Source organism: Gopherus evgoodei, chromosome 22, assembly GCF_007399415.2.
Source record: "Gopherus evgoodei ecotype Sinaloan lineage chromosome 22, rGopEvg1_v1.p, whole genome shotgun sequence".
Taxonomy (NCBI): domain Eukaryota; kingdom Metazoa; phylum Chordata; order Testudines; family Testudinidae; genus Gopherus; species Gopherus evgoodei.
Window position 1 is genome coordinate 5,361,199 of NC_044343.1, and position 126,767 is coordinate 5,487,965.

The window sequence follows — 126,767 nt, forward strand, 5'->3', positions numbered from 1 at the left end:
GCAGAGCAACTCAGGTAATATGTCATTCGGACAGAGAATGGACAATTAGTTAGGTGAATCTGCAGACACCTAGGGACTGTTCATAGGGGTGCAATCACATCTGTTGACAAAAATATGATTTGTGATGCTAAACCAGCAAGTGAAGAAAGCACTAACTAAGATACAAAACAGCCCTTAGAACTACCCACTGGACAGACTGAAGAGTACCATTGACACAAACACAATCACCAGACGACACCACAGCTGTGTTGCTCCAGATAAAGAAGATTTAAACCCCAAATGGAAGCCCTATGGCATGTCCTAATGCTGTTATGAAGCAGAAACATTGGTAATGGCATCTCCAAACTTCTTTTGTTTATAGAGGGGGAGGTATTGTACACGATACCTATATCTGGCACACTGTTAATTTGTTAAAGGTCACAAGGGATGTTGGCCCAGACCCTCAAAGTTATTTAGGCTCCTAACTTCCATGGATCGGGGCCTTTATGCAAGACTAGGGTTTCCAATATAGTAACTGGTGAAATTTCCTCCTCTGGCAGTTTCAGTTGGCTGCAGGCTGCTACTTCTTGTCCTAAAAGATTGAATAGGGCTGGCTTGTACTGCTCAGCAGCTGCCACATCCCATGTCCAGACATGCCAGGAGGCTAACCCTTGCAGCAGCACAGATACATGGAGGTATGTACCCAGCCACAGACTAGGGTGACCGGAACGCAAATGTGAAAAATCAGGATGGGGGTGGGGGTAATAGGAGCCTCTATAAGCCTTTGGGGATAATAAGGGGTGGTGTGTGATTTCTTGATCCCCATGATCTTACAAAGTTCTTTTATTAACTGACTTTCAAAATCCCGTCCCTGATCTGTGTGTAGTCTGGCGGGCAACTCATAGTGGACGAAGAACTTTTCCCACAGGATCTTGGCAACCATGGAAGCTTTTTGATCTTTGGTGAGATAAGCCTGGGCATAACGAGTAAAATGGTCAGTGACCACCAAGATATTTGCAATACCCCAGCAGTCAGGCTCCAATGACAGAAAGTCCATAAAGACAAGCTCCATGGGTGCAGAACTCGTGAATATGGTAGGTGATGTCAGGCCTCATCCGGGGCCAATAGAATCTTGCCTTAACTAGGGCCTCCAATCGCTCAAAACCCAGATGCCCTCAAATTCGTGCCTCAAGGACCCATCATCTTGCTTCCGTGTGCAGTGGTGTCACCTCAGCCAATGCCTGACAACCAGCCTAGACGTTCCTCTAGGGAAGGGAAGCCCAGGTGTGTGCTGACGTATGATAGTTTAGGGGAACCCAGTGACCTAGAGATCCCTGGGGTGCCATGGGGGCAAGCTGCCTCATGGGAAACCTGTTCCACCCCTCGGGGTCCTGTGGGATGGATGATGGGAATGCTTCTGACGAATGGGGGCCGTGGGTCTCCTGCTGGGGTTTAGAATTGCCTACCTTGATGGGGACAAGGTGGGCCCATCTCACTGAAAAACGAATGAAACCAAGGTGAAGCTGCGGAAAGCGGCATCACACACATAACAGCCCTGCTTGGCACAGCTGTGCTGCACACGGCTGTCATTGCAAACTCTGCTCCAGATGGCCTGGGCAGTGGGTGAGCTTAGAACCCTCCTCTGGATTTAATAAGAGCACACGTCCCATCCTAGCACTTTCCCTTCAAGGATGTCAAAGCACAACCCATCCAAACCAGTCTCTCAGGCACAAAAGAGGATAGAGAGATGTGCCCTTAAAGTCCACACACTCAGATTCTGTCAGATCCCCGGGGGAACAACTTCCAGGGAAGAGGCTGCCCGCCCTCATAGGCCATGTCCACACTATATTTTGTCCAGCATAGCTAGCAGACTGCCTGCCCTGGACTGGCGCAGACCTCTAGTGTAGATGCAGTTAAACTGGTAAAGCAGTGCTTTTAATGGAATAGCATGTATTGCTCAGGGGTACATGCAGATCAGGGGTTCTCAAACTGGAGGTCGGGACCCCTTGGGGGTCATGAGATTATTACATGGGGGTCGTGAGCTGTTAGCCTCCATCCCAAACCCTGCTTTGCCTCCGGCATTTATAATGGTGTTAAATATATAAAAGTGTTTTTAATTTATTGGTGGGGGTCGCACTCAGAGGCTTGCTATGGGAAAGGGATCCCCAGTACAAACGTTTGAGAACCCCTGATTGTAGATTAAGGCAAGCTGGCAAAAGGAGAGCTTTGCCAATATAGCTGTGTCACACCCAAGAGTGTTTTGCTGGTATAATATACAGGGAAAGCACTCCCAGTGTAGACACATGGCCTAGAACGCCCCGCGCCCCTTCCAGAATTCAGACCTGGGGACTGTTAGCAAGAGTTTGCCAGCTGCTCTCAACTGTTGAGATGGAGCATAAAGAGGGAGAGGTAGACTCTGAGGTCCCAAACTGTCTAAGCCAGGACTCGAGCCATAGAGGGCTTTATATGTTGAAACCCACAAGCAAACTGAAGGCGAGAGGCCTCTCCAGCATAACATGGTCCAGCTGGTGTTTCCAAATGATCTTCCAGCGGAGCACGGAAGGGCACTGTCTCCACAGTGTGTTGGCTCCTGACTTGGGGTTCCAAGAGCAGCCCTGGAGCCACAGGGCACAAAGGACACTAATGATTTGCCTCCCCGCAACAGAGGACCCTCCATTTCTGGAGCAGCTGTCACTTGGGGGAGGGATAGCTCAGTGGTTTGAATATTTCCCCTCCTAAATCCAGAGTGGTGCGTTCAATCCTTAAGGGGCCATTTAGGGATCTAGGGCAAAAATCTGTCTGGGGATTAGTCCCCCTTTAAGCAGGGAGTTGGACTAGGTGACCTCCTGAGGTCTCTTCCAGCCCTGCGATTCTTTCATACATTCCACCAACCCACTGTCACCATTGTCTAAGTCCCTGTTTTGGCTAGGGTGACCATATGTCCCATTTTGGCCAGGACAGTCCCTTCTTTAAGCCCTGACCCAGCTGCCCTGGGCAAAAGCAAACGGGACAAATGCCCACTTTGGTCAAAAAAACAGGGTGTGGAGGTACATGCCAGGGAGGGTGGTGAGTGGCAATGCCAGTTCTGCGCAGAGTGAGAGGCAGGGCCTCACCTGTATGAATGCGTGTGCATGCATGTAAGAAATGGGCTATGCCACAAGCCTTTGCTGCGCTCCGTGCCACCCTGCAGCCTTCCCTGTATTGCCCAAAACTTTGCTGCACCAAAACTATGCTGCACACCCCCGCGCTCTGTGGAGCTCCCTGCTTCAGCCTCATCCCCTGCGGCACCCACCCTCCTGAACTCCCCAGGCCATGCTGCACCCCTATGCCATCCTCTGCAGCGTTCTGCACCCGCATCCCATCCTGCACCCCCATCTAATACCGTGCCCCCATTCCCTGCTCCAGCCCATCCCCATGTCTTCCTGCCCCAGGTCTGCTGCATTTCCATCCCATTCTGCCCACAAGCTGCGCCACTTTTCCATGCTACACTCCCCCCTGCCATCCTGCCCCCCATCCTCTGCTGCGCTCCCAGGCCCTGCTGCCCCCGTCTCTATTGCCCCATCCCCTGCTGCCCCATCCCTTCCTGCCCCCATCCCATCCTGCCCCATCTCTATTGCCCAATGCCCTGCTGCCCCCATCCCCTGCTGCCCCATCCCTTCCTGCCCCCATCCCATCCTGCCCCATCTCTATTGCCCAATGTCCTGCTGCCCCCAGCCCCTGCTGCCCCCATCCCTTCCTGCTCCCCATCCCCTGCTGCCCCACATCCCATCCTGCCCCGTCTCTATTGCCCAATGTCCTGCTGCCCCCAGCCCCTGCTGCCCCCATCCCTTCCTGCCCCCCATCCCATCCTGCCCCATCTCTATTGCCCAATGTCCTGCTCCCCAGCCCCTGCTGCCCCCATCCCTTCCTGCCCCATCTCTATTGCCCAATGCCCTGCTGCCCCCATCCCCTGCTGCCCCCCGTCCCTTCCTGCCCCTCTTTCTCTAGTGCCCCCCCCGAGCGGCGCCTCTCTCCCGGCCCGGCCCCGCAGGGGTTAACCCCCGGGCCCGCCCCGTGCCTGACACTGCTTCCGCCGAGGCGGGGAGGGACCGGGACCGGGACCAGGCCTGGCACCGCGGCCCCTTTATCCGGAGCGGAGCCGCCCGGCCGCCTGCCTCGGCCGGCCCCGCCATGGTGGTGCTGACGGGCCGGGAGGCCGCGGGCGGGCAGACCCTGGAGGAGCCCTACCTGTGAGTGGGGGGGATCCCCGGGGTTCCCCGTCCGCCCCTGGGGGGCCCCTGGCGAGGGGGGGCCAGCCTGGGGGTTCCCCCGTCCGCCCCGGAGGGGCCAGCATGGGGGTTCCCCCGTCCGCCCCTGGGGGGGCAGCCCGGGGGTTCCCCCGTCCGCCCCGGGGGGCCACTGGCAGGGGGAGCAGCCCGGGGGTTTCCCCGTCTGCCCCTGGGGGCTGCCCAGGGGTTCCCCCGTCCATCCCTGGGGGGCCCCTGCCCAGGGGGGGCCAGCCCAGGGGTTCCCCCGTCCATCCCCACCCATCTGTCCCTAGGTGGCACCCTGCCGACGGGGTCAGCTAGGGGTTCCCCATCCATATAGAGGGGATCCCCCTTCGCCAGGAGTCCCCTACACAAGAGGACTCTTCCCTTTCTTGGGAGCAGCCAGAGTGGGGGTTCTCTGCCCCCCGGGGAGATCCCGAGCCTCCCCCCTGGGAGAGTGGGAGCAGCCCAGGGGATTCCTTCTCCACACAGGGGAGATTTCTTTTTTCTGGGGTGTCCCTGTCTACACTAGGGAGATTATCCCCCCCTTTCAGGGTGGGGGTTCTGGGGGTTGTTTCCCTCCCACGTAAGAGAGATCCTTTCTCTCTGCCCCCAGTCCCAGGGCGGGGCGCAGTCCCCACACATGGTCAGATCCACCCTCTTTGAGGTTGGGGGCCTCACTCGCCCTAGTGCTGATAAATTAGTGTTCTTCCATCTTTCTCTGGTACCATATTACCCCACCCCTTACCCAAGGGGGGGCAGATAAAAAAAGAGGAACTGCCCCCACCTCCAGTCAGGTAACTACTAGAGGGTTATTCTCCCTTGTTTTTCCCTTCAGGGAGTGAGGGGTTAAACCTGAATGGCTCCAATCTTCTGGTCTCAAGTCTGCAAGCCGCCCCCCCCCCCCCCCCCGTGTGGCCCAAGCCTGCACCCAGTGGGGACTGAGTCGAGGCTGCATATTTTCGAGCCTCTGGCGGATGTCAGTCATCTTGCTTAATGCACAGTTGAAAGGTGCTCGGATCTAGAGACTGGAACAGCCTAAAGTTTCCTCTGCTTCATTTCCCCCTAGAATGAGACCTTGGTCCCATACGAGTCTAGGGCATCTGCTTCACCTGGCACAGGTGCTAAGGCTGCCACCTCCCCCACCCCCACACCCTTCTGCCTTGGTGACACATAAAAGGTCATCACTCTGTTTCCTCCTCCCTTCTGATCAGCAGCCCAGGGAATGCAAATACCTTTCACCTTACTCTGGGTTGGGCTCTTTGAACCTCCAAATCCCTGAAAGTACGGTATAAGGCCTTGTTTAAATGCAGAAGTTGCTCCAGTTGAAGTTAATTTGAAGCAAATTCCTGTGGAGAAGCTTTTGTTGTTGTTGTTCAGTTCAGTTGATTTTAAGCTAAACTGAAACAAGCTGCCTGGCTTAAACTGGGATAAGTGTTCACACAGCCTTTTGCACTGGTTTAACTACATTGGTTTCAAGAAACACCAGGAATAAAACCAGTGCAACCATCTCATACAGACAACCTTGAGGCCTCTTGCCTGGGGGATTCCCCAGCCCAGTTCTTCCCTGCTTTGCATCTAATGCACCTGTCCTGGGTGGGTGTTTTGTCCCCAACCAGAATGGTTGCATCACATGCTCATTTGGAAAGGGTGTAAATGACACCACAGTCTGGCTAGTTTAGGGCTTGTATGCACTATAGGGGTTATAGGACTACAGCTATGACCTAGCGGCGTCTGCGCTAGGGGGTGAGGTCAATATAGTTGTGGCACTCGGATGTGGATACATATTTCTCTGGCCCCCATTCCCATAGTATCGAAGACTTAATGTATTTACCCTAGCAACACCCCTATGCAGTAGAGAATGAGCCTCATCTCCATGTTAGAGGGGAAACTGAGGCTCATACCAACCAAGTGACTTGCCTGAGGTGTGTCAGAGCTGGGAATTGAACGCAGGTCTCCTGAGTTCCAGAGTTTAGTGCTTTAATTACTAAACGATCCTTCCTCTCCGGCGTCTAAGGCGAAGGAGAATCAGACCTCTGGCTGTCCACCAGAGCTGGTGTTAGATCCTGGGGTTTCAACCCGAGAGTCGGAAATGGACTTTGGGTGTTGTAACTACCCCGTGATTTGTCGGGGCTAGATTGCGGGGAAGGTTCCAGAAAGCTCCTGTTGTAAAGGGAGATCACAAGTATGGAAAAGGCTGAAACCAGCTGAGTCAGGTGAACGTCAGAAAATGGTAACACATTTTGTACCATGAAACCTTTTGTTTTCTATTCTTCGTGAGCTGCAGGCTGGAAGCATTGGGTGAATAAGGGGCACAGGGTTATTACTCAGATAATTAATTATTGTTTACACTCTGCAATTATAGCACCTTTCATCCAAGGTCACCAAATACTTTATGGAGTTAAGTTAGCATCATCGTCATGTGAGCGAAGCTGGGGCATAGAGAGAGGGCGAGTTGGCCCTGGAGGGAGTCACACAGAGTCCCTGTGCTCTGCCCTAACAGCTGGGTAGCCATAGCACTTAAGAATAAGGCAGAAGGGCTGATAGAAGTCTGTGTAGAAATCATGAAAGAGGAAGACCTTGACAAGCACCTGGTTTTGGTTGATTACCTAAACTTTTTTTCTTTGTAAAGGTGGGTGCGAACAGAAATCCTCGAGGGGCATATTCTCCTTGTTCTTCGTGTAGGGTGTCTGGGGCTCAGACCTGCCTACATGGGCATGTTGGGGAAATTGAGTCTGCCACTGTCATCTGCTGAAATGACCCATTTCATGTTGGATGCTTTTGTCAGAAATGGTCCCAAGACTGGACCGTCCCTATGGCCCTTGCCATGGTGGCTACGGGGATCAGCCACAGTTAGCAGGTGCTAACTAAAATAGGTAAAACCCTGGTTACCAGCAGGGCCCTAGAGTTCCTAACCAGGTATCTGTCTGGAAGCCATGCTGTACTCGGGGGTTACAGTCTGTAGAGGACAGCTTTCTAGAAAGAGGATGCTGTCCATACCGGATAGGGAAACCCTGCTCTCAGGCCTGTTGTCTTAGCATGATCAGTGATCTTCCTTGGGACTAATGCATGAGGCTCAATTCTACAAAGCCAGTTTCTAACATCCGGGACCATTCCCAGCATATCCTATTCATAAAGTAGTAAAGGCCAGAAACTGTTTGTTTACAGCTCTCCTGTAATGAAATCTGTTGATTCCTTTGATTGCCTCTAAACCTGGGGGGGACCATTAAGGAACTGGTTTTGAGCAGCAGTGAGGAAATCTGTCAGGTGTGTGTCATTGTGAGGTTTGCGGCTTGCTTTAGCACTGGCTCAAAAACTTTTAAATGGCTAGAAGTTTGCGCTGTTTGTTGCTAGAGAACTAGCAGTGACTTCAGGGTTGCGCAAGTGTTCTGAGTGCTCTGCTCCCCACCCCCATTTTTAATCCAAACCCGGGCGGGGGGTTGGCGAAAGGGTGAGAAATGAGAACGCATTCACTCGTAGAGTATCAAGCAGTGACGGATGAGATTTTACGCTCTCTAGCAGCAGCACTGTCCATGCTGTGATGCTGAAGGAACAGCGGCATATAGTGTCTCTGGGGGAAGCTGATGCGTGGAGGAGAGTGGTAACAAGAGCTAGTCCCCTTTCTAAGCCACTGGTTGTGTAAGTGGAGAAAAGGTTTGGAAGGAGCTGGCCAAGCAAGTGGTGGTGGTTGAACACTAGGAAGAAGCAATTTTGGTTTCATGCTGCTGCCAGAAAAATGTTGCCTTCTTTCTAAGAGATTGTGAACAGGCCTTGGCATGATGCTGAGCCTGCTCTGCCTGTAGGAGTGTCTGGGCAACTTGCTATGAATGTCACGGGTTGAAAATTAAGCCGGTCTTGGACTGGCTATTCGCTCCTGGACCGGGGCCTGTTACCGAGGGGCCTGCGTGATTGTAAGGTCACCGTGCCTTGTGAGTCTCCGAGGCTGAAAATGAATGTGTTACCATTTAAATCTGGCAGGGAAGACGAAGATCAGAGATTCCCAGGTAGTATTAAACCAGTTGTCTGTTGCTCTGACGGGACCTGCGAAAGACATGCCAGTCACCTTCTGGTGTGGATTTTTTCCTGCTTGAACTGTTCGGTAGCTGCTGCTAACACCTAGTTCATGTATCTTGCTTTCCAGTCATCCCTGTCAAAAGCAGGTAATTGTTGCCATTTGATGGGGGGTGTGTGTGAACTAAGGCACAGGTGAAATGACTTGCCTAAGGTCAGCTGGCAAACCAGTGGCAGACCTGTGCCTTGAACCTCTGCCTCCTGAGTCCTAGTCCAGGTCCCTGTCTAAGCGACATTGTCTTCATAGTAGCTCTGAGCTTAAGAACAGCTGGAGCTAGCAAGTTGTGCTGTGCATTCTCAGGCCGGAATAGCATCCTTCCAGTGGGATAAAGCATTCACCCCAGCTCTGCTGCTTCTTGAAATCTGCCACTAAAGTTGTGTGGGAAAGACTCGGACGAGAGCTGAATTGGCAGATTGGAGCGAATGCTTTCAGGTACATTAAACCCTTCCAAGTGCCAGTACGGAAGCAGTGGTCAGAAGAAAGTGTTGATTCCTAACAGACAAGGTGAACTGGAAAACCATAACTTCCAGCAGAACAACCTCGGGGTAGATTTTACACACAAATCTTCTTCTAAGGAACAGGGTTAATCAGTGACAGTGCAAAAGTGCTCTCCTTGCATGGAAGTAGTCTCAGAGTAGGATGAAAGGCCTTTTTGCCAGGATATCAGGCAGGACGGCAAGAGGTAACCTGCTAGCACAAGCCAAATTAAACTTGACACCAAAGTCTTGGAACACGCCCTCTGTGGTGAAACTTGCTTGTTTATTTCTAAAAACTTTTTTCCAGCCGAGGCCAGAGGGAAATGTCCTCTTTATTTTTTTTATTTGCCCTGCTATGATGAGCTGGGACTGCCTTAAGGTGCCATTAAAATTGAGTATTTCAGAACCTGCATTGCCTTGGATTTTTGCTCTTCTGCATAATCCTCTTTAAGTCAAACAAATCTCAGAGCAATAGGCCGCTGGGCTACTGAAGCAAGTTTTGGTATTCTGGTACTAACTCCACGCCTACCGATTTTGAGACACTTGAATGAAACCTGTTGGTTCCATGCACATCAACTTTATGATGAGCCAGTTAAGCTATATGTGGGATGATTTATTTTTTTTTAAGCCATGATTATATTGGAGACATTTGTGCAGGTTCTCCTTCTCTTCTGTAGCTCCAGCACTGCGCAAGGTTCTCCATCTCCTTCTGTTCATTGTCACCCCAGTTTCCTGCCTGTTTTGCAAGATCATCCCTGCCCCAGTTGGAAGGGGTGAGAGATTTTACAATAGAAGTTCTCTCCCTGGTTTGACCCCACTTAAGAGAAAATCAGGACATGGAGGCAAATTAAAAACCTTGCCTTCCTCCCATCCCTGTGTGCCATTTGCAATTGGTAACCTGCCAGCACAGCCCTCCCATCTTCCAGATGGTGAGGGGAGCTGTGCCAATGCCCCTGTTCATGTAATGCACTTTTCACGAGGGGGGATGTGTAATGGGGCTCCAGACTGGCAGAATTAGGGTATTCAGTGGACCCAGGCAATATTCCTGAAGCTACAGCTGAGGGGCATTTTCCTCTTTATAAATAAGTCCATGTGGAGCGTTAAACCATCCACCTGTGTTATTGACCTCAAGCTGCCGCTAAGCATGACTTAGAGCTAAAGTACCAGACCTCCACAATAGAAGTGACTTCTGTGGAAGGTTCCCAGTGTTCCCCTTGCTTGGTCTTCCCCAGGGAATGATATGCCGGTCGCTGGGAAATGTGACTGGTCAAACCCACCCGTTTGTGGCAGTCTTAGCCAGTGTTAGTTACAGTAGCTTGGTGCATCCAGACACATAGTGAGAGACAGCCCATGTCCCAGGGAATTTACAATCTAAACAGGAAACATGAAGGATTCTGATCCCTCTTTTACAGATGGGGAAATTGAGGCACAGAGAGACTAAGTGCCTTGCCCAGGACTACACAGGAAATCGGTGGCAGAGCCAGGCCTTTAGCCTAGATCTCCTGAATCCCAATCCGATGCCTTAAAATGTGAGGCCACTCTTCCTCATGCACTATGGAATTAGCATGATCCAGACAGCAGTTGCTTTGATTGAAGGACCCAGAGGTGTTTCTTCCTTCTGTGTAGTCCGACTTCAGGAGTCAGACAGGACGTTCTCAGTATGAAACCTCCTTTACAATTTCTTGCATTCTTTTTGAAGAACATCTGGGATTATTAGAAACTTAATTTGTTTTGGGGGGGGGTTTGGTTGTCATTTATGCCGTTTACTCTTTACACCAAACTTAGCCTGCGCTGACAGTCGCTGGGAGTCTCTGACGTGGTCTCATACACTAGCACAATGCTGCTTGTGTTTGGATTCTCAGTCTGGCTGGAGCAGGTTTAAACCTTAAAGTTGAGTCATGAATTGTAAATTGCTCTTTACAACCTGTGCACAGTTGGGCTGTGATTTACTCATCAAATCCCCATCTCAAAGTACAGTAAGACCTCGGAGTTACGAACACCTCAAGAATGGAGGTTGTTTGTAACTCAACAAAACGTTCTGGTTCTTTCAAAAGATTACAGCTCAACGCTGACTTACCAGGGCTTTGAAACTGTACTATGTGGAAGAAAAATGCTGCTTTTAACCAGCGGTTCTGAACTGCAAGGCTTGGCCCCTGGGGATCCGTGAGCCGAGGGGCTGCAAGGCCCCACCGCTGAAACCCTGCCCCCTCCCCACCTCTCCCAGCCGCGGGGCTGAAACTGGGAGCAACGTGTGGCTGAAACTCCATCCCCAGCTCCTCCCGTGGGGCTGAAGCTGGGGGCAGCACGGGGCTGGAACCCCAAGCTTTCCTTCCCCTCCTCTCTCCCTCCCTCCCCTGAAGTCAGGAGCAGCCTGGAGCTGAAAACCCAGAGCTCCCCTCTCTTTCCCCCCCTCCTCCCACTGAAGCCGGGGGCAGCGTGGGGCTGAAACCCTGAGCCTCCCCTGCCAAAGCTGAAAGCAGCAGGACTAGAAGCCCTGAGCCCATGGGCAGAATTGAGGGGTCATGAGGGTGTTGCTCCCCCCAAACTGCAGTGCCTTACCCAGAGGGGGGCAGTCCTGGGGGCAGCTCCATCCTCCCGCCTCCTCCTCTCCTTCAGGCCCCTCCCTTGGGCCAGATCCTAGGCGGGAAGCTGGAGCCAGGCAGTGTGGGCAGCTGCTCCTCTGGTTGGTGGTGCCATGGAGTGGGCAGCCCTGGCATTCCCCCATCTGCTGCTGGTGCCAGGGGTTGCGGCTGCTCCTCAGCTCCCAACCCCCTTTGACTGCTCACGCAGTCGGTCAGAGCTACCCAGGCCTGGCTCCGGGGCTGGCAGAGCCCTCGAGGAGCAGCCACCAGCCTACAGCCCCTGACAGGTGGATGCCACCTGCTGAGGTGAGTCACGGGGCGGGGGTGGCACTCCTTCCCTGGACCCTGTGGTTCGGAGCTGGCCTGAGCCCTGCCAGCCTTTGCCCCCCGTCCCCCAAAATAGAAGTCAAACTACACTTATGCCCAAGGGTCCCTGGCCTGGAGCCCCGAATTTCTCCCCCCTCCAGCCCTGCTGGGCACTGGAGTTTTTATAGCATATTGAGAGAGGCCTCAGGATGAAAAGGGTTGAGAACCCCTGCTTTTAACCTTCTTAATTTAAATGAAAAACAGAAACGGTTTCCTTAACTTGTCAAGTCTTTATTTTATTTTTTTAAAACTTTCCCTTTTTTTTCGTAGTTTACGTTTAACACTGTGTTGTATTTGTTTTTTTTTGGTCTCTTCTGCTGCCTGATTCCATACTTCCGGTTCCAAATGAGGTGTGTGGTTGACCAGTCAGTTCGTAACACTGGGTGTTTGTAACTCTGAGGTTCTGCTGTACCTGGGAGGTTATAAATAATGTGAACAAAGTGAAATCATTAGCCAGAGGCCCCAGCGTACAGCTTAAACTGGGCAGAAAAATTAATCCCAGAAAGGGATTGGTAAGGAGAGATCTCAGTGGGTCAAAGCTGGGTTAGTTGGAGTACAGTAGCACCCAAACAAGGTCAGGGCCCTATCAGCCGTGCTCGGCGCTGTACATAGTGAGAGACCGTCACTGCCCAAAGAGTTTAGGATGGAATCCTGCATCCATTGACGTCCATAGCAAAGCTCCTGTTGACTTCAATGGGTGCAGGATTTTCACAGTCTAAATAGACAAGACAGGCAAAGGGTGGGAGGGGGCGGGGACCAGGATGGTGGCTTGCCCAAGGTTACATAGTGAGTCAGTGGCAGAGCCAGGAATAGAATAATAATCCCTGTTTCTTATGCATTGCTTTACATCACTAGATCTCAAAGTGCCTTACGCAGGAAGATCACCATCATTATCACTATTTTACAGGTGGAAAAACTGAGGCACATATCTGATATGACTCCTGCAACAGGCCAATGGCAGAGCCCAGGTGTAAAACCCAGGTCTCCTGACTCCCAGTCCAGTGCTGTATCCACTGGTTCAGAGATGGGGTGAATAGGCCTCAAAGGCAGCTTCAGCTGGACTCCCCTGGCTCTATTGCAGGAAGGGAGCCCTAGAGCCAAGGGGGTTCCTGCCCTTGGCCTGGCCCGGATGAGGATGGGTAAAAAGATGACCTCTGGCTGCCTTGGAGGGACATGGGGGAGAGACGGTCTCTGATCTGCAGTACTTCAGGCCTAGGAGATAGATTTAAAGTGATCATAAACTTTGGCTCCAAGCACCATAACATTGTGACTCGCCTGTCTGATGCTGTGCTGCTCCCCTTGTGACCAGGTGTGCTTGCAAAGAAGAGCAGGACCTCTGATGACACAAATCTGGGTGTTGTAAGTGGAGGAAGCAGCATTGTGGGGTTGGGGGGGTACGGGTGGTCCCCTGTTACCCTAAGCTTGCAAACTGGCCTCTATTTAAAGAGACAACTGAAATGTAGTTAGTTTCAAACACTTTACAAAAAAAGTTTCAGATGCTAGATCTGCCCCTCCCCCCATCCTTCTGCCAATTTTTTTTACAGCTGCAGGTTTTGGTTTTTTTAATGTTTGTCTCCTGTTGCTATGTGGCAATCCATACAAACAAAAGGGGAAACAAACAGTGAAACTGATTGCACGCAGCTTGCTGCCGAATGCACACAGCGTGCTGCCGAATGCACAAAGATATTGGGGGAGGGGGGGGGAATAAGGAAACATTACATTATGTTGATCTTGGGTGTTAATTGTAACAGTTGCAGGTTTAAAAAAAATCAGATGAAAATTTTGTGCTCTTAAAGAAAAAACAGTCAACTTAGATCTTCAGTGAACTCCTCTGAAATTCATGCTTGGGTTTAATATTTACCAGGCTGTTCAGCTAGTCAAGGGGTAGTCAATAGATGGACTGTGGGACAAATCTGGACTGCCAGATGCTTTAGAACGGACCCAGAAATCTTATTTGCTTATTATGATCATTATTTTGTTGTTCCCTCTGGGATCTTGGACAAAAAATAACGACTTCAGAGCTAGGCCATGTCTGTGCTTAATATAAAACCCTGGCCTTGAAAATGGACCAGAGCAGCTTATGGTCTTTTTCTTTAGCTGATTGTTGGCAAACAGCCCAGGTAGATTTGGTGGAATAATTTTGCTCTGCATTACAGAGCAGTAGCAAGCGAATATCTCATTCGTGTATCAGTTGTATTCACTTCGAAGGTCAAGTAGTTCTGTCTGCCTGCTCGGCCTTGTAGACGCTAATGTCAGGTTGCTCTGCAGGCAAAGTATTCAGCTTGTAGCTTTATCGCTAAATGAGTTTCCAGCTGTGCATGCTTTCTCTCATGACTTTTCTGTAGGGATCAAGGTAAGGTTACCACCAACAGAACCTCAGAGTTACAAACACCAGAGTTACAAATTTACCAGTCAACCACACGCCTCATTTGGAAGCAGAAGTATGCAGTCAGGCAGCAGCAGAGACACAAAAAAGCAAATACAGTACAGTACAGTGTTAAATGTAAACTACTAAAAAGGGGAAAGTTTAAAAAAAAAATTGACACGGTAAGGAAACTGTTTCTGTGCTTGTTTCATTTAAGTTAAGATGGTTAAAAGCAGCATTTTTCTTCTACAGAATAAAGTTTCAAAGCCGTATTAAGTCAATGTTCAGTTGTAACCTTTTGAAAGAACAACCATGATGTTTTGCTCAGCGTTATGAACATTTCAGAGTTACTAACCACCTCCATTCCTGGGATGTTCATAACTCTGAGGTTCTACTGTATCATTTTAGATCGGGGAAGAGAATCTGAGAACTTGGGTTCTGTTCCTAACTCTGCCTTGTGATCTTGGACAAATCACTTACAACTTGAGTGTTTAGACAAGGACTACTGCTTTAATTACAGTGATATAGTTCAAACAGCACAGCCTTGGTGTGGACACAGTTATACCAGTATAAAGGTATCTTATACCAGCATAGTTTATTCCCTTTCCCTGACAGGAATAACATACTGGTACAAGGTGTCATGATACGCCAACTAGGGCTGTTGTCCAGGTATAACTGTTTTGGTGAAAAATGACACCCCAACCAAAATAGTTATACCAGTGCAAAACTTGTAGAACAGGCCTAAAGTGCCCTTTGTGGCTGTTTTTTTAATCTATCAAATGGAGACCATAGTACTTACCTTTTCTAAAGTGCTGTGAGATCCTTGCCTACGTGCAAAGGGTCAGCGGCTATGAGTGATGCCTCCTGGAATGTTACAAGAAGAAGCCGTGTCAGGGTTTGACGCGGTGACCCCTTACTGGAGGGAGCCGTCTCAGTGCATTGGCGCTCATGTATCGCGCCAAAGAATATTGAGAAATCACCAAGCCCAAGTCTCCTTTTATGCTTGCATAAGAGATCCCAGTTGAATTCCTCTAGATTTGCCCTCGTGTAACAGAACAAAACACGTCCCTCTGGGGATCACTCCACTGGCTGGTTGTGGAGCTTTGCCTGGCCAGGACTAAACCCCCATATGGGCATGTTTTCTTACCCGGCATCTGGGTGCACTCATTGCATTGCTAGGTCCGGTTCTAATAACAGAGTCTGTGGGTGTCTGAGAATCTGGACTGCCAGATGGAATTTGTCTTCGTTCTGCTGAGAAGGAGGCTGTCTATTTACTTGCGTGTTGGCAGAGTTAATTAAGCATCAAATCTTATTGTTACTACATGGCCACTGAAGCAATCTAATCAAGTTGGGCTTCGAAGCCTGAAGAATGGAGGTGGTTGTTATGGGAGTTTTTTTACACTAGTCTTCAGACTCCCCCACCCGATGTATTTTCCTGTGGACTCTGCCCCTCTGTTTAATGACTTTCAAGGCTCTAGCTTAACTAGTCAGCTAGCGATGGGTTTGCATGATTGTAACATTGAGTGAATTTGTCATTGGCTGGCACAAAGCCTGAGGAGAATAGGTGTTATCCGGGCTTTCCTCTGCCGTGCCCGCCCCCTCTCCCCTGCTTAGCTCTGCTGATGCATCTCAGTCCTGACCTCTACCCCAGCCCTGGGTTCCCCATTCACAGCTCTCTTGCTGGCCCTGTCCTGACCTGCAGGCCCTCTGCTATTCTGGCCCTGGGTTCCCCATACACAGCTGAGCCGATAGTCAAGGCTGCCCTGCAGTCCCCCCTTCTTACTATTCCTGGCCTAGGTCCCCAGAGCTTTTCAGCTGGGCCAGTCCTTGGTGGCTTCAGGATCTGAACAGAGCCCTTGGCATGTGGCACCTCTCATGGTGTGTTCTTTCTGTCTCTGTAGGAGGATTGAAGACTGCCTGCCTCCTCTGGGGAGCTCCCCATCCAAGAGGGTCTCCCCCTCCAAACGGAAGCAGTACTACATCAACCAGGCCATCCGCAACTCCGACCTCATCCCAAAGGCCAAGGGGCGCAAGAGCCTTCAGAGGCTGGAGAACAGTAAGGATCAGGCCATTTTATGCTTCATGCAGCCTCTTCCCCCTAAGCACTCAGCAGTCTCTTACCCCTGGGGTAGTCCCGTCTGTTTCCTTGGGAGCAGCTTGCAGCATGAGGGACAGTTCATGGTGCGTGAGGCTGGTGGAATCCAGCTCTGCCTGCACTTGCTCATCGCCAGGCTGTATGCCAGGTACATAAGTGAGATAGCTTGAAGCCAGCCACTCCAGAGGTGACTGCGTGGAGCCTTCTGGACAAACAGGCCAAGGCTTGCAAAGGTGACTAGTGCCTTTTGGGGTGGAGAGGTAGAGTACGCAACTTGAGAACTTTTAAAGGGATCTGACTGAGCATCCACCCTCTGAAACCCAGGTCCCTTTAAGGTATGTCAGATTGAATGGTCACCTGTGCAAAGCTTGGCCAATGTGCTGCTATTGCTTATTTAAAATGCTCCTCATATATTTCCCTCTGATCTCCGCCCCCCTGTCTTCAGACTCCCCCACCCGATGGATTTTCCTGTGGACTTTGCCCCTCTGTTTAATGACTTCCAAGGCTCTAGCTTGACTAGTCAGCTAGCGATGGGTTTGCACGATGCGGTGGTGTAAAGTGGATGCAGTTCTGCCCAGCTGTGGAGTGAGTGATCTTACCTGATGTGGGGTCTGGCAAGGAGAAATGGGATGAAATTGAGGAAGACTTGGGCTGAATCTCTGAAGAGGAGAAGTTCAGAGTGGCCTGAGGTCTTAGAGGGAAGAACAGTCTCACAGAGAATGTGGTGGAGGCTGCAAACTGGTTGGGACAGAGCTCCAGAAAACGTACTGTAGGGAACAATCCCATATGGGGATTTGATGACTGAGTCTCTTCCATGTTGAATGCTTGATCTCTGATTTGGGAGGATGGGAAGGGGCTAAGAACAATTCCTGCTTATGTTTCCAGTGCAGGGCATGGCTCCTGGGTAGCTCTCCTTCCCCATTCCCCTTTGTCCTGCCCAGGTGTAGGTGGGTCTCTTGCTTTGCGTTGGCCTTAGATCCCCAGGCTGGGACTCAAGCTGGAGTCACTCCCAATAATCAGAAACCCTCTTGCTGAGAGCTGCTCTGCCTGGAGCTCCCGCTCCTTGTTTCTAAAGGGCTCTGTTTCCTAGCTCGGTACTTGATGACCCTGCTGGAGCGGGACGAATGTGGGAATGACGATGGGGAACTCACACACTCTGCTGCCCCAAGCATCTTCACGGAGGCCTGCAACAACGAGATGTACATGGAGGTAGGTGCCAGGGGTGAATGTACCTGCTTCAGGCTCAGGCTGGGAAACCTAGACATAAAGTGTCCAGTAACGGTATCGCTTGGTCCTTAGATCCTTGCTGTTCCTGCCAAGGTAGTGCAGGAACACTGGCTAACACTCAGCCTCCTCCTGCTGTAAGGAGGTGACCTGGCCAGGACTGCACAGTGAGTCTGTGTCGGAGCCAGGAATAACACTTAGGAGCTCCTGGTTTCCAGCCTTGAGCTCAGCCTACTAGTCCATGCTGCCAGGGGGTCTGGCTGGTCTGAAAGTGGTGGAGACTGGGGCCTCAAGGTTCTTTTAACCTCCCTCAAGCGCCTCCATCCTGCCCTTCCCAGGGCACCGCATGGGCTCCTGAGTGGGGTGGGGCCTTCGCTTCATATACATCGTTAACAAGTGCATCTAGAGCCAAGTGCTGGCATCCAAATTAAGCGCAATTCCTCATGCCCCCTCTTTTGCCTTGGGCTGTGTGACTTCTGCAGGCAAGGCCAGCACGTGCGGAAAGATCTGAGCTCCCTTGGCTTCCAGGGGTCTTCTGTTTACTTGGGCTTCCTGTGGCTGGGAGCTCCGTATCCTCCCTCAAAAGCAGTGGAAATACGTACCAGGAGACCTTTGGATCAGACAATTGCAAACTTCCCTGTCTGGGGAAGAGCTGTGATGTGCCTTCTCAGGCTTCCCTTGGGCAGGGGCCTTGGAGATGACCTCTAAAGTGCAAATTCCTGGCTGTCCTACGATGGGTCTATCCTGGGGTGATCACTGGAGTATTTATAGATTGGGATGGGAGGCCATATCTTAATTCACACCGGAGTCAATTTTCTGTCCAGCGGGAGTGGGTGGTTGAGACCGCAACAACTTTTTTCTTTACGGCTAAGAAGCTAATTCCCCGGTCTATTTTGGGGGTCAAAGGTTGGGAGGGAAGTTCCCTGGGGTGATGTAGACAGTGTGACATGTTGCCAAGCTTCTGTGGGCCCGTCACAGGTGCGGGCACGGCCTGTGCCACGAAACCCTCAAGAGCCTGCACGATGAGCTGAACAGAGGGGGGGCTCGCCCCAGCGGAACTGTTAGCTAGTAGACGCAATGGCTTCCTCTGTTAAGAGAGCTGTGAAGAAGCTCAGCGTTTTAATGCTCGCCATTGACTCGCCCAGTTGATGATTTCTATCCGCTTTCCTGTCCCCTGGGGCTGTATGACAAGCAGATGCCGCAGAGGCATCATTTGAGACACTCACTTAGAGAGCAGCTTTTGTTTGGGGAAGCTGGAATCATTTCTCTGTGAGGAGATTAAATGGGTAATTAACTGGGAGAGGACTTCAGTGGCCAGGGCTTGGAGTAGGAGGTCGTAATGAACTGTTATGCCCACCGCAGGCTTCACTGACTGAACCGCCCGGGATGTCTGTTCAGACCAGGTTGCCTTGGGAGGGAGCGTGTCCTCCGAGCAGAATTCTTCAGCGTCTCAAGGTCTAGCATCTGAGACCTTCCTCAGGAGTATGAGGCAGCCAATTGTGGGTGATGGCTGGACACAAAACCAGCTAGTAGAACGTTGATATCCACGCTCTGCCTGATGAGTGGTCACACCAGGTCAAGCCTTCGTGTGCCCAGTAAGTTGCTAGAGTTCGTACAGTGGAACTTGCTGTGTTTTAGTGGCACCATATCCCAACATGCAACGCTCCATCTAGGTCTGCACAGACCATCTCTCCTGCATGGTGAAAACCAGCATATAGTGGGAAGGCTGCTCCCTTGTCGGTCTTTTTCTGGTCTGTAGTTGGACCAAGCTTTAAAGATCATGTGGCAGGCTAATGTCCTGACTTGGAGGTTGCCTGTGGGTGGAGCAGAGATATTGAGGCGTTGTCTGTGCATAGGAGCAAAAACTCCAGTGCTGAAGTAGTTCCTGCTCAGGTTCTGGCTCAAAGGAGCTGTCAGTTTCAGGAAGTGCTCTGTCAAAGCAAGCAGCACTTCCTGCTTAACAGGTGCTTGCTAAATCAAGGCTTGCCTTGTCTGGAGGGACACTTGCAGCATCAAACAACTTGGTTTGTGCCTGATGTGTAACCCCATGTGACCTGCATCGCTCCGTCAAAACAGGCGTCTTGCCAAACCTCCTTCCTGCAGTTGGCTGGATGAGATGTAGCAATCTGCTTTGTAACAAGAAGTTTGGAAATGTTGTTTTCTCTCTCCTATCTTAGATGTTTAGGCTTTTAACGTTGTAGGCGAACAGAAGCAGCTACGAGGGGACTGTTGGAAGGTGTAGCTGCAGACTCTGTGGTTGGAGGTAGCGGGACTTGGTGAGTGGTGTTTGGTCTGTCTGAAGTCTGAGTGGTTAATTGCTGCCTGGTGCTGAGGGGCAGAGCTAAGCTAAGCAGGGAGACTTGGCATTAAAGGTCACTTGAGAGCCATGAACGGAGGCACCTAATAGGACAGTCTCAGAGGGAGTTGAGAGAGGGAATATGAGAGGTACTCTCTCCAGGTGCAGCTCTACGTGCGATTTTTAGATGGCCAGCGGTAAACACATGGTGGTGACCTGCTACGGATGTATCATGTTTTCTTTCCTGGCTGAAGCCAGAAGGGACTTCCTGGGCAAGTTGGTGGCTGTGCCGGAGGAGAAAATTCTTGGATTGGAGGGGCAAGTAAAGATGCTACTGGGTGGAGGGATAGCTCAGTGGTTTGAGCATTCACCTGCTAAACGCAGGGTTGTGAGCTCAATCCTTGAGGGGGCCACTTAGGGATCTGGGGCAAGAATCAGTACTTGGTCCTGCTAGTGAAGGCAGGGGGCTGGACACGATGACCTTTCAAGGTCCCTTCCAGTTCTTATGAGATAGATATATCTCCAATTATTATAATCAGAAGCTGAGGAGCTCCTAGACAGCCAGGTTCAGGAAACATCAGTACTCTAGGTTCAAGGAAGAAAGGAGCTGGCTGCCAAGCAGTCACAGGAGACCTAGCAATATGTAACCACCAGAGACAAGAGGTCACAGCAGCATTCTGCACAGCTGGGGATGGATGAGGATGGGCAAGCTTGGACCAGGAGGAATTCCATGCAGTTAGAAGTTGCCAATCAATGTCAGATCCTTAACATGGAAACTGAAGAAAATCTCTCAAGATCCAGCCGGTCCCAAGAAATGGAGTGATGTACAGGACACATGTGTGGATGGCAGCTTGGGACCAACCTGTCAGAAAAATCAAGCTTGTCCATAAAGTTCTTCAACCGGTGGAGGAAGACAGACAATCTTTGCTGGGGGTTCAATGCTCAGAAGAATCAGAAGAACATTCTGCGACGGACGAGCAGAAAACAGAATGGTGTGCTGCCTTCCTGGAGCCAAGCCCCAAGATGTCACTCAAAGGCTGGATCGGATTTGGAACTCTGTGGGAAAGGAACCATTGGTGGTGGTTCCTAGAGGCACTCATGATACTATGTTGTGAGAGAGCTCGCCGATAGACGATGTCTTCAGGGAACTTGGAAGCGTGCTGAAGAAGAAGAATGTCCAAGTGATCATCTCAGAAACAAAGGAAAAGGCAAGGCGGAAGATGCTGGAAGTGAACTGCTGGCTAGGTAAGTGGTGTATGGTTTTGGTTTTGTGAAACATTGGACCACTATAGTTTATAGAAGTTTATAGTTTGCATGGCCTCCATCTCAGTAGAAGAGGAACTGATTTTGAGTGGTCAGGAGGGCGTTAAACGACTAACAAACAAGGTGGGTGAAAAGGAGGGAAGATACAAGCATCATTTAGTACAGAATCAGGATGCTGAGGACAAAATTAATCAAGGGACCAAAGGACATGAAGAGAAAAAATTCTGTAATTGCCTGTACACCAGTGCTAGGAGCCTGGGTAACAAACGAGGAATTGAAGTTGCTTATTCAGGAGCATGAATTCAATTTAGTTGGCATGACCGAAGCCTTGTGGGATGAGTCCCAGAATGTTAAAATTAATGGTCCGAACCTATTTAGGAAGGCTCAAGTGGACAAAAAAGGGAGGGTGCACTCTGTCAAAAATGGCCCTACCTGTTTTTGAGTCACTGATAACGTGGAAGAAAATGATGTTGAACGCTTATGGATCAGTGTCGAACAGATAAAGCACCAGATGCGATATTAGTTGGTGTTTGGTACAGATCACCAAATCACACTTGGGAGCAGGATGACCATCTCCTTACATGTCTCCCTATAACGTGTGGGGTGGGGCGAGGGGGGGAAGCTGCGTGATCATGGGGCATTCAGTTTGAGTGACTCATACTGGATATCTCATGCTCTCAGTACTAAATCATCTGTGAAATTTCTAAATATTATTGATGACCATATCCTAACTCATGAAGTGTTGCATCCAGCTGTGGGAATTCTACATTAGACTCCATCTTGACAGATAGAGGAACTGATCACAGAACTAAAAATGAATGGTAGCTTAGGTACAATTAATCATGACTTGATCACATTTTAAATATGCAAACGGAATAAAGTCCAGATCATCAGTGTATATATATTTGGTGCTTTAAAAGATGCAGTTTCACAATGCGGAAGACAATTATGAGCCCAGTCATCTCCGAGGAAGAATTTAATAAAAAAAAAAAAGTGACTGATAATTGGAAATTGCCTAGGAAAACTTTACTAGATGTCCCAAAAGCCGCAATCAAAGAAGAAGGCTGTATTGGTTAAAAAAAAACAACTTGGTTTAAAGGGGAGGTGAAGGCAGCTTTAAAAAATTAAAAAATAAAATACCAAATGGAAGGGTTGATAGTACAGAAGCTCCCTGACTTACGCAAGCATTCTGTTCTGGAATGCCTGGCGTAAGTTGAATTTTGCGGAAGTCGGGAATGTATCTCCAACAATTAGCCCCCCCCCCCAAAAAAAAAAAAAAAAAAAAAGCTTATGGAACTTTTTCCGTAAGTCTGGATTTCCATAGGTGGGGGTTGCGTAACCCGGGGATCATCAGTAATGAATATAAATGAGAAGCTAGGAATGGTAGAAAATTATTAAGGGAAGCAAAGAGACAGAAGGAGACATATCTGACCAGCAGAGTTAAGAACAATAAGAAGGAGTTGTTTAAGTATGTTTGGAACAGAAAGAATCCTGACAATGGTATTAGTTCGTTACTAGATGAAGCTGGTAGAGTTGTCAGTAATAATGTAGAGAAGGCAGAAGTGTTCAATAAATATTTCTGTTTTGTATTTGCAGGGAGGGAAGGGGATGGGGGGAGATGTCCTGTCATATATGATAACACTCTTTCCATTCCACTAGTATCTCAAGAAGATGTAAAATAGCAGCTACTAAAGAGAGACATTTTAAAATCAGCTGGTCCACATAACTTGCATGCAAGAGTTTTAAAAGAGCTGTCTGAGGAGCTCTCTGAACTGTTAATATTGATTTTTTTCCCCAATAAGTCTTGGAACACTGGGGAAGTTCCAGAAGTCTGGATGAAAGCTAATGTTGTGTTCATATTTAAAAAGGGTAAATGGGATGACCTAGGTAATGATAAGCCTGTCAGTCGGATGTTGATCCAGGGCAAGATAATGCAGCAGCTAATACAGGACTTGATTTATTAAAGAATTAAAGGAGGGTAGTATAACTAATGCCATTCAACATGGGTTTATGGAAGATAGATCCTGTCAAATTAACTTGATTTTTTTTTTATTTTGGAGATTACAAGTTTGGATGATAAAGTGTTGATGTAATACACTTAGACTTCTGTAAGGCATTTGACTTGGTACCGCACTACATTTTGATTAAAAAAGAAAAGAAAACTAAAAAGATATCAAATTTAACACAGCACACATGAAGTGGATTAAAAGCTGGCTAACTGATAGATCTTAAAATGTAACTGTAAACTTTGAATCATGATTGAACAGCTGTTTCTAGTAAGATTCCGCAGGGATCTGTTCTTAGTCTTGCATGGTTTAACATTTGGATTAATGACCTGGAAGAAACTGTAAAATCATCTCTGACGCACAAATTGAGGGAGTGGTAAGTAATGAAGTAAGTAACGAAGAGGACAGGATATTGATACAGAGCAGTCTGAATAGCTTAATATGGCTAAATGCAAAAGTATACATCTAGGATATTGATACAGAGCAGTCTGAATAGCTTAATATGGCTTAATATGGCTAAATGCAAAAGTATACATCTAGGAACAAAGAACGCTGGCCATACTTCCTGGACTTCCTGGGGGCTTCTATCCTGGGAAGCAGAGACTCTGAAAAAGATTGTGAGGGGATGTGGATAATCAGCTGAATGTGAGCTGCTGGAGCAAATCTGTATCCAAAAGGGCTAATACCATCCTGGGATGCCTAAACAGGGGAGTCTTGAATAGGAGCAGAGAAGTGATTTTTACCTCTGTATTTGGCACTGGTGTGACCTCTTCTGGAATGCTGTGTCCAGCTGTGGCGTCCGTAATTTTAGAAGAAGATTGACAAGTTGGAGGAGGTTCAGAGAAGAGCCATGAGATGGATTAAAGGGTTAGAAAACATGCTGGATAATGACAGACTCAAGGAGCGCGATCCATTTAGCTTAACAAAGAGAAGGTTAAAGGGTGACTCGATCCTCAGTCTATAAGTACCTACATGGGGAATAAATATTTAATAATAGGCTCTTCAAACTAGCAGAGAAAAGTGTAACACGATCCGCTGGCTGGAAGTTGAAGCTGGACACATTCAGCCTGGAAAGGAGATGTTCGTTTTTAACGGTGAGAGTAATTAATCGTTGGAACAGTTTACCCAGGGTTTTGGCAGATTTTCTACAAGTTTTAAATCAAGATGGGATGTTTTTCTAACCACTCAGCTCTAGGAGTTATTTCGGGGGAAGTTACACAGTAGGTCAGACTGGATGATGACAGTGGTCCCTTCTGGCCTCGGAATCTGGCCAAGAGAATACAGTATCACCTTACTCGTGTATGCTTTTTAATGCCGAGAAAGCTGGTCTCTCCCCAGCTTATCCAAGATCCAGGGGCAGGGCTGGCGCTGTGAATGTAGGACTGAAACCAATAATAAACCCATCATGCCTGTAGCCTTTTATGATCAAAGTGCAGCATGAGTTAGAAAGCCTAAATTAGCGTTTAGGCTGAGACCAGTTGGATTTCATAAATGGCACCATCACTTCAGCACTCGTCACATTCATTTAAAAAACCCATTAGTAGGTTGGGTCTAAAAAGACAACAAAATCTGCATTTCCTGCCCCCGAAACAATCTGAATCGCTTGACCCAGACAGCTGCATCTTGCGGAGAGTCATGGAATACTCCAGGGGCCAGAGGAGCAAAGTCCAAAGACTGTTCTGAGAATATCCTGCCACAGGTTCCAGAGCTTTCAGTCCCAAGAGCTGACAGCAAAACTTCCTGGAGGGGGAATCACTGCCACACCAAGGCCATGCAGAACTTCTTGGCTCAGAGCTGACACCTTGAGCTGCCCCCAGAATGAATAAGTAGCAAGTTCAGAGGCCTGGTGTTACGAGCTCCAAACTCTGATCCAGTATCTCTGGGTGCGAACTCGGGCATTGATACAAGGGCGGGGCTAGGCAGGCCAAGTTCTTCCTGTAAACTAGTCTGTTCATCTCTGTTCCTAGCTGGCTATGAATCTTCTAGGCTGCTCAAGGACTTCACTGAACAGATTTGCCCCAAATGACAAGCTTCAAGGACTGGGGGGTGGGTGGGCTGAAGGGGCACTAATTTATCCAAGTTTCAAATGGTGCCTGGAGACCACGGCGCTGCATGCACCTGAGGTGGCTGAGTTCTGGTGACTGAATCTGAGTCCTCTGCACACGGCTACACTGAAATTGTGGTGTGACTTCCCTTCGCAGATCTGGAATGACTTCATGAACCGGTCTGGTGAGGAACAGGAGAGGGTCCTGCTCTACCTAGAGGAAGAGGCCAAGAAGCAGCACAAGAGGAAGCTCCCTGTTAAAGCGGAGGACAAGTGGAAAGGTACCGAGAGGGGAAGGGAAGGCTGGACAGGGGTGACTTTTGAATCTTGAAGTGGACGTTATGTTCCTGGGTGTCAGCTTGCTGCACCCTGCTCTCATTTCCTCCTACATCACTCTGTGCCAGAGAAGCACGACAACCTGGCCTCTCTGCTAAAAGAATCAGCAGGGAGCTAGTTAATATTGAGCCTCAGTTTATCAGGTGTGTCTGCCTGCATCCACAGAGGTGAGAGGGGGCAGGTCATGCCACCCGGAGCTATGGAGATAAATTCATCCCTGTGCTGGTGCTGGTCCAGGACATAGGTGAGGCAGCTCGTGTCTCCCTGATTCCAGGCATTTGGGGCTTGTAACAGCAGGGAATCACTGGGGTGACTGTCACAGCCATGCCTGCCTCTTCCTGTTCCAGATCCCTCTTGGCTGAGCTGTCCCCACTGGAGCAGAGTTAAGGTGACTTGTGCACCTTATTTGAGGAGTGCGACCTTCATGCTGCATTTGCCTAGTTTCCCACTTTTCAGGGCAACATTGATTCAAGTCCCTGGCTTGCGGCTGCTGCTGAGAATGCCAATTCTTTAAATCTGTTTCTTTGTTTCCTCCAGAGCATCCTGCTTACACACCGAAAGAATGTTTCCAGCGCATCAGCCGCCGGCTTCGCACCACGCTGAGACGAGGCAGGATCCCTATGGTGAGACCCTGCCACGTCATTGGTCAGATGACCATCCAGGTGCTGGAAGCTCCCACCTAGAACTAGAAGTTTCCTGTAGACCCAGTGACCCATGTGCCACTTCCATCCAGTGGGTGGATCCAATGCTTGTCCTGACACTTCCTGCTGCAGTTTATGCATGAGGGAATCTCTACGCTGCAGCTGGCCGTGTGATTTGCAGTTTGTGTTCATGTACTTGCACTAGCTTCCATCTGGCCAGCTCGCTACGAATAGCAGTGAGGATGCGATGATGCCAGCCACACAAGGGAGCACGTCCCCGGGGGGTGAGGTGGGCTTGTGGAGCCCAAGCCACCCTGGCTGTGTGGCTGTTTTTAGCAAGCTCGTTAGCTTAAGGCCAGCACCGGGACGTCTGCACGAGCTGCAGATCACACCCCTGGCTGCAGCTGAAGATACTGCAGTTGACACAGGAAGCCTGGGCTGAAGTTTTCACCCAGTACCATTGATGGGAAGCTGGTGTCGAAATCGCAGTGCACAGTGGGTGACCAGAGAAGTCTGGTCAGTTCAAGAACAAAGTGGCTCAGAGATTTTGGGAGTGGGGCAGGGCGGAAATGGAGCCTGTCCTCTCTAGGTTGTGGGGTTTCAGTGTATTCTGGGTCAGTAAGGACTGAATTCTTGTCATCTGCTGGCTGTTCAGTCTCTGGGGGCGGGGGCTAGGGGGTCAAGTGTCTCCAGCTAGCTCCTGGTGTGTCCACATAGAATCTCGGGCTTGGAAGGGACCTCAGGAGGTATCTAATCCATCCCCTGCTCAAAGCAGGACCAATCCCCAGGCAGATTTTTGCCCCAGATCCCTAAATGGCCCCCTCAAGGATTGAACTCACAAGCCTGGGTTTAGCAGACCAATGCTCAAACCACTGAGCTAGCTTCTCCCCCCACATCACACAAATCACAACTGCCCTCCCTTTATTAATAAACTTCATGGGGGGAAGCCAAAGAACCAGTGGGGTGCTAAGACGGCGCCAGCCTCCTCCGTAGAGGCAGCCTCTTCACATTGGGTTGGAGGGGCGCTGGCAGACCGCTGCGGGGAGGCTTGCGCTGCCCCAGCTTGTGCTGTTCCTATTCCGGAGAAGGAAGATTTATCCCTCCAGAGCATCTGACGCCCTAGCCTTGGTTCACTCCAGAGGATGAAGTTGTCTCTGCCAGAGTTCAATTAGCAAACATCCTTGCTGCTGGCCTCTGTGCTCGGATGAAGAGAGAGAGGAGCATGCTCTGTAGGAAGGAGGTGGGGAAGAGAACCACAAGAAGGATCCACAAGGGTGTCTAGACTTCACAGGCCGGGTACACGCTCCCATCATGCACCTCCGCTGTCGGGAGGAAGACATTACACTTGCCTTGGTATGACCAGGCATGTCAGTAGGCGTACACTGACAATTATCCCTTGTTACCGAAGGGCCCTTATCTCTCCACTCCCTTTGATTTTGCTTCTCAGTGCTATAATTTTCTTGGTCTGTTTTTCTGCTGCCTCCATTCAGCACCTGCTTTTAAAAGCAGCCCCAGCTCATGCCTGGCGTGGCTGCTCTAATTTGAGCTCCAGTTGCACCGATCTTTGCAGCTAATTTCTTAGGTCACAGTGCTCCAAAGAGCTGCTCGCTTGTTATTCTGGGGGGCAGGCCGGAGGCAGCAGCAGGAGGCTGGAGTAACCTCCTGGAAGCTTGTTAGCCGCTGCCGCTGCCGGCTTGTTAACGCAAATGTAAATATTTGCTGGGAGAGACTGTGTAGGGGAAATATGCCAGCACTGAGGTTTCTCTTCACAAGCTCTGCAGCTGGGGGCTGCTGCTCTTGGATTCTTGCTTGTCTCGGGCTGCAGAGAACAAAGTCCCCCCTGTCCCATCCACATCCATTGCCCGTATGAATTATTTGTATTGCAGCAGAGACTAGACGCCCCACCAGAGATGGGAAGCCCATTATGCTAGGCGCTGTGTGAATACAGAGATGGTCGATTAAAGAAATGGGGCTGGGGGGAGAAGTGACCTATCCAAGATCCTGCATGGATCAGTGGCAGAACTGAGAACAGAACCCGGAAGTCCTGATCCAATGCCCTTGTTGGAATGATTTTCCCTCTCCATTGGTGATGGCTAAAGGCTGGTGCTTCACATCCTGCATCTCAATCAGTCGCTCTCAGTGGGTCTGGCAAGGCTTGCAGGAGGGCACTGTGACATGGCATGGCTTCTCCCCAGCTTTCAAGCCTATGCTGCCATGCCCAGCCTCCTTGTGATTGGGTTTACTGTCCAAACATAAGCAAGTGAAACAGTCCCTCAGCTCAGCCTTTGTCCCAGGAGTCTCTGGTGATCCTGCTTCATGCAGCTTCCTATTTCCGGCCAGCTCTGCTACTCTTCTGGAACAGCAGCTCCAGGGCAATCAAGCCCCCTCTGACAGAGCTTTATCACCCCTGTCTCCCCCCTTGAATTTGCTCAGTTGGGCCCAGCTGCCCTGATACAGGGGAGCTGGGCCTGGTCTACTGGGACTCTCTGATCTGCCACGAGATGAGGAGTCAGATTTGAAATGCTACATTCCTCCCCCCCCCGCTCTCCCCCCCCCCAAAAAAAACCTGGCTCTGATGACAAAAGCAGAGAAATTCCTGGGGCCCGGTCCCTGTGACTAGCTGCATGCATCACCCCCCTGCCTGCAGAGGCGAGGCGGCAGAACGTGACTTCACATAGGGAACACAAACAATGTAGGCACAGAAGCTTGCTACCTGTGGATATGGAAGACGCTATTTTGGCAACCGCCCACTTCAGAGGGAGATGTGTGAGGATCTCGTGGCATTCTGTTTGCGGGTCGGCCTGTCGGCTGGCCCAGCTTTCTGGATGCATGCAGCTGGTGACCTAATGCTGGTTTCAAGCTTCCAAATAGCTTCTCAGCCATACTGTCACCTTCACTTGATTCTCGTTTTTGCAGGGGACCCTGGAGTGTCTGGAGGAGGAGTTACTGGCCTTTTTCTCAGTCACCCCTCACTCTGTCTACACAGCAATGATGGACAATAGGTAATCCTTCTTCCTTGCTGCTGGGACGGCAGGGCACCTTGGCTCCTGTCCCAGAGGAAGCAGAGGGAGGGAGGGTTTTGTCCGGTGACTCCCGCTGGAGCGGGTTCTCACTTAGCAATGAGGCCATGCAGGGTGCGTGACAGTCATTCTGTAGAGTTGCCGGTTGCAATGGACTTGTGGGAATCGGAGGCCTCTGCGTGCATCCCCTAGAACCCAATCTGCCTTCCGGCCACCAAATGAGGATATGTCCTCACTGCAATAAAACGCCCATGGCTGGAGCACGCAGCTGACTCGCGTTTGGGGCAGGGGCTCAGGCTGCGGGGCTATAAAATTGCAGTGTAGATGTCCAGGCTTGGGTGGGAGCCTGGTCTCTGGGACCCTCCCCCTTCAGGGGTCCCAGAGCCCAGGTTCTGGCCCGAGCCTGGCTGTCTCCACTGATTTTTATAGCCCTGTGAGCCTGAGTCAGCTGATGCAGGCCAGCCCTAGGGTAACCAGATGTCCCGATTTTTATAGGGACAGTCCCGATTTTGGGGTCTTTTTCTTATATAGGCTCCTATGACCTCCCACCCCTTGCCCGATTTTTCACACTTACTGTCTGGTCGCCCTAGCCAGCCCTGGGTGTTTGACTGCAATGTAGACATACCTCAAGAGTCAGATCTGATCTAAGATTGCTGGCTGGAGAGGGACTCAACCGACCCGTCCTCGTCAGAGAGAGATGGCCAGATTTGCTCCAACCTCCGGTTATCTACAGGGCTGGCTCCAGGTTTTCTGCCACCCCAAGTGGCGGGGGGCTGGGGGAGGCGGGAACCGATCGGCGGCACTTCGGAAGAGGGACTGAGGGACCCGCTGCCGAATTGCTGCCGAAGACCCAGATGTGCCGCCCCAATAGCGGACGGAGTGCCGGCCCTTTGTACTGGCCGCCCCAAGCACCTGCTTCCTTCGCTGGTGCCTGGAGCCGGCCCTGTTATCTGGACCAATGGCTTGTTTGCCGCAGGGGGCCTAACGTGCTGTGGAGCCTCTGATCTGTGAGCTCTTATGATGGAGTGTCAGAACCATGTGTGACCAAAGCCTGGTTGGTTTGTTTTTGTTCCAGCTTTGAGCGGCTGCTGCTCCACGCTCTCTGCCAGTACATGGACCTCGTCTCTGCCAGTAAGAGCCTTGTTTTGGTTCTCTTCCCTCCATTGCTATCAAGCCTCTCCAGCTAAGCCCTCTTCCTCCCCACTCTCCCCTCACGCCCGCCGCTGCAGCTCCCAGATAACTCTCCCCAGATGCTGCCAGCGCTTCCCCCTGGCCCTGGGAGCTGGGCAGTCTGGTGAGTTACCCCAGGAGCTTATGTGAAGGCCGCATGTGGCTAGGAGGCAGGAATTCCAGCATTGTAATCCCAGCTGTGCCAGTGAGTCATTGTGTATCTTTCAGTGCTTCATTCCTGCCCTGCTAGGGTGCTGTGGGGTTTGACTGGCTAATGTTTGTACTGCCGTTGGAAATGCAAGTTGCTGTCTCAAATGTATGGCCAGTCCCCTTAGGGCCAGATCCTGGGAATCCAAACACCTGGATGCAGCCCTTAATTACACAACTCAATGAGCTGCTTGCAACCCACTCGACTTTGCCCTGGGCTCTGCTTCCCTCCCTGCTGTGCGTCATTATTCCATGCCCCTGCGCCCCGGCACAGCTCGGGGATGGGGAAAGGAAGGAATCCGTTCCCAAGCTGCAGCACTGCTTACGGCTAGTGGGGTGTGCAATAGGGGAGATGGAGTTGGAGTGTCTTGGGTGGCACGTCTGGGCCGGGAACCCCATTCGCTCTGGCGTGTTGGCAAGGCAGTGGGGATTGCTGCTGCCATAGTGCCAACTTTTCCCGGTGCCGGTGGGAGCTCAGACCCCCCCGACTCCGCCCCATTTCAACCCCTTCCCAGAAGTCCCAGTCCACAACTCCATCCCCCTCGCCCCTATTGGGCTGCTTCCCCAAATCCCCAGCCCAGTCCTGCCTCTTCCGAGCGTGCTGCCTTCTCCCTCCTCCGCCCTTCTCCCCAGTGCTTGCCGCTGCAAAACACCTGTTTCGTGGCAGCAAGTGCTGGAGCTAGGGGGAGAAGAGACGTGCTCACGGGAGGAGGCGGAGGTGAGCTGGGGCGGGGCAGGAAGCTGCCAGTGGGTTCAGAGCACCCACCAATTTTTCTCTCTGGGTGCTCCAGCTCTGCCGCACCCATGGAGTCAGCGCAGACCCATGGCTGCTGCTTATACCAGGGCCGAGTTTGGCCCAGAGCTTTGCCATCCCACTGCAAGGCTGAGCCCTTGGGAGACGTCCTGCGGGTCCTGGAATTGATCTCGCTATTGGCTGCAGCTCTGGGAGAGCCGTTCACTGGGGAGTGAGCATCCTGCCGTCCTTCCACATGTTCACCAGGAGGTTTGGCTCAGCCGGTTCAAAACAACCCGCTGTTCACTTGGCCCAGTCAGTCTCTTGCCGCGTCAGCCTTTGTCTGCAGCTCCCTTCCAAGCAGCAGGCTGGCCTGGCCACCAGGAACCAGCAAGAGAGTGTCTCTCTGGAGGGTGTGATGGCTGGAAGGGCACACTGCGTGCTGTCTGTGTGCGAAGGGGCTCATGGGGCGAGGCATATACAAACCCTACTGGGAATACACCACCTCGCAGTTGAGAGGCACAAGGATTTAGCAGCTGAGATGTGGGCCGGTCCTGGTCTCGAATCCTGCTGGAGACTCTGACCTTGGGCAAGTCATATTGTCATGTGGTGCCTCAGTTTTCCCATCTGTCAAACATGACTGACTCTACTTGCCTCTCTCTGGGCAGTGCTATAAGAGGTCATTGAGGGGGTCTGCAAGCAGGTGTGCTCCTGCCCTGTTTTTAACCCAGTGCACGCAAACATTCCAGATCTGGCCCAAACCTACCCCGTCTTTGGGGCTTGCATTTATCAACTTGGCTGCCCAGCCCCCTCCAGCAACTTTGAAAACTTCAACCTTAAGTAACAAAATACAAACCTCAACCTAAGAGTTCTCCCGAGCATGACTGCTGCTATAATTCTCTCCAGGCAGGACACCACTGTCCTTGCCTCTGGTGCCTTCTGCATTAGGTGCTTATATAGCTTATCCCCCTGGGTTGGAACTAATGAGACCCATCTGGTCTGTTCTCTGGGGTGAGTGAGTAGAAGAGCACTGTATCTTTCTGTTTGGTCCTAGAATATACCCCAATTGCAGGCCCCAATCCTGTGGTCTTTGTGTGAGAGAGAGAGGCATGATCTGGTTCCAAAAAAAAGAACTCACACTTCTTTCTCTCTTTATCCAGGTTCTGACTTTGAAGGGAAACGCCAAATGAAAGTGAGCAACAAACACAGAGACTTCCTGCCCCCGGAATTATTGCTGTCCGCCTACTTGGAGCAGATGAGCTGATAGGTCTGGAAGACGTCCCACTCAGTGCTCTGATGGCTTCTACGATCCCCATATCTGCTCTCCGTCCACTCAGTCCTTGGCGTACAAACGGGGTGTGTCCCCACTCTCTGACGAGTCTCTGCACTTGTGCAATGGCCTAACTGGCGGGTGGGTTTGTGTGGAGCCTGTTAGATCGCCGTCACCTGTTCCCTGCTTTTTAGAGAGGAAGTCTTCCCTTGCCCATCGCTGAAGCCCTGCAGGCATCTCCCACAGCTGCCGCTCTCCTCCCATGTGGCAAAGCTGGTGTGACTTCCAGCTTCCTCCCCACCCCCAGGGTGCTCCTGGTTCCACCCAAGGCTTCTCCGTACTGCTCCCGGGACCCAGTGGAGGGCACTATCTCTGCTCCTCGCAGGGGGGCCTGGCAGAAGCCTGCAAGCACCCCCCAGGCAGACCACCTTGTCGGGGGTGGAACCACCTGTTGGACAGCCCAAAACGTCAACCTTCATCATGCTCACGTGTCCAACCCCACTCAAGGACTGAGGACTCTGCCTCTCTTGAAGCTGGGAGGCTGAGGCCTTTGCTCTGGATGGGCAGCGTCCTACTGGTTGGAGCGGGTGAGGGGGGTAGGAGCTGACTCCAGGGGTCTCCCCTGCTGCCTGTAGGCTGGTGGGAGGTTAGGAAGTGTCCATCGACGCTGTCAAATGCATATCAGCTGTTGTTGTGACGCTGGTCCCTCTTGTCGCGTAGATGGGATCTTGATTGTGTCTCTTCTGTCTCCCAAGCCATGTTCCAGATTTAGAATCCATCCAGGTTCGGGGCAATGGTGAAAGTCCTGTTCGCATAAAAGGGAATTGTGCTTTTAACCGTGCTGGGGTAACAAGATCACTCCTGAATAGTGAAGATGGGGCCCTTCATCTCAGCTCCTTCAGGCCACGTCCTCCCCTCGTTTCTCTGACTCACTGGCCTCAGCTTGGCAGGGCGGTTCCAGGACCTGCTGCTGCTGCCAGATATCACCATGCTTATGGTGTGTGACCAGCCTGCCTAGCCCTGCCTTGGGCGTGGTGCTATCTCCCGGCAGTAGCTGCACTCCCTGGAAGAGTGATTGTCTACACACCAGCTCGTTTAAACAACCAACCTGTCCCTGGGGGACTTTGGCTTCTCTCGGGGGTGAGTTTGTAGCGGTATTTTTGTGACAAAACAGTTTCCTTTCGGCCTTAGCATTTCAGCTGCTCTGACCTGGCCATTGAGCATCTGAATTGGTCTCGTTCCCCAGCTCAGCAGACACTTCAACAGATGCCTAAAGCCAAAGCATGAGCTGAAGTGCTTTGCTGAATGTCCAGCAGCTGCCTGGAGCAGATCACTTGTAAATTGCATTTCACAAACCAGGGAGGCAGGGGAATTACCACAGATTGCAACAGCCTTTCAGGGTCAGGCATGGGCGCTGCTTTGGTTAGTACCTAACCCATCGAAGCCTCAGCTCTGCATACAATCCAGTGACATACAGGGGTGGAGTTTTCCCCCCCCCCCCCCCACAAGGCATGCATTAGCACTTGCCTAGCTTCCTCTCTGGAAAGCAAAGGAGTGAAATATCTGTGTGAAAAGCTCGAAGAAGTGTCCAGGCAGGACTCAGTGCCCACCTCCCCTCCCCTGCTGGCTGCTTGGTTGTGGACTAGGGAGAGCGACCTGTTGGCTCCAACAGAAGCTCAAAGGAGAAGTTGTCCAGGAAGCCAGCCCGGAGGGGAGCAACCAGCCCGTTGTTTAGTGCCTCTGGGAAGATTGGCATTGAGCACACAGCCCCCTGAAGCCGGATCGCTGTTGTTTAAGCTCTGGGACAGCTACCAGTGAGACATCTAACACAAAGCTCTGGCTTTCTCTGCAGGGCGGGGGCCTTTTCTAAATATAGTGTGTAATTTTACAGGTTTGGGTTTGTGACTGTGGAATCTAAGCCAGGCCCCCGGCAGTCCTGCTGCTCGCAAGCGGGGCTGGGTGGTCAGAGCTGAACGTCACAGCTTGGGCCGCCTGGGTCTGCCAGGGGTTTCTGGCGTTGGGGGAGGGCTTGGGGGGGTTATATCATGGCGCAATTTAAATAGCTCCGTTTCCAGCACTCTAGTGCAGCGAAGAGCCCGTTCGGATGTGTGTGGTTTTTAATATGTATCCTATGTGTTGTGGTGTTTAATTTGGTGCATATCAAGAGCTGCTCTCACCTGTACATAGCAGCTGGTTTAAAGGGATGGGCCGGGTTTGCGCTGCCTGCGTCACAGCTCCTGTACTGGAATTCTCCGCAGGTGAGTAGTAAAGAATCCCAGGTGAGGAACGCTCTGCACAGGTTCAGGGCTTGACTCTCCTCTCCGCTATAGTGCAGCTCCGTTGGTTTCACTGGAGTTACTCCTGACTTGTACGGGTTCGTGACCAGAATTAGGCCCCCGGAGGGCAGGATCAGGCCCATTTCCCCTCTTCTCGGTGAGCATCAGTGTAGATTGTAAGTGAGGCTTTACACCGAGTGGGTGGACAATCCCTTATAAACCAGCTGGATGTAAAAACTTTTTCAGCAAAAAAGCCCTCTCACACACTGCCGCAGAGATTTGCTTTGGACAGCCTGGGCGAGGGTCTGGTATAGCTGGACAATGCAGCACAGCAGACCACAGCGCTTGACTTCCCCTGGATGCGCTTTTGTGCGCGTCAGACCCACGCACCATTCTGGGAGCTGCTCTGGGCAGAAAAGGCCGACTCCTGCCAGAGTCCATGCTTTGCTCTGCCTTGGGGCCTGGCTTCCCCTCTTGCCATCTCTGCACACTGCCTCTCCAGCCTGTGCTCCTGAGAGCCCTGGTCTGGTGAGATGACGCAAACCAAAGCGATCTTGGCACGGACCGTGCCTCCGTGCAGCCCAGCACCCGATCAGGACCGTACTGCGGTTTGTAATGTGGATATGGATGTTGTGTGTCGTGCTTCCAGGAATGTTCATAGATTTTTCTTTTTAATTGTGTCAGTTGTATCTGTCAGCCCCAGCTCTTGCCTCGGTTGAAAGGGCCGTCGCCTGGTCTTACGGCAGCTGTGTCTGAGCAAATCCATGTGCGGGATGGCGACTGTGTGCAGTTTGTAATGCTTCAGTCTGCTGGCAGCCAGAGGCCAAAGCTGGGGCTTCTGCTGAAAGGAAAAAAAAAAATTCCTTCTGAGCTGACTCAGCTGGTGAAGGTGTGTGCACAAGAACAATAAATCATGGTGCTCCGGAGTCCTCTGTCTGCTTGTGGGTCGTGTAATGGCGATTGTCCTCTGTCCAAGCCAGGGTGTGAGGGTGGTCTTGTTAGCAAGAACTGTAGGACACTGAGGCTTTGTCTACACAAGCACTTTTGTTGGTGAAGGGTGTGGAAAAAACCATCTGGTGTGGACAGCACTATGTTGGCGGGAGGGAGAGAGAGAGGGAGTGTGTGTGTGTGAGTGAGAGAGAGATGAATTCATGGAGGTTAAGTCCATTAATGGCTATTAGCCAGGATGGGTAAGTAATGGGGTCCCTAGCCTCTGGGTGTCAGAGGGTGGAGATGGATGGCGGGAGAGAGATCACTTGATCATTGCCTGTTAGGTTCACTCCCTCTGGGGCACCTGGCATTGGCCACTGTTGGCAGACAGGATACTGGGCTGGATGGACCTTTGGCCTGACCCAGGACGGCCGTTCTTATGATTGATTCTCCCGTCAGCATATATCGGCTACACAGAAGGTCTTGCAGTGGTACGGCTGTGCCACTGTGTGCTCCATAGTGAAGACATGGCCTGGTGGAATATCCTGTCGCAGTTAACTTATGAGTCATCCTAACTGGGAGAAACTCCAGGGCATCTGCTGTAGCCCCATCCGTCTTCCATTTGAAGAGAAACGGGCCAGCTGCCACCGCACGCTGCGTTTAAATCCACTTAGCGCCCTGGGTGTTGTGAAACTCACATAGGCATAAATTATATTTTCAATCAACCTACTATACAAAAGCTCCGTGCTTCATAACAGCAGATTTCTTAAACGATCAAACAGTCAACCTGTTTTTCTTAAAGGTACTTGTGTACCATTTTTAAAATGCAACCTTTTTCTCCTTTCTGTTAGCCATAAGAGGCCTTGTCTGTTCACAAGTTCTACTGGTTGAACTATATAGATGTGAAACGAAGTTGTAGTTAAGCCAATGGAAGCCTTCCGGGGGCCCATGTCTAAACCAGTGGCTCAACGAGTTCCTCTCCGTATCTTGTGCCCTTTGAGGTCTGAGTGAATGATGCTGGTTGTAAATAGATTTCTTGCTCATATTAAACACTGGTTGTGCTAGGCGCTGTATGGACGAATGACTTCCCCCGTCCCAAAGACCTTGCAGCTTAGAAGATGGGCTTACAGGTGCATGAGACAAACCAAGCAGGTTGAGGTGAAGGAGCCAAGGTAGCAAAGATAACAGGATGTCTGGGATTCTGAGCCGGTAGAGGACACCCTTGCCCCTTCCCTGGCTAGACCCGTAATGCAGTCAGTTGGGTGCACTCTGGGAGAGATGTAATTGCACCACATAAGTTGGCTCTGATTTTAGTTAAAGTGGGACAACCTCTGTGTGGCCAAGGCCTAACAGGCAGGTTTGCATACGTGATTTATACAGCGCTGGCACCTACCAGTTCCAGGCCAGCACCTCCTGGTGCTAGGCACCTCCCTAAATTGCTCACAAACGAAATCTAAGACGACAGGTGGATACAGATGGGAATACGAGGAAACATTGGGATCGCACTGGGCTGTGCTCACAGCACAGGGGCAGCTCCTATTGAAGCTGATTTACAGTCACGTAAGTGGGATCAGCCTTAGGGCTGAGTCCTGGCCACAGGTGATCGTTAGCACTTCCGTAGAACTCGGGCCTCCGAGTGAAATTGGTCTAGCAGTTGGCATTGCTGCCTGTTTCTCCCAGTAAGCATCATCCTATCGTGAACGTGCACACACGGGTCTGTCCAACTAGGGTTATGTCCAGGTGGCTGCAGTACAATATCTCTCTTCCTCCAGACCATTACTTCCAGCTTCCACACTTGGCTATATTTCCAGACCAACGGGAGTTGCATTTTTCCCTTGGGGGGGAGGAGGGGAAAGGCCATGCTGATAGCTAGTCCCAAGACCTATACATCGGACCCCTTGAAGCTTTATCTTGTGGCGGGAACGGATTCTCCAGTGCCCCCGGGGGAGCTGCAGTTGTGGGCTAATAGTAAGATGCTGCCTTGTGAATGGGTTCGTGCCCCTGGGGTCAGGTGTGGCATAGCAGCTCTCGGGGGTTCCCAGAGCCCAGGCTCCTGCCCGAGCGTCTCCACTGCAGTTAAACAGCCCCACAGCCTGAGTCCACTGCCAGCCGTGGGTGTTCAATTGCAGTGTAGACAGGTGGATAGCGGCCTGCCTTGGGGCCGGTGGGAGAACCCAGCCCCACTCTCCACTCTGGGTTCTGGCCCAGGGCCCTGGCTTGGAGAGCTGGGTCTGCTCATCTACCTGTGCTGTGGTTTTCCCTGCATCACTTCCTATCCATCCTCTAAGTTCCTCTTGGGGTCCCTTGTCCTCCCCCTGCTTAATCAGGGCCCTTCCCCAGGCTTGCTGCTTGGAGACCTTTTCCTCACTCTGGCTGGGTTTTATCACTGCTTAAGCCTGGCTTTCATTCCCATTGCTGCAGTGTGGGGTGTTGCCTGACCCCCTCAGCTAGGGTTTGTGCTGCGATCAGGTTGGCTTGGCCCCGGGGGCTCCACCCCCGCAGGCCTGTTATTCTGGGGCTGACGAACTGGAGTTTTTTCTTATCGGGTCAGGACTGATTCCCCCCTCCCCCAACTTTATAGGGCCACATTGTGCAGTATCTCGGCTCTCCACCCAACTCGCCAATCAGCCCCAGGCGTGGGTCTGTGGAAGGTGCCTGCGTGGACCAGTGGGACTGTATCATGGGACCAGATCTCACTGTGGGGGGGAGTGTAATGCCTCCCTCCCCCATGTGGGCCAGCAGCTCCACTAGCAGGTTGAGATTGAGGGTGCCTTGGAATAGGAAAAAGAGGATGGAATCAGAAGCCTGAGGACACTGGGAGTACGGATCCAAAATCTGAACGACTTGGGATCCTCCGCTGTCCTTTCGATCTCCCTTTCTCTTGGGGGGATATTCTCGTGATTTGCAGCTGGACGCCAGGGAGCCAGGGGAGATGCCCTTCCCACCGACCCAGCCTAAGCAGAAAGTGGGAGTGGGGTCACTCATGGGGCCTGGGCTTTGTGGCTTGTCCCTCCTGCTTATGGCAAGCTGGTGCTGCCTCAGCCCCTTGCAAACTGCATATGAACATGGAAAGACAGGGAAGTCAGGCCCTAATGAGCAGCTTTATTCACAGGCACATAAAAGGCACCTGTCTGATGGAGCCCCGTGGAGCACTCGCTCTGCCTCCTGCCACTTCCCGGCTCCCCACGCAGCCCTAGGAGGTCTCTAATTGCCACCTGTTGCGGAGAAGCGTTACCTCCTGCCAGGCTGGATGGGAAGGCAGGAGCCAGGGAGCGAAACAAGCTTGCAAGGAGCGAGAGCTGTAGGGGGATCATAGGGAGTGAGAGGCCTCCTGGGCCTCTGGCCAGCCCAACTGGCTGGTTCATTCTGGCAGAGCTGAGGCTGTTTGGAGCAGCCATCGCTCTGCAGCCCCCTGGGGTTCTGACTGGAGCCATCAGGCCCAAGGACTCAGCCCACAGGGCTTCTCAGCACCACCTGCTCTCTGTCGGGTTTTCTCATCTTGCACATTTTCATTTGGAAATGGGGGGTTGCAAGTGCATTAGATTAGCCTCCATCTGCCTTTGCTGGATGAGGTAGAGGAGCAGGGGTGATCATGAGGAGGGGACAAGGGACACAATGCTTTGTTCCACCTGCCAGCCAGGCTAATCGGGGAGCATGAAACCGCCAGCTGCACGCCCCAGGGGGATCAACCCAGTGCCTCAAGTGTATCCACAGAGCCCCAGGCCAGAGGAGTGACTTTAAGCCCCCGAGGGGAGAGAGAACTGTCCCAGAGGCCCTGCTTGGTCACACTGCATCATGCAAAGTGGGAGATAGGGAGTGTCTTTTTATACAGCCCCTAGCACCCTGCCCTTGGTCCATGACGCAGCCTGACAGGTACTACAGCAATGTAGCTAACAATAATTTAAAAAGGGCTGCCCAGCTGTCAGGAAGCTGAATGTGTCCCCAGTTCTCCGGTTGTTTCATGTTTCTGGAATAGGGCAGCGTGGAAAGGGAATGGGAACAGACCAAGGAGCTGAGTAAGTCAGGGTGGTCACTAGGGGCTATAACTCTGTGCACTCCCACCATGCCTCCCCTGCTCATGGGAGCCAGGAGGTCCTGAAACTGGCAGTGCCCATGTGAATGGGGTTTGGCACCATCTTCCTCCCCAGCAGGCAGTTGTGCTCGGGAGTTTTCTAGTTTGAATGAAGCTGCTGACAGCATGTTCTACAGTTCCACAAAGTTTCATGTTGAAACCACAACTCCCACCCTGGCACCTGATGGTGGGTGGGTGTTTGCTCAAACCTCAGAGCCCCTGATTCACTCCAAAACTCACTCCCAGCTTGCTTGAACCTCAGCGCTGGCTTGTGCCTCCCTCAAGCCCCCACGTGGCTGACTTCAGACTTGGTCTGGCTGTGGCTTCAAACTTGATCTGGGTTCATGGAACTTCAGGCAAACCTGGGCCAAGTTATGAGGTGTAACAAAATCCCAAGCCAGGCAGGAACTCATACCACTAAGATTATGGCCTGTCACTTTCACTAAATAGAGAGAACCTGGGGAATTCTTCAAATTTACTTGCGATGGTGAAGTTTTGTTGGATACTGAGATATTGAGGTTTATTTGGGTCTATGCAAGTAGCAAGTTGCTGGGCTTCATTTGCATCTGATGCAACTACCAAGATATGGAGTTATTTGTATGTAACCTAACAGAAAAAATAGTGGGGTGTATCTGGGTCTATGTAAATATCAAGATATTGGCGTTTACTTGAGATCTGGAGAATTAAGAGTGAGATTGAGGTAAATTTGGGTTGTGGGGGAACCTCAATATGGGTTGCTTTGGGTACCTCTGAAGAATTATCTTTGGGGTGGGGGGCTTGGACTTTCCCAAAGGCAGAGGCTTTTCGGGGGGATATTTGGGCAGCCTCACCCCTTAGGTTCATTTGTAAAACCCTGCCGCAGAGGGATTTAACAGAAATACCCCTGGGGATTGTTTCCTTTCGCTCCTTGCAAGAGGGGAATAGCAGGCAAGAAAAATATGGAACGCTTCACGAATTTGCGTGTCATCCTTGCGCAGGGGCCATGCTAATCTTCTCTGTATCGTTCCAATTTTAGTATATGTGCTGCCGAAGCGAGCACAAACTTTGGAAGGACCAGCTTAGTATTTATAGCTCCAAATATTTATATTATTTTTAGTAAGGGTGAATTTAGTATTTTTTAAACTATATTAATCAAATTAATATTTTTATTTTAATTAATATAAATAAATATTTGATTTTGTAATCATATTGTATTTTCATTTATTTCCACTGAAATCTGCCCCTCATCTCAGTTTCTCAGGCATGTGGATTCATGGGTAAGCGTTTATGCAAATTAAAGGAGCAGCGCCTCGGCTGTCGAAGGCCCTCACCCTGGGGCTGCCCCCTGCGATGCCTGAGCGAATTGTCTACTAGCCGCTCCGAGACCGCCTCCCGCTCTGACAGAGACCGGCCAGTGGGGCGAGTCTCCTCCTCCCTTCCCTCGGGCTCCGGAGCCGATCCCCGGCGCTGGCCTGCTCCCTGAAAGCGGCGGTTTGGTCCGGCCCGTTGCGTGCAGCCCGGGCTGGGGGCCTTTCTCGGCAGACAGGAGGCGGCGCGGAGCGCTGGGGGGAGGTAGGTGAGTCTCTCAGGCGGGGGGGAGGGGCAGTTACCTCTCTCTGGGGAGGGGTAATTACCCTCCCCCTCCCGTGTGGGGGAGGGGACAGCTATTGTCCCTGCCTCTGTGGGGGAGGGGGGCACCCCCCCACCTTGCAGGAGATGGGCACTTCCCCGTCTCCATGGACGGCTGGTTGTGCCAGGGTGTGTGTGTGTTGGGGGGGTGACCCCCCACTTTGGAGGAGGTGGGCACTTCCCCATCTCCATGAATGGCTGGTTGTGCCAGGGTGTGTGTGTGTGTTGGGGGGGTGACCCCCCACTTTGGAGGAGGTGGGCACTTCCCCGTCTCCATGAACGGCTGGTTGTGCCAGGGGGTGTGTGTGTGTTGGGGGGGTGACCCCCCACTTTGGAGGAGGTGGGCACTTCCCCGTCTCCATGAATGGCTGGTTGTGCCAGGGTTTGTGTGTGTGTTGGGGGGGATGATCTCCCAACCCCTGTATCTTGGTGGCATTGGGGGCGGCCTGCGTGGAAGACCCTGCCCACCCTGCTGTTAAGAGTGGCGGGATCCCAGCTGCCCTGGGGGGTGCTGTTGGTAGCAGGGGTTCATGGGTGGAGGGGAAACACTGGCAGGCCCATTGTAGTCCTGAGAGTGACACCTCTGGGGGACCCCTGTGGTACCTTGGTGACCATCACTGCGCCACGGTCGCTAATCGCTTAAAGAAAACATCCTGTTTTCTAACAGCATCTGAGCCTCACCAGCCTTGATCCAAGGCTAGTAACAAGGGGGTAATGTTTCCACTGTAGAGGCAGCACTTGTGTACAGATAGCATATGAGGCTAATGGAGCTGTATTTCCAGGTTAAGAACAGGGACTGTTATACAGAAGCTCAGAGAGAGTTAATGATCATCTAGTGTGCTTACTGGACCTACACGTCAAGAAAGCTTAAGCCATTTAGAAAGAGACCATCCAGCCCACTACATGGGCTCTTGTTTTATCTTTTAATCTCACTGTACTCTTCCTTCAAACAGAAGAACTGTTTTGTCAGTGGGCTATGGAGATAGGTACCCACAAGCAAAATGAGTGATATGGGATTTGGATTGGAGACTTGGTATTCTTTTACATGGGAAGAAGTGGTACAGTGGATAAACTGTATGATCACATTCTCTCCACCTTAGCAGAAAATGTAACCTTTAAAGCAGGTGATTGTGGCTGTAAGGATTATGAGCTCCATTGGCTTTTCTTTGCTCTCAGATGCCCAAGTATGGGCTACCCTGTACTAAGGGAAACCCTAATTAACGGTGTTCAGGATCACCATGTCTGGCTTACCTTTAGGGACAAAGGAATGAGCTGTAAAGGTTGGGAGGATCTTAAGTGGGAGATCTCGAGAGGAATGAGGACATGGGAGAAAGGAAAGAGTAGTGAGGAAAGGAATTAATGCAAATGGGAGCAAAGGGGTCCAGCTATGTCACAAGAGGTAAAAATAGACTTTAAACAGTGAAAGGTTTAAAACTAGCCATGATAGGAATTCTCCACTCTGCCTGCTTTGACTGATAATGTAAGTCAGTGCATCCTTATTTTCGGTGGGGGTTGCACAAAGCGACACATTTCCTTTGGAAAGTGAAAATGACTGCTGGATCTTTGATAATGTGCTTAGGGTCCTTTGCTCGTCCTATTCATTCTTCTCTTTCTTAGGCACAGCAATCTATGAATAGGCTTGCAACAGGCAAGTGGTGCCTTGGAGGTCTTCCAGGACACAATGGATTTGGCATATGTCTGTGAGTGGGAAAAAAGGCCCAAAAGCAACCACTGTCCTTCCATCCCACTGGTGTGTGCTTGGTCCTGCAGAAACCTGATTGCCTTCACAACAGACCTCAAAAATGAGGAGGAAAAAGGTACAGTTCGTCCCTATGGTCTGTGATTTTTATCTGCTCCCTCTCTTGACACCTATTCATGACCTCCAGCTGGAAAAACCCCTGCGTCAGACTGGTCTTGCTGTGGAAAAACACTCTAATTAGATCTTTAGTTCTTCAGAGCAGAGGCTTTATTTTTTGGTCTTGTAAAGCAACATATGTTTATACCCCTATAAAAATAATTGAAGCTCAGTGATGCCCTGCAATAAAAAATTGAATGTTTTAAAAATAAATTAAATCCCACTGCAAATTTTTGAAAGGACTTGATGTCTCTCCCTGCCTAGATCTTACCCACATGATCCATATCCTGGACACTGAGCATCCATGGGATGTTTATTCCATTAACTCTGGGCACATTGAAATCATCACCTGTTTGGAGTGGGATCAGTCAGGTAAGCTTTGCTCTTATAGCTGGTTGTGGGTTTTTTTTGGTTTCATAAAATTGCTCACAGTATGATGGGGCAGAGAGAGGGAATTTATGGAGGTCTTTCTCCTTTAGATTTCTGTTATCTGGAATCTTTGTATAGTGCCAGTCATGTAATATCTGCACTGTTCAGTTCAATCTGACCTGCATTGTAAGGTCCATAGTGGATTTCATAGAGGACTGTTCTTCTCATCCTTCTTGGGTTAGTTATTAGCGATAGAGTGGTCTCCTGGGGTTGTACCAAATGTCCTGTTGGGTGCCAGGAGTCACGTCTTGAAAGCCAACCTGTAGTAGCTGCAAGGTGCTGAAGGAGGTACTTTTAAAATCCAGCAACGGGTGAGAGCCCTGGATCTGCTGAATCCTTGAGGAATTAACCCAACCCGGATAAGATTTCACAGTATCACCGGTACACAGTGGGAACTGGTGCTCAAGGTTAAATTGCTGCTTGAATTATGAATTTTCTGCTTATATTGGTGCGAGCATAGTGTTCCCTAATCCTTTTGTCTTGCATTGTGTGCTTCCCCCTCCCACTGCATTGCTTTGAAGATGTCTGTGGCTGGGTTCTTGGTAATCTCTGTGAGAGGTGTGCTCTGACCTTTGTGTCCTTTTGATGGCATTGCATTAGGTTCCAGGCTTCTGTCAGCAGATGCAGATGGACACATCAGGTGCTGGGGCATGACAGATCACCTGGCCAACAGCTGGGAGAACACCGTGGGTAGCATGGTGGAGGGAGATCCAATCGTGGCTCTTTCCTGGTTGCATAATGGTGTGAAGCTAGCCCTGCACGTGGAAAAGGTTTGTTCTAGCTCTTGCACAGGGAAGGATTGTCCAGTGGTTAGGGCACTAGTCAAAGACCAGGGAGATGTGGGTTCAAATTCCTGCTCTGCCATAGACTTCCTGTATGACCTTGGGCAAGTCACTTAGCCTCTCTACCTGCTGTACAATGGGGAGACTAGCACTGGCCTATCTCACAGGGTGTTGTGAGGATAAATGCCTTCAGAATTGTAAGATGTGCTTAGCAATGGGGACCAGACGTATACCGTATAGCCTGCCTGATCTGGAATATCTCCCTGATTCCAGAGACAATCCGGGGCCTTTGGCAAACTTTCCATTCCACAGGACGTCTCATAATACACAACCCTCCTGATACGCCAATGAGATAAATATTTGTCCCATTTTACAGTGAAATGCCTTGCCCAAGGTTGCATAGCAAGTTGGTATAGGAGCAGGAATGAGAGGAATGTGGTTCCCATTCTCTGCTCAAGCCAACAGCCTGAACTTAACTCATTTTCTACTCTAGTCTGATGCATTCTATCCAGCACTGTGCTGTTGCTAAGGCAGAAGAAGCTTAGCTTCATTCTTCCGAGGGACAAAAAAGGAGGCAAATAGACCTTTATTGGCTCACAGCACATGTACCTAATATGGACCCTCTGCATTTCCATTACACCTTTCACCAGAGGAGCTCAGCTTTAAAAAGCTGTTGATATTTTCCCCCTGCTATGTGACAAATGACGACAACTCGGTCGCAGAGAGGCGAAAGTACTTATCCAGGGTCACAGAGTGAGAAAATGGCAAGGTCAGGAATAAGAATTCAGTGTCCTGATTCCTAATCCCCTGCTTAACTCTCTAGGCCAGTGATACTCAGACCTAGGCTCGTGAGCTACACATGGTTCTTTAATGTGTCTCCTGCAGCTCTCTGCAGCACATTATATTAAAACACTGTTATTTAATTACTAACCAATCAGGGTGCTTTTACTGTGTTGTTGAATAATTTTAGTAGATAAAATAATACTGCTTGCTCAGCCGTTTTGCTGTGAGAATAATTATAGATAGATACAGTAAATGAAACAATGAATTAACACTACTGTGGCTCTTTTGGGTAATGTTGGTCGCTGATTTGTCTCCTGTACCACTGAAGTCTGAGTATCACTGCTCTAGACCATGTCACAGTGATATTAGAAGGAGACTCAGGTAATGGCAGAGTCGTTCAGCCATAGGATGAAACCTCTGTGTGTGTGTTAATCTCCATTCACAGTCCGGAGCATCGAACTTTGGCGAGAAGTTTTCCCGGGTCAAGTTCTCTCCCTCCCTGACTCTGTTTGGTGGGAAGCCCATGGAAGGCTGGATCGCTGTGACCATCAGTGGCCTGGTGACAGTCTCTCTCCTCAAGCCCAATGGGCAAGTGCTAACGTCCACAGAGAGCCTGTGCCGTCTGCGCTGCCGTGTCGCCCTGGCGGACATTGCCTTCACGGGTGGGGGAAACATCGTGGTAGCCACCTCGGATGGCAGCAGCACCTCTCCCATCCAGTTTTACAAGGTCTGCGTCAGCGTAGTGAACGAGAAATGCAAAATTGACACAGAGATTCTGCCCTCCCTTTTCATGCGGTGCACCACAGACCCAGCCCGCAAGGACAAGTATCCAGCCATCACTCACCTGAAATTCCTCGCCAGGGACATGTCTGAGCAGGTGAGCTCCCTCCTCCTGTGTTATACTGGCATTCCAAGAGTTAAATGCTTAGGAAAGGGAAGGACCCACGGGATCTATAAACTCCTCCCTACAGTTTTGCTGTTGCACTAACCAGTAGCCCATCTGCTGTGCCAATCTAGGGCTCCCCACCAGCTCTACCAATGCACATGGATCTTTTCTTGCAATGCTCCACTGCATTCCCAGTTCACTGCCTCGGAGGTAGACTCTGGTGGTTGGGCCTAATTGTGTGAGAGGTTTGTGTGGCGTGTTACACTCTGGTGTTTTAGCTGGGCTCTCTGAGTCATGGAAAGGCAATTTGAAAAACCATACTCTTACTGATCCTGGTGGTTATTGTTTCTATTGGGAGACTGGCCAAACAAATAGCTGATCTTGAGGGGCACTAGGCTGTTCATGGGATTCTGGGATATGGAATCTTTCGATTGGGTGAGTTTCACTGCTTCAAAGCCAGCCCAGGTCAATTGCACTTAAAGCTCTTGGACACTCTTGGTCTGTCTGAAGTGATTTGGTGGCATAAGTCTGCTTGGCATGGATGGGTGTCTTTCACAGCTGTCGTCGTAACTGGTAGCAGTTTGGCAGTCTCAGCAGGGGGCCAAGAATTTACTGATGATAAAGACCAAACTCCCCACTTCTAGCTGTTTTCTCCAGGTGAGGGTGGAGCACATTATCTCAGAGATCTGAGTGAATGTCCTGTGACTAAGGAGATGAATACAGTTTATAGGGCTGTTACCTGTAATAATAAGTTCAATTCCTGTTGTCTGATTTTATGATTTTGTTTTCTCCTGGCATTGAGAAGAGCTGCATTTTACAGACTTGTGGGAGAAGAAACAGGGCAGAGTGTTCATAATTTGAAGGAGTAAAGGGTGTGATAGTTGCTAGATATGCATATCAAAGTTCTGCCTGTGATGTCTGTCTCATAAGGGTCCAGAAGGTTAAACATTCAAGGAAGATCTTGGAACTGTGTGTGTTGCAAAACCTCCGTTTTTCACTTTTTCACCCTGTACTCTGCATTTTCCTATTCTGAATTTCATGCAGACAGTTACAGTAGCAAATCTTCCCCTTTTGGTCTAGAGGAAGGACACGAAAGACACAGTTTTGTAGCTGTGCCTGGTTTGACAATTCCTTTCTGCTTTGAAGGTGCTGCTGTGTGCCTCCAACCAGAACAGCAGCATAGTGGAGTGCTGGTCTCTCCGGAAAGAAGGCTTGCCAGTCAATAACATCTTCCAACAGATCTCTCCTGTGGGTGAGTTTCAGCAGCTGATGCTCCTCAGAAACAGGAGCCAAGCCCAAGGAAAATCAAAACTTAGTGTAAACTCTTGACTCAGTACGCAAAATTTCATCCTTTATTCTTCTATGCATTCGATTTATCACTACTAGAAGCCCTCCATCGTGATGGATTTAGGGGAAAAAAACCACAACTTTTTTGTAAAACTAATGAGTCTATAAAAATGCATCAGTCTGAGTGAATAAACTTATTATCAATGTTTAATTCCAAGCATTTGGGGGGGGGAAAGAATTCAAAACTGGGACATCTATGGCACTTTCTCTGACTTTAAGTGAAATTCTGTCATTTGTTTTGTTCGTTTTTTCTTTCAAGTTGGAGACAAGCAGCCGATGATACTGAAATGGCGGATTCTCTCCGCCACCAATGATTTGGATCGTGTTTCAGCTGTGGCTTTGCCGAAACTGCCAATCTCCCTAACCAATACTGATCTGAAAGTGGCCAATGACACCAAATTCTTCCCTGGACTGGGTGAGGAGGCTTCTTTTCTGATCATCTGGCTGCAGATAGAAGTTTTTGCTGCTTCTGTTCATCTCACCTATGAACAGAGAGAGCCCCAGCTACTTTGGAGTGTGTTCGTGTGTTTCTTGATAGAAGATGCCCTGCAGGAATGAAGAAGTCCTTTAAAACTGGACTGAGTCTGTTCCCAGTGGGGATGAGTACATCCCCCTAGCGATGGGGAAGAGCTTCCTCAGGAGGAGCTGTTGTAGCTGTGTTGGGATGCCTGAGGCTTCTGTCACTGTATCCCAACATGAAAGAACTTTCTGCATGTCTCCTAGTGAGGACTGAAGAAACCTAGAAAGGTCTGGGCTCCTGTTCTCAGCTGTCCAGGCAGTGCTATTAATGAGGCTGGCGTTGAGGAGGGATACTGTATAGCGGTTAAAGTGGAGGATGAGAGTCAGGATTTCTGGGTTCTATTCTTGGTTCTGCTACTGTCTTGCTGGGTGAAATTGTGCAAATCACTTAGGGTGTTCAAGTACCACAGTGATAGGTCAGGACAAGGACCTGATTAGAATAACGTTTGCTTTTCCAATGTGCTGAGCACCCATAACTCCCCTGTGGAGTCAGTGAGAGCAGCAAGTGCTCTGTAGATCAGGCCTTTAACCCCCTTCCTGCCTCAGTTTATCCAGTGCCGATCACTGTCAAGTAGCTTGCTAAAAACAGCAGTGCAAGTGGGAAGGCCCCAAGCACGATCTTATCTGAGACACTAGATACGTACTCAGGTGGCTAGCCTGCCCTGCTGCTGCGGCTTCACTGCTATTTTTAGCATGCTAGGTAGATCAAAGCTAGCATGTGTACGTCCATCCGAGTTGGAAATGACACCTCTGTTCCAGTGCAGATGTACTCTTAGACTGTAGGGCTTGGGAGGCAGGGTCCACCTTTGCTTTCCCCCCTGTATGGGACTGAGTGCATCAGTGTTTAACACACACCAGCATGGCTGTACTGTGTACCCACCTCCCAGTGAGATGGAGTCTTAATGTTTGCAAGGTGCTTCGGGATCCTCCAGTAGCAGATCCTACAGAAGAGCCAAGTATTCTTATTACTGTAAAAATGTGGGGCAGAGTGGGGAAGAAAGGCTTCTGGTAGGCTGGAGATCATTGGGCTGTCTGCAGAGATGCTGTCTGGCTTTGTGACGACTGTCTGTGTCTTATGGGGGTGGGATGGGTTGTGCTAATAGGAGTCACTTGCTAAACCCCAGATATTTCTTGCCCTCAGGTCTTGCTTTGGCCTTCCACGACGGTAGCGTCCACATAGTTCATCGCCTGTCCTTGCAGACCATGGCAGTGTTCTATGGTTCTTCCTCTCAGCGCCCAGTGGATGAGCAGGCAATCAAAAGGCAGCGGGCAGCTGGTCCTTTGATTCACTTCAAAGCCATGCAGCTCTCCTGGACTTCGCTGGCCCTGGTCGGGATTGATAACCATGGCAAGGTACTTTGCCTTGTTATATTAGATGTGGGAAAAGACCTATTAGCTCTTCTAGGCCAGGACAAACTCCCTTCCGTTCGCCAGGCCTCTGCTCTGCTTGCTCTTACATGACTCAAGCAATGGGTCTTCCAGGAGTTCCCAGGGGACATTATTACAAGTCCATTTGATCTTGCCAGTAGGGAGTCTCTTCCAAGATAGAGCCTGCATTTTCCCTTTGTTTAACAGAACTGTATCTCCAGCTAAGTAGTAACTAAAAATTGCTCTTGTCAGATATACAGTCCGTTAACTTGTGTGGAATGAGTTTTAGGACTCAGTCCAGTTTTCACACCTCTCTCCAGAACTAGCCTCTTGTTGAGAGTTTTAACAGAGAAGCTAAGGGTATGGCTACAATTGGAATTTCAAAGCGCTGCCGTGTGAGTGTAGTCAGAGCGGCAGCGCTGAGAGAGAGCTCTCCCAGTGCTGCATGTAAACCACATCCCTTACGGGTGTAGCGTGCTGCCCTGATTACACTGACGCTTTACAGCGCTGTATCTTGCAGCGCTCAGGGAGGTGTTTTTTCACACCCCAGTTGCAGCGCTGTAAAGTGTGAGTGTAGCCAAGGCCTAAGTCTGAGACTGCTATGGAGACTGAAGTGCCCGTACCCTGGGAGATTGTCTCCACAGATCGTAGCGGAGGTACATTTGCAGGGTGTAGTGTAGACAAAACTTGCTGGAACGTTGCTGACACTGTTCACTGTTGGAGGCTTTGTAGATCAATGATAATTTTGTCTGATCTCCTGCCACTCGGATTCTGTTAGTCCCTTAGAATGGATGGATCCTCTTGATGTGTGTTCCCTTTCCTTTCTTCAGCTGAGCATGCTCCGGATCTCTCCCTCCATGGGTCATGTGCTGGACATGAACATGTCTCTCCGCCACCTGCTCTTTCTCCTGGAATACTGCATGGTGACAGGGTACGACTGGTGGGATATCCTGCTCCATGTTCAGCCCAACATGGTGCAGAACCTGGTGGAGAAGCTGCATGAGGAGTATATGCGCCAGAATGCAGCCCTGCAGCAGGTGAGGGAACAGCAGAGGCACGCTAGGCCCAGTGCAGAGTGTGGACTGGTAGAAGGGGAGTCCAGGATCAGGAGTAGATGGGGGGGATGTTAATTTCCAGGGTTCACTGGTTTCCGGTAAACTTCCACAGGTTACTTTAACTACTAGGCTACACTGCCTCTCCGAATCTGGTACTTATGTACTGTTGGGGGCTTGGAGTGATTGGGAAAGGCATATGACTTCAGCATATGAAGGGCTGTGCAGAGAATTCTTACGCATGAATTCAGCGTACTGTCTAGTGTCTAATAGGTTTGCCCCAATGATGGAGCATTGCTGGTTTATTCTTACTTAGCATTTTAAGCATACGGTTGGTACCCCTGTCTTGGCTGCTCTGCCTTAAGAGTATTAGATTTCAGCAACTCCTGCCCGTAGCAGCTCTTGGGGAAACTCCTGGTAGGCTGGTAAAGCCTGTTGCTGATGTGAATGGTACTGTGGCCAGTGGTAGTACAGACGGAGACCAGCATTCATTCCTCAGGGTGATGTCTAGAGAGAGGAAATGGGTGTTGGGTAGTAACAGGTTTTTGTTTTAAGTAGGTTCATTCTAAATCTGATCTTGTTTCTGTGCCCATCCTTGTGTGTCCCTGTCAAACAGGTTCTCTCCACCCGCATCGTTGCCATGAAGGCCTCTCTCTGCAAGCTTTCCTCCAACACGGTGGCACGTGTGTGTGACTATCATGCCAAGCTATTTCTGATCGCCATCAGCTGCACCTTGAAATCACTGCTCCGCCCGCACTTCCTGAACACTCCAGACAAGAGCCCTGGTGACCGGCTCACCGAGATCTGCTCCAAGATTACGGACATAGGTAGCGGTTCGCATCCCTTGCTACAGCGCGGCTATTTGCATGACTGATGATCAGCACTCTCCCTTTCTGAATCAGTCTTTCATTGGGGAGACTTAGATTAGGGTGGACACTCCATTGGGGGAGTGAGTTCCACACCTTAGTGACGACCAGTCCCCGCGAAGGTTCACTCACTTGTGAACCTGAGGCGTGTTGGTGGAACCCCAAAAGATGATGGTGTCAGAGACCAGCTGCCCACCAATGAAACAGGAGAATGTGGACACCTCTATGTAGGCTGTTACAGGCGCTGGGCATGAAGGATCCCCAGGGCTGTGTATCTATACTGTGATAGCACATAGAGGCTCCAACCAGTGCCAGGCTTGCAGGTTCACAGTTAGGCAGAAACTTGCTTCTGAAGAGCTTACAGTCTATTAGACAAGACAGACCAAGCGTGGGAAGAGAAACAGAGGCATCATCAGGGAAGGGATATACAGCAGGGCCGTTGGCAGAGCTGGGACCAGAACCCAGGTCTCCTGCAGCCTAGCCCAGTGCCTTACCCATTGGGCAACACTGCCTTTTGTGGGCTGCACTGTTGGGGTAGATGTAAAGTTGCATGCCTTTGTAGTCGGTAGCTGGGTTTAAAAGCGAGCAGAGCAGTCTGTTCACAATGGTGGAAACTCCCAGAGCCTCTTTTCTCCCGGTGCTAGGAGCTCTCTTGCTTCCATTTCAGACATTGACAAAGTGATGATTAACCTGAAGACAGAGGAGTTTGTCCTGGAGATGACTACTCTGCAGTCCCTGCAGCAGCTCATCCAGTGGGTGGGAGACTTTGTGCTCTATCTACTTGCCAGCCTCCCTAACCAGGTGAGAACTTGTCCTCTACTTTTGGCAGCATTGTGTGTGGTGGGTAATGAAAGCCACTTTTCATTCAGTGGCCATGTGCTGTTGGGTTAATCGGTGTGTCCAACGTGTGTTGTCCTAGAAATGGATTGCTCTGAAGCCAGTGTTAATGCCAAGTACGTCTTTTTCAGCGTGACTTTTCATCTTGCAGTGTGCAGACCTACGCAGAGGACACAGTAACCCTTCTTAGCCCTTCTCCTAGGGCCTTTCATCTAAGTCTCTGAGTGCTTTCCAAGCATTAATTAAGACTATCAGTAGCATTATTTTCTTCTTACAGAGGGAAAGTGATTTATTCATGATCACTCAGCGAATTAGTGGCAGAGCTAGGAATAGAAACCACAAGCCCTGGTATCGTGCTCATGCCAGCATGAATCCAGAGTAACTCTGAATGGAGGAACCACCTATGTAAGTGAAATCAGAGTTGGACTCCAGAACTTCTGATCTTCTGCTCTGTGGGCGCCTACAGTGAGCACAAACACACGTGGCGCTATACTAACCTTTTGCCATGCTGCAAAATTTAGCAGGTGATGGCAATAATGGGGGCCATATAAGTACCTTAGCTAGATCACCTGTGTGGGAAATGGTTCGGGTGGTGATGTCTGTGAGCCCAGATCATAAAAGTTTCTCTTCCCTGCCCTTCCTCCTTTTCCCTGCAGGGATCTCCTGTGCGACCAGGGCACAGCTTCCTGCGAGATGGGGCATCACTGGGGATGCTTAGAGAGCTCATGGTGGTGATCCGGATCTGGGGCCTGTTGAAGCCAAGCTGCCTCCCTGTTTACACGGCAACCTCAGATACCCAGGACAGCATGTCCCTACTCTTCAGGCTGTTGACTAAACTCTGGCTGTGCTGTAAGGGTTCAAAACTTCCCAGAATTAGAGAGATTCATCCTATATTGTGCGCAGTGGATGTTGCATATTGTACACAGGAAAAACACTTAGGGATAATGAGGCTCTGGGTAGGTCTGTAGCAATCAGAAGGAGAAAGAGAGGCAAAAGGATTGTTTGTCGGTTTCCTGAGCTGCCCTACTGGGTTGGGGAGGGGGAAACTAGCAGGCAACTGCATTTATTGTCCTTTAAGCCAGTAGCATGCTAGAGAAAGTTCTCTCTGTGCTTCGTCTCCCATGCAGGTCGCGATGAACCTCACCCGAGCGAGCCAGACGATACCCTGATTGACGAGTGCTGTCTTCTCCCCAGCCAGTTGCTTATTCCCAATGTAGACTGGTTACCCATCAATAACGGCATTATCAGCAAGCTGCAGAACAAGCAGCTCATCAGGCTGCAGTTCGGGAAGGCCCCTGGACACGTTGGTCACACTGTTTCATCGCAGTTTGATGTCTTTGTCAGGTATGGAAATCTGAAACAAGCAGGTAGTGTGGTTAGAGCAGAGAGAGGACTGGGAATCAGGAATCCTGGATCCTGTTCTCAGTTCTGGGAAGGCTTGTAATCTAGGGATTACAGTAAAATAGACCAGAAGTCAAAATTGCTATTCCTTTCTTAAGGAGGGGAGTGTGATACATTGGTTAGTGTAGGGAACTAAGTTAGTACCCCTGACTCTGACAAAAATTCACTCTGTGACCACAGATGAGTTGCTTGCTCTCTCTGCACCTCGATTTTTCAGTCTCTAAAATGGGTATAGTGTTTTATTGACACATAGACTCTAAGGAATCTGAAATGGGAATTCAAAGAATAAAATGTGATGGGAACTAAAAATGCAACACTACCTTACATTATCTCTTTCCTCTTGTTAAATCTCACTGCTTTGCAGACTGCATGGTCAGGGATCAAGTCAGCCCTCACTGAAATGCAGCCACTCCTGGGGTGGAGCATAGTAGCCATTCTCTGTCAAACTTTGTATGTTAGGTTTTAGCGGGGAACTTGGAGAAAAAGATGCAGTATTTGGTTGAAACTATGGGGGAATTTAGGTAAGCAGAATGTAATTTCTTAAGATGGGGTTTGGCCAGGATACGAGGGTTAAATGCTTCCTATTTATATAATAGAAATTCACTCACAGGAGGAAGGCCGCGGTTTGTGAGACTGTGGAATAGTTAATCATTATGGTTAGAAGTGGAACTTTAATCCCTTGAGTGCAGCCCCTTACACTTGGAGAAGAGTTATCTCACTGCCCCATTAGGAGATACACAACACACCTGCCAAAGGGAATCAGTTGTCCATAGTTCCATGTGAACCTTGGTTGTCTGGGTCTCAGGCCTTCTGTGTAACGACCCTGTGATCATGGAAACAGCTTCTACAATTTTTCAGCAGTGTGGTTTTCTCACATTTTTCTTCTTATGCAGGGCACCTGGGCAGCCAAAAATTGACCACTTGAGGCGGCTTCACTTAGGGGCGTATCCAACAGAGGAGTGCAAGTCATGTACCCGGTAAGCTCTGCATGTGTCACTCTGTTAATTCACAGCTGTATTTATTCAGGGCTTGACCGCCCTGAATAGTATTAGCCTATACACTAATAGATCTGTATTGTTAGCAATTCCTTGGTAGTTTTTTCCACGTTAAATACTGTGCACATGACAAAATGTTACCTTTAGTACATGGCTCTTTCTCACCTTATGTTCATGCCCCTGGATATTGGAAGGAAGCCGAGACCATCATGGTTATGCTCTTCTCTGACCCTTTTCTCCTGGGCTCACTAAGATCCCTAAAGTGCTGATCTAGTCTGAAAACTGTGTAAAATGGCACCATTCTTACTCCATACAATGCTCCCCAGGGGTACTAAATGTTTTACTGTTCTATGTGTGTTTACTGCTTGGTATGCCCTGCAAAGCCAGCCCAGCTGTGGAAGGATGAGCTGGAGTCTGTCCCACTTTGTACATTCTCAGCAGAATTATTAACTACATTCCAATTGCAAGGCCAAGTGTTTTGCACTCAGTTATATCTGAAGATAATATCGATTTAGGTGCAGGATATAAGGACAGCAATTGCACTGGCAGAACTGGGGGCAGAACTCGGCCTACAGATTATAACTGGCGACTATTCATGAATAGGAAAGATCTCTGGGCTATGTCTGCATGCTTGGAAGCTAGAGATACTATTCAGTGTACCGGTTTGGAGTGGATGAAAGGGAATGAATACAGAACCGCACAATGTCATATTTAGAATCACTTTTCAGAATGGGTCTGCATTTGAAGTCCTTCCAAGCGGCACCTTGTGACAGGTGCCCCCCAGAGTGCCACTTGGAACTGGGGTGCCACTGAGCCCGCCTGACCCATCAGCCTGGGTTCCCTTAACACTGTACTGCTGTACAGCCTGCCAAGCCTTCCCTCAAGCTTCAGACTGCACTTTACCGGGACACACACAGTGACAGCTTCACCCAGGTGCTGAGATTAACTCTTTGTGGGAAGGCTCAGCTAAGGAACTGCCCAGTACTCAAGTGCACACCCCCTCTAGAGGGTAAACCCAAAATTATACCATCCTGTGCTGCACAGAAATCTGTACAGCAGAAGCTCATGAAATTCACCCTCTCTCTCAGCGTGGAGAGGAATATCCACAGCTTTCTACCCCACAGTTGTGATTTCCACGCACTGGTTTAGACAAAACAAAAATAAATGTGTTAGTCTCTAAGGTGCCACAAGGACTCCTCGTTTTTGCTGATACAGACTAACACGGCTGCCCCTCTGAAACCAAAAGGAAGTTTAACTACAAAATATAATTTAAAGTGATTTGTAAGGGATAGTGAACAGATTAAAGCAGATTACCTAGCTTTAATCTACTAAAGAAATTGGATGTGTGTAGTACAGATGGGATAATCATATTCAGTCAGTCATAACCTTTCCAATGATATGTCACATGACTTATCTTGTCTAGAATACATCTTAGTTATGCCATAATCATATCTTAACAATATTGCTATGACGAATATGTGGCTTAGAGTCACACACCTTTCTCTCACTTCTCTTCTAATAATGAGCCTGGCTTATGCAATGATAGTGCAGTGAACGAATGATTAAATTGGTCTTAAATGTTGGCTTTAATAGAAAGTCACCAGACCAGATTGTTTTTACAAGGCCAGAGTGTTTGCTACATTTCATATAAATAGCAGCCGGGAGCCATTATCTTGAAGACTGCCTTGTGGTCCTTTGATCTCCCCTCTCCATTGGGGATCGTTTCCAACACCTGTTCCGTGTTGCTTTGATTCTCCCAAACATCACCTGGAAAGGACAAAAAGCTAATTCCCGCCTATGATTTCTCCATCCCAACCTGCTCCATTAAGTCCCTTGGTAGTGCCAGCTTGCATTTCAGGTGACCTGTTTTCTGTGTTCGTGTCTCTCTCAGATGTGGCTGCGTAACCATGTTGAAATCGCCCAACAAAACCACAGCAGTGAAACAGTGGGAGCAGCGTTGGATCAAAAACTGCCTCTGTGGCGGGCTTTGGAGGAGAATGCCACTCAGCTACTCCTGAAATCTCCTCTTGCAGGGGGAAAAGGGAACAACTTGCACTAGGTGGGGGAGAAAAGCTCAGAGCAGCCTTCCCATTTTAGAAACCTCTGGGAATTTGGACCACAGTCAGCTCTCTGAAACCCTAAGAGAGTACACAGTGCTCTTCCTTACCCGGCTATCACAAAGGAACCATTCAGTGCTGCCCGAGATGCAATGTAGAACAGTTAGATTCTCATCCTCCTTGGTTTTGCCTGTATTGATTTTGTTTCCTTTGTGCTCTAAGATGAAAGGAAGAGAAGATTATTAAGAGGGGAATCTTTCCAGATGGTTTTCTCTACCATTCTCTAAAGGGGCAGCATGGTCTAATGGTCAAATCAGTTGAATGGGACTTCTCCCACCAACAGCCTGTGAAACATGGAACAAGTTGGTTAACTTCGGTTTCGCCATCTATAAAAGCAGAGGGATAATGCTGATTTTTTTCCCCCTACCCACACACACACGTACCCTTTATAAATCACTTTGATCCTCCGGTGAAAGGCTTTTTATCAGTGTAAAGTATCACTATTTTAATGATTGAGAGCATTTCTCCCTGTTTCAGAGGAACAGAGAAAGTGACAGAAGGACATTACTGCCCTGGGACGATATAAGCAGTAGGGCTGTCCTTGAACTAGCAGCTGGCTTGTAAATAATGATTCTCTTAATTTTGTACAAAAAGTTTTGGTAAAATCTCTTTAAATCACCAGAAAACTTTTCCCTCTTTTATTACGTGACTAGGTTGCTGTGTATGGGAAACTTCAAAGGGAGAAAATACCAGATATTGCAGGGCTCTTTAATCCAGCAGAGAAAGGCCCAAGGAGAAGCCAGTGGCTGCTGTTAAAAGCCAGATACATTCAATCAAGAAACAAGGCATGCATTTTTAACAGTAAGGGTGACTAAGCACTGAAACAAACTCTGAAGGAAAGTGGTGAAGCCTCCATCTGTTAATGACTTCAAAGACTGGATGCTGTTATGGAACATGCTTTAGTCAAACACAAGTTACTGGGCTCAATACAGAAGGTTAGTGGACAAAATTCTCTAGCCTACATATATTATAGAGGAGGTCAGACTAGATCTAATCATAGAAGATTAGGGTTGGAAGAGACCTCAGGAGGTCATCTAGTCCAACCCCCTGCTCAAAGCAGGACCAATCCCCAACTAAATCATCCCAGCCAGGGCTTTGTCAGGCAGGGCCTTAAAAACCTCTAAGGAAGGAGATTCTACCACCTCCCTGGGGAACCCCTTCCAGTGCTTCACTGACCTTCCTAGTGAAATAGTGTTCCCTAATATCTAACCTAGACCTCCCCCACTGCAACTTGAGACCATTGCTTCTTGTTCTGCCACACCCTGAGAACAGGCAAGCTCCATCCTCTTTGGAACCCCCCTTCAGGTAGTTGAAGGCTGCTATCAAATCTCCCCTCACTCTTCTCTTCTGCAAACCAAATAAGCCCAGTTCCCTCAGCCTCTCCTCAGAAGCCATGTGTCACAGCCCCCTGATCATTTTCTTTGCCCTCTGCTGTACTCTTTCCAATTTGTCCACATCCTTTCTGTAGTGGGGGGCCCAAAACTGCATGCAATACTCCAGTTGTGGCCTCACCAGTGCCGAATAGAGGGGAACAATCACTTCGCTCGATCTGCTGGCAGTGCTCCTACTAATGCAGCCCAATATGCTGTTAGCCTTCTTGGCAACGAGGGCACGCTGCTGACTCATATCCAGCATCTTGTCCGCTGTAACCCTCAGGTCCTTTTCCCCAGAACTGCTGCTTAGCCAGTCGGTCCCCAGCCTGTAGCAGTGCATGGGATTCTTCCGTCCTAAGTGTAGGACTCTGCACTTGTCCTTGTTGAACCTCTTCAGATTTTTTTTGGCCCAATCCTATAATTTGTCTAGGTCACTCAGGACCCTATCCCTACCCTCCCGCATATCTACCTCACCCCCCAGCTTAGTGTCATCTGCTAACTTGCTGAGGGTGCGATCCATCCCATCATCTAGATCATTAATAAAGATGTTGAACAAAACCAGTCCCAGGACTGACCCCTGGGGCACTCCACTTGATACCGGCTGCCAACTAGACATTCAGCTGTTGATCACTACCCGTTGAGCCTGACAGTCTAGCCAGCTTTCTATCCACCTTATAGTCCATTCGTCCAATCCATACTTCTTTAACTTGCTGGCAAGAATACTGTGGGAGACTGTATCAGAAGCTTTTCTAAAGTCAAAATACATCACGTCCACTGCTTTCCCCATATCCACAGAGTCAGTTATCATAGAAGGCAATCAGGTTGGTCAGGCATGACTTGCCCTTGGTGAATCCATGTTGACTGTTCGTGATCATCTTCGTCTTCTCCAAGTGCTTCAGAACTGATTCCTTGAGGACCTGCTCCATGATTTTTCCTTAGGGACTGAGGTGAGGCTGACCGGTCTGTAGTTCCCTGGGTTCTCTTCACCTTTTTTAAAGATGGGCAATCGCCCGGCACCTCCCCTGCTCGCCACATGTTTTCAAAGATAATGGCCAATGGCTCTGCAATCACATCCACCAACTCTCTCAGCACCCTTGGATGTATTAGGTCTGGCCCCATGGATCTCTTCTAATGTTAAAATCTATGAATTATTTGTATTACAGTAGCCACACACAGCCCCAGTAGTCTAGAAATAGGGACTGTGCAAACCCTTAGCAGAGTGGTCCCCAAACTTTTGAGGATCATGCCCCCACCCCCTGAGCCAGGGCTGTGAGCAGGGGTGCAGATGGGATAAAGGGGAATGAGGCTGGGGCCACAGCTGTGAGTGGGTCAGGCCCGGAGCGGAGCTGCAGACAGGCAGAAGCGGGGGATGGGAGGAGAGTGGCAACTGGGCTGTGGTGGAGGCTAGCAACTGGGCCTGTGGCCAGGTGCGGTTCTGTTCCCAGTTCCGCCCCTAGCCTTGGACCCAGGCCAGGAATGGAGCCCCAGCCAAGTCTGGGGCAGGTACGGAAGCTGGGTAGGTGGCTGGGGTGGGACCAGAGCAGAGCTGGGGGTGGGGCTGGGTGGCACTCCCTCCCTGCCCCCCCGTAGGGGCTGGCCTGGGCCCTGCTGCACCCCCGTGGATGTTTATCCACACCCCCCTAGGAGGTACACCCCACAGTTTGGGGACCTTTGCCTTAGTAGAAAGACAGGCTCTGCCTTAAAAGAGCTTAAAGCCTGGGTGACCACAAGCGATGCCATGTGGATGAAACAAACAAACATTAATTTCATTAAATCTCTCAGCAGCAGCTACCTGGAAATACACTGCTGTGACATTTTAAAAATTCTATTGCTGTGGGAACAATTTAGACAACAGCATAATAAGCTGACGTTAGTGCTGCAGAAACAAGTATCTAATGCACATGCCGTTCTCCTGGTGCATAAACAAGGAGATGAACTGGAAAACCATGTTAATTTTAACTCCATTAGGAAAGAGGGGTTAAATCACTAGCCAGATTAGGAAGAAAATAACCTGGCAGCCGCTTGAAAACAACATTTATTAGCCATTGAAAAGGAAAAAACTTTGAATAACTGACTATATTTGATCTCCCATCCCACCCTCCGCCTTTCGACATTAGCTGCCCACAATCACCCTTGTACTTGAAGTACATGTGCAGTGTCAGCTTAATGTGGGGAGCAGGGGCTTGCTAGTGCAATAAGCACGAGTACTGTACTTGATTGTGTTCCCCTACCGTTGCCTTGTGGACACTCAGTCGGCAACAACCGCACATTAATTACAGCTGTTTTGTGGCATCAACTACACACAGTTGCCCTGGGGTTTTCAGCATTTAGATGCATGGCAGATAAGAGTTCATTCATGTGTTCCCTGGGCAATGGGGGGGGGCTTGTTTATAGTTTTAGTTTTCAGGGATGGGGTAGTAGAAGTCTGAAAAGAGCATTTAACCACAGAGAGGTCTGAGGGGTTTTTTTGGCTATTGTAGTAGGAAATGTACATCTGTTTTCAGCTCCAGACGATGTCTGTGGCCCCGTTCGTGCAGTTGGCTGAGCTCCCGTTGCATGCCCAGAAGGCTCTACTTAGGTGTATCCCTTTGCAGGATCTTGGGGGGCTGCGTGACTGAGGGACTATGAAATCAGGGTTTGTGTTTGAATTAAATGAAATGGTGAACTTTCAAGTTAGAGCGTACGTAAGATCTCGTACAAACTGTAAAGCAGCAGGCCTGTCCGGATATAGGGCCTGATTCTCAGTCACCCTCAGGTGCTTTTACACCACTTTGGCAGCATAAAGGGGACATAAAGGGTGGGGAAACAGCCTAGTGAGAATCTGCTTTTCACCGGGGCCCTGCCCAACTACTGAAGACAGTCACAACGGAGCAAGAGTCCAGCCCCCAGTGGGTGTGATGAGTGTATGGTCAAAGAGCACTGGGCTATTCTCTGCTTCTGGGGGGGCCACAGGAAGCAGAATTTAAGTTTCATTGGCTTGAATCGGGTCTTGAGTCTCCATAGAAGCCAGTTTCCTCCCCTCTGAAACGCTAAGAGCTGTCAAAGCAAAACTGCCCCATCATCTCCTGTTGATTTAAGAATGAGATTGGGGAGCAGGGGGCAACGGTTAATTGCCCAGCTCCCCATTGGCAGAGTCTCCAGCGGTCTGATGCAAAAAAGCACGTGTGGTGTCCATGTGAATTCACCTGCCGATTGTTGGTGGAGAGATCATGTCTCCTCCATGCTGCAGAGTCTGATGAGAACCAACAGCCAAACTTAGTGGATAGACACTGGTGTGGATCCAGCCCCCTTGTTCATGACAATTGCTGAAGGTGATGATCATGCAGGAGGAAAGTGTGCTGAAGACCTGAATTTCAGAACTGCTGAGCACCCACAGCTCGGGCAGTTACTCAGTACCTCTAAAAATTGGGTCCCTGTGCCTTTAAATTGGTGGTTACTGGGCTCATTCCATGTCCAGGTGTACGAATGGCGACACTCACCATCACAGCTGGCCCTGCTTGTTTGAACAATCTATAGTAGGGGCCTTGGCATTCCCAGTAGAGCGATCAAGGCATCAATGGGTCATGAGGCCTGATCTGGCCTCTGCACTCTAGAGAGGGTTTCTCCCAAACAAGGAGTGAGGTGGCAGACTGGTTGGGGTAGTGGGAGGGGAAGTTTGTATTGTGATACCACTGCTCTATGGAGATCTGCAAGGCGTGGCAGTGGTGCAGGAATACTTTTTACAGGGGGAGTGCTGAAAACCAGTGGTCCCCAAACTTTTTACTTCATACTCCCACTTACCCCTGTCCGCACCTCCTCCCGCTCTCCTCAGAGCTGGGGCCAGGACCGGGCTGTGGCTTCGGGAGGGTGGGGGGACACAGGAGGCTGAGGGGGGGGACACAGCTGGGGCTGGGAGCAAAGCCTCGGGAGTGGGGCTAGCAGCAGTGGAATCCTGGGCATGGGGTCAGTGGCCAGGACCCCACACAAAACCTGGGAGTGCTGCACCTCTTGCCTCCTAGTTCCCATGACTATGAAACTCAGGTCCCCAGGGCTCTCCATCAGGTACAAAAAGAAATTTTTAACATGATTACAGTGTGTGCTGCTCCATCAACCAAACTCTTGGGGCAGCTGTGTCAGAGCACTGAGCTGAGAGTGCCCATCCAGCCCAGTTACAGAGAGAAGGGATGAAAGTTGGCTCCCAGCAGAAATAAAAATGAGGCAGCGACCCACTTAACAAGGAAGAGGGCGGCTGGGGTGGTAGATTCCACTAACAAACTGACTTTTAGAGCAAGGATGTGGCTTATCAGGACTCAAAATGAGGATGTGATCCCAACCCCATGCTCAGTCCCTGAGCATGTCTCAGCTGTGATATGTTGCCCTTGCTGAGCGTGACACTTTCAGGGGTACTGGAGGTGTCCTGGGAGAATCGCTCCCACCTGCTCGCAGCAGAAGGGAGACGCCTGTTTGTACCCACCAGGGAAAACTCTTCCCTTGGAAACAAGCACCAGTCAAAACATCTTTATAATCTTTTATTAAAGGCACTGAAAAAGAAGGGAAGAGAGGTAAAACGTTGGAAATATACAGTATTAAGTAAAGCTTTTATTTTAACACTATTGCTTATTCCCTTTCCCTGGAGCTGGAGAGAGCTTTTATAAGGAAACCCTGCCCCATGTGACAGTCTTTAAGATAGTATTAACTATTCCATGTTTGGGAGAAGAGGAATGGCTGGAGCTGTGTTTAAAGTCCTATCCTACTTCTTTTAAGACACACACCCACAACAGGGAAGAGAAAAGAAAATGTGACTTCTGGGTGATGCTGATGCTCAGTTGTAACCTCGCTGCTGGCGGAATTTGAGCACAGCCCATGGTCTGATCTGTCACCCTGAGAGCTGGCAAACTCGTACCGGTGCTGGACTGTTTAGGGTGTTGCTTTTAGCCGTCTCCCTGGTCAGTGCTGCAAAAGAGACAAGTCTTGGGTAACTGAGCCAGACTGATTAAACAGAAGGCAAAAGGAGAGCGGAAAAGAAGAAATAAGCTGGGAGAAAGGTGGGGTGTTGGCAGGCGCCCCCATCTCACATGAGAGGTGCTGTTCAGGACTTAGCCAAAGTCAGAGGAGGTGGTGAGGTTGTTGGTTCCCTCTCTCTGGCCCAGTCCGGTCAGGACATCTCTCAGGGTGGTGAAGGCCCAACAGTCTCACGGTGGATCCTGGGGTCCCAGGAGATGGTGGGAGTGGCAGGCATGATAACAGAGCTCCCTCCTTTCAATCCATCTGGTGTCATGATTTCCCCCAGTCTCTTTTTTTTAAGCACCCCCATAAAGGGCCATGGCTCATTCTTTTGTCCACCCGTTAGCCTTGTAATTACTGGGGTTACTCTGTACCCCAGGCCCCTAGGGTGCCAGTAACATACGTACTGTGCTGCAGCTCAGACGCAAGCCCTGTAGGTGCTTCAGGCACGAGCCCTTGTAGGCGCTAGCCCTGGGGGGTCCCAGTAACCACTCAGACATCCAGCTAAGGGGAAGGTTTTTACTAAGCTTGGTGGGAAAGGTCGTAAGCACTCTAAGCACGGAGGTTAAACCTCTTACTGTGAAACGTTTGTCTCTGTCACGGCCCTCCCCCAGGCGAAACGGGGTGGCAGGAGTAATAGCATAGTTACCGTCATGTCTTCATCTCGACAGCACGAGGCTGGCTGTTCTCACTTCTCTTTGAAGCAACTGCCTGCAACGCGTTTGACTGGATGCAGATCTCCGGACAGGCAATGAGCTGCTGGGGCCAATATCCTCAGGTGGTGTCAATCGCTGTAAACATACGTCAATGGAGCAATGCCGAGACACACCTGCTCGAAATTGAGCCCGTTGATTTCAGTGGTGCTCGGGCAGAGTGCTACCAGCTGGAAATCTGGTTCATCGATTTCAGTGGAGCAACGCCAGTTTACACCATCTGGGGATCTAGGCTGGGAACTTTGTTATTCAGGCTTCTCACTTCTTAGTCACGCCCCTGTCGTTCTCTGAGACGTCATATTCTGTTTGCCAGTGACCTACGGTGCTGGGTCTAGATGATCTCCTGAGACCCAAAGATTAGAGGGTCACATTCAGTGTGGGGTGTAAGTGGATACAATTCCATTGCCGTCATGGAAATGGCCTTATTCAAGACAAGGTCTGGGGGCGGGGGTGCAGGGGCAAATCATTGGGGTATGTCTACACTGCAGCCTCCTAGCACATGTAGACGGACTCACTCTAGCTTAAGTGAAGCTAGCATGCTAAAAATAGCAGTGTGGCCATAGCAGCCCAAGTCCAAGCCCACTGAACCCCACTAGTTCTGATCTTGGGTGGCCACTGGAGCCACAGTATCCACACAGCTAGTTTTAGTGAGCTGACTTGAGCCACAGGTGCTGCTATCCCACTGCTACTCATAATTGTGCATCTGGAAATTTGGGCAGGGAGGGGGATTCAGAAGCCTCCTGAGGCTTATTTATGGCCTAGGTGGACAGAACCCGTCGCTAGTCAATATTGCTTTCACAGAGAGTCCCGCGCTTTTGGAGACGATCCTCCTGGCCTGAGAGATCCCACCTCAAAACCAGTGGTCAGGCATGGACACTCCGGGGCCTTTCCCCTGTTGCTTTGGCCGACTCTTTTAGGGCATGGTTTGATTCCTTTTATGAAGTTGTTTGGGACTCGTTTCTGACATTTTCCAGCCTGCTCAATTGCATTTAAAGAGCCTCTGCTTAATATTTGGGCACTTCTTCTCCCTTAAGGAGAGACCCCCCTGCAAACTCCAGTGACCCTGCTCCTACCCCAGAGCTAGACCAGCTCCTTTTGGAGACTATGAATGCTACTGCAGACTTTCTGGAAGTAGGGCACTAGAGACCAGCTCCATCCCCCACTGCACTCTAACCAGAAACTGGTGATGACTCAAATGATGGTGGAAATGGTTTGGCCTCAGGCAGGCTGGCCTAGCGGTTGGGATGGACTGTAAGCCAGGACATCTAAGATCTGTTTCAGGGTCTCTCCACTACGTGACCCTGGGCAAGGCACTTTGCTGGCCTGAGCCTCAGTTTTCCCCTTCTGTGAAAAGGGAAGGGATAGCTTATCCACCATGTAATCTGCACGTCAGAGATTGTGTCTTCTGTTGTACTGGGGTCTCAATATCGGCTGCTCAGAGGGCTGACTGGGCCCCAGGGCTCCAGCTATCAGTGTTTGGGCTGCAGCTTAGAATCCACATTGCCATGCTGTCTCTGAGGTGTTGGGTGGAGTGTGCATTGGCAAGAAAGTGGGGTGACTGGACCCTAACTCAAATCCCTTTGAAGTCAATCGGAGTCTTTCCACCAACTCAGCCTCCTGCAAGCTCATAATGAGGAACCAGCAGTCAGGGTTTAATCCATTGATGTTGCGGTGATATAACTGAATGTCTGGTGGAGGATGATGCCCTGCACATTTCTGTCAGGCTACAATTGCTCGCTAATTGTGACTCTTATGCAAATCTGAGTTAATCTGCTCAGGGTTTGTTGTTCTCACCCTCCCAAAGTCATTCAGCGTCTCTAAATTGTCTTGTAAGGAGCCAGATGATGTTTCTCAGGTTACATTTCTTGCCGGAGATGCAGCTAGGATGTTCCTGGGATCAGAGCTGTTTCTCGTGCAAACCGTCAATGGCAGGAAGATGATAATACCGCGCTCTAATACAGCGATTGTCATCCATAGCTTGCAAAGGGATGTGGCCAAGGTCACCTAGTGCTGGAACTATAAATACAACTGAGGGGTTCTCCTGGCTCGTGACCTGGCCTCTTGACCACTCTCTCTCTCTCTCTCCTACTCTGGGCAAGAGAAGAAAGTCCACAGATATCATCTTGATTCAGACCCATGGTGGTCAAGAGTGTCCCCATAGGGTAGGAATTCCATTCCTTTTCTGTTCCGTTCTGCCCCACCCCTCTACCAGCCTCTCCAATCTCACTCCTCTGCATCAATAATTCGTATTGCAACAATGCCCAGAGATGCCTGGCTGAGGTGGCCTCCCATTACACGGGTGCTGTCCATACACATAGTAAGACATCGGGAGCAGTGGAGTGGGATTCAAGAGATGTGGGTCCACTTTCCAGCAGTGTCACCCTGGGCAAGTCATTTCAGCTCTCTGCGCCTCAGTTTCTTCTCTGTAAAATGGGGATAATAATCTTTTTGTCCGGCCTCTCTAGTTAGGTTGTCAGCTCTTTGGGGCAGGGACCACCTCTCACTATGTCTCTGTGGAGTGCTTGGTACAACACGCCCGGATCTCAGTTGAGGTTTGTAGATGCCACTGTGATAGCCAACAGAGCAATTCTTATGTCAGAGCAGTGATCCATCTGGGCCAGTAGCCATCGCTGGCAATGGCTAACTGCTTCAGAGGAAGGCTAGAGAAACCAGGTAATAGGCAGTTATGGACGCCCTTCAGTGGAGACAAAGTGGTTGAGTGTGTAGGGTGTTGGCCAGAGAATCAGGTGATGTGTGCCCTTATGTTGAGCAGGTCTCTGTGCCTCTGTTTCCCCACCTAGCCCTTCTCTGTTTGGATTGTAAGCTCATCTGGACAGGGACTGTCTATATATACAGTACCTAGCACAATGGGATCTGCCTGTGCTCCTGTAATACCAATGATCAGTTATCGCACCTTGCCTTCTGTGTGCTAAGCATTTGTCCCCTTTAGATGAAAGATATCATGAGCAATTTAAAATGGGGGCAGGGGGGAATTATCTGAGGTTTAGTATCTTTGAGTTAATCAGAAGTCGTCTTTCTGTCCAGGAATCTGCCACTCCAAAATGGTTGTTAATAGACTCAGGGCGGGAGTGCTGCGATGCCGAGATTATCCCTCACTTCCTTCCCACGGCCAGTTAAGCTGCGAGACTATACTGGTTATTTCCCTTATCAGCAATTTGCAGATTCTGCTGAAAAAAAAGAACGAAAACAACAAATGTCTCAGCTCTCTATCTTATCGCTGAGCTGCCTTGCAAGGTGCCAAGATGCAAAACGTTTCACTCTCTTTGCTGCACCATCGCCTGCCCCACGTACAAATGTCGGAGAAGAAACTATGACAGATTATTAGCCCCTGGAAGGGGATGTTTCAATGTGCTCTGCTGGTGGGAGGGCCACCGTTCAGGCTGGCCTGGTGGTGAAGGTTCTGGGTTCCATTTCTGGCTTTGCCACTGGTTTCTGTATGACTATTGTCAAATCACTTAATCTTGCTGTGCTTCAGTTCCCTGCCTGTGAAATGAAGATAGCAACACATCTTTTGAGACTGCAAACTCTGTGGGGCAGGAACTGTCTCTCCCTATGTGTCTGTGCAGCACCTCGGACAATGGAATGCTGATCTGGGCTGAGGCTTCTGGGTGTTCCTGTCATACACGTTAATAAGAATTCCTTGCAGAAGCTCCTAACGGAAGATGACTTTTCTGGGTAATATACTTTACTCACTTCTGATTAGTCACCAGCAGGAGCTCTACTGCATATTCGCAGCCTTTTCCTCTGATCTTTAAACTACTCCTTGTCTGGTCTGAGCCCAGTGGAAAGCAGAGATGTGAGGTCTTGGTCCGTGCCCATCGAAAAGAGAGCTGGATCTTGGCCTTAAATGTGAACTATGCATCCCAGTGCATGGTGGGTAAGCCTGATCTGTTTTGCTGGCATCCAGAGGCCTGGGGCATGGATGATTTAATTTGCTGAGTGCCTCTGAATTATCTTCCAGGCGGGAGATCTGGGCTGAGTGAGGCAGGCTGACTCCAAACTTCTGTTCTGAGCTCTGTAGCTTTGCATCAGATAAATGCGTGGTGATGATCAATCTAAGTACCTGAGCAGAGTGATGCCTTGACAGCATTTCCTAAGCAGATCTTTCATTGATTGAGCTGGTTTCTTGTAAAGTAGCTGCTGACAGAAAAGAAGCTCTCGCAGCCTATGCACTTTTGAGCTGACATAGACATTTCTTGCGTTAAAATGGAAGACAAATTATAACCCCTCTAATGAGATTCAGGGATGGACGTGGACCAGGGACACCTGAAACTGACTTGCCCACATATGACCTGAGCTGCAGATGGGAGGAGGTTACATGATGGGTCCTAAAATGGCACTTTATTGCTTTGAGCTCCCGTCCCACCACTTTGAATACTCTGAATTAAGTAATCTAGGTGGGCAGATTAATGATGCTCCCCCTCTACAGCTGTAATGGCCTGAGTTGAATTTGCCCCAGACATTGGGATTAACCCCCCTGTCCTCATGAATCCATGGGAGCTTTAAGGAACACAAGTGGAATCAGGGGCTCAGTTTTGCACCTCCATCAGCACAGCGCCCTCTACAGCACTGAGGCAAATACAAGAACACCAACCTTTGCCACTGCTCATCCCTTGAGGACTTCCAGTCCAATATAGACCTGACTCAACTCTGCTTAGCTCTGGGCTGGGCTGATTGAGGGGGGAAGAGGGGGCAGTTGTACCAGGGCCCTAGGCATCTGTAATTGGGGTGAAATGGAATGTACCCAGTGAACATGGTACATTAAGGCAGTGGTTCCCAAACTGGGGTTTGTGACCCACTGGGGGTTTGCAAAATGTTACAGGGGGTTCTTGGGAAAAATTCCTTGGTGGCAGACAGAGCTGTCCCTAGGGATGCCGGGCAGCACGGGGCAGCAGCCCGGAGCCCCTGGACTTCCAAGAGCTAAGCAGATCAAAGCAAGCATCTATCACAGTGAGGAGATTTCAACTTCAAGACTCCTTATAAGAAATGGAAAGGGAGGTGGATATTTTTGGCTGTTTTTGAAATGAAATAGGCAGCTGGTCTAGTTTTTAAAATGATGATGAACAAGTTTAAGCTTTGTTGTTACGTGCTTTGTTTGCCTGGACTGCTCAGGACCTGAATGCTTGTGTAGGAGGAACTCTTTGAGTTGGCTCCTTAAATCCCTTCCTGCTGTTTCACATCTGATACTCCTTGATGAAACATAGGAGCCTTGTCTTATAACAGGCTTATTCAAAGTGAGATCTAGGAAGAGTGGTGCCGTTTTCATAATGTAATAAAAATACTGTAATGATAAATAATTAATAATAAATAGTGTGTGATAAGCATGTCATAAAAACAAATGTTATATTGCCAAGATTACTGCTTTTATAATTTATACTCGGGTAAATGAGAAAATCCCTGGAAACATTTATTTTTAGGAGGGGGTTCGCGAGACTTGACATTTTAGTGAAAGGGGTTGACGGGTTGTTAAAGTTTGGGAACTGCATTAGGGCCTGTTCAGAGGAGATCACAGTCTAAGACAAGGTGGCATCAGATCTATGGGTCGCCCAGTGGCAGCTATACCCACCCCAAGTGTTAAAGCTTTGGCATTCACTTCCTCTTGCCTACCTGAACAGAGACTGATGCGCTCCAGCACAGGAACTGCCTGCTGCTGCCCCCAAGCTTGACTAGAGATGGCCGCGCTGCAGAGCCTGTGTTGTGTGCACACGTATGTATACATGACAGACACATGATGGCTGATGTGGGATGACATTCCTCTCCCATGAGCAAGGAGGGACTTCAAAAGCCAAAGCCAGTGGGGACTAGAACGAGATGTTTTTCCTCTCCCCCAGCTTTTCTCTTGATCTCAGTGCATGGGCGCTCATAAGATAAACTACAGAACTGCTTCCTCTGGGTTCCTATCTCAGCCTCACAAACTCACTATCCTCAAAACATCACGGCCCAGAACTTGCACCCATAGGCACAGATACAGGCCCCTCTTGGCTGGGCTAAAGGAGAATCCCCATCATATGCAGATGTAACCCACACACCTCCTGGATGTGGGGTTCTGTCCCAGCTAGTGGCACCGAGACCACGTCGAGCGAGAGATCAAATGAGTCTGTGCACAGCTTTAGCTAACAGCCAGTCGGCTTTTAGCTCATGTGGTAGAGGCTCATGCACTAAACTCCAGAGATCCCAGGTTTGATCCCGCCTGCCAACGACTGGGGTCTGTTGGTGTTACACATACACTATAGGGCATATGACACACAGCTTAGGTGCTCTGATCCCAAACAGTATGTACAGTGCCCTGGGTTCAGTTAGCACACACATCCTCTGGAAGGAGGTGGAAAGGGGGCATTCCTAGTCTGTAAATGGAATATTTGCAAATAAATCCTCCCTGAGAAATGAAGGTAGGAGAGGGGCAAAATTCTGCTGAGCAGGTTTCACACAAACACCAGGTATGAAGCAGATTTATTAGGATCAGACAAAAAGCATTTTTCACACTGAAAAGCAAAAGGCCTCATAGTATCAAAATAGCAGCAGGATATTATTTATTTTGTGTATTTCTGGTAGGGCCTAGCAGCTTCCAAAATGAATCAGGGCTTCTTGGTGCTCGGTGCTGTACAAGCAGAGAGAGCTGGTCCCTGCCCCAAAGAACTTACAAGCTATATAAGACAAGAAACAGCAGGTGGGTGGAACAAAATATGGGCAAAGGAAATGAGATCCTGAGTTTGCATGGGCCAAATAAAGGAGAGAAGAATTCGGAGCTCTTTCTAGCCATTGCAACATGGGTCAGCTAACGGCCAGTTCTGGTAGCATCAGTGGTCAGGCTGAGATTGAAATTGGGGTATGGACACACAATCATCCTCTGGTGGTGTCGCTGGGGACTGAACTCCTGCTCTCCAGTGCTAAAGGCAGAGTGTCCACAGCTTGAGCTAAAGGAGTAACCCTGCTAGCTATAGTAGGCTCTTATCCCCAGTGGTGCAGCCACTAACTCACACTGATCACTGTCACCACTGAATTAAACAGAGAACAAATGGATTACTCTCCCAGTCTGGATTATCTAGATGTAAAAATCTCTCTTCCCCATTTAATCCTTTCACTGCCTTTAGGACAGGCCTGGGTCCCCAGCAGCGTTATCCTGTGCACCGTCAGAGCCCACCAGACCCAGCTGGGGTGAGCCCCTGCTGTTCTGCTCAGCAGTGAAGCAGTTAAAGCAAGCACATGCTCGGCTTGTGTTTTTAATAGAGTCAGGTGTGGGTGGGGTTCTTAGCAGCACTTGGGGGAGCAGGGTGAGGGAGCCATTCCTGGTGGGGGTGCTGGGGTAGGATTTACAGAAGGGAGATGTTGCTGGATGGGAAGGATGGATGTTGAGCAGCCCCCTGGGATCCTTTAACTGGCCGACTTGATGACTTCGTTGATCCACGGCAGGTATCTGGAGATCTGGGTATAAACTGTCGGGGTCTCGCCACATTTCTTGCTGCCGAAGGAGACCACGCCTTCAGCCACGCCATTGCAAACCAGCGGCCCGCCCGAGTCGCCCTACAGACGTGACACATGAGAGCCAGGTCACATGTTAACAGCACAGGAACCATGGAAGCTTGACCTGACTCATGTCTCAGGGCAACTACCTAAAGTACTTCTATGGCCCCATCATCACAGTATCTGAGCACCTCACTGACTCTCTGCCTCTACCCTTTCTGCCCCTCTGCGAGGTGGGGCAGTGCTATTGTCCCCAGGTTACGGAGGAGGAACTGAGGCCCCGAGAGAGCAAGGCCCAGATCCTCAAAGGCAGTTAGGCACCTAAATCCTCTGGGAGTCAGGTGCCTAAATCCCTTTGATCTGGACTTAAGTGACTTAACCATGGGCACACAGGAAGCCAGCAAAGGAGCAGTCCCATGTTCCAGGCTAGCACCTGACCTCTAGGCCCCCCACCTCTCGCCGCATCACCCCTTGAACTTAGTGGGCCTGCCGTTGTCTCGCCCTGCCTCTCGCTCAGTCACTTGCTCCAGGGCAAAGAGGGGGCGAGAGGCTGACAAATCAGACAAGCAGCATTTTACGCTTGCTGAAGGAAGCCTGCAGTCCAATGAGCCTGGCAGCCGAATTTGGATCTTAATGACAAATGTGGGAATTACCACACTGGATCAGACCAGAGCTCCAGGATCTGTCCTCCTACAGTGCTGGCTGTTTATAGGTTTAAGAAGCTGCAAAAGCCCCAGGAGTAGGTTGTTATGAGATAATGGGCCCCCAGGGAGCCTTTCTTCCTGACCACTTATAGTTAGCAGTTGGATCATGGCCTGAAACATGCGAATTTATATCCCTCCTCCCTGTCCCTAAATCCATATTATCATAACTCTCGATATTCCTGTTACCAACAGAAACATACAGTCCTTTTATGAAACCTACTACGCGCTTGAGGCTATCCTGTGGCAATGAGTTCCACAGACAGATCACCTACAGTCTGCCTGTAGCCCAGCCTGGTCTAAACCACTCAGGAAACGGACTGCTGATTGCGCTACAGTAAGGGGCCAATCAGATACCCAGGATGCCCCGTTGGGAAGAAATCCCCCAGGGTTTCTGGGGTAACTGTGGCCCTGGTAACTGTGTCCTTGGAGCCTGTCTGCTCCTCATCAGGCCTCTTCTCAGTGAGCAAGGGAAAAGAAGGTACCTGGCAGGCGTTGTGCTCCTTGTTCCCAGCACAGATCATATTCCTGGTGATTTTCCGTATGTGGAGTGATGCGCAAGACTTCCTAGGAACCAGGGTGACGTTCACCTCCTGCAGAACCTGGCTGTGCGTCCCTGATGCATCCTTATCGCCATTCCTGGTGCGTCCCCAGCCGGCGGTGCTGCAGGCAGCTGTGCAGGGGATCTCCCTGTCCTGCTGCGGGAGTTTCACTGGTTGAACCGTGTTATCATAGGGAACAGGGGTGTTCAGCTGCGGACAGTGGGAGAATGAATTCACAGCACATGCTTCTTCACTCAGTTGCTTAGCACAGGACCTAATGCCCTTTTGTTTGTCAGTCAATGCTAGGGTGATCAGATGTTCTGATTTTAGAGGGACAGTCCCGAGATTTGGGGCTTTGTCTTATGTAGGCGCCTGTTACCCCGCACCCCTGTCCCGATTTTTCACACTTGCGGTCTGGTCATCCTAGTCAATGCTCAAGGGGTACAAGGTCTCTGGGAAGCATCTTAGCCTGTCTGCTAAGGGGCCTGTGATGGGCCAGCGTTTTGGGTTTGGTGGAGGGATCTTAGACTCTGGGCCTTTGGCTGGAAATACACATTTCGCCCACCTCTGCTTTAAATACACAGTGGCTGCCTTTGATGGAGCCTGGTGCCCTCTAGAGGAAAAGTCAGGCATTTTTATCTGTCGGAAAGTAGAGCCAAGATTTAAAAAAACTTGGAGTTCAAATCCCTGTATTTTAGGGACCTAGAAAAGAGAACTGGTGTTTAAAAGTGCTGAACACCCATCAGCTCACAGGGACTTTGGTGCTTTTGAGAATATTTTCAGCCTCTTTTGCCTCTCCCCACCTTTGCCTGTTTAGACTGTGAGGGCTTCCAGCAGGGTCTGTCTCTTAATCGCTGTCTGCGCAGAGCCAAGCACAGGGGCTCTCAGTTCAGATACCAAGGCACTGATGTAATACAATCTAAAATATAATCTCCCAGTTTTTAAAACCTTGGTCCCTCCTGGCAGAAAGAACCGTGAAACCAAAGGCTTTTCTAGCCTAGATTGTCAGCGAATCTATTTTTTTATGTATCTGTGTTTCTTAGTTTGACATTATATCCCCTCCCTTTTGCAGGTAGCCCATCAAAAGCAGGTTATAAAGTAGCGTTGCAAAGCGATAGCCAACAAAGATCATGCTGTCAGCGACACCAGAGCATCCTGAGACTGAAAAGGTACATGCAAGTGGGACATACACAGCAGGGCAGATGTTGAACCCCCTTGTCCTCATTCCCAGCGTCAGAAATAGCACATCTACAAAGAACTGATTGAATGATTTGCACGAGCCCCTTTGAACCGGGGAGGGCAGTCAAATAACCTAGAAACGCTGGTCCAGGTTTCACCCTTGGCTTGCAACGCCCGTGGTCATTTACACCAGTGCAAAGAGCTACAATTCAGTAGTGCTTTGCACAGGTGCCGATGCCTGCAGCAGGTGCAGGGCAGTGGAGCGTCAAGCCCTGGAGATGTTAAGTAGCCAGGCAAATTGTCCCATTGGGCAATTCCAGGGGAGACTCCCCCAGGTCTCTCGATTCATCATTTTTGCTACATGCTCCTCTGTCCATGGAGCATAAACTCGTCAGCCCTGGAATATTAGCCATTGCCAAAGAACTAGGACATCCCAGCAGCAGGAGAAGCCTGACTATCAAATAAAACTCAATTACTATAGCACAGGCTTTTCTTTCTTTCTTTCTTTCTTTCTTTCTTTCTTTCTTTCTTTCTTTCTTTCTTTCTTTCTTTCTTTCTTTCTTTCTTTCTTTCTTTCTTTCTCACACACACACGCTGGTGATGTGGATTTGGAGTGATCCCTACACTCCCCAGCTTTCAGCCCTTGTGTTTAACTGTGATGATGACCTTGGGCTCCCTGGAATTGGGTGAGAACTGGGAGGAGGTACTTACTTGGACCAGCATGATGTCATTTTCCAAGGTGGTGGAGTCGTAATCAGGGTGCTGGTAAAACTTTGCGATGTCCCATATGTGGTTGGACCTCTCGCTCAGCAGCTCGACCCCCAGCACAATCAGGACTCGCATGTTTCTGTGAGAAGGAACATTCCCTTGAACAGAGACATCACCGGCAACCCAGACCCTGTGCACTGTCCATGAGACAGGCAGCGTGGTTCCGTGGCTAAAGCAGCGGGGCTCAGAAACAGGAGACCAGGATTCTCAGCCTGTCTGCTACTGACTGGCTGGGTGAGCCCTTCAGTAAGTCACTTTTCCTCCCTGTGCCTTAGTTTCCTCATTTGAGAAGCTGTGACTGACTAGTGCAGTGTAAGAGCATGGGGAGAGAGAGGCCTGCTAGAAGCTACGAATCCTGGCTGTGCAGTGTATGGAGGAAGAGGGGACGCATTGGGGCTAGTTCTTCCTTTATGTGCAGCCCACGGTGCAGGGTGGGTTTATGCCTCCAGCTCCCCAGGAGCCTATTTCCCAGGAGCCTTCAGCTGAATGATCAAGGCACCCACCTGGAGCTCCTGCAGTGGGCTGCAGTCATCACCCACTCTGGCTGGATCAGGAACCCATCACACAGGATTTCCTTATAATCGCTTTCCAGGACGGCCATGTAGGGCCTGGAGTGATTCTGCACTCTGCGTCCCCCGAGGATCAGAGCATCCTGCTTGCCTGCCGAAGGGGAGAAAACGGAGTTTATCTGCTGTCGCTTGTCAGAGCAGAGAGAGAGCGGACGTCAGGATTCATGCTGTCCACTGGTCTGAGCATACCTGCGCTTCTCCGGGACAGCAGCTGGGACAGCCAAGCAGCAAGAAGATCGGGTTCAACCCCAGCAAAGTGGTGCAACCCAGGGCAAAATTTGACCTGCGTGTAAGATCATGAGGGCGGCCGCCATTCCAGCCAGCTGTGCGTCCATGCAGGACCTGGCTAAGGGGAGTCCAGCGTTCACCAGGCTCTAGAAACCAAAGCCTGGAGACTGGTGGGGTGAGTGGTGGAAACAGACATGCGCCCGACAGCTGGTGAGTCGGATGCAGGAAAACCTGGAGGGAGTGGAAGATTGTGCTCCCAGTGTCACAGGGAGTTTACACATCTCTACCCCTGCATGTGGCTCCTGTGATCTCTAAGGCCAGAAGACATGATGTCGAATACTGCTCCCCCGCATATGCCCACTGCCTCTCAGCTGTATCACATGTTAGAAGAGTGGCTGGATCTGACTGCAGCTGTAGCCAAAGCCTGTGCAAAGTGCAATGCCAGGTGAGGGAGTGAGCAGGTGGGGTTTGCTATGACACAGCTCCATGGCTAGTGCAGATCCTGCCAGAGAAACAAGAGCGGGCCCAGGTGTGCGATTCACTTACCTGCATGGCAGGAACATGCCAGCAGCAGCCCCAGCAGGACAATGCAGGATCTCTCCATCTCTTGTGTCCTCGAAGCGTGACTAGGCTGAAATAAAAACGCAGCCTGGCTCTTATGCCTTTGAAGGGAGCAGCAAATTGCTTGGATCAGCATGAAGGTGCTTTCTCTGCAAAACGGAAACCACAGAGCCACAGAGAGTAGAACCTGCTCAGAGGAGACGCGAGAGAAGGCGGGTGAGGCCAAGTCTAACAGCAGAGTCCATGCTCCATCGTGCTGAGCGCCCGTCCCAGCTTCAAGGACTTGGGAAAGAGCCCCCAAAGTGCATTCCCCTCAGGAATGAGTTTGCAGGGTCTCAGCTCACTTCCTTATGTACAAGTAAAACCAAGGCAGATGCTAGGGCCTGATCATCTTCCTGCAGGTTTGGGCGGGAAGGGAAGCAGAGATGGAGAGCAGCACGTCTGTTGGACTGTGCAGTGTAGCGGAACTGGGTGGTTTCCCTTTAAGTAATTTGGGAGCCCTCGAGTGGTGCTCACTGGGCTCTAGGTTTTAGAACCCAGTCAGAGCAACAGTGTGTGTGTGTGCGTGTAACGAGGCCTTGTATGTTGTTAGTAATATGGTTATTTGGTTACTGTGCCAGTGGTTTCTTTGTGCTATCGCTGTTGTGTAAAGGGCAAAGTACACAACAGCCTGTGTTGAGGGGGTGTCATGCAACATCCAATAAGCAGCCTTGATCCCTGGTGAGCCGGAGGCCCCCAAGCACCGGACTTCTGTTGACTCCAGAGCCCTGATCGCTGCTCACCTGCGGTGCGTTCTGCACCTTCGCTTTGACTGAGCGGGCTGCATAGGGAATGCACGGCAATCAGGCTTTGCCCTGGAGGCAGCTGGGAGGGGCAGCTGGTGAGATGGTGGTTTGTTTATGTAACTGTCCAGCTCCAAGTTCAGAGCCATCGGACCCCCTGGATGCCCCCCGCATCTCACAGTGTGTAATTTGGACATGGATCTGCCTTGGTCTGGGGAAGCAAAGTTTGGGAGACGTTTGCAGTTTTTTAAGTCCATGCAGCATCCATGCTAGTTCCTTACCTTGTCATCTCCAGAGGCATCAAAGCCCCCAGGGAGAATCCACAACTGGGCACGACTGTTTCCCAACGAACCTGGCACAGTTTGTGGCTGGGTTTTTATTTTGCTTAGTTGAACTTTGCCATCAGTTTGAAAGTTTCTCCCTCCCTGGCAGATACTACAAACCAGCATGGCTCAACTGGGATTCCCATCCTGCTCCCATGCAAAACCACCGCAGACTCCCAGTTCCCCAGGTTCTCGTTTCTTTGAATGGCAGCTGGCATTAGAACGGGCACAATGAACCTGTGGAACTTATGGCCACAAGATACCAATTAGCTCAAGATCTATGGGGATATGAACCCCCCTGCTTCAAGGGGTAAACCAACCTCTAACTGATGGTAACTAGAAAAGATGACTTCATAACTTTCTACTGTATAGATCTTACACCTTCCTCTGAAGCAGCCAGTGCTGGCTACTGGTCAGAAATAGGATAGCGGACCTCAGTTCTGATCCAGTTTGGTGATTCCCATCTGTCTATGCAGCCTTCCCTTCAGACAAGGAGACTCCCCATGAGCATTGAAGCCAAATTCATCCCTGGTGTAGCTGCCTGGAAATCAATGAAGCTCCACTAGGGATGAATGAGACCTTCAGAGGATTGGGAGATAGACTGGGAGAGATCAGTAGATGTCCTCAGCAGGAAAAGTGCTCCAGACTGGAAGCCCATTGAGACAGGAACCGTGTCTTCCACATAGTGTCAAGGACCAAGCGTTTCTTGGCATCACCTACCCAATACTCATCAGTACAATAGTAGCAACCAGAGGGCTGGCGAGGGGAGAGTCTTTCTTTGGCCTTTCAGTTCTGATCCAGCTTAGGTGATGCCTGGAAGGTGTGATGAGTTTGATGAGTCTCCACCCCGGCCTCAGTGGAAAAAGTGCCTGCTCCAAACCCTCCCCCCAGCCAGCAACCATTGGCCTGCCCAGAAACAGCTCCCCTTTCATCCCTCCAGGGCAGGGCTGTGGTGCTATGTGCGGGATTCTCACCCCGCCACCACCTGTGCGGTGGGCAGATGCCTTCAACCCTGAGGGCTGTTGCGCCAGCACTGAATAAATCAGCACCTCCCATCACAGGGTGCACTGGCCCTTTAAGGGGAGTTGCGCTCAGCCCCACCAGAGCCTAGGGATCTGCCTCCCAGCTGATGGGTTAGGGCAGGTGAGCATGGCGGAGAGCCGCAGGGAGGCCAGAGAGCCACCAGCCAGAGGGCAAGGCCCGCAGCCGGGGACAGCAGCCCCTGCCTCGGAAGGGAATTAGGAGGCCTGCGGGAGGGATGGCTCCTGAAGCAAGGAGCCTGGGCAGGCTGGAGAGGAAGGGAATTGAGACGTACTTGCTCAGGGGTCCAGGCTGGGCCATCCAGGGAGGGAGGGAGGAAGCAGTGCCCTCCCTCACGCTGTCTCCTCTTGCCCTGTGCAAATGAACCCATGAGCCAGGACAGGACTGGAAGGGGAACTGTAGCTCGGTGGAGGCGGCGCGTTGTGTGGCCCCATTTGATTGGCGTGAGATTGGTGAACGTCTGCCTTGTTTGGCTGACCTTTTGTTTACCCCCACCTCTCCAACAGTGTGTGTGGGGGGGGTGGAGGGGTTGCGAAGGGGAGGGAATGGACTCTGGTTTGGTCAGAGGGCTAAATCACGGTGCTGCATGAGAATCTCAAATCTAAAAGCAGGAGAGTGAAGTGCCACCAGAACATGAGATAGTGGGTGGACCGTGTGGGAAAACTGAGGAAGGGCCACGTCTGATGTGGGATGGGGAAAAATCCTGTGACACTTTCCCCTCCCCCAGGAAACCCCCCCCCCCAATTTGACCCCCAGTGTGTCACATCTGTGCAACTCCAATGACTCTGATGACCCGCAGTTACAGTCAGTTCCCTTTTATTGCAATACTTGTGCTCACTGCTAACAGCCACAGCCGGTCAGGTTTGCACCGGAGCTGGCTTGCACTGGGGAGGGCAGAGTTGACAAGATGCCACCTGAAATCCTGCCTTGAGCCCCATCCTGTAGGGTGAAAACCTCTTTCCCTTCCCACTCCCTTGCAAACCGCCCCTTTGGCAGGCCAGACATATCTCTTTGCAGACAGGAGAACTGGGCTGAGTGGTTTCCAGGAGCAGCTGTTGTGTTGGGTGGAAGAAGCCAGTCCTCGGGGTGACTGCTCCCCTTTCCGGGATGCTGCTTGCAGGGAAGTGCAGTGAGCTTATCTGATTGCAAGGGCAGCTGAAAGCAGGGGTGGGGCACCCCATAAGCCTCCAATGTCCGGTTACATTGACGTTTGCAGTGTCTGAGTGCTCTCTGCCATGCTAGCTGCTAGCCCTGCCCTTGGGAAATAGCGTGGAGTCTGCTGTGTGCCCCTGCAGGGGCCAGGCAGCCGGTCCCTTCCAGTCCATGGCTGACCCGTCCGCCTTCAGTTAGCTGAAGCCATGACTCTCTCGATCCAGTCGACGTAGGGGGGGATCCGAGTGTAGATTCCGGGCTTCTTATGGTTCCCACAGACCCGAGAGCCGGCAGCCACCACCCCTTCGGCGATCCCATTGCAAACGAGCGGCCCGCCGGAATCCCCCTGGAGAATCAAGTCACAGGATCAGCCTCGGGGTGGAGGTCAGTTTGCCACATACCGCGGATGGCACTGTGCCTCCTCCTCCCCCTTCTGGGCCTGCTCAGCAGCCAGTGGCTATGCTGGGAGCCAGGCTGTCTGCCAGCCTTCCTCTCACATCAGCCCCATGCTGGGCATGGCTACCCATCCCCGCTCTTCCCAGGCTAGAAGAGCATCTGTTATGTACACCTGCCGCCCTTGCCCAAGATGCTGGGCGGAAGTTTGCCCTGTGTCTCCCCATTATTTGTATTGTATCAAATAAGGCAATATTTGATAAAAGAAGCTCTGCCTGAGATCAAGGCCCTATTGTGCCAGGTGCTGCACAGACCCAAAGCATGACACACCCCACCCCGAGGAACCCACAGGCTACATAGACAAGGGACAGGAGGGGACCTGGAAACACAGAAGAGCAGAGTGATCGGCCCAGGCACACACAGTAGAGACAGGAATAGGTCCCGAAAGGAGATGGGACATTTATAGGAATGTGAGGAATATCCCAATTTAATAGGTCATCATTAATTATGCTAAACCTCAGGCCTTGAACTAATCCCTACCTATTAGATCAGGATGAGACTGAATGAGAGGGGAGTGGGAACAGATTGTCCCCCACAGGCTAGGATGGGGGTTGGCGGCTCAGTCGTCTGGGGTTACAAGCAAGCTGATGGGACCGGAGCACTGGGTAACCCCAGATGGGGTTCAGAGAGAGCAGGGCCCCAGTGCCCTGCAGCTCGCCCACGGACACTGTCACCCCAGCGCAGCTGCTCGTCAAGGCTAGTGTGGGAGCCCCGGCGGCTGGCAGGTTCTGGGGGGCAGAGGGGATGTGGATTGACGAGGATCACAGGGTGGGGTCTGGGAGGGAGGCTCAGTCTTTGAAACCTGGATCTGGCTGCACGTCTGTCAGAAAGGGAGAAACCAAGTGTGCTGGCTCCAAAGCACAGACATGTCTCCCATGCCCCGGCTCTGCCAGAGCACCCCACTAGCTGGCAGCACCCCTGCTATTCCAGCCCTACCCACCACCAGCACTTCAAATGTATCTCAGTCCCCTCCTATAGCCCCCAACTCTGCTCAATCCGGACACACAGCCCCTGCCGCGGCTTCAGCCCTCTCCTGAGCAGGGAAGCTGAGGATCATTTTGAATGGTGCAAGGATAGGCTGAGGGAGTGCCCCAGGAGTAGGGGCTCGAGCATCAAGCTCCCTCCCCTCTGCGTTCAGGGTGGCCCGTTGCTCGAGGGGTGTCTCCGTTCAAGGCCTAGGGGTCAGGCGGCAGAGAAAGGGCTGCCAGAAGCTGAGAGAAGAGGCCAATCTGAGATGACACGAACTCTCTGCAGCAAGAGATGAGGGTCCAGCCAGGGAAGTTTAACCCCCAGAGCCTCCCAGTGCTACAGATGGGGAAACTGAGGCAGAGAGCACACAGGAGGCCTCTGCCAGAGCACATTTGCCTCTGGTGGAGTTCTTGCATGCTCCCCCGAAGCAACTGGTTCTGGTCCCTCTTGTCTACCGGGCTAGATGGACCTGGCAAGTCCTTTGTTCCTAACTAGGATTTTCGGTTCCCAATTCCATTCCCTATCCACTAGGCCGTGTGGTCTCTTGAGCCATACACAGCGCTTGGATCTAACCACGGTTACTACCTCCCCACCCTTCCACCTCACAGAAAACAAGTTACGTGGGGTTAAAAAATAACCAAAGTCCCCGCTCCAAAGTAGCAAGAGATGTGTAACTTGCACCGCAGCTGCGTGCCGGGTAGCTTCCTGGAAGATAAGCTAGACATTTTATTAAGCACCTCTGCATGTTTGCTCACATGCTGATAATTATCTTGTATTCAGCTTTGCAAAGTGTTCATGGGGGCGGCTAGGTCAAGATGCTATAACTTGTGCTGCCAGTTTCACCTGTGGCAAATGGGTGTCAAATGCTCTGGAGTGAGGGCAGGCGCAGTCGACGCCCGTCTTGCGTAGGTGTCATTGGTGAGATGGGACAGAACCTGACTCTAAGGGTTTGGCTACACGTAAAAATCAATCCAGGGTGTGAGTTTAAAGCAGACTAACTCCATGGCTGGATGCGCTTATCCTGGAATGAGAGTGCCTCATTCAGAATCACCTTAATTCCTGGTGCATTAGTTTAATCCGCTGGACTAAGTTAATTCAGAATAAGAGTGTCCACATGTGCAGTTATCAGAAATAGTGTACTCTGTAATAGCTCCTCGTGTGGACAAGCCCTAAAAGCAGGGGGAAGGATCTAGGCTTTTAGTTATTTCCCTTATTCGTGTATCCAGGCGAGGCTGTTTGGTGCAGTGGATTTGGGGGTAACAGCCAGGAGACGGAGGGAGAAATCCTTGTCCCATTTACTTCAGTGGTGATCCGGCCACTGATTTGCAGTGTGACCAGTAGTAAGGATCTGTGCCTCAGGTTCCTCATCTGTAAAATGGGGCTAATAAGAGAGACCTACCTCCGGGGAGCATTTTGAGATCTATGGGATTGTACGTCTGCTCCATACAAACTAGGATTTTGCTTCCTCTCTTTCCAACAGCAAGGGGGTGACATTCAGGGCCTGATTCTGCTCTCTTAGACAGGTGCAAGTCAGGCCTAACTCCAGCCTAAGAGGAGAACTAGGCCCCAGAACTCTGCAGGGAGAGAGCAAAGGACCAAGGACTCCAGAAGTTACATGGTTCGGTATTTACCACTGGGGGCAGGACGATAGATAGGCTACCAGAATAATCATACACACACACACCTGCAAAGATACCCACTCATACACCTGTTTGCGCTGATACACGCAAACGCATAGACGCAGCTCTGACCCCCCCCCAGCCCCACCCCCAGGCAAGAGAATTGAGCCGAGCGATTTCCCCCAGAGATAGATACCGTGCAGGTGTCCTTCTTCCTGGAGTCAGTGCACATCATCTTCTCTGTGATGGTGTTGTCGTGGTGGGCCCTGCGGTTGCAGATCTCCCGGCTGATCACCGGACGCTCCACCTGCTGCAGTTTGTCAGGCAGCTTCCCAGTGTGGCTCATTTTACCCCAGCCGGCCACCTCACACACCGTGCCACTGGGGACATCCCTGTCTTGCCTCTGGAAGGGCAGGATCTTCACATGCTCGTTGAGGATCGCTTTCTCCTCTAGCTGATTTGGGAGGCAAAGAGACAAGGGTCAGTCAGGGTGAAAGAGACAGACTCTGTAGCTGTAACGCTGCCCCTGGCTGGGCGCTGGGCGGGGATAAAACCTGGGTCCTCTGGATCTTCCAGCAGGAGTCTCTCTACAGCGTGAGCTAAAAGGAACAGGAGGGGACTCAAACCTGTACCGGGTGTGGCCACTGGAGGGGGACAGAGCTGCGCTGCGTTAGCACAGGGTACATGGCGATCACCTGGGAAATACCCCAACTAATGGTGACGGGACACAGGTGCCAACTTTCATTTTTCCAGGTGGGTGCTCCACTCCCACTCTGCCCCGAGGCCCTGTCCCCACTCGGCCCCCACCCAAGGCCCCACTCTCGCTCCGCCTCTTCCTGCCCCCACTCCACCCCCTTACCCCCAGTGCCTTCCAGCGGATCGGCAGGTGGCTGATGGGTGATGAGCACCCACTATTTTTTTTCCCCTGTGGGAGCTCCAGCCCCGGAGCACCCACGGAGTCGGTCCCTGCTGCAGCAGTGTGATTGCAGCTGCTTTATGGGGAGGGTTCTCCCGCCGCTGGTGGATAGAACGGGCCCTGTCCTTGCCGGTGCCTTGGGCGTATCCTCCTCTCCCTTGCAGTGGGGTGAATTGGGTGACCCCAGCCAGGGATGTCCGTGGGGTATCAGGCTTGTTGGATCTCAGGCCAGTCAAGCGAGACTCAGCTGTGAAATCAACAGGCGTTCAGTGCCTTTGAGGAGCTGGACCTGGCCCGAAGCCCACGGGAGTCAGTAGGAGGCGCCGTGCCTGCAGTGGGGGATGGTGGCTGTGTGGGTTGTGCCCACCTGGAGGAGCAGCAGGTCGTCGTCGTAAGTCTCCCTGCTGCTGCCGGGGTGGCCGATCTCTGCGCGCACCCCGTAAAGGTGCTTGTGGGGTTCCGGCTGTGAGAGAGAGTGGGCTCCCAGGAGGACCTGGAATGGCTTGCCGTGCCTGTAGTCAAGATGGAGACGGTAGCATAAGGCACTCTGCTCACCCCCAGCACTGACCTGCGAGACCTTTCCGGTCCCTCCCGGCTGTACACTTCACCCCGATGTACAGCGATCACCAGTAGTCAGCCTCTGCCTTTCCCAGCCATCGAGAGTCAACCCAGACTCTCCTGCCTGTGGGCCCAGCCCTGGCTAAGAAGGAACACGTGCTCCTTGGGTGACAGGGGAATCCAGCCTCAGTGCTTGCTGGGCCCCAGGCTTTCCCTTCATAGTGACCCTTTAACAACCCTAATGGCTGGAGCCATTGAAATCAGCGACAAACCTCCATTGACTGCGATGGGAGCAAGATCTGGCCCGTGCTCTTCACTCCAGAGCATCCCCTGAAATAACTACTGGGGTCTGTGTTAGAACCAGCTAGCCCCAGCCTCCACACCCCCTTTCTCTCCAGCAACTCCCACCCCATCGGGCGCGAAGGCCGGTACTCACTTGTCTTCCAGGCAGTGAGCCGCGCTCAGCACCCACTGCTCGGCGATCAGGAACCCGCCGCACACATGCTTCCCATCCACCTGCAGGGAAGCCATGTAGGGTTTCAGGTGGGGAGGAGCTTCGTAGCCTCCGAGAATACGGCCCCTGGGGCGACCCACTGGTGGGAGGAGAAACAGAACGTTAGCCACTGAACCTGCTCTGTCCAGCCTTCCTTTCCTGTGGAGCGTCTCCCCTTAGCATTAACAGGAGCTGGGGGAGCACATCCAGAGCAGGGCATCTAGCTTAGGGACGTATCAGGCCCTCATCCCCAGGGGGGTCTGAGCACCTTCTCGTCCAATGGATGAGAGACAAGAATTCTGTTTCGTGGACTGTTTGTGTTTTCCAGCGAGATCTTTAGAGGCCCACCCCAGAGCAGCCAGCTGGGTGGGGCACTCCCCTGGGGTGTAAGACAGACAGGTTTGAAACCCCCCTCTGCCTGATTCAGTTACAAGGGCATGTTTGCCTTCAAACACAAGGGGGGAACTGCAGGGCAGGCAGGTTGGACCTTCAGCAAGTGCTCGGATGTAACGCATCTGTATCGTCACATACGAGTCTCTCTTGCGATGGGCTGAAATGGGTCCAGGATGAGTCAGCCGGTTTCTATCACCAGCTCCCTGGCTTTTTAAAAACAAACACAGGGCAGAGCGTGTGTTAAGCAGTCAGACTGCCTGTGCAAATAATGCTCAAACATCATTTTGCCCAGGCCCACGGTGTAGGCGATTAGATTGTGTCTGCAGAGCTCTGCTGGCTGGTTGGACAATCAGATTTTTTTTTCCTGGACCTTAGAAAATTTCTCTCCCCTTCAGAAACTTGAAGAAGAAGAAACAGTTAAAAGAAAGCCCCACGTACAAAACGTGAGATGCTTCCAGGTGTTTCGGCTGAAGATTTTTCCGAATGTTCTGCAGCAGTGGATCAACTGCATGCTTGGGAGAATAGCAGGAGGCCTTAATCAATATTTACCAATGGCCAGTACCTGCATCCACCATGGGAAAGATCCGCACCAGATTCTAGTACATGATCCCAGCTCAGCGACCTAGAAGAAGATGAACAGTGCCCCCCACCTTCCTCCCCCGCCATCTCAGTCCTTGGTATGGAGGAAACCTCAGCTGTAGATCCATCCAGCAACAGTCACCATGGTATCCTAATCCCAGGGGAGGCCATGTTGCCTAGTGGCTGGCACAATGGACTGGGACGCAGGAGAGGTGAGTTCTGCCACTGATCTGCTGGGTGACTGTGGACAAGTCCCGTCTCGGCTCTGTGCCTCAGTTTCCCCATACATAAAATGGTGGTCGTGACACTTCCTTTGGGTTGATAAAGTGCTTTGAGATCCTCAGCTGGAAGGGGCTGGAGAAAGTGGTGAAATGTCCTAGGTTCCCCTAGGCCTGCTGCTGAGACTATAAAGTTAAATTGCCCCTTTATGTGGCAAGGCAGCACATTACTACGGCACAGACACCCATCTGCTTCACTTATTGGGTCAGTTCTTAGCTAGGCCTGCCCTGCAGTATCCACCTCCCATGCAGACCCATGTCTCTGCCATGCCCGCATGAGTCAGAAAAGAGAGCGGGGAGTATGGGAAGGGTCAGAGAACGGACGCACTCACCACACACCGAGATGCCCAGCAGAACAATCAGAGCTAGGAAGGACGAAAGGTGACCCATGCTGGCCGCAGATTACGGCAGATCTGTCTCTAATTCAGGCTGTGTCTTGTCTTGATATAGGCGGCTCTGCTGGGAGTGAGAGCAGAGACCTCCCTTTTATAATAAAGCTTTGGGGGTGGGGGATGAAGGGGAAAAAAGGAGATTTCCAGGAAAGCCAGAGTTGGGAGGAAATTTGCAACAGCTGTTGAGTGCTCAGCCTGGAATGGCCTTTTGGTTGTAGCGGTGCCAGGGGCTAGCTCATGATTTCTCAACACAAACAGCCCAAGGAGGAAGCAGCCCATCCCAGCTGCTGAAGCCTGGCTTCCCTGGAAGGGGATTTCTGCAATGTTTGTTTGCTCTTCAAACACAAAAGGGGCAGGCAGAGTTCATTCCCCAATTGCTCATGTCTGAAGAACAAAGAATGGAAAAATCCCCTTCCCTGCCTGCCCCTGGTTGTGCAAAATTGAATGGGCCATTGAGTGAACTTCCTCCTTAGCAAAGCTCCCTCCAGGACAGGCCACGTCACTGGAGGAACTGCTGCAACCTGATTCCTCTCTCTGCGCACCTGTGCTGGGGAGGAAGCCAGGACTTTGGTCTCCAGGGCTGCAAACCAGCACGGTTTTTTTGCCCTTGTTAAATTCAGTGATGGGGTTATTGCACCCCTCTGATAGCCCTAAACATAGGGCAAGGCCATGAGACAGAACTTTGACCAAGGGAAGGGAATAGTCTGAGATCTCAGGGAAGCCACCCTGTGGCTAGTGGCCAAGTGACACTGGTAAATAATCTGCAATGTAACTGGCCAGAAAGAAAGGTAAAGGTCTGGTGTGAGTGAAAGGGAGAAAGTAAGTGTGTGTGTGTGTGTGTGTGTGTGTGTGTTCAGAATGTTTGTAACAATACAGACATCAACATCGTGTTTTGGAGAAGGTCACGACTTAGGGCCAGATTCCCAAAGGGGATTAGGAGCCAAAAATGAAGCTAGATGCCTAGGCCCGCATCCTTACGGGTGTTTGGGCCCGTGGCGCCCATTGATTTCAATGGAAGTTAGGCACCTAAATACCTTTGACAATCTGGGCTCTAGTAACTTCCAATGGGAGTTAGGCACCTGCCCTGCTGTAAACCCCACTAGGCACCTATCTGCATCTTCAGGCACTTAAATACCTTGGTAAACCTGGCCTTTACGTGTCCCTCATGGTTGCTCCCGTCAGTATTCCCCAGGGCCGAGCCCGTGTGTGAGTGAGACACAAACTCTCATGACTTGGGGTACTCAGCTCTAAAATTAACATCTGAAGATAAAACTGCCCCTGGAGCAAAAGATTTAGAAGCAAATGGAGCAATTTAAAGGATCCTAGCCCAGGGACAGTGGGTGCTGTCAACAGAGAGGCATCAGAGGTTGTTATAATGGAGCTCCAGTTTTCTTGGGAGCCGGACTGCAGCACCCAAAATGACCTTGGACTAGATGTTTTTTATCACAAGGCAAGTGACCCCTGCTGTACTGGCGCGTCTCGCTGTAGAAGAATGGCCAGCAGAGAGGAATCTGATGTGTCTGGCAGAGATAACGAAGAATGAAATATCCTGCGAGGAAAATGCAGAGGCGCTAAGCCACAGAGTGGAAGGCCGAGCCCCTGCCTGCTGGTGTGATCAGCTGAATGAGTCAATGTTTGCCATGCAGGCTGCAGAGAGGTGTGGCGCAGCCTCCAATATCAGTTCATCCAAGTTCGGGGTCCAACACTCCTTTGCTCCAAAGGCCTCCGCTGTTGCAAACTGCAGCCCCTCTGCAGCTGCATGGGTCAGAGAGTTCAGATGAAGTGGAACCACAATGACTCAAGTCAGCCAAGAAGAGCGAAGTGGTTCAGCACTGGTCAGTCCACCCCAGTGGGTGGGGGCCTCGTCTGGAACTGGAGAGACCCAGGGTCAAGTCTCCACTTTGTCCTCAGACTCCTAGGTGACCTTGGTCAAGTCACTTAGTCATTCTGTGCCACAGTTCCCCAAATATAAACCTAGAGAGACTAACTCTGCTCTACCTCACCGGGAAGTTGTGAGGGCCAGGGAAGTACTCCAGAGCAGGGGTTCTCAGCCTTTTTCTTCCTGAGCCCCCTTTCCCGTGCACCAACAGGCTATAAAAACTCCACGGCCCACCTGTGCCACATCTGGTTTTCTGCATCCGAAAGCCAGGGCCGGAGTTAGGGGGTAGCAAGCAGGGCAGCTGCCTGGTGCCCCATGCCAAAGGCCCCCCATGAAGCTATGTTGCTCAGGCTTTGGCTTCAGCCCTGGCTGGTGGGGCTCAGAGCCCTGGGCTTCAGCTTTCTACCCTGGGCCCTAGTGAGTCTAACGCTGGCCCTGCTTGGCAGCCCCCCCTGAAACCGGCTCACAGCCCTCAGGAGGCCCCAGACCCCTGGTTGAGAACCACTGCTCTAGACAGAGGGGAAAGGGAGGGGGCCTAGCCTGTTCTGTAGGTTTTCATACCATGCCCATGACCGAAGTATCGGAGCGCCTTCCAGTGGCACATCAAGCAATGTGGCGAATGTCTCTTCACCCGGTGAGTGTTCTCTCCTCCTCTCTCCAGGCCGGTTGCTGTGCTGTGCCCAGGACCGTGATGATTTCTGGGGGCCTGCATGTATCAAGAAGGTACGTGGCAAGCCCACGAGATCCACCTGAAGCACAGAAGAGAGCGTGCAGAGGAGCAGAGAGTATGGTAAAGAAATGAGGCTGGGCTATGGGAGTTGTATTCTCCTGCCATTCTCATCTGTACCACTAGGTGGGGCGAACACCTCAGTTTCCATGCCAGGCTTGGGTCCCCAAAAACCAGGTTTGACTAATGCTTCAGAAGGGGCGCAGAGTCACTCCCCAAAGGGGGACACATTCCTAGGGAGGTGGTGGAAGTACTAGGGAGGTGGTGGAATCTTCTTCCTTAGAGGTTTTTAAGGTCAGGCTTGACAAAGCCCTGGCTGGGATGATTTAGTTGGGAATTGGTCCTGCTTTGAGCAGGGAGTTGGACAAGATACCTCCTGAGGTCCCTTCCATCCCTGAGATTCTATGATTGATTCCGCACATCCCTGCTGTGTTTTCATCCCCTTTATCCCGGGGGGAGGGGCAACTGGAGACTCGGACGCAGTTCTGAAATTCCGGGGGTTGTGCCAGTATCCTGTGCAAGAGGCCAACAGCTCCACGCTTTAGATTTTGCCCAGATGAGCTTGGAGAGAAAGAAACCACCAGGTTTCAGTGACAAGAAAATTAATTCAAACACAATCGAGTAGAAACAGTTGTTTGTAAATGAACAGGAAGTATTTGCAACCCAAATATTGGAGCTGGGTCGGCTACCGTCTCAGCCTGGCCTCACCCAGGGCCACCCAGAGGATTCAGGAGGCCTGGGGCAAAGCAACTTTGGGGACTCCTTTCATAAAAAAAAGTTGCAATACCATAGAATACTATATTCTCATGGGGGCCTCACCTGAGAGCAGACCAGTGAAACCTGCTTCACACTTGGATGTAAGACACTCCCGTTACTAGTTTGCACTTCTAGAGCCCCTTTCATGTACGGGTTTCAAAGTACTCTGCAGAGGAGGCTCTGATGTGTATCTGTGTGACAGAGAAATTCCCAGAACAGGGCTGTTCAAAGAGGAAGGATGGAGGGTGAATATCAAGGGAACCTGGCTCTTTGCTCATTGATGGTTGCGTAATACAGGAGGAAATCTGCTGAAGTCAGTTTCAGTGCGAAGTCAGGGTCACGCCTGCTCTGTGCACTGTTGTTCCTGTAAAGGTTCTGAGCCAGATCCTGGGAGTATAAAGTAGCTGTGAAGCTATGGGATCTGGCCTCTGAGGATCCCCCCTCCCCATGATAGTGCTTCTGGGGTGCAGAGCCCGCATACATTATTCTCCCTTGCAGCTCCCCCCCAGCATAGGGGGAGTTCCCAGGAGACAGGGGGCATGGCTGGGGCAATCACTACACTGCCAGAACAGCCCCTTGAGGTTATGAGTGTGAATTGGAGCAGCTCTGAACTGGTTTTAATATATGCTGGCAATTAGACAGGCCCCAAATCAGGGAGTTCAAAGTTGGCTTAAAGCTGCCTTTATCCACCTCCTTTGGGTTGTGTACAGCTCAGCCTGGCCAAAAGACGAGGGGTGAGAGACTGTGGCTCGGCTTAGCTTTGAGGAGCTAGGCCTGTCTGTTTGCTGTCCCATCCCTGGGCTCCCCACGCACCGCTCTGCCGATGCCACCCGTCCTGACCTGCAGCCCCATCCTGCAAGTCTGGACCTGGCAACTAACTCAGCTAACATGACTCATGGCAACCCCCCAGCCCCTGATAAACAAAGCTGAGGGTGGAGTGCCGGGTTTGTTCCTCACATAAGTGGAGGTGACAGCAATGTTCTTTAGAAACCTTCCCTGCACACAGAAAGCCTCTCTGGTTTGCCTGGTTTATTTGGGCAAGTCTTGCGCTGATTTCCCTAGGGTGAAGGCTGTGATGCCAATGCTGAATCAAGGGAAAGCACTTAATAATAATAGTAATTAATCCTCTCTCTTCTCATCCGTTGATCTCAAAGTACTTTACAAAGGAGGCCAGTATCATTTTCCTCATTTTACAGATGGGGAAACTGAGGCACAGAGCAGGGCGGTCACTTGCTCAAGGTCAGCGAGTGGCAGAACCAGGAACAAAACCAGGTCCCCTGAGTCCCAGTCCTGCCTGTTTGTTTAACTTGGCTCCCGCATGACTAAGTCTTAAATGTCTGAAACATTTGACGAGAAGTGTGATCTTTCCTACCGAACTCGCTCACACGTTGTCTAGCAGCGGCTGTAGTTCTGGATCTGTGCAGCACCTAGCACAGTAGGGCGGTGGTTCACAACTGGGGCTCACAGGTGGTATGGGAAGCCAAAGAATAACAATAACCTATCCCAGGACTCCTCTCCCGTCCCACTCACCCCCCATGGAACAAACTAAATTCTAGTTTTACAACACACAAAAGCCAAACGGAGCCAGGTCAGGCTCCAACCCCCTGCAAGCCTGTAGCACGGCCCAGCCCACCAATGTTCTGAATACAGAGCGCGTCACATCCCGCTGTTTGTCGGGCTTGGCTTTGGCAGAGATTCTTATTGCATCACTCGAGTCAGCTGCTCACACTTAACAGTTGCTCAACAATCAGAGAGGGGGAAGCTCACTTTGCATGGGGGGCGAAGGGATACAAGGGGGGTGCTCTGCAGAGGGAGCTACTGTGACATGGTGAGGGGCAGGGAGCTGTCTCCAGGCGGAGAAGGGGTGGGGTTCGAGGGAGGCCAGCAGCTTGCGGCTCCCTTGCCAGCTGCCAGGGGTAGCTGTTCCAGGATCTGGCCTGACCGCACCGGTTCCTACCCGTTCCCCAGCCTAATCCTGGGTGTCGCAGCGGCCAATTCTACCCTTCTACGTCCCACTTTCCGTGGCTGGATGCTTGCCTGCCCCCCATTTCCATTGCCCCTATTAACAGTTATTCTGTCAGGAGAAGCTCTCCTGGTGGCATCGTCACTAAACACTACAGCTGTCTAGGGGTGGCTGGATTTGGTGTCCCTCACCCATGCCTGGGTCTCAGATACTGGCTTCATGTCTTTCCCCCTCGAGATTCAGTTCCTGGACTCCACAGGAACTGTTGGAAAGCCTCAGATGCCATAAATAACTCCCATGTGGTACAGAGATGCCTGTCTCTGAGCTGGGGTTAATTCTGCCACTCACTAATATACTGAGCTGTCATTCCTCAGCTAATGCTGAACAAAATCTGAGAAGAACCTTTAGCTGCTGGCATGGGCTTTCTCCCTGAATATTCTTTGGTATTTCTACTCTGGTTGTTTAGATTCACACCTGTTGTTGTCAGGTTCACACTTTAATCTCCTGCTCCCTTCTTGCACTGTGCACCGCTTAGACACACCTGAGACACTCTGTCTGTGTGTATGTGTGTGAGTGAGAGAGAGAGAGAGAGAGAGAGTGTATATGTGACAGAGAAAGTGTGACGCAAAATACCAGCATGTGGGACAAATTCAGCCTGAGAATAACTCTGGTGACATTCTGGAGTTACACCCAGGATTGTTTTTCCCCTCTGCATTCAGGTTGCTTGCAAGCCATGTGAGCATTTGTGCAGAGCATATGGGTGTGCATGCTTATTGCCTGATGCACTTACGTGCAGGAAGGGCATGGTTACAGGACAGGGAGGCAAACTATACCCCCAGAGTGCAGGCAGCGAGGAGCCTTCGTGGGCTGCTTAGGGGAACGCCCAGAGCTGATGTCTGTGAGGATCGAGTGCTGTTGCTGCACATGATAGGGCCTGGATCTCCTTTCATTCCAAGCAGTGTAAAGCAGGAGTGAGCCCAGGACTGGGGACCCTAGGACTGAAAAACAGGGAGCCCAAATTCTCTTCTCTCCCTTAGTCACTCAGGGCCTGGAATATCCGGGGGACCTGCAGTTGCATCCCCAGCAGCGAGGCTAACGGGGAGGTGTCTGCAGCAGCAAAGGGAGAACCAGGCACAGGTGGAGAAATGGCTGGGTCACGTCTTACTTCCCACAGAGCTCACCCCACTGGACTGGGACTGGAGCATCCTCTGAGGTTCCTGGTTCCTTTTGTGGCACTCTTAACACAATTGGTTCCCTCCCACCCCCAATCCCCAAGTATCCGTCAGTGGTGATGGGACGAAGGGGTCATCATCGTGTTTCTGGAGTAGTACTGTTGGGATTCTCACTGCTTGGCCCTATCATAGGGGAAGAACCGTATCTCCCAGGGAATCACCATCCAGAAGGCGAGACATCTCCTGCCAGCTGCACCCTTGCTCAGGAAAGCGGGGACAAGGCAGTGAGGCGGAGCGCTGGTTGGGCATGGGCATCAGGCACACATCTGGTCTGCTGCAACTGTCAGCAGGAGCAATGGAGCAGAGCAGCCTCCAACGAGGGCAGGAGACCGTCAGTAGAGCAGCGTGGCTGGGCTCACAGTCTCCTTTCTCCAGCCATAGTATCAAACTGTGTGTGTGCATTGGAGGGAGAGAGAGATGCTGTGTGTCTGTCACTGATCCAGTCAGAACCTACAGAGCAGAGACTACAAGCAGCTGGAAACACAGCAAGCTGGCCCAGCTCAACATCTCCCACGATGCACTGCTTCCACGACTGGCGACCATGTTGCATCATAGGGGATGAAGTCTGGATGAGGAGACTGGCCTATAGAGGAGACTGGGAACATGAGGCACCTGAACTACAACTCCCATAAGGCACCATGGGAGCATGGCAGAAACAAAATACTTACCAGTTTGTTTTTGTTTTTGTTTCCAAAACCACCAAATTTGTTGTGGAAAAACACCCCAAAAGTGGGGACTTTTCTCTATTCTTTCTAAGCAGCACTGTGGGAGCGCCAGTGACTAGCCCAGAAAGCACTTTAGAATAGGAAGGTGCAGAAGAACAAGGCAATGCTCCCTTAACTCCATGCTGGGGCACCGGCAGATGGGACACGCTCAGCTTTGGGAGCGAGGTATCCTCACAGCTGACATGCTGGGGTGTAAAGAGACAAAAAAAATTTTAATCTAAAATATAGAACTCCAGGGCAGTGACCTTTTCTCATCCACTTGCAGCTCAAACGGCAACATACCCAAACCATAGCCAGCTCCGTCTCCATCTGTTCCTGGCAGTATGTGGGGGGCTGATCCGAGGACATCTTATAACGAAGGAGTTGATGTGCAGCTGGAGGGTTGGAAAGGCTCAGAGACATTCCACAGGGCTAGAGGCAGGGAATCCACCACCTCAAGCCTGATCCCTTTTGAATCCAGAATCTCTTTTGCCAGAACCTGGGAATGGGTGACGGGATGGATCACTTGATGATCACCTGTTCTGTTCATTCCCTCTGGCGCACCTGGCATTGGCCACTGTCGGAAGACAGGATACTGGGCTAGATGGACTTTTGGGCTGACTCAGTAGGGCTGTTCTTATGAATCCTTCTTCTGGGGTGGAGACAAAGCTGGGAGGAGGGCTGTATGTTTTGGGTTCAGCCATGGCTTGTGAGAACGGCTGTTTCTGTCAATAAGGCTAATGAGGTTTCAGTGAAATGGGTTCTAACAGGAATCTAATGGGATTTCAGTGATTTGGGATTTAAATGGAAATGGGATGAAGACAGCTGATGAGGTCCTAACCCAAGGTGGCTCGGGTTGGAGTCTAGGTTCTGAAACCCACTCGTGGGCCTAAACTGAGCTGCATTCAAACAGCATCGACCCACGGGCGGGCGGAGCCGGGTAAAGTGAATCTTAGGCTGACTTGGCAGGATGCTTTTGTTCAGACCCTTTTCCCGGGTTCCAGCTGAGACATGCTTTGCCTGGATAAATGCCTACAGGCCTGTCAGTGCTTCCCCAGTGCAACAGCTGGCAGATAAGGAAGGGAATCCGGGAAGCTAGGAGCAGCCTGAGCACAGCGAGAGTAATTGCACCAGGGGGAGCAGGGAGATTTGCAGCTTCTTTACATGACAGGCAAAGAGCCTGCAGCAGTGGAAGGAGGGAAGTTAGGAACGAAGCCCATCAGATCAGCAAGGGAAGCAAGAGGGGTGCACTGTTCAAATGACACACAGCTGCTGGCAGTGAAAGGCCAGAGCTCAGGGGAGGCAGCTGCTAGCCAGGGCAAACCAGCTTTCCTCAGCTACCAATGCTGGGCTGTTCCTGCTGATTACCGCATTCCCACCCAGGGCTGCCCTCGAGGCAGGGTCTCAGAGCTGAGATTTCCCCATTCCATGCTGGGATGGGAACTTTACGAACCTCAGGGTTATGGGGTTTCCACGTCTCGGTCCCCAGTACTTAGAGAGGGGATTGGGATTCATGATACCTTGGTTTTATTCCCAGCTGTGGGAGGAGACTTTGATCAACTGGTTGGACTAGGAAGCTGGGCAACAGGACTCCTGGATTCTGTGCCATCACAGACTCACTATGTGGCCTTGTGTGTGGATCACTTCATTGCTCTGTGCCTCAGTTTCCCCATCTATAAAATAAGGATGATAATACCAACCCACCACATGCGTGGCTCACAAGGCCTAGAAAACCAATATTTATAAAGCTCTTTGGGATCCTTGAATGAAAGATTCTCTAGAAGGGCAAAGCGTTACTAAAAAGAGGGAGCAATCCTGCCTTTGGTCTTGGGAAGGCAGAGCTGGGTTCAGCACCAGCACACAGATCCCCGTGGGCGGGTGCTGATCCTAGGTAGAGATCCCATAACCTAGTTCTTCCACAGCTCAGTCCTGGCAAGGGAAGGTCAGAACATGGGGCCTGAGATTTTAGAGAGAACAGAGTCAGAATCAGGCCTTAAACCCCGGTGCCCCTGAACTTCATGATGTTCTGGATCTGGATCCAGAGTTCAACTTCGGTCCCTTCCTAGCTGCCCGTCCCCCAGGCTGGTCCTGCTGTGGAGGCCCTGCTGAGCTCGCATGAGGAAGAGGGGCTGGGATGTAGGCGTGTCTGCCCCACAGTCTCTGTGCCAGGCTGAACAGGCCCTAGGGAAGCTGCAGTTTGCCCCGCCCAGCGAGGGAGCTAGGATGCGAGCATCCCCAGACACAGGCTCAGGCAGCCTCCGTGTTGCTAGGTAACCGGGCCAGAGGATTTTGTGATGCCGGTCACGCTGCTGAAGTTCCCACCCCTCCCTCAGGGCCGCGGCGCTTCCTGCGAAGGGGTCTCCTCATTCAGCGCTCTCCTCTGGGATGGTCAGGCAGGTACCAGGGCCAGATGCCAGGAGGGAGTTTCAGTTTGGGGCCTGCCAGGGCAGAGCCCGGAATGGTGTGAGGAGGGGCTCGGATCCAGACCTGGCATTTTCCTTGCTGGGTGCTGCTGATCTGTGGGGAGGGTCCCCTGGTGGGGCAGCTGTGGGTGGGTTGGGGCAAGAACAGGCTTTGGCTCACCATTGCGCCGCTTCCACCAGGTGCCCTGCTTGTGCCACCGCTACCTCCAGGTGTCATGTGCCATGAGCAGCTTCCTGCAATCATCTGCACCAGCAGGTGCTTTGAAGGTGGCATCATAGCAGCCAGTGCAAAAGATTCCAGGGCCCCTGTCTGGGGACCAACGGTACCCAGTCAACATGGCCCTGCCAGGCTTTGCGGAGGGGACAGCAGGGGGGCTGAAATGCTGCAGAGATGGGCTGATGGCTAAGCGAACATGGAGCGGCTGAGAATGGACAAACTCACTCCAGGCGCCGACTCCTCTGTGGGGGTCTGAGCTGGGACTTGACATGGAAACGGCAATCTGGCTGGTGTCTGTGGTCATGAAGAGCCCGTGCTGTCCCGCGGTTCTGGTTTCCATGGGAGAGCTGGGGACAGTGGCCTCTGAAACCTTCAGCTCCGGCCCAGGTGGGGACAGTGACTGTATAGGAACGGTGCAGCCTCCCTTTAAATAGCTTGTGAACCTTCTCGTGGTGCCCACCATGTTCCATATTTGAGAAGCGCATGCCGCGAGGCCAGGCATGCTGGTGTCCCGGGAATGTGGCGACCTGGGCAAAGCTCCGCCTGTCTGGTTTCTCCATACCATCCTTGTTGTGTAAAGTGCAAAAGACACAACCGTGGCCAAGGGCTGATCCCCGCTGAGGGCCACCCAGGAGTTCTTATGTGAAGTGAGTTTGGTGGTGGGTCTCCACACACTCCCAGCCGGCCCTGGGCCCTGACACGCTCCGCAGAGGGACCAAGATCCAGTGGCCCAGGAGTGGGTCCTGGCTGCTGGGGGAGGTGTGTTGGGAAGCCAGATCTGTTTGCTGCTTCCCAGGACCACCAGCTGTGGGTGTGACTGGATCTAGCTCTGCAGGGCTGGGATTTCCAGCCGGGGTGGGTTCAGCGAGGGGAGGCTGACGCGTGCCAGGCAGCTCGCAAAGCCCCCCGCATGGCTTCCCCCACTGCCCCCGGTAGGGCGACCAGACAGCCAGTGTGAAAAATGGGGAGGGGAGGCAATGGGGAGGTAATAGGAGCCTATATAAGAAAAAGACCCCAAAATCGGGTCTGTCCCTATAAGATAGGGACATCTGGTCACCTTGGCCAGGAGAGGGCTGCCGGAGTCCCCGATCTCCAGCTGCGGGATGCACGGGGTGGGAGGAAGAAGGGGGCACACGATCGGTCCCGCCCTGCAAGCAGGTGCTGGGGACGGGGAGGGGGGGCAGGTCCCAGCCCCCCACCCGCAGAGCTGCATGGGGGGGCGCTGATTGCAACCCCCCCCCGCTCCTCTTGCTGGGCGCCCCCGCCTGCTCCTTTGTTTCGCTGCCCCGGGCTCGCCATGGAAACGGGCAGGAGCCGAGCCGAGCCGCGCGCACACGCTCGCTCCCCCCGCCCCAATTCAGCCCGCCCCCCGCCCCGCCGGCTTTGTGCGCGCTCGCAGCAGCCGCCGCCAGCCCGGGCGCCCGAGCGGCTCCAGCCCCGCAGGGATCGCGGCGGCCGAGGCGGGAGCAGCCCCGAGCCCCGCGCCCCCCTTTGCCCGGGCCGGCCCCGGCAGCGCGGCGAGGTGAGTGGCCGAGGCGGGGCGGGCACCTGCGGGCTCCGGGCTTTTCCCCGCCCCGGCGGCCGGACAAAGGGCTGGATCCGCCCTGTGCTGCAGCCCGGGGTGGGGGGATGTGGCACAGACCCTCCCCATCCCCAGGCCAGCGGGTCCCACGGCTCAGACCCCTGGGCGCTCGGGTGGGGCTGGCCCCCGCCCCAACCCCCTCCCCCGAGCCGGGGTGCGCCCCCCTGGCCAGACCCCCCCCCCCCCGACTGGTCCCAGCACCGGGTCCGCTTCCCTCGGGCAGGACTTGGGGAAAGTTTGGGGGCGTGGATCGCGTGGGGGGGGTTGGGTAGCGGCCGGGGAGGGGCAGCTTGGCAGGGTCAATTCCCCCCCACCCCCCGCGCGCTGGCTCCGATGGGAAGGTGCAGCCCCATTCTCGGAGCCTGTCACCCGCGTGGGGGACCCGCCCCCCTCCCCACGGAGCCTGGCTCCTGCCGCGATCCCGCGCCGCGGCACCCGGGCGTTTTGTTCCTTGGGGTCCCGGGCTGGGGCTGGCACGACGGGGGGGCGCTAGGGGGCGCCCATCCCGCGTATAGCCCACGGGCTGCAATACAAGTGGGGACCCTTCCACAGGCTGCAGGTAGGAACCTCAGCCCTGCCCTGCCGGTCTCTGGCAGGGTTGGGGAGCAAGGGGAGGGGACTCAGACCCCACCCGCAACCACCCCACCCCACCCCCCGCTGGCATTTTTAATAGGATAGCCTGGCCAAGCTGCAACCTGCTGCAGCATCAGTGTCTTGCAGGGATCAGGAGAATGGGCAGAGCAGGATTCCCTGCAAAGATCTGCTGCTGAGACCCCAGCCAGGCCCTGGGCTTCCCTCCAGCCCCCCCCCCTCCTCGGGCCAGGATGAGGGATTCAAGGCAGCCCTTGTTTTGCCCTTCTCTCTAGCAATCACCCCACTCTGCCTGCCTACTGCCTGGCTTTTTACCCCTCGCACCCCCACCCACCTTTTCCAGCATCCCCAGAGTGAGCCGTTTAAATCTCACGTCAGCCCCATGCCGGGGTCCTTCTCCCTCACCCATCGATTGCCACATGACTGCCCTCCCCTGTCCCGCCTCCAGTCTGTTACAGAGCGCAACTACCCCTGCTGGGCAGACCAGCCCTGGGCTGGGGGATCACACTGACAGCTCCTAGCCTGGGGGAAGGAAAGCAGGGAGTAGGTGTTATTGCCACAGGCTGGGTGGGGTGGGCAGGATGGGCATGAGACAAGGGGTAAGCGGGAAGGGGAATGAAGAGCCTGGACAGGGGGGCAACGCGGGTGAGGCTGGGTATGAGGTGGCTGGATCCTTCCATACACCCAGCATTCATGCGCCATTCCCACCAGTGCCTCCTGCTGGGAGAGGCTGGGACTGGAGTTGCCGAGAGTCCCCACCCCAGTCAGCGCTCCTGCCCTACTTGCTCCAGTGCTGGGTTGGTCCTGGGGTAAACGATGATCTTCCCCCCCAGACAGCACTCCCCTACCCCTTGAGTGCTGCTAAACTAACCCTTGCCGCGTGTCTCGTTGTCTAGACTGACCCAGGCGAGCCCCCGTCGCTGGCCCCCTGAGCCGACACCATGATCTCCACGAAAGAGAAGTCCAAAGCCCCCAAGGATAGCATGACGCTCCTTCCGTGCTTCTACTTTGTGGAGGTGGGTAGAGGCTTTCCAAGGGGACCCAGAGCACAGCAGGGAGGGGGCGGGCGCTGCCTTTCGTGCCACGCCCCAGCAGCGAGGCGGGAGCGGAGTGTCAGCGGCATGTGAGATGCTCTCGCAGGAGCCAGCTGAGCCCTGCAGGGGCTGAGGACGGGGGAATGAATGGGAAATGATTCAATTTACACGGCTGGAGCTGATTCCGTTTCTGAGGCTGAGTCTCAGTTACTCCTTTCCTGTGCATGGGGCCTGGATGGAGGAGGGTTAAGGTGGCTTTAATCTACCTTTGTTCTTCCTTTACTTTGAAGATGTGGATGGGTCTGCTCAACTTGAGGTTTGAGTTAGAGCAGCCCTGTGGCTGCTCTATCTTGCACTCTGCTTCCCATGACTCCCAGCAAACAGAGAATACCCATAGTGCAGTGTGCCCCGGCCACACCCCCAGCAATCTTCTGTCTTGGGGTTGGGTGCAAGAAGAGCCCTTGTGCCAGCCCTGCACTGATCAGGGAGACCCTTGGCAGGGTCATTCTCAGGAAACTGTTTTCACCCACCTTAAGCCCTTTGACTCTGCTAGAGGGGCCCAATGTGGCCTGAGTGTCACTGAGAATTGAGGCATGTGGCTGCATGTCATGACTGCTCCCTGGGTGGCAGAGCTGCAGGTTTCCTCTCTCTGTCTCGCGCTCTAATAAAATCTCTCTCAGGGAGACGCTTACCACAAAATGGACCACAGGCCTTGTGGGCAGGGGGAGAGGGATCGGTACATAAGGGCTGACGAGCTCTGCCCCTCAAGCCCCTCCTGGCCAGGTTTGAGTGGGGTTGGTGGATGGGCAGAGACGCTAGGCCTAGGGGGAGGAGTGAATGAGGCGGAGGGTCTGCTTAACATTTCTACTGCAGCCCCTAGAGACTGGAGCCTGATTGTGACAGGTGCTGTACAGACACATAGGAAAGAGACGGTCCAGTGATTAGAGCAGAGGTGTCTGGGAGTCAGGACGCCTGGGTTCTATTCCCAGCTATAGGAGGGGAGTGTGGTTGCAGGGGTGTCTGGGAGTCAGGGCGCCTGGGTTCTATTGCCAGCTATAGAAGGGGAGTGTGGTTGTGGGGGTGACTGGGAATCAGGACTCCTGGGTTCTATTCCCAGCTATAGGAGGGGAGTGTGGTCGTGGGGGTGACTGGGAGTCAGGACTCCTGGGTTCTATTCCCTGATCTGTAAAAGGCAGTGATTACAATGACACCCCTGACTTGCCTTAGAGGGTGATTGCGCCTTAAGGCCCTTGAAGGCAGGTCTGTAGCATGGCAGGGGGATGAAACTGAGCCCACTGCACCATGCTCCTGACTCACCTCTTTGCTTGCCTCCTTCCTGCCCCTCACCCAGCTCCCGATCGTGGCTTCCTCCATCGTGACGCTGTATTTCCTGGAGCTGACCGACCTCTTCAAGCCAGCCAAGGTGGGTTTCCAGTGCTATGACCGGGCCCTGTCCATGCCTTATGTGGAGACCAACGAGGAGATGATTCCTCTGCTGATGCTTCTCAGCCTGGCCTTCGCTGCTCCCGCTGCCTCGGTACGTAGCCGGCGCCAAGCCTGGGGGGGCTTCTCTTTCCGCGTGGGCCGGGAGGGCTGAGACAAGGGGGTGAGGGAAGGGAGAGGCCTGGAGGGACCTTTTGGAGAGGGGGGAGGGCAGATTCCGCCCGGCCCTGATTTCACCTCCCTTCTTCAGAGACCGCAGGGGCCCGTACAGCCCCAGGCACAGGCTATGGCAGCCCAAACTTGTGCCCGTTCTTCAAAGGCCCCTCTGCCCCGATGCCCCCTGCCCAGAGCAGCCTCGGCACCTGGGGCTCTTGCAGAGACAATGCAAAGCTGGGCCAGGTTTCGGGGCCCCTGTGGACCAGCCACCTGGCACGATAGGACAATGGTAGAGTATGCGGGAGGGGGATGTGTGTTGTGTGGGGACTGGAGTAGTTGGGGGCTCCCCACCAGTGCTCCTGCCCTACAGCGCCCCCTGCTGGGAGAGGGTAGGGTTTGAGTAGCTGGGAACTCCCCAGTGCTTCTGCCCCGCTCCCTACAGCGCCCCCTGGGGTAACTGGGAGCTCCCCCCACTGCCAGCGCTCTTCCCCTGCTGCCTACAGCGCCTCCTGTAGGGAGAGGTCAGGACTGGAATTCCTGGGAGTTCCCCCCATCACTCCTGCCCCGCTCCCCACTGCTGGGAGAGGGTAGGACCTGCCCCTGTGCCATAACCTCTACATTTATACGCCTCGCTCTGACTTGTCAACAAGCCTGCAGGGCCCACGCTGAGTTCTGCTCTTCCCCCCAGATCATGGTTGGGGAAGGCATCATCTACTGCCTGCAGTCCAAGCTGAAGGGACGCAGCGGTTCGGAGGGGAGCATCAACGCCGGCGGTTGCAACTTCAACTCCTTCCTGCGCAGGACTGTAAGGTTTGTGGGTAGGTTTTGCCGCAGTCCTGGCCTGGAGCCTTTCAGTTCTTTGTATCCGGGGGGGATCCTCCTTCTGAAGCTGCCCTGGGCTTGGATGAAGATGGGGCGGCGACGGAGGAGCCTGCATGGGAAGCACATGCAGCTTGGAGCGTGACCTGCAGCAGCCCAGAGATCACTGCAGGCTCCAAAGCCCCACGTTCATCCTCCATATTAGTGTCTCTCTGGTTGCCCCTGCCGCATGGATGCCCTTGGCCTCTGACCCCATCATGGCCCTGCTCCACTGCTCTCGTGCTGTGGGCTCTGTGGCCACCACCCCAGAGGTGGCTGCATTTCACTGGGGTTCTAGTCTGCACGGCACTTGGGGAGGACAAGTGCTGTGGAAATGGAAAATGTTCATTGCCCTGTGGCACTTCCAGACCTGGCTTTGGCACAAACCTGGGAGGGGTGAGGAGGTGGGAGGGGACTTGGGGAGGTGGACAGAGGAACTGGGGGGAGAGGCAGGTGGGAGGGGGCAGAGGAACATCTGTGACTTCCCAGTGGCCATGGCTCTAACCCGTGACCCGCTGATGATGCCCCCAGGGGTCCACGTGTTTGGACTCTGTGCCACCGCCCTGGTGACCGACGTGATCCAGCTGGCTACTGGCTACCACGCTCCCTTTTTCCTGACGGTCTGCAAGCCCAACTACACCCTGCTGGGGATCTCCTGTGACTCCAATCCTTACATCACTCAGGACATCTGCTCAGGCCAGGACCAGAATGCGATTCTCTCTGCCAGGTACGTCCCATGCAGTCCGGGGCCAAAGGGCTCGGCTTGAGGGACTCTGCCCCTGACGGTCCCAAAGGAAGGGAGTCCGAGGCTGTCTCTTCTCACCCGCCCCCCTGCCGGGCCCTGCTGCATGTGCCACGCTGGGATCTGGCCGCCCACCGTGCCGCAGCCAAGTCCCTGCCAGCACTAGTCCAGGCTGCTCGAGCTGTCCTTTGTTTCCCTTTTGCAGGAAGACCTTCCCATCCCAGCATGCAACACTCTCAGCTTTCGCCGCTGTCTACGTGTCGGTGAGTTCACTCGCCTCTCTCCTTATCTCCCAGGCCTGCAACTGCGGGCTGATGCAAGCAAGTATGTGGTGCCTGCAGGCACACGCATGCCTCATGCTTCCAGCTCAGTCCCTCATGCATGCCCCTGCACAGCACCTTCCCCAGGCAAGCCACCTCGCTGTGCACACACAGCCCCTCAACACACACGTGCTGCTCCACACACATGCAAACACCTTTTGGTGCCCCCTCAGCCCATGCTCCTCCCCCTGTGTACCCCTGCACACGCATGGATACATGCACACAGCGCCCTGCCTTATGCAAATGCAAACACAACTACGGTGCCCCCCAACACAGTCAGATGCCCCCTCAACACATACCCATGTGTGCAGACACACAGATTGCTTTGCTCTCACTCACACACACATGCAAAACTGCGTACAGCTAACATAAGCCTCACCCTCCTGGGACTAGCCGAGGTGCTCCCCCAAACCAGAAAGGCCTGGGCAGTCCATGCAGGGAGAGGGTCACCCACCAACACAGGAGGTCTCATGCCCAGCCAGCCCCGTGCATTTGCAGGGCTAGCACTCGGTCCGTGGCTCTGACAGGCCCCTGCTCTCCCCTCCTTTGGCCAGATGTATTTCAACTCCATCATCTCAGACAGCACCAAGCTCCTGAAACCCATCCTGGTCTTTGCCTTCGCCATCGCCGCCGGCGTCTGCGGCCTGACCCAGATCACCCAGTACCGCAGCCACCCTATTGACGTCTACGTGGGCTTCCTCATCGGCTCTGGGATCGCGGCCTACCTGGTGAGTTCATGCCCCCGGGGGGGCGGGAGCCCGGCTCAGGGCGCTGAGCTTAGAGCCCCCATGGAGAGGAAGGGCCTTTGCATCTCCCTCCAGGGGCTGGCTTCCGTCACTGGCATTAGGAGCAACGGAAGCTTCCTAGAAGTGGGGAGCCAGCGGGCCCCCAACTGTGACTGGATGGCTGCTGTGTGGTCTCACCCCGACCCTGGCCTTTCTTGCCCCTTCAGGCATACCACGCGGTGGGCAACTTCCAAGCACCAAGCGAGAGGGCCCCGGCCAATCCCCCGGCCAAGGACGCCCTGCGGGCCCTGACCCAGCGGGGCCATGACTCGGTGTACCACCAGAATAAGTCCGTCAGCACAGATGAGCTCAACCCCCAGACCCGGCTAGACGGGGTGAACCGCCAGGTCCAGCGGGAGAAGAACTCCCTGGGCAGCCTGAAACGGGCCAGTGTGGACGTGGACCTGCTGGCCCCCCGCAGCCCCATGGGCAAAGAGAACATGGTCACCTTCAGCAACACCCTGCCCCGAGTCAACACCCCCTCCATGGACGACCCCGCCCGGCGCCACATGACCATCCACGTCCCCGTGGATGCCTCCCGCTCCAAGCAGCTCATCACCGAGTGGAAGCAGAAATCCCTGGAGGGCCGGAGCATGACGCTGGCCGAGGAGGCCAGTGGGCACGCGAGGGCTGGCTCAGACTCGGTGGGCGCGGATGAAGAGGAGCACGTCCCCCCCTCACTCTACCCGACGGTGCAGGCCCGCACGGCCGAGCGGGCCGCCATGGGGCCCCGGGTTCTCATCCAGCCCCGGCCGGGGGCATCCCAGCTGGTTCACATCCCTGAAGAGAGCCAAGGCACCGCCAACATCTCCCCCAACAGCAGCTCGGCCGTGCGGGCCAAGTGGATGATGATGGCGGAGAAGGGGGTGGGCCAGCGAGTGGCCAACCCGCCTCGGCTCATGCAGGTCATCGCCATGTCCAAGCAGCAGGGCCTGGTGTCGGTCACCCCCAAGCACTCGGAGACCTCCTCCTCCTCCACCAGCTCCGATTCCTCCCAGTACCGCTCGCCGTCAGAGCGGGACAGCTCCAGCATCGTCACCATCGACGCCCACGCCCCGCACCACCCCGTGGTGCACCTGTCCTCCGGCAACGGGCCCTGGGAGTGGAAGATGGCCCAGAAAGGCTCGGACGGGCAGGACACCTACGAGCTGAACGAGATGAGCAAGGATTACCGGGGCTTCCGGCCCACCAGGAGCGCCGGCGTCTCCCCGGGCTCCTCCATTAGTGACATCGAGCAGGACGAGCCGCGTTACGGCAGCGTGGCCACCATCAACGTGGCGCCGGGAGGGGGCGGGGCGGCGGAGAGAGGTGAGGGCGGCCTGGAGAACGTGCTAGGCCCCACCAGCCGAGAGTCCACCCTGCGGAGGAAGCCTGCCAGCCTGACAGTCAGTGAGAAGGACGGACACACGGACCACGAGGCGGAAAACTACTACAAGAAAATCCAAGCCAACCGGAGATTTAAGGAGTAATTCCCTCCCCCGCCCCCCCCAGCTTTCACCCCACCTGCCCCGACCCAGGGCAGCTGTCCAGAGTGGGGAACCTGCCTCCGTGGGTTTCTCCGCTGCTGAACGACACAATCAGCACGATCCGTGTGCTGCTGCTTTGGGACGAGGCCAGGACCGGGGTGGTGTGAGCATCCATCTTTGGTGGGGGGCGGTCTCCAGGGATTTAGTTACAGCAGCCTCAAAGCGGAGCAGCATGTGGAGAAGATGTTGCAAGTGCCGGATAGGAGGGGTGGACTAGAAGACGCAGGGACCACAGAGTTCTTCTCCGGGGCGTTAAAACAACGAGCCCTCCGCGGGACTCCCAATGTCCAACCAGGGGAGGAATTTTCCGTGTTTATTTATTTGTTAACCAGGTGCTGATGGGTCCCGGGAGGGTTGGAGTTTCAACTGTTGCGATGGTGGGGTGGGAGAGAATGACTTTGAAAAGGCGGATTCCAGGAGTCCTGGGCTACCAATTGAGGCAACTGTCTCCAGCCTTACATGTCGATTTATTTGCCTCGCTCGCTGGGAGCTGGCAGCCAATTGATCCAGTCGCCAGCGGCTACCTGGACAGCGTCCTGTGTCATGTCCTCCTCCATCTGTTTTATTTGCAGGGGGGCCCGTCCGGCCAGCGACTGAATTCCGAACACTGTCGGACTCTGGAAATAGCTCCCTGGCTGACGCGTGGGGCGTGTGCGGTGGGAAGGGGCATTAGCTGGGGCTCAAAGGCTTTTCACTGGCTGCCTGGAGATTTTTCAGGAGCCCCTTGTTCAGGTGTCAGTGCTGGCCTGGCCACTCCTTGCCCTCTGTGCTGAGTCTCACACGGGCGCCTAGGGACAATTGAAGCTCACCCCATGTACTCCCTATGGGTGGTCAGAAGAGGCTGACGGACAAAGCTTTCCGGGGGTGGGGGGGCACTTGCCTTAGCCGCCCATCAGCTGAGGACACATTGATAAATAACCCTCTGTGCTTTGTTGTGGCTTCCAGGCTGTTCAGTCCTGCTGCCGCTTTACCACCCCCTCCTGGCACAACGTGGTACAGGGCACGGGCATCCCAGGCGGGATGAAGGCTTTGGAAGAGCGCCCAGGCTTGGGAGGGGGGAAACCCGATAGCACCAATTTAATTTTCTCTCTCGTCTCGCCATCCCTATAGCGAGACAGTGACCGGGGGAGGGAAGGGAGCTTTCGCACCAGCCTTGTGATCTGAGCTGGTGGGATTTTTATTTATTTATTTTTTAAATAGCGCGGGAAAGTTTGAGGACGTCTTTGTGATGCTTTTGTCGTTGTCGTTCGCCCCCCATGAAAAGTGACCCCCAGTTCCCCTGGTTCCCCTGCCCCATCCACAGCCAAGCTGGCGGCCCCTTACTTGCCGGGGGTCTGAGCACCAGCCTAGCGACATCTGACTTAGTGGGCTTTGCAGCATGGCCCCTATGTGGCCCACGGCGATGGGATGGGGGACAGCGGAGGTACAGGAAATGGATGTCTGCCCCCCTGCTCTAGCAGGCAGCTGTGTGAGACCCCATGGCCTTTGCTTAGCCTTCGGGCATCTGTCTCTGTAGCCACAGCAGCTCGCTGGTCAGGAGCAGTGGGAGGGGGAGGGCTGTGAGCTGAAAGGCAGGTGGGTGAATGGGAGGCATGCGTATGGGGGTGGGGGGGTTGCATAAGGGGGAAATACACTCTCCAGAGAGATGGGGGGTCCTAGCTGGGAGAGGAGGGTGCGGGGAGCTACCGCTAGGGGGATGGGGGAGGGGAATTACACAGTGGAATAACAGGCCTCGATTCCTTACATTGCCCAATGCGACCGGTGCAATTAGAAGGGCTTCTCTGATCCTTCAGTGCTCTTCCATTTCTCAGGGGCAGCCACGTTTCTGGCTGGCGAGGGAACTTCTTGGGAGAGCAGTGAGGATGGAGCCCTGCCTGGTCCCCTGGCAGCGGGCGAGACAGGGCGCGTCCCCCACCTTTGAGGGAGCTTTGTGGCTGCTGGAGCTTGGGGCAGGGAGTTACAGGTGTCATGGTAGGAAACTGACGCAGAGATGTAACCTGTGCCATTCCTTACCCCGCTCTGCAAGGGTGGGAACGCTGGAAGGAAGCAGAGCCGCTCCGGGGATCCAGAAGGCGGGAACACCTCGACACTAAGCCAGTCCCCAAACTGTAAATGCATCTGTCAGGCGATGGCTGAACCTGCTGTGTTTGTAAGGAAATAAATGAATGAACCTGTGTCTCTCTCCACGTCAGCCTGGTTGCGGGGGGAAGGCAGAGTCTGTTGTGTGGCAGATAAGTGACTGGAAACCTTGTTAAAACCACGTTGCCTCAGTGTGGGAATTTCCTGCCTGTGATGGAGTCGGCCCTGCCTCTCATCACTCTGCCTGCTGCTCTTTGCCCTTGTGCAAAGTTATGACTTGCCCCTGGGCCGCATGAAAATGTTTCTCAAAAGGGACATTTTTGCAACGGGGCTCCGAACCGCTGGTGCCATGTGGCCTGTGCTTTCAGAAGAGAGGCAACCCCTGCATGAATCCCCCATCTCACCTGGCCTCACCGGCTAGGCTGGCTGTATACTCAGGGGGCTTCATTCTGGCATCGTTATGCCGGCACCCATGGTGCAAAGGGACCACAAAGCTGGGCAAACCGGCCAGCAGGAAGTTCCACTAGCACAGCAAGAATCTGTGAGTGGCGTGGGGAGAAGAACCCAGGAGTCCTGCTTCCCCAGGCGCTACTTTACCCACTAGCCACTCCCCTCCCGGAGCTGCAAATGGCACCCAAGCGGCTTGAGGCCCACTGCTCTTTGCTTTAACCCATTCGCCCCACCTGCTTTCTTCCTCCAGCTGGGAGTAGAACCCAGGTGCCCTGATTCCCAGCGCCCCCCCAGACGACCCGTCCTTGGGAAAGCATCTGCTGCCCCTATCTGGCAGGAACGCCCCTTTCTGACTCGGGTCGGGGCTGGTCCCTGAGCGTTACTGGCTTGCTAGCAGCTCTGGGGGTCTATGCAGGATCCCCAGCGTGTGGGCTGCCGGGCCTATGTTCTCCCAGCTCCATCAGGCTCTTAATCCAACTTGCCGCTCCCTTGAATCCCATTCAAAAGCAAGTCTGGCCAACGCTCGAGCCAGCTGCTGGACCCAGCGCCGGGCAGGGCTCTCCCCACCCCGAATAGCCTGATCCCCCCCTGGGCCCTAGACCCCCCCATCCCGCTTTCCTCTCCCCACCCCCACTTCGTCCCAAACCAAGCTGGTGGCCTCCGCCCTGTGGCTAATTGCACGGTGCGCTAGGTGATCACTCAGCCTGCTGCGGCGGGTCGGAGGCGGCTGGAGCCTGATTTCCGCCCACGCCGCGTTGCCAAGGCTTTCACAGCTGCTGTTAAATGCTCCCGTGCCCCAGCTTGGAAAGCTTTGCTCACCAGCCCCACAAAGCACTAGTGACACCCCCGCAGAAGGGGAGATGGGCACCATTAGCAGGCAGGTGGCCGGCAGCTACGGCTGGGCCAGGCTTCAGCACCACCCTCTCCCAATGCACAGGCCTTCACTCGCTCTTCCTTTAGCTTTCCTGCCCTGTCCCCCCCTCCCCACCACACTGTAATTATCAGTTGCTCTTTTAGCTTTTTGGGGCCTAATTTTAACTCCTAGCGCATCTGCCGCCCCCGCTGTGCCACATGGGTCATTTATACATCGGTGCTGATCGGGTTCCTGTTGGCAGCGTTCGGCAGAGGTGGGGGCAAGTGCTTGACAAAGCCGGCACGGTCTGATCATCTGGAGAAACTGAGGCACAGAAATGTGACGCGACGTCCCCAAAGGCCAAATAAAGGACAGAAACCAAGGGGGCTTGACTGCCAGGTCTGTGCCCACCCCCAACCACTAGGCACCAATCCTCTCCCAGAGCTGAGAAGAGAACGCGGGAATCCCAGCTTTGTCGCCGGCTCTGACCACTAGCCCCAACCCTCCCAGAGCCAGGCATAGAATCCGGATGCCCCTGCCAGCTAAAACCCACTAGAAACCCGCGCGTCTCCTGAGCCTCTGGGATCTAAGACCCCAGGAATCCTGCTGCCAGTCCCTGCTCAACCCCCTAGAGAGCGAGAACCCAAGGCCTGCTGCATGACACTGACACTGCAAATCAATGACGCTGGCTGCCTTGTGCGAGCTAGTGCTGTTCTCCTGCCCCCACCCCGCCCAAAGTCCCCCTCGTCCCCACCCCCCCACACACTCATGGCGGGAGGCTATGAACCAGCTAAACCATCCTAACCCCAAAGCCAGCTGCTAAGCTGTTTATGGGCCAGGTCTGCATGGGTGAAGCTGTGCATGTGGGTATGAGTGAATGCGCGTGTCTTTGCAAGGCCAGCCAGGTGCTGCCTGCCCCCGGCGGGGCCTGACGCTCATGCTGGGTTGAAGTAAATGCAGGGTGGAAAGAGAAAGGTGCAGAAACCTATGGCGGGGAGGGGGAGGAAGCCCTCACACCCCACCCCCTAGTACTTACAGAGCAAGCGGATCAATGCGTATGTTTAATATAAACAGCTGTGGCGGCTGGGGGTGAGGAATTAACTGAGCCCAGAGCTGGGCCCGGGGATGGGTGCCACCAGCAATCACCTTCCTGACCTCTCTGCAGGGCCCGGCCTGGCTCTCACGCCCACTCAGGCGCCCAGACAGAGGCGTGTGGCATTGCTGGCGCACAGCCACCAATGTACAGAAGCGTGTCGAGACATTCCCGTGCTCCGGACAAGCCCTGTACTGCCTCCCCCGCCCACGCGCCTGGCTCTCCGGCTGGGAGCTGCAAGGGGAGCGTGGAATGCCTGGGTGCAACTAGGCACAGAGCAAGGGCGCCATTTGGGGAGAGGGTGGGAGCCCCCCCCCCGCATTTCATATAGGGGGTGTGTGAGTGCCCAGATGGCCCTCTTTACTACAGCCCAGCATTAGTGTGACATGTAAGTGCTGCAGATGCGAGGTGCCCCTGGGGCAGGGGGAAAGGGGGAGGGGTCAGTATTTTGTTTACAAACACGGTGATTATGCTCCGGAAGGGCTGGTGATTCCATTAAAGAGCTGGAAGTTTAGCCTGTAAAAGGGGAATCCCTCTGTGGTGGGCGGGGGGGGGAGATGGAGGATGGGAGGGTCTCAGAAAACATGCAGCAATGCCCCTCAGTTGCCCCTCAGTGAAGTTGAGCAGGGCTGTTATCCCCATTGCACAGATGAGTCACTGAGGCCCGCACAGACTAAAGGCCAGATTGTCAAAGGGATTTAGGCACCTAGTGGGATTTTCAAATGCACGTAGAAGGTTTGGTGCTTTGAAACCCCATAGGATGCTGAGCTGCAGCTTTGGGGGCCTAAAATCCTTTGTAATTTGGTTATTAAAGCACTGGCCTGGGGTCAGAGAGGACATCCTTGGGGGGTGGGGAGTAGCACCCAGGTCTTGCTCCTTATCCAGCAGACCAGCCTCTCTCAGCATGCTGCCAAAAAAAGGCCTCTGCTAGAGGGGAGCAACACCAAGGCAGCCAGTTCTCTGAGGCTCCAGCAAATGGTCCCAGGCTGCATGCCTTGGCTGACAGCATGAAAAGCAGCCCAGAGCTCAGGCAGGCTGGAGGATGAGAGGTGCTCACATAACTCCCAAGGAGTGGCCGGTTCTGCCCTGTGCTGGGTTGTACAGCAATGGCTCCTGTGCAATTTTACGTTTGAACTGAAAACCATTGTGTTCAGTCATTTGTTTTGTTCTGCGTTTGAGAAAAGGAAGGACTGAGAAAGGGCCACATGAACATCTGATGTGTTTAGGCCTCAAATTCTTAGGGTTTCAGCTGTGTTCAGGCCAATTCCGGAACAAAGAACAGAAACTGCATCCACAGAGTCCATGATTATTGTCATGATTGGCCTTATTCGCTGGGCACCAGCGCTGTGCTCGGCACTGTTCAGAATAGGCCAGAAAATGCAGGCCCTGAGCCAGTGCACGTAAGCTGTGTGACTCTGGATAAGATGACTCAGGTATCTAAGTATGCAGCGTATAGTCATTGACCACCCATGCTAGCAAATGGCCGCGGTGATGTTTATAGCTGGGAGCGGAGGCACTGATGGCAATAGAAGTTTTAGTTGATTAACTACTAGATGATTTAACCCTCCAATTTTCTTTCTAAAGGAAGAGCTGCCCAGAGCTCCTGGGCCTGTTTATTTTCCTTTCCTGCCTGCAGTGGCCCTGAGATACCTCGGACATATCCGTCTTTTTCTCAACTTTAAAATATAGAATTTTCTTAGAGTTTGGGTTTAAATATTCTGTGAAAACTGCAGCTCAGTCGCTGTGTGTGGTGCGTTTAAGAGCCTCCTGGAGAGTAAGTAGCCTTTAAACAGAAGTAAAAGCAGTGGTTTTGTCATGAGTCCCATAATTATTGTTTTCCTTAAAGCCCCAGCTCCTGGAGTCAAGTGGATCTGTGATGATTTCAGCCTTCTTTCTTAAAGAAAAATGAAGTTTCCAGTCCTCGTGGCTGTGAAGAAAGCTTCAAAATGGGACCTCCCAGTGCTCCCTAAAGGCACAAAAAGCAGACGGTAAATAAAAAGAAACCCAAATCTGTTATTTTTACATAATCTTATGATTTTAAAGCCAATCTCATGATTTTTGGTGAGCCTGATTCATGATTTTTTGTATATTTGGGATTGGCCATACTGCGAAAGTGACTTGAAAGTTTCGCTCCTGTTTAAGGTCAGTTTCTAGTTCATTATTTGCACTGAGGTGACACCCCTAGAGCCCCAGGCAGCTGCAGTATAAACTCAGGGGGTCTTGCCATGGTAGGATGTTTCTGAAGTTAAATGATCAAGTCCATGCGTGGGGAACTGCCAAAAAAAAAAAAAGTGGTAGAAAGTCATCTGGATTTTTCTACAATTGTTTCAATTGTTTTATTCAAGAGTGAGTCACAAAGAAAATACATTAAACTTTTAAACCCGTGTTCCTTAAGTGATGGCGCAAGAGATGAGAACATGTTTGTGTTAGAACTGAGTGGGGCTAATAGTTATTAAATCCTCTTTTTTAATATAGAAATTAGACACAGTGCTCCTGTTAGCTGATGTCTAAATTATTATCTGCAAAAAACTCTAGAATTTTCAGGCGCACAAGGAGCCCTCGGAATCACAGTTAAAATTGCCCCCAGCCCCCAGTCTGAACCGGTGCCCCTGGCAGAGAGGAGGCTGCAATGGGGCTCAGTGGCTAGACAGTTGGCCAGGCATGGAGCTGTTCCACAGACAGACGTGCAGGGGGATAGGCAGATATGATACAGATGCTCCCATAGCGTGTGAGTGAAAAGCAGCCCTGCTGCCTTTCGAGCACTTAGCCCAGACCCCGGCTCTCAGGAGGCTGATGGGCAGTGCCACGTCCGGGGCCCTGCATGTGAACCAAGCCATTCCCTGGGGGCGCTGCTTCAATAGGGCCACCTTACCCCCGGCCTGGGCTCATTCACAAGGGCCACCTCTGCACTCCTGGCCTCCAAGGAGCTGCAGGATAACCCCACCCAGGCAGAACGTGGGCTCTGGGCTGGAAGGGGAGGCGCTGGGGGGGTTCACAGAGTTCTCCGGGGTTGCTGGGGAGGGGCTGGGTCTAGTTTTATTATTTTCACTGTATTTTTTTGGTTGCTGGAGGGGAGGTTTTGCTCATTGGCTCCATCTGGCATGTTGTTTATTTTTAACCCAGCTGAAGGAGCCCAGCACCTGGCACATAGCGGGGGCGGAGAGGGGAGCCCGGTGCTCAATGCATTAGCAGCAGATTGAGGCTTTATACTTAGCAGTTTTCGTATAGATCCCCAAAGCACTTTAGGACCACAGCCGCTGCCAGCCTGGCGTCCATCTAGCCCTGTCTGCCGCCTCCAGCTGTGGCCAGTGCCAGCGACCTCAGCGGACGAGTGGGTCAGTGTCATCGTCTCCGTTTTACAGATGGGGAAATTGAGGCACGGAGCAGGGACAACACCAGCTGAGGCAGAACCCAAGAGTCCTGCCTCCTAGTTCCTGCTTCTTGCCCCCCGACCACGCTGCCTCCCTCTGCACCAGGATGGCTCCAGGGTTGGCGGGTCCCGTCTGTTTTAGGTCCTGCTCTACGACTGTTCGGGGTGCGTTGGGTATTTGCAAAGGGGCAGTTCAGTGCAGCAGGGCATTGTGCCAGTGGAAGGAGCAGTCCAGCTGGAGAGGAATGGGGCCAGGAGTGCCTGGGTTGCTACTGGACAGAGGTGGGGTGGGGGGGGGGGGATAGGAATGGCCACAAACCTCTGTGGGGTAGCAGATACTGGCAATGCAAGATGCCCCATCGCTGTAGCCCTTCCTGTGCTGTTTGAACAAGGCGGGAGAGAGCCCCAGCTATGAAACTGGGCTGGCCCAAGCCCTGCGATGCCATGCGCTCAGCGCACAGAGAGCCAGACGCCCCGGGCAGAGCAGGTTAGGCTGCAGGGGGACAGACAGACAGGTGAGTGGCTGCCTCCTGCTGCTGTCAAAGCATAATCCCTCCTTTGCTGCCCTGCAATTCACAGGACACCCCCACCCAACCCTCCAGGGTCTCACCTGTTACAGAGCCTGGAAGAGGCAGGACTAGGCTGAAATGCCGATAAAGGGGGATTCACCAGCAGGGCTGCTGGACACAGCCTGAACCTGTGGTTCTCCCTGGTTCTCTAGCTCTGAGCTGGGCTGTTTTGTGTCATCTCGTGGGACCTTCTTAAACCCGAGCCCGGACCCAGCCGTCGTGGAGGGATTTCAGCTTGGATTCTGAACACCCTTATAATGCAGAGTTGTCGGGTTGTTAGTCTGGGACCATTACTAATGCACACACAATTCCCCCCTGCACCAGATAATGTACATTCATCCCCGTGCATAGGCACATGATGTGCCAAAGTGCGCGCGCGCGCACACACACACACACACACACACACGCTGCTGCTCACCCATCCAAACACGCCCGCAGCATATGCCGACCTGGCTGCATTAGCTGCGCGGGTGGCTACCATGCTGAGGCACGCCCAAGGCGGGAAAAGCCCCTGCAGCAGAAGCATGTGAACCCCTAGAGATCCGGCACAGCTCACAGGAGACGCCCACTCCACGGTAGTTTATTGCCACTTTGCCATGACAACAGCAAGGAGCTGTGGGCTGGAGCTTGGCTCCTGGAGTACTGTGTATCGGAGGGGCGGGGGCTGGTGGAACGGCAGCCTTCACGCCCTCCCTCCGCGCAGACATTGATCACGCACGTTGCAGAGCGTTTTGCTGCACTCAGCGTCTATTGCCCAATCTCCACCACCCCATGCAATGTCTCCGCAGGGAGTGGTGGCACTGAGTCCCATCTGGACAAGTAGCTAGAGCCTACCGTCAGGATTAGCACCCAAATCCCCTTCGAGCAGGCATAGCCCTCCCCAGCAGGGGGAGATGGCACAAAAGCCCTCCTATTCCTTTGCCACCATTGCGCTCAGAGTGGGCTCGGCAGGTTTTATCACTGGATTGTGCAAGGCTGCCTGGGGTTAGGCAACAGAGTGGTAAAAAATGCTAGCGATCCCACTACTGCCACCAGTTGCACTGATATCAGTGCAATTGGTGCAGGGGAGATCACCCCAATGCTGCCTTGAAGGGGCTAGTCATTCTGTCTCTCTTCACTACTTGGGTGCTGCCTAAATGACCATGGGCATGAGGCAAAATGTGCCCCCCATTGTGTCGCTAATGGGGTACATTGCCACTGGAACATGAGCACCTGAAGGAACCCTCCGGCTTTCTGGACACAGAGAAGACTACCCCTTAGTGGCTACATCATGGCCATTCCCAAAGGCCTGATCCAAAGCCCATGACTGATTTTTTCATTTGGATCAGGCAGCCCAAACCTCCAGCTCAGGATTGATTCACACAGACCCTTTCCTATGCGCGTCAGCCACCCTTCCATGCCCCCATGCCTGACCAGAGAGAGGAAGGACAACCCAAGGATCCTCTCTTTCCTCGCTGCCGGGGGTGACAGGATCATGTTCCCAGGAACCAGATCAGCAGCAAATACTCTCCTGGCTGCATTAGTGTCTGGTGGATGAATCTGATGCAATGCCCTCCCTGTCTCCCTGCTGTGATCCTGCCGCAGGCCAGCTGCTAGGCAGGGGGACCAGCAGAGTGCAGAGCCCGGGCCCGGGGAACGATGACTGAGGAGCATCGACAGACAGACTCCCAAAGAGGAGAGGTGACTTGGATGCCATCACCCTCACTCTGGACCAGCTTGGGAGCATTGTTTGGTCCTGCCAGCGTGGGCTCCTTGGTTTGATACCAGAGCGTGCACTTAGGCAGCCAACAGCTGGACCTAGGACCTTTCAGTGACAGGAGCTGAAAAACCTTTGTGGAGCTGGACCTAAGCAGCCCTATAGAGGGAAGCAATGAGAGATTCAAACCTCTGCAGACCAGCCACTAAAGGGGGACAAAGAGCACGTGTACGGTGTCCTTTCAACACTGCCGACGGTTTTACGTCTCGTGCGTACGGCTGTGGCTGAAAAGGCTGATGCGTGCGAGCCGGTACTTTCCAACTGATGCACTTCGCTCGCTCCGGAGGAAGGGCTTACAGCCTGCGTCTGCTGAGCCTGCCCTAGTATACGACTCAGCCTCTGCGCCTCAGGACCCAGCAGGGGATCGATCTCGCACTGGGTAACCCCGCCGCTGGCTGCTGCTTGCCAGCGTGACCCACCCCGTTGTCCTGTTTCCAGTTATTCGTGATGCGTCGCTTCTGACCGCCTCCTAAGCGGTTGCCCAGTTTCACTTGGCCGGCTCTAGCCAAACAGCCTTCCGGCAGCAGCCATACTCAATATATGACCCGCCCCATGTAACTGCGATGTGCTAAACCTGGCTTCAGTCCCTGTGGCGCGACTACGATCCAGAATCTCGTTAGTGGTCACTTTTTCCTGCCATCTGATACAGAGTATAGCACAGATCTCGCACATGATACGTATCCAGAAGCTTAACATGATGCCTGTAGCAGGACCAGGTCTCACACCCATACAACCAGTTCAGCAGCACGACCCGCTTTACAGGCTTTTCGCTTGGTTTGAAGCTTAACACCACCTTGCTGCCCGGCTCTGCCTGCTAAGCGGCCGGGTGATGAACAGGCTTCGTTGATACGATGTGTAGCGGCTTGTCTAGGGTGAGCTCCTTTGCCACTATACCACAAAGGCAGCAGAAGTCTGTAACAGCGTTGCACTGGGCGTTGCTGATTATGACTTTCAGTTTCGTTTAGGGTGTCCTTGGAGCTGGTTGATATCCAACCTCTGTCTTTTTCAGATTGTCAGTCCCTACTTTTCTGCAGCCCCTGCAAATCTGTCCATAATCAGTTGCAGAGTATGTGCCTGTAGCATACAGGTATCGGCGTACGGCAGCTCATGAACTCTGGCCTCATAGGTCTTTGTGGATGAGAGCCATCTGCTCGGCTTAGATCATTTTCCAGAGGATCAGAAACATATCCTGACACCAGCATTCAGGCCTCTTGGTGCATCATCGAGCATCGCTGCTCAAGACTAGATAGAAGAGATTATACGAGGGTGGACGAGCTATGCAGCCTGCTTTATACCATTAGTGACAGGAAATGGGTCAGACAGAACACCAGCTAGGCCGCAGCAGCACGTATATAGCCCAAGGCCAGACAGGAAGTCTGTGGCAAAGCAGGGAGAGGAACCTGGATCCCTGGCTAGTGTCCTGTCTACTGGACCAGTCTTCCTGTCTATTGATAACTATATTCACCTACTTCCCAAGGCTTGTTGTAATGCTTAATTCATTAATGTGATCAAAGCTTCTATGGTAGGTACTATATAAGTGCAAGCGATGATGTCTCTCTCTCTGTCTCTGTCTCTCTCTCTCTCACACACACACACACCCATTCCATATGTTCACAAAAGGTATATACATCTGAAGTCTCCTCTGTTGTCTGATAGGCCAATGTATTCTTAGACCCCAGCCTGGTAGGGTCTAAACTAGGGACCAGGATGTAGCACCCCTGCAATGCCAGTTTCCATCAAGTCCCTCACCCTGGATGGGCGCCGATGCCCCAGTCTGACCGTGGGACGTGAGTTTGCAATCGTGTCCCACCTAGGGCCAGCCCCTGAGCTGCCTGGTGGCTGAATGACATGGGGTGAGCACGGGAGGAAGATTATCACTGGATATTGGGCCCCAGCTGTTGCTCAGCACTGTAGGAAGTGGGCAGGGCTTTAATCTCAGTTATACTAAGCCCCTTTCTGCCACTCTGACAGTGTAAAAGGACCTTACAGGGGTGGCAATGGCTCCCCGAGTATCCGCACTGACTGTTGTAGAAGTGGGATGAGGCCTCTCCTCCCAGGTCCTGGATTGCGGGGATTAGACTGGAGGCACAGGCAACGTGCCCTACATTTGGTCTATTCTCTGCTTCCCAGGGCCCAGAGCATAAATCAGAGCAGCCCTGATTTACACCAGGGTCTGGGCAGGTGCTTTCACAGCCCCAGAACACAGGGAGCACAGAGGCGGCTCAAACCAATGTCACACTCCAGCTGTTGCTGTCCCAAATGTAGGGATGCCGTAACTGTGAATCGGGGCCAAAAATGCAGATGGGCCATGAGCCAAAATACAGAAAAGCTAGGAGCTGGACTGGAGGCAGTGGGACGCATTTCTCCTGCGAACGGACCCCAGCCTGGTAGGGACTAAACTAATATCATACTAAACTGCTCTCACCAATTGGCTTAGCAACAAATATCCCAAAGCTTTAGGCTTGCAAACATATGGATTAACCATCACAGCCCTGATGCTCTGCACTGGAGAAGCCACCCAAGGATTAACACAAGGACTGTGGGTGGTGCCTGATGGCGTGGGTGGGCACCATCTCACGTGGTTGTGATCTTGTCTGCTGCCTGAGCCGGCTGGCTGGCTGGCTGCTGGGTGAGTTTTTTGGTGAGGGAATCGGGTGCATAGTGATGTGATGCTTTAGCTGGTAGATGAATGGACTGGATGGCTGAGCTAGCAGGTGGCTGTTCAGTGGACTTGTTTGATTCGATGGTGGAGAGCAAGTTCTTGGCTTTGTCACTTCATTGCTGATAAGGAGGGGGCATAGCTAATAGATCAGATGCCAAGGAGGCCAGGCAGCTCTCTGGCCTATAGGGTGAACATTTCAAAAGCAGCCACTGGATCTGGGTGCCTTATTTGAGAGCCCCAAGGCTAGCGGGTACAAGAAGCTCGCCCCCTGATTGTTAAGAGGCATTTAGGTATTTGCAAGGCCTAAGTGGTTTAGACACTGACTTTCAGTGGGACTCGGGGCCTAAATCACTGCGGAAAATGGGGCTTGGCTTTGTAACGTTGAGCAGAACCATGTCTCATAACCGGGCAGCAGCTCCCGCACAGGCACCCAAAGCAGCATCTTCACTGGGTGCTGCTTCAGCCTGATTTTCACCGGAGCTGAGCACGGCAAGGCCCAGGGAGCTCAGCGCTTCTGAAATATCAGGCCCCTGGTGTCTTAGATCATACAACAGCTCAGACCAACCCAACCCCGATTATGCCACCCCCCGCTACTCTGGGTGCAACACTGGACAAGAGGGGAGTAACCACCCCCCACCCCCCCCCACAGCTTCATCTTTCCCTTGCTCAAAGGTCAGTCCCAAGGCTACGGAAAAGAAACATTTCATAAGCTAACTGGCCAGGGCTTGCAGCCGCCCAGGGACATCCTGGAGCAGGGAGAGGCTCTGACTCCGGCTCCGCAGCTGCCCCACTGCAGCATGTGAAACTGACAATAGCAGCTGGGGATGGGAAGGCCCAGTGCTAAGCCTGGGGGCTAGGGTGTGTGTGTGTGTGTGTGTGTGTGGGGTGCTTTGGGGAGAGCTTCCAGCTACACAGAGTGTTTGTGGCATAATCCCCCAACCCCCCGGATCCCTTCTGATGGGCAAAGTGAGACACACACAGGGGCTATTTGTATTGAATGGTCTCTGGGTGTGTGGGGTAGGCGGAGTGGGATGGGATGCTGCTTCCCTCCCCCTCCCCAGAACAGTTCTCACCCCTCATTACAATGATTAATGGTTTCACACACTGCTTCATGCTTTCTCTGACCTCGTAGTTTCCATAGCAACAGCCATCCCCTGCTTTAATTCCTCCCCCCTCCTCCTCAGCGGGCTGCATGTGTCCTTCTGGCTCCCCCTAGACCCTGGGCTGCTCAAGGGGCCAGGGTCAGTGTCATGCTCTGCACAGTGGTGGGGGACAGGGCAGAGTCGTGCCTTGGGGGGGGTCAGGGCGACAGGAATCCTGCTGCTGCGATCTCTGCGCTATCCTTAGCGAAGCAACTCACCCTGCCCCTCCCCCCCTATTCTTCCCATCCCCATTTTACAGATGGGGAAACCGAGACACAGGGAGGGGACGGGCAGAGCAAGGAGTCCTGACACCCAGCTCCCTGCTCTAGTCACAAATGCCACCCTGCCACCAGCGCTGGGAAAAGAACCAGGAGTCCAGACCTCCAGGCTCCTGCTCTGACTCCTAGACCCCACTCTGCTCCCGGAGCTGGGAATAGAACCAGGCCTCCCCCCACCCCCACTTTAACCATTAGACCCCCACTCCCCTCCCAGAGCTGGGAATAGAACCAAGCCTCCCCCCACCCCACCCCACCTTTAACCATCAGACCCCACTCCCCTCCCAGAGCTGGGAATAGAACTGGAGTCCAGCCCCTGCTCCAACCACTAGATCACAGCCATGTGGCTCTCCAAGTGCACAGCCCATGCTGGGGAATTGTGCACGACATTCTCATTACCCTTCCACCTTGGGGGACATGCAGCTCTTCTGCCTCAGTCCCACCTCCCCTGGCTGAGGGGCAGTGGCAGGTCATGCAATAAACCACCACCTCTGCCCCTGGGCCAAGCTCCCTGCTGTTGCTTCTCCAGCCAGAGCTGAGGACTGGACTAGGGAGCCCCCCGCCACAGGAATTATTTTAGGGACGTGCTCCGGCCTGCGGTATGCAGGGGGTGAGACGAGTTGGCAGTGGGCCCTTCTGGCCTGTGGATCTATGAGGCTCAGGGCACTACGCCGCAAGCCAAGATGTGATTGTCGCCTGCCCGTGCTAGCTTTGATGTAGCGCAGGGAATAGCCACAGCGTAAGTGTTAGCAACCAGCCTGCACACTGGTGAGCTTGTCCTCTGCTTTCTAGCGCATGCTGGAGGCCCTACCACCACTCTTATTACTGGGCTAGCTCCATTAGAGAGAGCACAGCTGTGCTACAGCCACATCTTCGCTTGCACGACAGACATACCCCCAGGGGACCAGCTCCCTGGGTAGTTAGGGTGAAACGGGGGGCCAGCTGGGGGAGACACACGGTACCTTGCAAGGAGCTCCACCCTGCTGGAGGAGTGGATCTAGCTCCATTTATTCAAAGAAGCGTTTGCCTGTGAATTTGGGAGCCTTCCCCCTCCTTTTCCCTCTCTCTAGCCACAACTGGCTGCAGCAGCCAGGGAAGAGAGACCCTCCTTTGGCTCAGGGAGGGGAGGTAATGAAGACAATCTCCTTCGGGCATTCATCAACCCCGATGTTCTTATTAACCCCATGAGCGGACGAGCGCTGCTCCAGCTGCCAGGCGGATTGGAGCCGATGGGGCCGACTGTAGGAGGCTGGCGTGAGGGACTTGCTCCGCGTTCAGTAAATAGTTTTGACTGAAATGCCAAAAGCCCTTTGGGAGCATCACAGAGCGAGGCTGGATTGAAGGAGACCACAATGAGGGGGTCAAAGGATTGAAGGGGCAGATTCTTTCTAGCCTTGCGCCCTTGCACAATCATTCCAGCCTGTCCGAAGTGGCATGTCCAACGTTCCTGCTTGTGGGAGTAGAGAATCCTGATCTGGGAGCATTTTGTACCCACTATTCAAAGCTATGTCCTGGGCCAAGTCCCTGTCTGCCCATTGTGCTTCTGCATCCCCTCCCACCGGTTAGCTGTCTTTCCCCCAGACATTCGACAACCAACCCAACAAGGACCCTCTTTCCCACTGTATATACCCAGCATGTGGCACAATGGGGCCTCCTCTTGCCTTGTCTAAGTATTACGGTCGTACAGATAACTGATCACAAAGTTATCAGTTATAAGACTACCAGTAACCATGTGCCACTGCTGTTGTAATGACCTCCCCCCCCCAGCTCCATTTACTGGCTAGGATGCGTCTGCAAACTCCTCCCAGCAGAGATCATCTCTTTGGGAAGCAAGCAGTCCATCTTAACTCCCCCTCCCCTCCAGCAGGTAGGATTCAAGTCAACAAAAAATTTGGCTTGTTCTTGTAGAGTCACGAAACGTTGTCAACACTGCAGACAAATCACACCTGCCCTGGGGCTTCCTAAAGCATTTCAAAGGCTGTTGCCATTTAACTGAGCTGTTACAGGTTGCACTGGTTTATTCTTACGGTTAGTGGCTAGAGCCCCCTGAGCCAGACCCCTTTGTGGCAGGCACTGTAGCTGCAAGCGGCATAGAGCCCCTGCCACCAGAGAGCACCGTGGAGAATCAGGCAGGGCGGGGGTGGAGAACAGGCAACAGTAGAACAAAGGTCCCAGTTCTCCATGCAACCCTCATGCAACCGCTTCCAGCAGGGCAAAGTGAGTATAAAGTGCAACCAGCACAGGATGATAGGATTTACACCCACTTGACCTTGGTGGAAAATGACGACAAGGTGTAGGAGAATGGAAAATCCAGCTCTGTATCAACAATGACACCCCTGCCAGCACAGAGCAGGGATTATCTGGCCTACCTTTCAGGTAGGGGGTGGAGCACCTAGCAACAGGGGATGGATCACTTGCTGATTGCCTGGTCTGTTCATTCCCTTTGAAGCACCTGTGGCCACTGTCGGAAGACAGGACACAGGGCTAGCTGGACCTTTGGTCTGATCCAGTATGGCCTTTCTTATGTAAGTATTGGTTGGGCTATACCAGAAAAGTAACATGGTTGCGGACGAGCTTCAATTGGTTTAAACCTCACTTCTGTTGATTTAGTTTAAAGCAGGAAGATCCATTTACTGAGGTCAGCAAACTTAACAAGGTATAAACTGGCTGAAGCCTGCTTATGTTATGGGATTGCTCCAGTGAAAAACTGATTTCCAACAAAGTGCATTTCTAATATAGACAAACTCAGTAACAAAGTTTCAGCGTTAAGGAAGTGTTTACTACATCTCGTAACACAAGAACTAGGGGTCACCAAATGAAATGACTAGGCAGCAGGTTTAAAACAAACAAAAGGAAGTATTTCTTCACACAGTGCACAGTCAACCTGTGGAACTCCTTGCCAGAGGATATGGTGAAGGCCAAAACCATAACAGGGAGGATAGATTCGTCACTGGCTACTAACCAGGATGGGCAGGAATTGTGTCCCTAGCCTCTGTTTGCCAGAAGCTGGGAATGGGCGATGGGATAGATCATTTGATGAGTCCCTGTTCTGTTCATTCCCTCTGGGGCACCTGGCATTGGCCCCGTCAGAAGACAGAATACTGGGCTGGATGGACCTTTGGTCTGACCCAGTACAACCGTTCTTACGTTCTTGTTTTTGGTAGTTAGTTTTAAAAGAAAAGGGGCCCTATCTGTACTGGAAAGGGAAAATATGTCTCCCCTGGGCTTCTTTCGGTACTGTGGTAGTGTCCAACAGAAATCAGGCTGCTGCTGTGCTAGGAGCTGTATGTGTCCAAAGAGTAGGTCTACACTGCAATGAGAGGTGTGACTGAAGTGCGCGCACACACACACACAATCAATTGCTTTGATCTAGCTAGCATGAGCAACAATAGCAGCAAAGCTACAACTGTACAACCCAGTCCATGACCCTGGAGTAGCTAGCCTGTGCTGCCATGGCTTTGGTGCTATTGCTAGTTGTTCAAAGTAGCTAGATCAAAGCTAGCTTGCCTCTGTCCATAAGTGCTGCATTTACCCCTCTGATTGCACTGTAGACAAACCCATAGTGACAGTCACTGCCTGAGACGCTCAGTCTAAAGGCAGCTCAAGGATGGGTGTGGAAACAGGCACAGAGCAAGGAAGTGATTTCCCCAAGGTGACACAGCAGGTCAGTGACAGAGTCAGGCACAGAACTGAGGTCTCTCTTCTCCCAGGGCAGTACTCTAGCCTGCTGACCGCTTCCAGCTGGGTGCGTTCTTCCATATACACAGTGGCTGGAGTTGCTCTGCTGTTCAGAAGTTCACCAGAGAGGTTCCCGTCGCCTGAATCCTATCATCGGACCCTACTGTCGCCAGCTGTGATTTTGAAAGGAGCCCAAGCAATGAGGCCCACCCCCTCACAGGTCTCTCTCCAGTGCTTAAACTCAAAATCCAGACAGCCCATAGCTACCTTACAGCATCCCACGGGGAGGGGTGAAGAGAGAGAGTCACATGGATCTCCCACAGCTTTCTCCAACCCACTTGCTGCCCCCTTGCCTTTAAGATGCTACAGTAGAAAGCCTCTATTAATTTCTCTCTCAAATCATGACGACTGCTTCCCCGAGAGAACTTTTGAAAGGTTGTTTTCTACACAGAGTCAAGGCTATAGCACATACAGTCCAGTAATTCTCAAGCATCACTGGTCCACACCTTCTTTAAACATTGATCTTTGAAGTCCCCTTTGCAAATTTCTTTTAGTGCCCAATTATTTTGAGCCTTCATAGGCTTACCTTAAGCAAGTCCAGTTTATTGTAAAACAGTTGCCTAAGGAAGTCTAAAACGCTTGATTTTCAGCCCCTCAGGTTTTTTGTAAGTGCATCAAAAAGGAACAATGAACCAGCCGTTGCTGCTACTAAGGTCTTTTGTGTTACTTAAATGACAACAAACAATTATGTACATCATAAATGAGGGTGATGTATTTCGGTCTGGGTGGCTGAACTACGTCAATGGTTTGACTTTTTACCTTGTTCAATTTAAAATCAGTGTTGCTGCTAATTGTATCTCAATGGCTGCTAAACAGGAGCCAGTGTTGGCTAGAAGAGGGGAGACCCCTGGGCAAACCGCAGCGGGGCTGACCCAGCCCGAAGGGGGTTTAAATTCCAGGAAGGGAGCTTTCCTTAGTTTGTAGACAGGCTTTTATCCATCAGACTAACTGGCCACTCCAGCATTGCCAGCTGTCATGATTTTGTCATGAATCTTGCGAATTCTAGTGTGTCTCTTAAAGGCCCTGCTCCGGGAATCAAGACATTTGCAGGAGGATCTCAGCTTTCAGTGAGTATTTTTCTAGCCCTCGGGGTTACAGAAAAAGCTTGAAAATGTGAATTAGGGCACATGAAAGGCTCAGAAACAACCCCCAATTTTAATAATCTCATGATTTTTTTGGCGCCCGATTGCTGATTTTTGAATGCTCCAGGTTGGCAACACAGCAACCCTGCTCCTCAACAGAGACAGGAAGGAATTCCCCATGTGCCTCCTGGCTCCCAATCTTCCAAAGGCCAGGCTGCAGCCTCTACAGGAAAGAGGGGGAGCTCCTGCTCTGCAGTGATGCCCTATATGGATGTGGGTGCCATGTGCTTCATTTCAGGGCTCCCTGCCGCTGCAGGTTTTGCAGCTGCTCTGAACTGGCCCTGAACATACGTGCCTTGGTGCTCAGGTGAGGGGATACGGAACTTGGAAGTCGGCCTCAGTACTTCGAGTCACGGGGCTTGAATGGGGTGACAGGATTGGGCTCCTCCGTGACTTTCCCAGCCCCGCTTTTGTACAGCTGCCAGCAGCTCCTGCCCTGTAAGGGGAACAGCCCTCCCCCTGACCCTGGTCCCACTTTGCTGCTCCTTCCCCATCTAGCCCAGCTTCAGCCTACCTCCCGGCAACCCCACTCCTCTGGCTGAGGGGTCCAGTCTACCCCATCTCACGTGCTCCCTAGGTACAGTGGGCATACTGCAGGGGAAGACCCCACAATATTTTTACAAGGGGGTGTCAATTCCTATTGCTCCCCAGCCAGGAGCAGCTCAGTACAAACACCCAGCAGAACACTACCCAGGTGAGAGTACAGCCCCCACCCGCACAGCCCTAGCACTCCACACATCGCTACCTAGAACACTACGCTGGCACGTTCAGCCAGTTACACGCCATTACGTGGCTGACAGCAAGCAGCAGAGGGCATGGTGAATCCTAGACGTTCCAGGGCACACTGCAGAGCATGGACTGCTGTTACCTTCATACTGAAAGATTTTTGAGTTCCACTTTCAAGCTTGTCTACCACAGCTAAGGAACCCCCGTCTAGTCTGACCCCCTGCCTGACCCCTAGGCTGGAGCATTTGCCCTCTGAGATGCGGTTTAAAAGTTTCCAGGCATTTCTGAAAGTTTTTCCCTGTGTATTTGACCCCCTCTCCCTCCACTACACACACTTTCCTCTCCTCCATTTCTGACATTTGAAATCAACATGTGTTCTGAACAACTCCCCTTCCTCGGGGCCCAGCTTCACAGAAATGTTTAATCGCTCCTGCCAAGCCACACGTGAGCAGGTTTTTTTTTTTTTTAAAGCAGTTTAACAAAGATTTTTTTTTTAAGGTCTCAAAAAAAGCAGTGGATTAAAAACAATCCAGCTGTTTAGAATCCTGCATCATAAAATCACAGACACTGAGATGAAGAGACTTATTGATCCAGGCCAACTCCAGGTATAGAATTCAATAAACTTGTAGGAAGTATCATTTTTAAACTAAACTGGCAAATGTATCCGAACATCATTCTTAAAAAGGGAGGTCAGTTTTCTGACCTATCAGAAGGTTTTTTTATAGCCTGCAGAGTAACGAGCCTGTACTGAAAGGTTAATTCTGGAAATCTACCCTATGCTGTCAATTAGCATCCTTAGTTCTTTAAAACCATTAGGAAATGAGACTGAAGGGCCAATCAAAAGCTGAACCAACCGATAATGAGCTTGTGGCAGGAAAGGCAGATGTGGAAGATTGTAGGACAAACAGTAACCAATAATCCAGCACCACTTCTACACATTTAGAAATGAGAGAAGGGGGTTTTAAAAGTCACCTTGTGGATCTCTTAAAATGAATGCGGTAAGACAGTCTAACCTCAGTACAGCACGCGGCTCAGGCCTTGCCAAGTCCTCCTGGGGCACTGGGGCAAAGAGGAAAGGTTACACTTCACTCAGATGCTTATGTTTCTTCGCTAGTGCTGTGAAGTTGTGAGACCAGCAGAGAGCCTGCTGAGAAATGCACTCATTCCTGCCTCAAGGGGCTTGTAAGCCATACAGCAGCGCGTTAGGCACATCTGCATTTAACCACTTCTAAAGACATAGCTCAGTGATTCCTGAAAGTTATTGATGCAGACAGGTTTATTCTTGTGTCAATATCGCAATCTGCAATAGACGCTAGCGGGAAAAAATCCTGCTGTCAGAGGCTGCATTAGCCGCTGCCTTGGTGCTTCCACACCCTTACACTCCACACTGGTGTATAAAGACAATGATACATGAAGCTGGAAAAGCTTTAACAAGCAAGGCCTTGGCAACACAAGCTGATCATGGGGTATTCTGTCTTCGCAAACAGGGGTTCGACCGCACTGGTATTAGCAACACTGAAGTGCTCACGTAGAATACATGCCATTGTTTCCAACATTGGATCACGTAGACCTGCTCCAAGGAGGCTCAGAGGACACTAGTTACAGCCCTGTTGATTAGTTGAAGTTTGCATAGTTTCCTTACTGTAGGCAAGACCTACCTAGATGCTTTGGGAAGCTTAGTTTCTCCCACAAGTGCTTGATTGTGAAGTTTATTCAGACTGCAGGGAGAGAGATGCCCACCACAAGGTGGGCAGAGGAAATTGCACCTTTTGGATTGCGCAACTGGTTAGATCGAAGCTTTAGCACAAACTGCATGTGTATGGCAACTCTCACATGCTTTCCCTCATCTCTCACAGCCTTAGTCACACTTGGTCTTATACTTCACCTGGGCAGCGTGAGTGTGTTGGGAGTCTCACCTGGCAGGTGCAGGAATCATAGAGCTCTTTTTAGACTCTCAGCAACCTCAAAGTCACAAGAGACTAGTGGCGCTTATCACACGTTGTTACAGGTGGAGCGACGGTCCAGTGAAGAGCATGTGACTAGGAAAAAGAGCTAATTCTAGAGGTTAGAAGCAAACCTAGAATAGAAACTCCCATCATATAGATCCACATGGGTTTATGCCCAGACCAGAATACACATCTGTTCTCAAGTTAATGCATTGTCCCCTTTGCCTTTCCTACCCTCCACTAGACCAGCATCCCTCAGCAACCTCTTTGGACAGACCGCCCGTCAAGCTGGTGCCAGGTAACAGCTACAAACTACATAAACATCAGTAAACGGCCCTTTAAAAGCACGCTCCGGGCCCAGCTCTCTGCATTGTGACGCTGTGCATGCGCTGGGCCTCCAGCCAAGGAGTTTCCATGGCAATGAGCCAGGCTGCTTAGCTGTATGTGCAGGGAGAGACAGAAGGTG

General features: G+C 52.1%; 5 protein-coding genes and 1 non-coding gene across 14 annotated transcripts; 3 read left to right on the forward strand and 3 right to left on the reverse strand.

The window, feature by feature from the left end:
• Positions 1 to 4,101: 4,101 nt before the first annotated feature.
• On the forward strand, positions 4,102 to 35,594 carry R3HDM4 (R3H domain containing 4). Its single transcript, XM_030540778.1, has 8 exons — positions 4,102 to 4,208; positions 15,989 to 16,143; positions 17,273 to 17,391; positions 25,173 to 25,296; positions 25,889 to 25,974; positions 28,909 to 28,994; positions 30,088 to 30,143; positions 32,283 to 35,594. Exons 1-8 carry the CDS (start codon positions 4,150 to 4,152, stop codon positions 32,384 to 32,386), a joined length of 789 nt encoding a protein of 262 aa, XP_030396638.1. The 5' UTR covers positions 4,102 to 4,149; the 3' UTR covers positions 32,387 to 35,594.
• A 5,008-nt stretch (positions 35,595 to 40,602) lies between these two features.
• Positions 40,603 to 40,709, reverse strand: LOC115638850. Its single transcript, XR_003997537.1, has one exon. It is a non-coding gene; the product is annotated as a U6 spliceosomal RNA (small nuclear RNA).
• A 343-nt stretch (positions 40,710 to 41,052) lies between these two features.
• Positions 41,053 to 68,441, forward strand: MED16 (mediator complex subunit 16). 6 transcript variants are annotated; one of them, XM_030540766.1, is made up of 16 exons: positions 41,053 to 41,225; positions 42,896 to 43,095; positions 43,398 to 43,505; positions 44,163 to 44,332; positions 45,573 to 46,004; positions 47,160 to 47,265; positions 47,620 to 47,775; positions 49,021 to 49,232; positions 50,078 to 50,284; positions 50,916 to 51,126; positions 51,833 to 51,966; positions 52,659 to 52,851; positions 53,130 to 53,346; positions 54,297 to 54,380; positions 60,393 to 60,468; positions 66,767 to 68,441. In XM_030540766.1, the coding sequence occupies exons 2-16, from the start codon at positions 42,960 to 42,962 to the stop codon at positions 66,824 to 66,826; spliced, it is 2,502 nt and encodes an 833-aa protein (XP_030396626.1). In that variant the 5' UTR covers positions 41,053 to 41,225; positions 42,896 to 42,959; the 3' UTR covers positions 66,827 to 68,441. The 6 variants fall into 6 exon arrangements, with proteins under 6 accessions (XP_030396626.1, XP_030396627.1, XP_030396625.1 ...); XM_030540767.1 differs by having other exon boundaries at positions 41,053 to 41,221; XM_030540765.1 differs by lacking the exon at positions 41,053 to 41,225 and adding an exon at positions 41,268 to 42,402.
• A 1,597-nt stretch (positions 68,442 to 70,038) lies between these two features.
• On the reverse strand, positions 70,039 to 76,175 carry LOC115638786 (mast cell protease 1A-like). The gene is made up of 5 exons (XM_030540777.1): positions 75,600 to 76,175; positions 74,760 to 74,916; positions 74,200 to 74,335; positions 72,253 to 72,519; positions 70,039 to 71,126 (listed from the first exon to the last, which is right to left on the reverse strand). Exons 1-5 carry the CDS (start codon positions 75,748 to 75,750, stop codon positions 70,977 to 70,979), a joined length of 861 nt encoding a protein of 286 aa, XP_030396637.1. The 5' UTR covers positions 75,751 to 76,175; the 3' UTR covers positions 70,039 to 70,976.
• On the forward strand, positions 71,136 to 106,095 carry PLPPR3 (phospholipid phosphatase related 3). Of its 4 annotated transcripts, XM_030540772.1 has the most exons (11): positions 71,136 to 71,220; positions 73,382 to 73,478; positions 84,709 to 85,104; positions 88,103 to 88,231; positions 98,533 to 98,652; positions 100,022 to 100,207; positions 100,958 to 101,087; positions 101,659 to 101,854; positions 102,075 to 102,132; positions 102,744 to 102,917; positions 103,142 to 106,095. In XM_030540772.1, exons 5-11 carry the CDS (start codon positions 98,578 to 98,580, stop codon positions 104,441 to 104,443), a joined length of 2,121 nt encoding a protein of 706 aa, XP_030396632.1. In that variant the 5' UTR covers positions 71,136 to 71,220; positions 73,382 to 73,478; positions 84,709 to 85,104; positions 88,103 to 88,231; positions 98,533 to 98,577; the 3' UTR covers positions 104,444 to 106,095. The 4 variants fall into 4 exon arrangements, with proteins under 4 accessions (XP_030396632.1, XP_030396635.1, XP_030396633.1 ...); XM_030540775.1 differs by lacking the exons at positions 71,136 to 71,220; positions 73,382 to 73,478; positions 84,709 to 85,104; positions 88,103 to 88,231 and adding an exon at positions 95,097 to 95,220; XM_030540773.1 differs by lacking the exons at positions 71,136 to 71,220; positions 73,382 to 73,478; positions 84,709 to 85,104; positions 88,103 to 88,231 and adding an exon at positions 95,097 to 95,216.
• Positions 78,560 to 85,754, reverse strand: LOC115638788 (complement factor D-like). Its single transcript, XM_030540779.1, has 5 exons — positions 85,503 to 85,754; positions 83,864 to 84,020; positions 83,237 to 83,381; positions 82,150 to 82,407; positions 78,560 to 79,258 (listed from the first exon to the last, which is right to left on the reverse strand). Exons 1-5 carry the CDS (start codon positions 85,558 to 85,560, stop codon positions 79,103 to 79,105), a joined length of 774 nt encoding a protein of 257 aa, XP_030396639.1. The 5' UTR covers positions 85,561 to 85,754; the 3' UTR covers positions 78,560 to 79,102.
• Positions 106,096 to 126,767: the final 20,672 nt, after the last annotated feature.

What these genes read in the sequence shown, in the direction of transcription:
- R3HDM4 (XM_030540778.1), top strand. Translation starts at nt 4,150, where the DNA reads ATGGTGGTGCTGACGGGCCGGGAGGCCGCGGGCGGGCAGACCCTGGAG. An exon ending in AGCGGAGGACAAGTGGAAAG is followed by an intron (nt 25,297 to 25,888) that starts GTACCGAGAGGG and finishes TGTTTCCTCCAG; the next exon opens with AGCATCCTGCTTACACACCG. An exon ending in ACAGCAATGATGGACAATAG is followed by an intron (nt 28,995 to 30,087) that starts GTAATCCTTCTT and finishes TTTTTGTTCCAG; the next exon opens with CTTTGAGCGGCTGCTGCTCC.
- LOC115638788 (XM_030540779.1), bottom strand. Translation starts at nt 85,560, where the DNA reads ATGGGTCACCTTTCGTCCTTCCTAGCTCTGATTGTTCTGCTGGGCATC. An exon ending in GCTCACTGCCTGGAAGACAA is followed by an intron (nt 83,382 to 83,863) that starts GTGAGTACCGGC and finishes TCTTGACTACAG; the next exon opens with GCACGGCAAGCCATTCCAGG. An exon ending in GGAAGAAGGACACCTGCACG is followed by an intron (nt 79,259 to 82,149) that starts GTATCTATCTCT and finishes TTGATTCTCCAG; the next exon opens with GGGGATTCCGGCGGGCCGCT.
- MED16 (XM_030540766.1), top strand. Translation starts at nt 42,960, where the DNA reads ATGGATTTGGCATATGTCTGTGAGTGGGAAAAAAGGCCCAAAAGCAAC. An exon ending in CCAGGGACATGTCTGAGCAG is followed by an intron (nt 46,005 to 47,159) that starts GTGAGCTCCCTC and finishes TCTGCTTTGAAG; the next exon opens with GTGCTGCTGTGTGCCTCCAA. An exon ending in CCAGAAGGCTCTACTTAGGT is followed by an intron (nt 60,469 to 66,766) that starts GTATCCCTTTGC and finishes AGCAATTTGCAG; the next exon opens with ATTCTGCTGAAAAAAAAGAA.
- LOC115638786 (XM_030540777.1), bottom strand. Translation starts at nt 75,750, where the DNA reads ATGCTGATCCAAGCAATTTGCTGCTCCCTTCAAAGGCATAAGAGCCAG. An exon ending in ATGACATCATGCTGGTCCAA is followed by an intron (nt 72,520 to 74,199) that starts GTAAGTACCTCC and finishes CACTGTCCGCAG; the next exon opens with CTGAACACCCCTGTTCCCTA. An exon ending in AGGAGCACAACGCCTGCCAG is followed by an intron (nt 71,127 to 72,252) that starts GTACCTTCTTTT and finishes TCACGTCTGTAG; the next exon opens with GGCGACTCGGGCGGGCCGCT.
- PLPPR3 (XM_030540772.1), top strand. Translation starts at nt 98,578, where the DNA reads ATGATCTCCACGAAAGAGAAGTCCAAAGCCCCCAAGGATAGCATGACG. An exon ending in TCGCTGCTCCCGCTGCCTCG is followed by an intron (nt 100,208 to 100,957) that starts GTACGTAGCCGG and finishes TCTTCCCCCCAG; the next exon opens with ATCATGGTTGGGGAAGGCAT. An exon ending in CAGGACTGTAAGGTTTGTGG is followed by an intron (nt 101,088 to 101,658) that starts GTAGGTTTTGCC and finishes TGATGCCCCCAG; the next exon opens with GGGTCCACGTGTTTGGACTC.